The following is a 123307-nucleotide window of genomic DNA, read 5'->3' on the forward strand; positions in this document are numbered from 1 at the left end:
AGTTCAGTTCATTTTATTTCGAACATTTCAAACATGTGTCTTCGCAATCATTATAAAATATCATTTCATTATTTGTTTGAAAAGGAGTAGGCAGAAGTATTTACTTATTTGTCCCTACCCCTCAAGTTTTACCTCTCATTCATTTAATTTTCTTTTAGTCTTAAATTAAACAATCAACATATGAAACAAAAGTTAAAAAAAAAAAAAAAAGCAAAACAAAATAAAACGTAAATAAATCAAAAACAAGAAATAAGCAAGCCCCACCACAGTATAGTTTCTTTCATATGAAAAATACAGAATGAGTATATTTGCAGATACACAAGTTATGGAAAAACAAACAAACCAAAAAAAAACAAACAAAACCCAAAAGAACCACAACACCATTTCCAGCGACATTACCGTCCTGGGTTAACCCGTTTTCTTCATTCTTATAGTTATTTAAAATTAGGTTTTTATATTTTATTTTAAACTGATTTATGTTTTACTTTCCTTTATTTCTTCTGTTAGACTGTTCCATAATTTAACTCCTGCAATTGAGATAGACATAGTTCTTAAAGTTGTTCTAGCACTTTGTATTTTTAAATTCCATTTCCTCTTAAGTTATACCCACCTTCTCTTTCTATGAACAATTTACAGATTTCTTTTGGAAGCAATTTATTTCTTACTTTATACATTATTTGCGCTGTTTTAAACTCCACCAAGTCTTGGAATTTAATAGCTTTCATTTTGACAAAGAGTGCATTTGTATGGTCCCTGTACCCCACATTATTTATTAATCTAATGGCCCTTTTCTGTATTATAGTTATTGTTTGTGTGTTACTTTTGTATGTGTTTCCCCAGACCTCTACACAGTAGCTCATATCGGCAGTAGTAAAGCACAGTATAAAATGTGCAGTGCTTTCTGATCCAACATATGCTTTGCTTTCCCCAGGACGGCAATGCCCGTGCCAATTCCCCGAACATAAGTAATGTGTGGCTTCCAACAGAGCTTGTGGTCAATGATCACACCAAGAAATTTTATTTCATTTACTCTTTCTAAATATACATTGTCAACACATATTTCTATTTTGATGTTTTCTTTTGGTTTCCAAAAACATAAATTTGGTTTTATCTAGATTCAATGATAATTTATTTATATCAAACCACTTCTTTAATATTGTTAATTCCTGTGTGATCATCTCCAAAACCTGTGGCAATTCCACACCTGAACACATTATATTTGTGTCATCCATAAATATTACAAACTTTAAAATCTGCGATACTCTGCAGATATCATTTAAGTACATAATAAACATTTTTGGACCCAGTACTGAACCTTGGGGTACTCCACAAGCTATATCCATCAGATTAGATTTATATTCATTTATTTGTACATATTGTTGCCTATTCCTACATAGCTTTTAACCATTCCAAAACCACTCCCCTAACCCGTACCTTTCCAGTTTTTTAATAGAATTTCATGATTAACAGTATCAAACGCCTTTTTAGATCTAAGAAAACGCTAAGCGCAAACCTCTTATTATCCATACATTCCGTTATCTTTTCCATTAAATCTATCAATGCCAAAGCTGTTGATCTGTTGCTTCTGAACCCATACTGACTATCTGTCAGTAATTCATATTTTTCCACAAAACTGTCAAATCTTTTATGAAAAGTTTTCCAGTATCTTAGAGAACTGGGAGAGTATTGACACTGGTCTATAGTTTGTAAAATGATGCCTTTCACCGGTTTTGTAAATGGGAATAACTTTAGCAACTTTCATTTTGTGTGGAAAACCCTTTTTGAAATGACAAGTTGAATATATATTTTAATGGTTTTACAATACCATCAATAACTGTCTTTACTGTTACCATATCAATATCATTCCAATCTGTACTGGTTTTGTTCTTAAGTCCTCTAACTATGTCATAAATTTCTTTCTCTTCCACTGCTCTTAAAAACATTGAGCTACTATTCCTTTCAATATTTTCCCCAGTGTCCCTTTCTATTCCATCAACCTTTATTTCTTCTGCCAGTTTTGGCCCTATGTTTACGAAGAATTTATTAAAGCCATTTACTATCTCTTCCATGTTATTAATACTTCTTGTCCCTTCTATAAAGTACCCAGGGTAATCATTATTCCTTGATTCATTCTTGATTATACTGTTTAATACATTCCATATATCTCTTGTGTTATCTTTGTGTTCTAACCTTTTAATGAAATACTCTCTTTTACAGGATCTCATTATATTAGTTAATTTATTTTTGTAAGTTTTATACTTCCTTTCAGTTTCTATTGTTCTCTTTTTTATGAATTCTCGATATAGGGTATTCTTTTTTTTGCTGGCATTTTGTAGTCCTTTAGTCATCCATGGTCTTCCTGCATAGTTGTGTTTCCTGTTGATTTCAATTACTGGGCAGTTTTTATCAAGTAATGTGTTAAATGTTCTTAAAAATCCTTAAATCCTTCAGTTAAACACCTGAAATTTGATGGACTCAAATTCAAAAGCATTTTCTAGTTTAAAATATGGAAAATGGCTAAAGATGGCTGCCATGTTTACACAGTCAGCTGGTGTAATGTTAGATGAAGAGGAAAATACAGACACACATGATCAGAGACATTTGCTTTCATTTACATTATGTGAACCAAAGTCAGTTATTCCTGTCTAAATATCCCATGAACAGAAAAGTTTGAGTTCAGACGTGTGATTTTACTGACAGACAACGATTAAATGAATAAATCTATCTCCACCCACAGCCATGATATTCAGAGACAGATATTTATGTTTAATATTTATGTTTAATACAAAAATGAAAACATCTTCAGACCAAAAGTTTCCATCTTATGTTTCCTGTAGGATACATGTCTGACTGTCACTCAGCTAAATGTACATAAATGTAATTAAACATCTGATATAAAAATATAAAAACCAAAATAGAAACATAAAAAGTCAAATATACTTTACAGTATATTTTTAACTTTTCATTTACTAACACATGGTTGAGTTACCATGTTGTGAATCTCCTGACGGTTTGTTGTTTGCTGTCATGCTTTCACTTTCCATAGTTGGGATTTTTGTTGTTGTATCATCTGGAACAAAAAGTAAAGATAATAATTTTTTCATGTGCTTTAAGATACTAAAAAAACTTTAAAAGATCACTTTTAAAGCACAATAAACAAATATTTGTGGTCAGTTTAATTTTAGTAACATCACCTGATTTTAGAAGCGTCTTAATTGTTGTGGTTGTTTCAGTTTTTCTGGCTGGTTTCTTTGTTGTTTTTGTGTCACCTGAATAAATGAAATAACACAACATAAAACTTTTCCATGTTTTTCATCTGTTGTAAATATACTCACAGGTAATAACAGAAGATGAACCAAAGACTGATGAACCAGAGTGTGTTTCTTTTGACTTTGTATTGTTGACAGTAATAAAGACCAACATCCTCAACTGTGAGCTTCTTTATAAGCAGAGAACAGTTCGCTGTAACACTCAGTCTGTCTGATTTAGTTTGGGCTTTTTCACCAATCTGTCCAAGTTCGATCAGCTCTACTGTTTCTTTGTTTCTTGGAGTAAAGGTCCACGTAGTACCATCACAGTTATTCTGCTCATCTATCACATTTACACAAAGCAGAGTGACGTCATCTCCAACTTTCATAAACATGGATGTTTCATTTACAGATACTGTTGAGAAGACTGAAGAGAAATATGAAAAATAAATTAGAATACAGCAGTTTTTACAATCAGAGTGAAGATCATTTCAGACACAAGTTTATAAACAGAGCATGCTCTTATTTACTGTCTTATTGACTGTATTATTGACAATATTTAGTTTTGTTGGTTTTAAAATGTTTCCTGTATTCTTACCTGCAATCTGAATCATCAGCATCAGACATAAAAACATTTGAATCCATCTGAATTCATCCATCGTGCTTCTCTGTCTCACTTCTTTCTTGTTCTCAATCTCGACTGTCACAGTCTCTGAACTGTTGACTCTTTAAGACTGTTTGTACTTCCTGTTATTTGTCAGTCGTCACATCCTCACCACAACTTTAGTAATTATCAGATCTTTCCCTGTTTTGTTGATGTTTATGTTTCATAGAGGGGTTCATCAGCTATTTACATCTCTGAAATTCATGAATGCATTTTTTATAAAGAAAAACTATTCTAAAGAGAAATGATAAGAAGACTCAGCAGGTGCACATTGTGTTCATTTGTGACAATGACGTGTTTGACACCATGAAAATAAAAAGAAGACTGAGGACGATGAATGTGTGAAGATTGTTAGTAAAGATAAATGTTTCCATCCTCTTTGTTTTAACAGAGCTTGTTAGAAAACAGACAGCACATAAGAACAAACAGTCGAAGCATCAAACTCCTACATGCAGGCTGATGTCTAAGAGATGAAGATATCCAACTGCAGCTATAGAAAATACAGCAGATAAGATATTTTAGTGGACTGAGACCCTCCTCTTCCTCATTGTTAACATGAAGCAATTTCTTTCTGAGAAAAAGTGTTTCTGTGAGTGAGGAACTGCAGCAGCAGCAGAGCTCTGGATGTTTGACTCTGTAATGATGATCAGATAAACATCAGAAACACAAATGATTAAAACACTGATGAAGCCTCTGAGCCTCTCTCTCCACCCAACTATCTGTTCTCTCACTTCAAATATCAATTTATTTCTTAAGTTACAGTTAAAAAATGTACAGAAACATGAAGTATTTATTGTCACATGTATGTTAGAGATCAGAAAGGAGGGCCTGAATGCACAGAAACAGTCTGTATGTGGTTTCTTGGTGGATGTAAAAAGAGAAATTGTCTTCAAGCAGAAGGAAAAGGCTCAAACACGTTGTGAAGAAATGTGCAACAAACAAAAAAACAGCTTGAAAAGTTCAGAGAAAATGAGTGGAACTCGAGATCAGATAGATTGAGGAGAGCTGACTGAAAAACTGCCCATTTTTCATTTCCTACATCTTTGACTTGTCTCCTTCCATCTAAACTCCTCCAACTAAGCATGGAAATGTAAGTTGGAGGGGTGAGAAAGAGACACAAGTAGAAAGAAGTTGAGGCAACAAGTGTTTAATGAAATGAAACATCCTTTGCTTTGGAGCCTCAGTTTGAAGTGATGTCAATTAAATATGAAGTTTGACTGAAATGAATTTTTACCCTGAAAGTAAAAACTGAGTCACAGGAGGAACAAAACGAGAAGGAACAAATTATGGAAATGAGAAAAGTCTTGGAAGAAGGTGATGTAGGTGTGATTAACAGAACTGAACTGTGACAATTATTAATTTGTTCTGCAGTACAATTTCACCTGCAACAAAGAATAAAAATGAATAAAAAATGTTTTTTATTCAGATGAATGAAATTCAATAACACAACATAAAACATGATCTCACCTGTTTCCATACCTGAGGGCTGAATGTGTCAGTTTCAATCACTATGGTGACATTTTGGAACACTGTGTGATCACACTCTGCACATGTCAACACGGAGCAGATTAAAATCAGCTTGTATGGTCAGTCACTGGTGAACATAATGATATATTGTAAGATAACCACAGACAAATTAGTCATGTTATCTTAATCAGTTTCATTGTGATTCCTGTTTTTGTTCCAAGAAGAGTTTGAGCTAAAAAAAAAAATCCTGTTTTAAATGCTCACAGGTAATAACAGAGTTAAACCAGAGTGTGAGTTCAGGTTTCTATTTGACTTTGTATTGTTGATAGCAACAAAGACCAACATCATCGACTGTGAGCTTCTTTATAACCAGAGAACAGTTCGCTGTAACACTCAGTCTGTCTGATTTGGTTTTGGCTTCTTCACCAATCTGTCCAAGTGTGATCAGCTCTACTATTTCTCTGTTGAAGTAAAGGTCCACTCAGTACCATCACAGTTATTCTGCTCATCTGTCACATTTACATAAAGCAGAGTGACATCATCTCCAACTTTCATAAAAATTGATTTTTCATTTTCAGATACTGTTGAGAAGATTGAAGAAACTTTTAGAAACAATCTTATAAACATGTCCAATGCTCCTCTAAAACATGGATGATCTGCTTTTTCATTAATTTGCAGTTAAGTGATTGTAATATTGATAACATTTAGTTTTCCTGTCATTAAAATGTTTCCTGTAGCCTGAGCACTAGTTTAGCTCACAAGCTAAGCAGGTGACATTATGCCACAAAGTCAAATGCAGCAGCCTGACAGTTAGCTGCGTGTCTTCCCCCACTTTTTCTCTCTCTCCCTGCTTTCCTATCCTCTCTTCACCACACTAAATAATAAAGACATCTATAAAGATGCAACATAAATCAGACATAAAAACATTTGAATCCATCTGAATTCATCCATTTTGCTTCTCTGTCTCACGTCTTTCTTCTTCTTGACTGTCAGTCTCTCAAATGATGACTCTTTAAGACTGTTTGTGATTAGTGAGACGTCACTTCCTAATTACAACTTCAGCAAACTTTAGTAAGTTGTCTCTTTTGCTCATGTACATCATTTTTTCACATTTTTGATATTCAGCATTTTTTATCCGTGGTATTACAATTTTTGTAGGAGAAATTGCGCATTATGGTTGACACTGGGTCCACTCATGTGGCATATTTGTGACAATGACAACATGGACATAAAAAGATGACTAAGGAAATTGAATGTGTGAAGATCATCAGTTAAGATAAATGTTTCCAATAAATGCAGCACACTTTTCTTTACATATCACAAAACAGACAGCAAAAAACAACATGTACTTGCAAGGTCAAACTCCTCAACCACCACAACATGTCCTCTTTATGTCTGAGAGATTGCCTAATTATAGAGTTGCAGCTATAGGAAAATACAGCATACAAGTCTGAAACCACATGGTCATCACTGTTCATCTAATAATGGCATTTTAGGAGGGTTTTATTTTTAGTAAGAATGTGGCCACAGCAGCAGAGCTCTGGAGGTGTTAGTCTAATAACCACAACCAGATAAAATCAGAAACACACATGGTCAACACCCTGAGACGACTGAATTAAAGTGAGTGTTATGTGAAGGTATTTTACTGCTGTAAACGAAAACACTGCAAACAGTGACACATGCAGGAAGGAACATGAAAAGAGATATTTGTTCCCCGAGAATGACCAGCAAAAGAAATGAACTCAGGAGGCGGGAAATTCCTCAGAAAAACACAGAGTAGTGGGACAGACAGAGGTCATTGATAGAGAGTGTGCAGGGGTGTGGTCTCTGGCTCCGCTGCAGTGGAGGGTTGGTGCCAGGGAGACTGAGGGTCAGGTGGAGTTGATTCCACTAATGAATGCTCCTGTTTTTTGCAGTGACGCTGAGGACCAGCGAGGAGGTGTGTGTGCATGCAGAGACAGAGCAGTTAAGATGGCGATAAGGAAGCTCTGGGGCTGAGCTGCTGTAAAGAAAGCACTGAGTTTGGTAACAAGCTGTAAAATAAACAGTTCAACTGGAATTGAACGTGGTGTTCAGAGTGGTTCCGAAACCCAGCCACCATGTCTGACCCCCAGCCTGCACCATCAGCACAGCCGCTCCAGCTGCTGGCAGAGATGGCGGCCATTCACCAGGAGCAGGCGGCGGTTCATCATGAGCAGCTGGACAGACTGCAGGACCAAGCCGAGCAGTAGATGCGCGCGTGTTAGAGAGGCTGGTCGAGACTGCCATGTCTCACCACTAGATTTGTAGTCAAGACCGCCTAAACCAGGACCAAGACAGACTGAGTCAAGACCAAGACAAAGTTGACCAAACTGACAGACTGAGTCAAGACCAAGACAAAGTTGAGGTGATTCAGAATACCAAGACAGGACTGTTTGGGTTTGTTTGACAGCTACGTTCTGTTGTTCCAGACCGAGACAAAAAGTGAGAGGCGCTTTTTTGTTGTTGTTGTTGCAGCCAGATGCTGCATAGCTCTAAAGAATGTAGCCTCATGGGCAGTGTAGTCCGTGTCAGGCATGGACTACCATTTATCCGTGTTTTATAATAATAACCACCGCAGCCATGAAGAGTGCCTGAGGAGCCCATTTGTAAGTAAGCTATTAAGACTCCTCACACTGTGTTCGTGTTTTCTGTCTCTCTGTCTCCCGCACAAAGTTGACCCACAACAGAGTAGAGCTAGTTTTCGACTACCAGCCCGACACGAACCCGACGCAGCCAGAGCTCTACTTCAGTAACAGTAATAAATCACAGCAATAGGACATTCACCCTCTCTGATTTTATTCCAAAGTATTCAGAATACGTTACTCTCATTGAGTAACGTACATAATGATATTATCCTATATCCTCGGATGTGATTGGCCACAATATGGAGGGATTGGAGCATAGCTGAGCCACTGTGTGAGAGCTGAGCAGTGAAAGGAAATTAAGTGAGGAGCCTGCTCTCGCTCAATGGGAGTCGACTCTTCTGATTCACTACAAAGCACTCTCTAAGCACGGCTCTTAGAGCTGAAGCTTTTGCGCATGACACGTTATCGAGCGTTCGTTGTGTGTCATGGATACTGTTGACTCAAAATCTCCCGACCACTATGTCGATCTGAGACAGCAAGACCGAGGGATCCGAGACCAAGACAAGACCAAGACCAAAGTCCGTCGAGACCAAGACAAGACCAAGACCACGTAAAAGTGGTCTCGAGACGATATCGAGACCAAGACCGGTCTCAAGACATCCAACTCTACTTACCACCCTCCCCTGCTGGCGGTGTTGCTGCATCAGATAGGGGAGGCGGCGACTCCCGAGCTGCGCATGCTGACAAAAGATCGTGTTGGAGCAGTTCATTGAGGGCCTGCTGGGGGTAACAGCATAGCTCCACTAACATCAGCACAAGAACTGCACACCAGGAGCTTCAAGGTGTGGCTTTCCATGGCTGAGCAGCTCCTCTAATTGTAATGTGCAGCAAAGACGGAGTTGGCCAAACAGGTGGCTCACTACATGTACAAAAACATTAAAAGGGTTTCATCTGTATGGACATGTCTGAGTTTCAGGAAAACACAGGGTGGCAAAGTTCATTGGCTCTCCACCAGGATATGTGGGACATAAAGAAGAGGGTCAGCTGGCCAGCTGTTGACGGCATGTCCCAACGGCGTTGTCTTGTTTGATGAAGTGGATGAGGCCCTACCTGATGTCCTCACCATCATACTGCAGCTCTTTGATGAGGGTCGTTTACATACAGTAAAGGAAAGAATTGAATGCAAAACGCCATCTTCATCATTGAAGTTGAATGTCGCAAGTGACGACATAGCCCAGTATACATTGCAGCTCTGCCAGGAAGCTAAGCAGGTCAACTGCAGCAAGCTGGCTGATAACCTTGAGGACATACAGAAAAGCAATGACAATCTCCAGACAGTTTAAAGAAACTGTGATTCAACCAGTCCTGAATGGTCATTTCTGGAGTTTCTGGGCCGTATCAAGAAATTGGCTACTTCCTGCCATTCTGTCACTCAGAGCTGCTGCAGCTGGTCAGCAAAAAGCTCAACTTCTGGGCCAAAAAGGTGAAAGGGCGGCATGATATCACTCTTCAATGGGATCACTCAGTACTGGACCTGTTAACAGGTGGATACCAACGCTAACGCTAACTGCTCCCAAAACCTGTCATAGCTGTACCTCTGTCTGTGAAGCTGGATATAAGAACTAAGTGTTTAGCGCCATCTTCTATCAGTACAGAACATGACATTACCTGATTGGTTCGTTGCGGTCAATAGATTTACATTAGTTTATGTTAGCTAACTAATATCAGAACAAATAACTGAGTGGAATGTAAGGATACCAAAACTAAAAATCAGTTTAAGGTGACCACTTTTGTGCTGTCTCTGGCTACAACAATGGGTTTTGTTAAGAAATCGAGGATATGCTGTCCACTTTCACTCTGTCACTTTAGCATAATAGGTTCTTTGTTGTTTGGCTGGCTTTGTTGTTTTTTCTTTATCTGGCCAAGTGTAGCGAACAGCGCAGTCAGCTGATGTGATCAGTGCTATTTTATGCAGTTAAATAACCTTTTTTCCCCCAAGAACATCCAACCACTTTACAACATAACAGCTTACTACATGTACATTACACCACAAACATAACTAGATTTCTTACCAACGCACGATCGGGAATCCCATCAGCATGTCCACAGGGAAAATAGGTTGATGTGTGTGAAGGAAAAAAAATGTCTGGAGTTTTTATTTTATTTTTTTGTGGTGTTGTTAACAGTTTGTTGTGCTTAGGAAAAGAGATTATTTTATTGCATAAAATAGTGCTCATCGCATTTTGTGAACATTTGTTTAGCCAGATTGCGTGCCTCTAGCTTTTGGGTCTGGTAAATCAAACACTCTGCTCCACACTGTTCTCATTTATAAAACTTCCCCATGTCAGTGCAGCTAGCCAAACAATAAAGACTCACTGACAGTTAAAGAGACAAAGTGAAAGTGGACAGCATATCCTCGGTTTCTTAACATAAAACTTATTGTTGCAGCCAGGGACAAAAGAAAATTGATTCTCTGAGACTGATTTTTAGTTTTATTATCCTTATATGATCTGATTATCCTTATATTCACCCCAAACGTCCCGGTCAAGGACAAAAATGGGAAGCTCTTGATCGCCCAAGAAGAGCAAAACAAATGATGGGCCGAACACTTCCAAGAGACCCTTAACCAGCCAGAGCCCACCAAGACGTACAATTTCGAGGCGGAGGATTCCCAAGATGAACTTGGGGTCAATACTAGCAGAATCACCATCGAGGAAGTGAAGATCGCGATCAAGAGCCTTAAGAACAACAAAGCGGCCGGCCTAGATGAAATACCAGCAGAGCTCCTGAAACACGGCGGCCAAGTCATGGTGGAAGAACTGACGACCCTGTTCAACAAGTGCTGGCAAAGTGGCACAGTGCCGGAAGACTGGCGGAAGGGCGCCATAGTCAAGCTACCAAAGAAGGGCAACACCTCTGAGTGCACCAACTGGAGAGGCATCACCCTCCTCTCTGTGCCTGGCAAGGCATTCTGTACCGTCCTCCTTCGACGACTGAGGAGTTCTCTCGACCAACGTCTCTACGAGAGGAGCAAGCTGGGTTCCGCATAGGCCGATCATGCACGGAACAGATTTTCGTCTTAAGAAACATCATCGAACAGTGCGTCGAGTACCGGCAACAACTCGCCATCAATTTCGTCGACTTCAAGAAGGCCTTCGATAGCATCCACCGCGATTCTCTTTGGCAGATCCTTCGCTTGTATGGTGTCCCTACCATCTTCATTAACATCTTCAAGGACCTGTACTTGCGATCATGCTGTTGCGTTAAGACAGGAAATGGCCACACCGACTTCTTCGAAATCACCACCGGCGTCAGGCAGGGCTGCATCCTGTCACCTCTACTTTTTCTCATTGCCCTCGACTACATCATGCGGCGAACCGGTGCGCGTACAGGAGCTGGCATCCATTGGTCTGATCAAGACCATCTTGGCGACCTCGATTTCACTGACAATATCGCCTTACTTGAGGAAGACGAGCTGAAGTTACAGCAAGGAACGACCGATCTAAGAAGAGAAGCTGGCAAGATTGGCCTGAGGATCAGCTCTGAAAAGTCAAAGATCATGCATGTCAGCTCCAAGGACCCACGACGAGGGATTTACATCGGGACACAGCAGCTAGAAGAAGTGGAAAAATTCACCTACCTCGGTAGCGTGATTTCCCACGACGGCGATGCGGAGGTGGATGTCAAATGCCGCATTGGAAAGGCAGCTGCAGTATTTCGGAGGATGAACAAGATCTGGTCCTCCCCGACCATCTCCCTCAAGATCAAACTCCGCTTGTTTAATTCAATCGTGATCCCAACCGCCATTTATGCCAGCGAGACTTGGAAGGTGTCGGCCTGCATCAACACCAAGCTCGACGTCTTTCAGCAGCGATGTCTTCGTCGGATTCTGAGGATCCGCTACACCGACCACATCACCAACGAGGAGATCCTGTGAAGGAGTGGCACAGTCAAACTTCACAACATCGTTGCACGCAAAAAAGGCTCCGACTGGCTGGCCATATCCTCCGCATGGATGACGCACAGATTCCAAAAACAGCGATGCGCTGGCAACCCCTAAGCGTTAAAGACCACGAGGACATCCCGCAACACCTGGCGAAGGTCATTCCATCAAGACCTAAAGACATCGAATATATTGTTGGAAGAAGCTGAAACCCGGGCACAAGATCGAGCCTGGTGGCGTTCGTTTGCCGCCCGATATGCCACATAAAGCATGGGAGGATCTAAGTCTAAGTCTAAGTATATTCACCCCAGTTATTGATTCTGTTACTCGTTAGCTAACATATTCTAATGTAAGTTAATTGACCGCAGCGAACCAACCAGGTGACGTTAAGATAAGATAAGATAAGATAAGATAAGATAAGATAAGATAAGATAAGATAAGATTATTACCTTTATTAGTCCCACAAGGGGTATGGGGTTCCATAATGACAGAAGATGGATCTAAACATGCTTTTAAAACTTTAAGCACTTATTTGTTAAATCCAACTTCACAGACAGAGTTACATCTGTGAGTCTTTGAGAGCAGGGCTCAATGGTGTTAATTTGCCTCAATACATTTAGTGTTTCATTTCCACTTTAAGTCAGGAGTTATGTCAGAGCTTTAGAGTTAGTTAATGTTAACTTTAAAATAATTATCATAGTTGTTACTTGAGCAGATTGTTTATCTAAGATATTAATCAATGAATTGATTAAAGACAGACATTAATTTAATGTATTCAGCCCACTGAAGTGTGTTAAATTGATTATTTTATTGAAATATATGTCATGTAGTATCTCTTTTGCATCAATCGTCATAGCCCAGATTTTGTGAGGGACCCATCTACATTCCACTAAGGTGCTTATATTCACAGGGTAATGGTAAAGTGGACACAATATAAGAGTTCCACTATAGGTTTAATTCATGGTTTTGTCATGTGAACTAACACACTTTTTTATGCAGTATACATTTTAAGTATGGATTACATTTTCAAATAATCAGTCATTTAAAATTCCACGGACTAAAATAGTCACATTTTGAATTTATGTGTGTATTTGTGTGTTTGAGTGAGAGAGAAAGAATACAAGATGCTGCTTGCTTCAGTAAAACGTGGTGATAATGACCCCCTAATTCATCTGACCTGAGGCCTTTCACAGAGTAGTTATGCCTGTGGGCACCCGCTCTGTGGGCTGCATCAGTAAACTGAACTCAGCTTTACTCAAAATGTATTCAATCTTTTTATAAGCCAATTGGTGCTACCCTCCAAAATAGTCTGAGTTTATCATGTGGCCCCTTGTGAAAATGAATACTGTAAAGCTGTAGTGTTTTGCCTTTTACAGTCGTGTGAGCAAAGCAGGATAAAGGGTCCAGAGATAGTGAAAGTATATTTAGGTATTTTATAGATAAATGTAAAAAACAGAAATATTGTAAATAAGCTGTGAGTTATATGACTACAGTAAACAACCTGGCAAGAAGTAGAACTAGAGCACAGGTGTATATATACACATGAGAACAGCTGAGAGTAATGGGAGGAGGTGAGGTTGGTGTGATGCAAAATGAAAGACTGGTGACCTCTAGTGGAATGAAGGGGAGCGACAGGGAAACGATCTGTAAACTAAAGCTCATTCCACGGGCACTATACGACATTGTTCACAGCTTAAAAGATCAACCTGGTTCCATAAACACCAGAAAGCTAATCATAGCTATTGTGGTGACAGTAAGTAGAATTACACAATAAAAGACACATGGTTTTATTATTTTGGCTGGTTGTTGAAATGAATTCAGATATTGGCAGCACAAATTATCTCCCTTCAATAAAGAAAAGCATTATACAAATGGATTTTTTTTATTGTTATTTAGTCACTAATATTAAATGCAGTCAAGAAGACAACTATATGCCATGGATTAGTTGGTTTTAGGACCCAAATACAGAAGTAAACCAAAGTGAGCTTTTGTATTTGGCTGAATATGTTCAATAAGTCCAAAAAAAGACAAATAGTCACAAACCAACATCCAAACTACAGGGAAACCACTAAGGCTTAGATAACAAGTGAGAGACAGCTGGCCAGAGACAAAGAGAAAACGAAGACAGGACTATAACTGATGAATGATGATGATTCGGAGGGGATGAATGTAATTACACACAGGTGAAAACATTTAGGGCAGAGCAGAAGATCCCAGCAGAAAGAAGCAATTAACACAGAGAATTAAAGTCACCTTCAAAGGAAAACAGGAAAGACAACTAAAACTACAAATCCCACAAAACATGATAAGAGAAAGGGTACAAGTACGTAAATGAGACATGAAGTAAAAACACACACAAAAAATACTCCAAATAGGCACCAAAACTCAATAAAAACTAAACACCAACCAGAACTCAAATAATACAACAAAACTAAAGCTCAGCATCACCAGAATGCTAAAGACATCAAAACAGGAATCCAAACCTCAAATACAACATAAACCCAGAGGATGATGATGCTGAACGCTGCAGGCCAGCTGCCATCTTTTCTCAGTTTATTTTACTGGCTTAAACTGAAACAACAAACAGATTTGTAATGAAAATGTAACCCCCATATGTTTCTGATTACTAACAACATTAATGTCTATATAAAGTTTTTGTGGTTAGATAGAAAGACACTGGTTTGGTTTCATACAACAAAAGTTTACCATGTACTGAGAGACAAAGCTTATATTGAGAAACTATCTTGTATCTGGTGTAATAGCTGTATGTTTTCCATCCACCCAGTCTTGTCTTCACTTCATAACCTTGTGAAAATAAACCAGGCATCAACTATATTTTCATTACAAAAATGCAAAAATACATTTTTGATATATTTATAGACAAAAGAAAACAGCATTCTTCTATAGGACAATAATACAGCCGGCACTCTCACAGTAACAGGTGTTTCTTTTTTAGACATATTAAGTTCAACAGTGTGTTGCACATCTCTGTGTCACATTTAGGCAATCTAACAGGAATATTTTAAACCATTTAGCATATTGCTAACACATTTCTCCATGAGAAATCAAAACAAAAATAGTCTTTGAAATCCTTTTTGTATAATATTTGAACTATATGGCTGGAAATCTGACAGCAGAGTACATGTTGCCGGGATGAGCAGTGGCTGCAGCAGAAGAGGAAGGAGCCTTCACAGTGCTGTATGCATCATCTTTGTTAACACAGATGGTCAGAGTAAATACAGATTGTAGTTTTTTAAATCATGATTTCATTTAGTTTGGGAAAAAAGCTCTCCAACTTTACCTCATGTGAAAAAGTAATTTCTTTCTAAACCTAATAAGTGTTTTTGTCATCTAGCAAGAACTGCAATCAAGCATTTGCAATAACTGGTGATGAGTGTTTTACAGCGCTGTGGAGGAAATTTGGTCCACTCTTCTTTGCAGAATTGTTTTAATTCGGCCACTTTGGAGGGTTTTCCAGCATAGGCTCAGTTTTTTTTAGGTCATGCTAAATCATCTCAATCTGATTCCAGTCTGCACTTTGACCAGGTCAAAACCTCCATGTTGTTTTTTGAGCCATTCAGAGATGATCTTGCTGCTGTGTTTTGCATTATTGTCCTGGTGCACTTGAGCTTCAGGGCACATTAAATGAGACAAGTGAGGCCTTCAGGTTTTCCGCATTTTCTGGATTAAGGCCCTCATCGTGGTTCGATTCCCAAAGCATTTGAAATGCCTTTGTAACCCTTTCCAGACTGATAGAGTTCAGTGTTTCTTAGCTGTTTCTTTAGATGTCCACGATGTTGCTTTCTGAGATCTTTTAGTCAACTTCACTTTGTCAGACACGTTCTAGTTAAGTGATTTCTTGACTAAAATATTCTGGCCATATTCCGGCCTGGGTGTTGCTCATGAAGTCATCTCTATAAAAAAAAAATGTGATTAATCACTGTTGATTGTTGATTTAACACATTGGTGTAATTACTTTTTACATAGAGACAGAGGTTTGGACAGCTGTTTCCCTTTATTTGTATTTTATTTGTATTTATTCAGGTTATCTTTGAAATATCTCAGTGTGACACTGATACTGAGTGTGTAGGTTTTGAAAACAGCATCAGCACAGTACACAGCAAAGGGAAAGGAACAATTGTTCCTTTCAAATTTTATACAAAACATCCAATCACCTCGTAGGTTTCACTCTGTACTCACCACAGCGAGGACAGCATACAAGATGAAGATGTTGGCTATGGTGGGATTGCTGAGGTTCACGGCTGGCCTGAAGGCGTGTGGGTCAAAGGCAGCCTGCAAGGAGTCGTGTGTTGGACCACTGTGGCCATTTTAAAAGACAGTATACTGTAACATACAGACACTGACCACAGAGAACATGTATTTAACGTAAACAACAAAGCACAAAAAGAAGAAAAAGAAACTTTGCTTTTGAGCTATTGTCCAGACACAAAAAAAAATGTAATTTCTCTTGTGCTCGTGTCCACCTGGATTTTTATCATTTTAATATTTTTTCTCTCTCTCTCTCATTTGACACTGAACTGGTCGTTTCACTACCTGCAAAAGGTAGTTTTATGATTATTGTGTTGGCGGTCTGTTGCTTTCCAATGCCTTTCTATTAGTGAATATTAAAGGAGAATTACACCAGTTTCAGGAATTCAAACCAAAGTCAGTCAGTCCTCTTTGAATATACACCACTTTTCCTTAAACGTCTCATACAGACATCACTGACATTTGTTTTTCATGGTGGTACACAACCACTAGAAATGACTGGAACTCAATCTGAATTCCTCAAAATGGTCGTCAATCTCCTTTAAAGGGTTTAAACATGTGAACCTCAGAAATGTATCTGTACAAAATATTGCTGATAATCTTTCCATTGCACATAGTTTACTTTGCATTTATATGCAATATTTTAATTTTGTGGGGAAATCTGTTTTATTGTGTTAATATTATAATTATTGAGTAAAAATGTAAATATTCCATTCTGGCAAACTGGCCGCTCAACATTTATATAAAAATCTCCCGAGCTTATGGATTAAGATGATATTAATGAGCAGCAGACTTTTTAATAAACTATATTTGTTACACTTCTATTGTGAATAAAAAATCTTTTAATATGTGGTTTCTTTGGATTTGTACTGTGTTATTTTAATTTACAGACCTGTTATGCAATTTATTGAATTTCTGATATGAATTTAAAAACTGTCCTAAAAATTTGTCTGAGCTGCGAACGCAAAAGTACTTTCAGATTTAGAGTTCTAAACTTGTCTTTTCAGAATAAGAGCATGGTATTAATGCATTTATTGGGATACTTATTTAGATGGATCCACTCTTTCAAACTTTTTACATCAAATTATGACAATCAGTTGCAGCAGAAATTGAATCTCACTAGAACAGGCAACATTTATTTAGGCTTCTGTCCAATTTTCGTGAGCCTGTGTGAACTGTGTAAATTGTAGCTTCTGTTTCCTGTTCTTGGCTGACAGGAGTGCCACCCAGTGTGGTCTTCTAGCCCATCTGCTTCAAGGTTTTGTGCATTCGTACATGCTCCTCAGCGTACCTGTAACAAGTGGTTATTTATTGCCTTCCTATCATCTTGAAGCAGTCTGGCCATTCTCTGATGTCATCAAAGCATTATCACCCACTCTGTTTCCTCTTTTTCAGACCATACTTCTCTAAACTGTAGACATAGTTGTGTGGCAAAGTCGCAGCAGTTCAGCAGTTTCTGAAATACTCGGACCAGCCCAACACCACCAACAACCGTCCCGCGTTCAATCATTTAAACCAACTTTCTTCCTGTTCCTCATGCTCCATTTGAGGTGTCTACATGTCTAAATGCTTTGAGTTGCAGACATATGGTTGGCTGACTAGGTGTTTGTCTGAAGGATCAGTTCAACTGGTATACCTAATAAAGTGGCTGTTATATTTGAGTCAGATTCACACACTGCTTATAACAGGTATACCACGCTGACATCACCCATGGGCTTTTGGACTTTGCGTTTTGAAGCTTCAACTTTACTGTTTTGTCGCCACAATGCTGGTGACTATATGTGGAAGAAATTTACGTTACTGTTATCTACTGTGGTTACACATATCTGCTAATTATTAGACTAATAAAATGCTGGAATTTGACTCAATGAAAAAACTCACACAAAATTCTCAAACTTTCTTTAGGAGGACCCCAGCACGCCTGCTTAAAGAAAAGTAAGTGTGCTGATGTGGATGCTTGCAGCGACTGCTGTATAGAGGCCATCCTGCTACACATGAAACACATCAGTGTCATAATTGTTAGTTTAGTCACGTGTTTGTTTATTATCCTTATTCTTTTATCTGGGACTCTTTGCAAACATCTCAGAGAGAGAGACACCAGCATCTGAACAGAGACTCAAACCAGCAACCTGCAGCTCCCTGCTTGGCTGCTCCAGTTTTCTCCTCACTCATGTTGCCCACCAGTGATTTCTAGCTGGCCACCCACACAGCAGGCTAGAATATGCGCTGAGCCTCAGCACCATGGTTGCAATACTTGGACATGTTTTCTTTATTAAATAATGAACCAGACCCCAAAAAGTGAACAGCTGTTATTGCTAGGCAACGGGAGCAGCATTTGGTGATGCAGCACCTGACATTCCTGACCATGTGGGCGGAGCATGCATGAGATGGAATGTTTAGTAGAACTGTGCAACACAAGCACTTAGTTACAGCATTTTTCATTTTATCCAGACACAGCTAGAGACACATCTACAGCAGCATCTCTGTGCAGGACAAACCACAGTTGAAGATAAAAAACCATCGAAAACTTCACTTCACTTCTCTACAATAAGTTGGTTCTTTTCTTTAAAAGGCCAAAATGAATCAAGGGAGATCGAGAAGAGGATATGTGAGTGCTTCACCATACAGTACAGTGAAGTCGACTTAACCTTCAAGAAGAATTTCAAATAATACAGGCTGAAAATGTCAAATTAAAAGAAGAGGCAGAAAAATCAAGACAAGAAGCTAAAAATTCAAAGTTTGAAACTGAAGTAGTATTGCAGGAATTACTGCATGTGGGTGTAAAACTTAAAGGAGAGAAAATGGGAAAACAACAGGCAGAAAATGAGAATGAAAACATGAAGAAAGAACTGTTGGAAGCTGAAAAAGCATTGGAGGAAGAGAAACCACAGCAGAAGAAGCCAAAAATAAATATCAAACTGCAAAGAAGGAGGCAGAAAATGTGATGCAGGAATTACAGGAGGTGCAGGAAGCTTTTGAAGAGGAAAAAGGAAAATGCAGTCGGCAACACAAGAAGCTGAAAATGCAATGGCTGAAGCTGAAATACTGAGGAAGGAATTAGTGCATTTAAAGCAACAACTTGAAGAGGAGAAAAAACGTAAACATGAGGCAGAAAATGAGATTGGAAATATGAAGAAAGATTTGTTGGAAACCCAAAAAGTGTTGGAGGAAGAGAAAATTAAAATACAGGAAGCAAAGAAAGAAATGGAAAATACAAAGAGTTACACTCAAAACATTAAGAAGAAGTTGCTGGAAACACAGGAAGCACTTGAAAAAGAGACACATGGAAAATGGGAGGCAAAACAGGAAAGTGAGACTCTGAAGAAAGAACTGATGAAAGTGCGAGAAGAAGTTGCAGAAGAGAAAATTGAGGTGAAGGTACTCAAGAAAGAAATGACAGGCTCTCCGGTGACCAAAAAAGACTGCAAGGATGCACTTAAAGAAATAAAAAGCAGAAAAAGGAAGCTAAAGAGCTCCTCAAACAGAAAGTGAAACTGGCCAAACAGCAGCTGAAAGAAAAAATTTGAAGACGCCGAGGGCAGCTCAAGAAAACCTTGAAGGAGCTGAAGACAAAAGAAAAGAAAGCGGAGAACAGGAGGGGATTCTGGAGCAGACTGCTGAGAAAAAACTGACCCAGCAGCGTCAAGTTTAAGGAGATCAATAGTTTCTTCCTCCTTCCCCTGTCTCCACCTTTCTTTCACCCCATCCTTCTTCTTCTCTCTGTCTCGCTCATCTTCTCTACCCTCACCTCTCACCTTTAACTCACTTCCTCCTAAAATCCCCCAAACTTTACTTGGGATGTTTGTGTCTTTTTTTTTAAAACTCTATTCTGAATACATCTACTGAAATACACAAATAAAATTGCCATAACTTGACCTCATGTTGCCTGCTTCTTTTCTTGTGTGTCTGTGGATGTAAAACAGTAACACACTTTCTGCTCTGTGTGTCTTTAATTGTAAATAAATGCAATATATCTTCATTTTAAAATGCAGTGCAAAAAACTTCTGCTGTAAATCTTTTTTTAGCAAAATGCTTTTTTTTTTTGCCCCTTCCTGATTTCTCATGTTTTTACATGTTTGTTCCACTTACATGTTTCCAATTTCAAATGTTAACATCCTGAACCTGAGAAACAAAAGTGAAGCTGTCTGACACGTGATTTAACATAAATACATACAAACGTGTAAAAACAAACAAAATGTGCCTGAGATGCTGACTTTGATTAATTTAAATATATGTAACTTTTAGCATGTAATTTTGTCACACAAATAAAATTTAAAATATTAAATTTAATGTAATCTGGTCAAATGAAATTTATTTGTTTGGTATATATTCAGGTATAGACCAAACGGGTGACATATTTTGATTTCCAAAAAAGAGGACACTTGGCTCAGTCATGAAGAACTTGCTTAAAGAAACATATTTAACATATTTAACATGATGCCTTCTCTGTGCGGTTAATGAATTGTGAAATAAAAAATGTCATATAGGCTTTTACAAGTCAACAAGTGCAAAAAAAGGAGTTGCGCTTTGAGATCTTTTAAACATCATTAGGCGTGTTGCTACGTGCTGTCTGTCCCCTCTGTGAGCGCAGAACAAGCGCTCACAAAGCAGCAGCTCGGGGATGACGTCTCACACATGGGTCCTCTGTAGGCCTAGGAAAACCCGGACATTTTTATCAATCTCGAAAATCCCCGGACGCCCGGACAGAACGTGAAAGTGGACAAGTCCGGGGAAAAGAGACGGTTGGTCACCCTAACCAAACACATTCTATAATGATAAATTATTTGAATGAATAAACCTTTAAAGTCGAAATAAGTTCTTGATGATTTTGAGGGTTAGTAATGTTTTTGAGTATAAAGTAAACAATAACAATAATAAAATAAACAGGTGCTTCTATTGTGTTGGTTGATCAGTTTAGTGATTTCATACAATATAAAATATCTCTCTTCAATAAAGAAAGACGTTAAACAAATGGGTTAAAAGACATATACACTTATATTACATATTAAATTTAATGAAAGGAATACTGACAAGTGAATGTCATAGAGTCGATGTGAACAGGACACAAATGCAGGAAAAACAGAGCAAAGAGAGTTATTTTATTTGGCTAAATAGGACGACTAAAGGAAAGCTAACTAACTAACTAAAACAGGAAATAAAGAAAAGACAGGGCTAAACATGATAACAGAGGATACAAGCACATAGATGAGACCGAGGGAACACGAGGGAACTAGAAACACAAGAAGAAATTCTCAAAATAGGCACCAACACTAAATAAAAACCAAGAATTCAAGAAAATTAAATGCAGGACCAGGGAAGTAAAGCACTCAAATAATACAACAAAAACTAAAGCTCAGCATTACTAGAATGACAGAGACAGATTCAAAACTCAAATGCAACACAAAGCCCTTGGACCGTGACTTTGAACGTTGTGGGTCATGTAGCAGTTTAAACATTTGATATGTTTTTTTGTTTTGTTTTATGAATAAAATATAACTTTATTTAGTTTTTAATCTGTATTTATTTATTTATTGCAGCATCATTTTTTGATAATGGGGTTGCACTACAACATTAGTTTTCCAGTGAACAGCTAGATGTAGAACACGTCAGTAGAGGGAAGCAAAGGACAAAAAACAAAATCAAAAACAACCTTAAAACAAACAAGCCTCCTGTCATCACTTCTACATACAAGTTTAACTTTATAACTATGACACTACAGAACATATAAAAAAAGAAGAAGAAGAAAAACACCTGACCCTGGTGTTACCGATGGCGTTCTTGGTGTAGCTGACGGTGGCGTACGAAACTTCAGGATCCGCCTACACAGTCAAGACGAGAACGTCCTGACTCCTCAGTAATATGTGACACTGTGTCATGTGACAACAGCAACTCTTCAAACATTCAACCCTTTAAAGTCTTTACCTCGTATCCGTGTCATGGTATATCTCATAAATGATGTCTCAAAATGTTTGTTTTTAACTCTGACTAAAGATTTTGCATTTCATGGTCTGTTGCACTGTTCTACAGCTACATTGTCTAACTTCTTTATCTGTTGTATGCTTTCTTAGTCGGTCTTATGCATTTCTAACTTAATTGGAGATTATGTATCGGAATTTCAGGAGCAGGACCACGCCTCCAAACACGCTCCTTCGGGTTACGTGCCCCACCCTCCCTCCTTGTTCTCAATTCTTTAACTTCTTCACTCCTATTTAGTACATGAGGATCTGCAAGGACCGGGAGCCGTCGTCAGTCCCCTCCGAGGCCTTCCCCAAACCGCAGCTCAATTCATGTCCAAGCATTCACCTTTACCTACTAAAACGCTGTCAAACCTAAAATGAGGACGTGGGCCCAGCTAGTGAATTAGAGAAGAAGAAGAAGTGGTTTTAACTCTGGGTGTAGTGTGTGATCTCACTGAGAGCTGACTGGCTCGAGGAGCAGACCGAGTCTCTGCAGGGTTTAAACTCAGGCCCTGAAAAACAGACATAATCTGGTTACATCAGGTGGTAAACTGTGTCTGTGAAGGCAGTTTAGTTCTTGTTAACACCGCTCAGAGATGATCGGATTTGTTGTTTATTTAATGTCAGTTGAAGAAATATTTAATTATATATAGTAAACCTCACAGGATCTTCATCCATCTGTGTCTACAGATGTAAGCATGTGGGGAAATATGGAAGTGGAACCCTTTAGCTAAGCATTCATAGGTGCAGACATAACCAATCAGCTCAGCTCAGACACTTCACCCGTTGCCTACTGGTGGTGGTCAGAGGGCCCGGTGGCGCCAGTGTCCGGCAGCCTCGCCTCTGTCAGTGCGCCCCAGGGTGGCTGTGCCTACAATATAGCTTGCCATCACCAGTGTGTGAATGTGTGTGTGAATGTGTGTGTGAATGGGTGGATGACTGGATGTGTAAAGCGCTTTGGGGTCCTTAGGGACTAGTAAAGCGCTATATAAATACAGGCCATTTACCATTTTAAACTGAACAGCAAGTGTAACCAGGGTTAAATTAAATTTCAACCTCCACATGTCTTCTGCTGCACTAACTAGGGCCAATTTTATTTCTTGGTAAGTTACAAAAATGTTTGCAGAAAAGTTTTTTTTCCTCTGAAATATCATAAAATATAAACATATAACAACATCATTAATATCTATGCAAGGCTTTTGGTTTGTTTGCATTTAGATATTCACACTTGGATCACATTATGGAAACACACTGGTCTGATTTCATCAAGAAAATTAAGAAAAAGTTTCTATTTACATTTAGTTACATAGTTTTAATGGAGGATATAAAGACATGATTCTGGATTTGAAACCCAATATTTTTTATAATTATGGTATCTATCTAAACATTTATGTTAATTAGCATGTTGCTACATATCTGCTGTATGCAAACACAAAACAAAATTAGTCTTTAACTTAAATGCGAGTCCTTTTTGTCAACTTTAACTATGTGAGTGGAAAAGTGACAGTAGAGTAGAGGCTGCTGGGATCAGCAGTGGCTGCAGCAGAAGAGGAATGAGCCTTCACAGTGCTGTAGGTCACTTCATCACTTTCATCATCACCCCGAACCTGGAAAACAAAAGCAACATAACACTGTGACCCTGCAGTGGATAAGCACTTTGATGGAAGAACTGGAAGGGCGCTTAGAAATTACATCCTTCTATTTTCAGTGTCTCAGTTTTAAAGACAGTGATGTGGATCACCTCCAAAATATAATCATTCTTTCTTTGCCCATGCTAAAGTCGTCCATCAAGTCTTTTGTACTCACATGTTTGCTGCAGCTCAGTTAACTTTAACATGTAAGTTTAAATTCGAATCACAGTTTGGACAAATTGCACATTAATATGTTTTTGAGATGGCCCGTTTTCATTATTATCCAGCGCCTTGACAGATATACTGTTGTCTTTTATTCAAATAGTTCTCTGCTCGAAGGAAGTGAATATGTAATTGGTTCTGTTGGTCTTTCTTTCTAGTCCACGATGGTCGATACCAATGACAGCTTGAGCTGATTTAGTTTGGATGTAGATCAAGTCAGAGTCACACCAAATGTGCATTACATGACTTCACAATGACACACAAAGATTAATACACTACACCATGTTAACAATGCTGACAAATGATTATGAAAATAATGCAGATGTCATACTGAGGTCATCAGGCAGACGTTAGCATGGTTTAAGAGCTGATGTATAGCCCATGCCATTTGGAATATAAATACATAAATAAATAAATAAATAAATAAATACACAAAGACAAAACCTTACCTGAACTTTATTGTTGGTCTTGGTGTAGCTGATGGTAGCGTAGGAAACTTCAGCATCCACCTGCACAGTGAAGACAAGAAGATACAAACACATTAACATGATGACATGAGAAATACTTTACACTTTTGTGTAACTAATATTATTATTATTATTATTATTATTATTATTATTATTATTATTATTATTATTATTATAGTAGAAGGGGTATGAAATATTTTTGTTTTTTGTGGCAGCAGAGCTGAATCAGTCGGCTAAAGAAGATCCTCCACTTCCCCAAAAGTTGATTCTGTTCATCTGGACGTAGCGTTTTCAGTGGGAGAAACGTTAATGATCAAGGAACTGACCTCCCAGCCCATTGTTCCTTCAGTGATGCTAGTTTCAGTCATTATGCAAATGTACTGTTTATAAGATTGGGGAAGCCTGCAGTCAGCTGAGACTGAAGAAGTCACTTGGATGAGTGACGAAACGTTTCTCCCACTGAAGACGCTACGTCCAGATGAACAGAATCAACTTTTGGAGATTTATTTACCTGGATGATTGAGCATGCATCAAGACATCCTCCACTTCCTGTTAAATAAGGGAGGTCAGTGTGACTGTAATGAGCAACAGTTTGTTCAATGGCCAGATGTGGATGCCCAGATACTTGTACCTCCTCCACCACATCAACATTGTCCATTCATCCATTCTCTTCTGCTTATCTTTATCAGGGTCACTGGGGGGGCTGGAGCCTATCCCAGCTACCATAGGGTGAGAGGTGAGGTACACCCTGTACACCCAGCCCTGTCACAGGGCAAACAGAGAGAGACAGACAACCATACTGTCCCAGAATAAACACTGGTTATATAACCATCATCTTCCTTCTGAAGTCATTCGCCATCTATCTGGTCTTATTCACATTCAGAAGCAGACCACTCCTCAAAATCACTACCATCAAAGTCTCAGTGTGTCATGCATTTACATTTAGAGAACAGATAAAAGAAGAAGTGGGTGTAACTCTGCTCTGGGTGTAGTGTGTGATCTCACCGAGTCCTGACTGGTTTGAGGAGCAGACCGAGTCTCTGCAGGGTTTAAACTCAGTCCCTGAAAAACAGACATAATCTGGTTACATCAGGTGGTAAACTGTGTCTGTGAAGGCAGTTTAGTTCTTGTTAACACCGCTCAGAGATGATCGGATTTGTTGTTTATTTAATGTCAGTTGAAGAAACATTTAATTATTTATGTTAAAACTCACAGCATCTTCATCCATCTGTGTTTTATTTCCTGTAAAGACACAAACAGTCAACTCTAACATTCACTTTGAAACTCAGACAAGTTTTATCTGTAAATATTCTCACCTCTAGTTCTCTTCCATCTGATGAAAACCACAACTATTATCAAGAGTGAGACCAAACCCACAGCTGGAATGATGAACCACAGGACACCTGGCAAAAGGAGAAAAACAAAAAGCCTCTAAAGCATTTTCTAGTTTAAAATATGCAAAATATAACTAAAGTGGGCTGCTGTGTTTACACATTCAGTCGGTATAATGTTATATGAAGAAGAAAATACGAACACACATAATCAGAGACATTTGCTTTCATTCACATTATGTGAACCAAAGTCAGTGTATTTCTATTTAAAGATAAAGAAAATCCCATTAACAGGGACGTTTGAGTTTGTGTGATTTTTCTCACAGACAACGATTAAATGAATAAATGTATCTCCACCCACAGCCATGATATTCAGAGACAGATATTTATGTTTAATATTTATGTTTAATACAAAAGTGAAAACATCTTAAATCTCAAAAGTTTGCATCTTATGTTTCCTGTAGGATACATGTCTGACTGTCACTCAGCAAAATGTATATAAATGTAATTAAACGACTGGAATAAAAATATAAAAATCAAAACAGAAACATAAAAAGTAAAATATACATTACAGTATATTTTACTTTTTATTTGCAGACACATGTTTGAGCTACCATGTTGTGAATCTGCAGATGATTTGTTGTTTGCTGTCGTGCTTTCACTTTCCACAGTTGTTGCTGTTGTATCATCTGAAATTAGAAGTTAAAAAAAGAGAGAGAATGTATTTTTCATGTGCTGTAAATCATATTAAAGGCCACTTTAAACTAAAAAATAAACAAATACTTTTTATCAGTTTAATTTTAGTAACATCTTGTTTGTTGTGGTTGTTTCAGTTTTTCTGGCTGGTTTCTTTGTTGTTTTTGCGTCACCTGAATAAATGAAACAACACAACATAAAACTTTTCCATGTTTTTCATCTGTTGTAAATTCAAGCTTTAGCTGATTTTAGTCGTATTAAATAGTTGATCATGATCTCACCTGTTTCCTCACCTGAGGTCTGACGGCTGAAGGTAAACAGCTGCACTTTTCCTGTTTTAGTATCAGTCACTTCACACTTCAGTATTTTATGACGTGATGAGTATAAATAATTATACTCCAGAATAGACACAATGGTGGAGCAGTCAGTCTGTGAAGTCACTAATTGTTTGTTCTCTTTGTCCACATCTTGACCTTTAAGCAGTCACTTCACTGTGTGATGACACTCTGCATGTGTCACCACAGAGCAGCTTAACTTCACCTTATCAGTGTCCTTATGTTCAGTCACTGGTGAACATAATGTAATAATGTGAGACACAAAAAGTGCATCAGGACAGATATTTTAATCATTTTACCTGATTATTATTATTTTATTATTATAAATATGATTAATGTTTTTATTTCAACAAGAGTTTGAGTTAAAACTATTTTGATGTAAATACTCACAGGTAATAACAGAGAGATCAACCAAAGACTGATGAACCAGAGTGTGATTAGATGGTGTTTCTTTGACTTTGTATTGTTGACAGTAATAAAGACCAACATCCTCAACTGTGAGCTTCTTTATAAGCAGAGAACAGTTCGCTGTAACACTCAGTCTGTCTGATTTAGTTTTAGCTTCTTCAACAATCTGTCCAAGTGTGATCAGCTCTACTGTTGTTGGTTTGTTTCTTGAAGCAAACGTCCACGTAGTACCATCACAGTTATTCTGCTCATCTATCACATTTAGACAAGGCAGAGTGACGTCATCTCCAACTTTCATAAACATGGATGTTTCATTTACAGATACTGTTGAGAAGATTGAAGAGAAATATGAAAAATAAATTAGAATACAGCAGATTTTACAGTCAGAGTGAAGATCATTTTAGACACAAGTTTATAAACAGAGCATGCTCAGCTGTCTTATTTACTGTAAAGGTAATTGACTGTAACGATATTGAGAATATTCAGTTTTGTTGGTTTTAAAATGTTTCCTGTATTCTTACCTGCAATCTGAATCATCAGACATGAAAACATTTGAATCCATCTGAATTCATCCATCGTGCTTCTCTGTCTCACTTCTTTCTTGTTCTCGATCTCGACTGTCACAGTCTCTGAACTGATGACTCTTTAAGACTGTTTGTACTTCCTGTTATTTGTCAGACGTCACATCCTCACCACAACTTTAGTAATTATCAGATCTTTCCCTTTTTTGTTGATGTTCATGTTTTAAAAATTTAAAATAAAGAGTCCATCAGCTTCAATCTCTCAATGTCTTATAAATAAAAATTCTAAAGAGAAATGATAAGAAGACTCAGCAGGTGCACATCGTTTCCATTTGTGTCAATGACGTGTTTGACACCATAAAAATAAAAATATGACTGATGACGATGAATGTGTGAAGATTGTTAGTAAAGATAAATGTTTCCATCCTCTTTGTTTTTGACACGGTTCTGTAAACGGACTCAGGCGCAGACCAGGAGACTCTTGCAGAAACTGATAGTGCGTTTATTTACAGTGGTGTCACCGGGTGAATATATATATACAAGGTGCTTGGGGAAGGGGTCCGGGGCTCCAGGGTGCGAGGGGAAGGGAAAGGGTCCAAAACCACACTCCGCTCTCTCAGCCAACAATCCCACTCCTTTTCCTCCAGTCGTTCCTCTCGCTCACTCGGGGGTACAGGGACGGGTCCGGGGGGATCTACGCGCGCACACACACACAGAAAAATCCGATTAGCTCTAGCTCGCAGAGAAACTCACAGACTTAGGCAGATTGCTGAAGCACTAACACGGGTGGCTCAACGTTCCAGCGACGAGTAGTGTAGGTCTGCCATCTTAAAAGGCCCTTCTGATTGCAGTAAACAGCGACAGGTGTGATGAAGAGCACAGGTGCGTGGGCCAGGGGCGGAGCCCGCAGTGAGCACCGCCGCGGCAGGGGAAAGAGGGAGAGGGAGAGAGAGAACAAAAACAAAGACATGTTGCCTAACGCGGAATCAGCCGGTGAGGACCGTGACAGTTTTAACAGAGCTTGTCTAGAAAACAGACAGCACATAAGAACAAACAGTTGAAGCGTCAAACTCCTGCATGTTGGCTGATGTCTAAGAGATGAAGATATCCAACTGCAGCTATAGAAAATACAGCAGATAAGATATGTTAGTGGACTGAGACCCTCCTCTTCCTCATTGTTAACATGGTCATTTCTTTCTGAGAGCTGAAGAGGGAGTGTTTTGGTGAGAATGTGGGAGCTGCAGCAGCAGCAGAGCTCTGGACGTTTGAGTCTGTAATAATGACCAGATAAACGTCAGAAACACAAATGGTTAAAAGCCTCTGAGCCTCTCTCTCCACCCAACTACCTGTTCTCTCACCATGAGTATTAGGTTATTTCTTAAGTTTTAAGTTTAAAAATGTACAGAAACATGGATTATTTGTTTTCACATGTATGTTAGAGATCAGAAAGCAGGGTCTGAATGTACAGAAACAGTCTGTATGTGGTTTCTTGGTGGATGTAAAAAAGAGAAACTGTGGTCAAGCAGGAAGAAAAAGCTCAAACACTTTATGAAGAAATGTGAAACAAACAAAAAAGAAAAGCTGCCCATTTTTCATTCTGTACATCTTTGACTCATCTCGTTTGACTGAATTGCATTTTTACGTCAAAGTATGCACCTGTCCAACCACTGAATGGATCTCTCTTTTCTCTCTTTTTTCTAAAAATGACTTTTGGGAATTATAGTCCTCTCATCATGGTGTACTAAAGATGCTTTATATTTTATGAGTCACAGGCAGGAGGATGCAGGAGAGAAAACGAGGAGGCACAAATTAGAGGAATGAGAAATGCCTTGGGAGAAGGTGATGCAGGTGTGACTAACAAGTGTACACAGACCGAAAGACTGAGGACCTCTGGTGGACACAAAAGGGTACTACATGAAAAATGGCTTCAGATAAACTGTGAAAATAGTTATTTATTTTGCACAAATACAATTTCACTTGCAGCAAACACTAAAACTGGATTGAAAGTTGTTTTAATATTTAGATCAAATGATCATAAACAATAATAAACAGAAAATTTATACAGATTCTATTCAAAGATAATTAAAGACATGTTATAAAATGTAAACTGGACAAAATACAAGATAATTAGAAACTTAAAAAACATCTTGAAAAACAAAAATACCATGAAACACATACGCACATACGCACACACACACACACACAAAACACACACGTTCAAACTGACGTATAATATCTAACATATCTAAGACATTTAATGTGTAAAACCAGATGCGATGATACTAATAACATAACAGCAGTGATTTTATGAGCAAGTTGTTGATCAGTGCAGTCTGATAGAAACAGCAGAGTCTCCCATATTTTCATAGTTGACTGAAACATCTTCATCTCTATCATAATGTACCTGCCAAATAAATTATTATTAGTCCTTTATTTATCCAGGTAAATATCTCATTTCTAAGAGAGACCTGGCATCATGGCAGCAAAAGTCAAAAGCACATGCATCACATAATTACATCAACTAGATCATTAAGAGCAACATTAAAAACAATCACAGAGACTAAAAGAGTTATTCTCTCCTTTCTTTAAGATGGACTTACAACGTAACCATTTCTAACATTTTCAGTTCCTTCTGCAGATTATTCCAGGAAACAGGGGCAGCATATTTAAAAGGTTTTTTCCTAATTCTGTTCTGATTTTTGGGACAATCAATTGTATGATATCGTGGGAACGATAGTGGCTGCTATCATGTTGTTCCTGTCAAATAAACAAAAACAAGATAAAATATATCTGATTGTATTAAGAAAAATACATTTTCATGTTGTTATTTTTTAAAATCCTGTCTTGTCTGAGAGTGTTTGCATTCAGAATCATGATCTGAATGTGATGTTGTGCCAAACACATTTGCTTCTCCAACATGAGCTCTACAAACTCTTTACAGGCTCCTCTTGTTTTTCTGTTTCTTTGGTCTGTTTATTTATTCATTTCTGTTACTTTTTTTTTTCTGTTTTTACAGGATACCTGTAATGACACACCTGCCACTATATGGTGCATGGTGATATGTCATTAGCTGCAATGACTATAGTGTAATTAAAAACGGTCTGTGCAGCCCACACCCCCTCCTAACACACACACTCTTCACTTTGCTGCCTTCTGGCAAGAAGTACCAGAGCATTCAGGTCCTCACTGCCAGACTGCGAAACAATTTCTTCCCTCAAACCGTCAGACTCCTAAACACTCGGTGACTGGACTGATACACACACACACACACACACACACACACACACACACACACACACACACACACACACACACACACACACACACACACACACACACACACACACACACACACACACACACACACACAAATAGCTTCACACACACACACACACACACACACACACACACACACACACACACACACACACACACACACACACACACACACACACACACACACACACCTTCATACAGGCCACTACCTCAAGCACTTATCTGTACAATCTCCTACACAAACGAGTGGGAGGTGGAAGACTAACCCCAGTAGGAGAAAGCCAATTGGCTGAGTAAACACCCCCATTCCCCACACCCCGCAACAGTGTGCGACGAACTGCTAACCTGAGTTCGCAGTGACAACGCCCCAGAGCAGCACAGTGCCTTGGGCAGCACCTGTTTCCCCCACCTGTTGCTCCTACCGCAAATAGCAGTTGAGAGCATATAGATGAGTCCCAAGTCATAGGACTGCATCCCAACCACAGTTATTTTCACACCTGACAACACACACAAAAAGGGACAATCTAGTCTGAGTCTGAGACAAGCTACACCCAGCAATTGAAGAGCCCCTGAGGTACAGACACCGCCACAGGTTGTTACTGATGCAGGCTAACCCACCCCATAGAGTGGAGCAGCCAACGGGGGCTCAAACCAATCCCATAGAAGAGGAAACCCAGCCAAAAACTGGACGACCCCGGGAACCAAAGCTCCAGGCCCTGCAAGTGGAAGAAGAGCCCACCCACCCAACCAGGACCTGCAACTGCAACCACAAGTACAAAATGCAGCACATATCAAGACTGCAAGGGAGTCCCCACCCCAGCCCTTCACCACCACCACCATTTAAGTGCTTAAACGGTGCTCGAACCGGTGCTTAAAGAATGGAGAACACAAACTTTGTCCAAAAACCTCTTATGTTTTTATTTTTAGCAGTCTCTTTTCTTCTGCAAAATGATAAGAACCGTACCAACATATAAACATCCTCTGTGCAAAGATTTATGCTTTTAAAGTGAAACAGTGAAAAATTACAGCGCTGTCAATACATGAATATCCAGACGTTGTACAAAAATGTCCAATTTTGGCACACAATTGGACACCATGCCAGTTGAATGTTTTAGGTATTTAAGAGCAGAAATTAATTAATTTTATTAACATGCCTAATTTTTTTTTTTTTTTAAATACATTTTTGAAGAATTAACCACACATTAACATGGCATTGGGCCTTTTCTGTGCATGGAGTGCTTAATTGGCCTCTGGCCCTTTAAACTCTGAGGGGCTGTAACTCTGGTTTCTTTTGGTCAATTTGCATGATTGACACCTCTTTTTAATTGTTTGAGCCAATAGAGTCACAGTAACAATGCCACGTTCACGTTACTTCAACCAATCAGACGTTCCAAGGCCAAAACCCACGTGGGCCCAAATTTACTGCATGTGACGTCTGTCCAGTCACGTGTCTATAGGTGGGTCTAAAATGGAGGTTGTTGACGGAAAACGGCTCTGATGCACCTAGGTAGGCGTGGTAACTGCTGATAATCATGTGGCTACCGGCTACCAGCGAAAATAACGAGGAAATGTTCACAGGAAATGTGAACTGTAAGCCAATTTCTGTCTTAGTGCATTTGCGCCGCTGTGTGTTTTTGTGGTCTTCTTTTGCGGCTCATTCAGTGAATTTTGGTCAGAGTGTGGTGAAACTTGGTGTTTGGAATTGGTGATAGCTCTGGAAGATAACCAGCTTTTCTTTAGACGGTTACATGAAGTCTGGAGAATTTCTTGTTCGGTTTTGTTTGTTTAGCGGACTTGTGCGCATTTACATAACTGCTCGTTTAATCATGGATTGTTTTCGTTGAGTTTGGTGGTTGTAGAAATGGTTTATATGACAATTTAACTGAGATTCAGAGGTTTCTGTGGATACCACACATGTCTGGACTTATATTTCTCACCCCGTGTTATAACCGATTAAACGTGATCTCCTTTTTCTCATGGGTACCGGGGCGTGGGGCTTAAAGCACTTGTTGCAGGCTGCTGAGTTTGCATCTTTTGCTGTGAAGTACAGCCAGACTTTGACCGCTTCGCCTTGGGCATTTTTAATATGTAGCTCTGCTCTAAAAGAACGTATGTACCTGGGCCCGCCTACTACGCTTGCAAAGGTAAAATGATTGGCTAGAATCCAAAGTGTATGACATCTCAGGAAAAAAACAAGCACCGAAATAAAGCACCGAAATGTGCACTGCTTTTCGGTCTGGTTACTACCGTTTATGTCAGAACCATCCCTACTGAAATCCATGTTAAAATTTAAAATAATAATGGTTAAAGTATTTAGAAAAAAAATTTGAATTCTATTTAAAAGGAGTACAATGTGTTTAATAATTGTAAAAGAGCATTTGAAATATATATGGTTTAATTTTACAAGTATACTGTTTTATCATGATTGTAAAAGGAAGTGAATGTGGTTGTGATCAGTAGCTGGACTGTGAGAATTTGCGATGGAAAGTACGAGAAGTTTGTAGAAGTGTGTATGTATGAACTGGAGTATCTGCTTGAAATCCACCGAGCAGCTGCTCACTTTAGTTTTAGTTCAAGATCCCTCGCCATCCTGGAGATGCTCGCTGACCTCTCTGCATTCCTTCATACATAACTGGTATGAACTGGTCCAATTTCAGATGGCATACTGTTCCAGATCATTTTCTAATAACTTCATTTCATTGTCTCAGCCACAGATGATAACTGGAGACAGACAAAGCTATAAATAAAGCTACAGAAAAATCAACTGGTGGCCTATAGAAACCATGTCCTCCACCCTCTGGAAACATGGGACCACAGAGCTCATAGAAGCAGTAAAAAAACGACGTGAAAAGTGAGTCTAAGTTTGACGTTGAAAAGTCGTCCACAACCAAATTTGGACTATAAATAGCCCGTACACGGAGACCGTACAGATATCAACACTTAACTTTAAGTAGACATCAGAAAAAAGACGTCGCCTGGCGTTCCAAAACAATCCCTTCAGTGGACTGACGTATAAAAACGTCACTCTGACGTCACCTTGCGCAGTGGGGTGCGTCGCGTTTTGTTCATTTGTGATTTGTTGTTCAAATTCTTTTGCTTTGCATCCTGCTGGTTTTCTTTCAGTGTGTCAGCTGTTGGGACAAGCTTAACAACTTTATCACAAATATTTAATAATAATTTCAGTGATAATTTTAAGGCAGATGACAGCATCAATGATCCACTTTCCCAAAGCAAACCCTCACATGTGGGGTTCAAACCAACAACCTTTCACCTATAAACTTCTGACTCTCAGTCCTCTGCTGAACCACATTTCGCTCAACAAATTCAAAATAATCTCTGAAATGTCATTTACAGTATCAGAAATACAACATTTAGAAGTTTTAGTTGTTATGTTGGATTACTGAGTTTTGTACTTACTGTGTTTTTATCCATCTGTGTTTTCTTCCCTAAAATGAGAAAAAAGTCAATTTAATATTAAAATGAAAATTCAAAATCATTCAAACTTCTCATGATTAAATTTACCTTTAGTTTTTGTCCACATGTTGACTGTCACAGCTGTTATTGAAAGTGCTGCCAATCCCACAGAGACAATTATGAACCTCAAAGATACAAAATCTGAAAAAAGTGAATCAAAACTTCTAATTATTCACATGACTTCTTTGCAGTTTTCTGTTTAAATTATTTTACTTATTTATTATGTAATATTTTAAATGTAAAGTACACAATAAAGTTAAACACCTGAAATTTGATGGACTCAAATTCAAAAGCATTTTCTAGTTTAAAATATGGAAAATGGCTAAAGATGGCTGCCATGTTTACACAGTCAGCTGGTGTAATGTTATATGAAGAGGAAAATACAGACACACATGATCAGAGACATTTGCTTTCATTTACATTATGTGAACCAAAGTCAGTTATTCCTGTCTAAATATCCCATGAACAGAAAAGTTTGAGTTCAGACGTGTGATTTTACTGACAGACAATGATTAAATGAATAAATATATCTCCACCCACAGCCATGATATTCAGAGACAGATATTTATAGTTTAATATTTATGTTTAATACAAAAAATGAAAACATCTTCAGACCAAAAGTTTCCATCTTATGTTTCCTGTAGGATACATGTCTGACTGTCACTCAGCTAAATGTACATAAATGTAATTAAACATCTGATATAAAATATATAAAAACTAAAATAGAAACATAAAAGTCAAATATACTTTACAGTATATTTTTTTCCTTTTCATTTACTAACACATGGTTGAGTTACCATGTTGTGAATCTCCTGACGGTTTGTTGTTTGCTGTCATGCTTTCACTTTCCATAGTTGGGATTTTTTTTTTGTTGTATCATCTGGAACAAAAAGAAAAGATAATAATTTTTTCATGTGCTTTAAGATACTAAAAAAACTTTAAAAGATCACTTTTAAAGCACAATAAACAAATATTTGTGGTCAGTTTAATTTTAGTAACATCACCTGATTTTAGAAGCGTCTTAATTGTTGTGGTTGTTTCAGTTTTTCTGGCTGGTTTCTTTGTTGTTTTTGTGTCACCTGAATAAATGAAATAACACAACATAAAACTTTTCCATGTTTTTCATCTGTTGTAAATTCAAGCTTTAGCTGATTTTAGTCGTATTAAATAGTTGATCATGATCTCACCTGTTTCCTCACCTGAGGTCTGATGGCTGAAGGTAAACAGCTGCACTTTACCTGTTTTAGTATCAGTCACTTCACACTTCAGTATTTTATGATGTGATGAGTATAAGTAATGATTCTCCACAATAGACACAGTGGTGGAGCAGTCAGTCTGTGAAGTCACTATTTGTTTGTTCTCTTTGTCCTCAGCTTGACCTTTAAGCAGCCACTTCACTGTGTGATGACACTCTGCATATGTCACCACAGAGCAGCTTAACGTCACCTTATCAGTGTCCTTATGTTCAGTCACTGGTGAACATAATGTAATAATGTGAGACACAAAAAGTGCATCAGGACAGATATATTAATCACTTTAACTAATTATTATTTAATTATTATAAATATGATTAATGTTTTTATTTCAACAAGAGTTTGAGTTAAAACTATTTTGATGTAAATACTCACAGGTAATAACAGAGAGATGAACCAAAGACTGATGAACCAGAGTGTGTTTAGATGGTGTTTCTTTGACTTTGTATTGTTGACAGTAATAAAGACCAACATCCTCAACTGTGAGCTTCTTTATAAGCAGAGAACAGTTCGCTGTAACACTCAGTCTGTCTGATTTAGTTTGGGCTTTTTCACCAATCTGTCCAAGTTCGATCAGCTCTACTGTTTCTTTGTTTCTTGGAGTAAAGGTCCACGTAGTACCATCACAGTTATTCTGCTCATCTATCACATTTACACAAAGCAGAGTGACGTCATCTCCAACTTTCATAAACATGGATGTTTCATTTACAGATACTGTTGAGAAGACTGAAGAGAAATATGAAAAATAAATTAGAATACAGCAGTTTTTACAATCAGAGTGAAGATCATTTTAGACACAAGTTTATAAACAGAGCATGCTCAGCTGACTTATTTACTGTAAAGGTTATTGACTGTACGATATTGACAATATTTAGTTTTGTTGGTTTTAAAATGTTTCCTGTATTCTTACCTGCAATCTGAATCATCAGCATCAGACATAAAAACATTTGAATCCATCTGAATTCATCCATCGTGCTTCTCTGTCTCACTTCTTTCTTGTTCTCGATCTCGACTGTCACAGTCTCTGAACTGTTGACTCTTTAAGACTGTTTGTACTTCCTGTTATTTGTCAGTCGTCACATCCTCACCACAACTTTAGTAATTATCAGATCTTTCCCTGTTTTGTTGATGTTTATGTTTCATAGAGGGGTTCATCAGCTATTTACATCTCTGAAATTCATGAATGCATTTTTTATAAAGAAAAACTATTCTAAAGAGAAATGATAAGAAGACTCAGCAGGTGCACATTGTGTTCATTTGTGACAATGACGTGTTTGACACCATGAAATTAAAAAAGAAGACTGAGGACGATGAATGTGTGAAGATTGTTAGTAAAGATAAATGTTTCCATCCTCTTTGTTTTAACAGAGCTTGTTAGAAAACAGACAGCACATAAGAACAAACAGTCGAAGCATCAAACTCCTACATGCAGGCTGATGTCTAAGAGATGAAGATATCCAACTGCAGCTATAGAAAATACAGCAGATAAGATATTTTAGTGGACTGAGACCCTCCTCTTCCTCATTGTTAACATGAAGCAATTTCTTTCTGAGAAAAAGTGTTTCTGTGAGAGTGAGGGAACTGCAGCAGCAGCAGCAGAGCTCTGGATGTTTGACTCTGTAATGATGATCAGATAAACATCAGAAACACAAATGATTAAAACACTGATGAAGCCTCTGAGCCTCTCTCTCCACCCAACTATCTGTTCTCTCACTTCAAATATCAATTTATTTCTTAAGTTACAGTTAAAAAATGTACAGAAACATGAAGTATTTATTGTCACATGTATGTTAGAGATCAGAAAGGAGGGCCTGAATGCACAGAAACAGTCTGTATGTGGTTTCTTGGTGGATGTAAAAAGAGAAATTGTCTTCAAGCAGAAGGAAAAGGCTCAAACACGTTGTGAAGAAATGTGCAACAAACAAAAAAACAGCTTGAAAAGTTCAGAGAAAATGAGTGGAACTCGAGATCAGATAGATTGAGGAGAGCTGACTGAAAAACTGCCCATTTTCATTTCCTACATCTTTGACTTGTCTCCTTCCATCTAAACTCCTCCAACTAAGCATGGAAATGTAAGTTGGAGGGTGAGAAAGAGACACAAGTAGAAAGAAGTTGAGGCAACAAGTGTTTAATGAAATGAAACATCCTTTGCTTTGGAGCCTCAGTTTGAAGTGATGTCAATTAAATATGAAGTTTGACTGAAATGAATTTTTACCCTGAAAGTAAAAACTGAGTCACAGGAGGAACAAAACGAGAAGGAACAAATTATGGAAATGAGAAAAGTCTTGGAAGAAGCTGATGTAGGTGTGATTAACAGAACTGAACTGTGACAATTATTAATTTGTTCTGCAGTACAATTTCACCTGCAACAAAGAATAAAAATGAATAAAAAATGTTTTTTATTCAGATGAATGAAATTCAGTAACACAACATAAAACATGATCTCACCTGTTTCCATACCTGAGGGCTGAATGTGTCAGTTTCAGTTACTATGGTGACATTTTGGAACACTGTGTGATCACACTCTGCACATGTCAACACGGAGCAGTTAAAAATCAGCTTGTATGGTCAGTCACTGGTGAACATAATGATATATTGTAAGATAACCACAGACAAATTACTCATGTTATCTTAATCAGTTTCATTGTGATTACTGTTTTTGTTCCAAGAAGAGTTTGAGCTAAAAAAAAAAATCCTGTTTTAAATGCTCACAGGTAATAACAGAGTTAAACCAGAGTGTGAGTTCAGGTTTCTATTTGACTTTGTATTGTTGATAGCAACAAAGACCAACATCATCGACTGTGAGCTTCTTTATAACCAGAGAACAGTTCGCTGTAACACTCAGTCTGTCTGATTTGGTTTTGGCTTCTTCACCAATCTGTCCAAGTGTGATCAGCTCTACTGTTTCTTTGTTGGAGTAAAGGTCCACTAAGTACCATCACAGTTATTCTGCTCATCTGTCACATTTACATAAAGCAGAGTGACATCATCTCCAACTTTCATAAAAATTGATTTTTCATTTTCAGATACTGTTGAGAAGATTGAAGAAACTTTTAGAAACAATCTTATAAACATGTCCAATGCTCCTCTAAAACATGGATGATCTGCTTTTTCATTAATTTGCAGTTAAGTGATTGTAATATTGATAACATTTAGTTTTCCTGTCATTAAAATGTTTCCTGTAGCCTGAGCACTAGTTTAGCTCACAAGCTAAGCAGGTGACATTATGCCACAAAGTCAAATGCAGCAGCCTGACAGTTAGCTGCGTGTCTTCCCCACTTTTTTCTCTCTCTCCTGCTTTCCTATCCTCTCTTCACCACACTAAATAATAAAGACATCTATAAAGATGCAACATAAATCAGACATAAAAACATTTGAATCCATCTGAATTCATCCATTTTGCTTCTCTGTCTCACGTCTTTCTTCTTCTTGACTGTCAGTCTCTCAAATGATGACTCTTTAAGACTGTTTGTGATTAGTGAGACGTCACTTCCTAATTACAACTTCAGCAAACTTTAGTAAGTTGTCTCTTTTGCTCATGTACATCATTTTTTCACATTTTTGATATTCAGCATTTTTTATCCGTGGTATTACAATTTTTGTAGGAGAAATTGCGCATTATGGTTGACACTGGGTCCACTCATGTGGCATATTTGTGACAATGACAACATGGACATAAAAAGATGACTAAGGAAATTGAATGTGTGAAGATCATCAGTTAAGATAAATGTTTCCAATAAATGCAGCACACTTTTCTTTACATATCACAAAACAGACAGCACAAAACAACATGTACTTGCAAGGTCAAACTCCTCAACCACCACAACATGTCCTCTTTATGTCTGAGAGATTGCCTAATTATAGAGTTGCAGCTATAGGAAAATACAGCATACAAGTCTGAAACCACATGGTCATCACTGTTCATCTAATAATGGCATTTTAGGAGGGTTTTATTTTTAGTAAGAATGTGGCCACAGCAGCAGAGCTCTGGAGGTGTTAGTCTAATAACCACAACCAGATAAAATCAGAAACACACATGGTCAACACCCTGAGACGACTGAATTAAAGTGAGTGTTATGTGAAGGTATTTTACTGCTGTAAACGAAAACATTGCAAACAGTGACACATGCAGGAAGGAACATGAAAAGAGATATTTGTTCCCCGAGAATGACCAGCAAAAGAAATGAACTCAGGAGGCGGGAAATTCCTCAGAAAAACACAGAGTAGTGGGACAGACAGAGGTCATTGATAGAGAGTGTGCAGGGGTGTGGTCTCTGGCTCCGCTGCAGTGGAGGGTTGGTGCCAGGGAGACTGAGGGTCAGGTGGAGTTGATTCCACTAATGAATGCTCCTGTTTTTACAGTGACGCTGAGGACCAGCGAGGAGGTGTGTGTGCATGCAGAGACAGAGCAGTTAAGATGGCGATAAGGAAGCTCTGGGGCTGAGCTGCTGTAAAGAAAGCACTGAGTTTGGTAACAAGCTGTAAAATAAACAGTTCAACTGGAATTGAACGTGGTGTTCAGAGTGGTTCCAAACCCAGCCACCATGTCTGACCCCCAGCCTGCACCATCAGCACAGCCGCTCCAGCTGCTGGCAGAGATGGCGGCCATTCACCAGGAGCAGGCGGCGGTTCATCATGAGCAGCTGGACAGACTGCAGGACCAAGCCGAGCAGTAGATGCGCGTGTTAGAGAGGCTGGTCGAGACTGCCATGTCTCACCACTAGATTTGTAGTCAAGACCGCCTAAACCAAGACCAAGACAGACTGAGTCAAGACCAAGACAAAGTTGAGGTGAGACCAAGACCGAGACCGAGACAAAAAAGTCTTTAAACTGCAGCCAGATGCTGCTTCGTTTACGGCTGTCAGGCATATTTATGTGTTTTTGCGATGCACTCGCACAGCCCTCCTCACCGCTGTCTACTGTCTCACTCACAGTAGAGAGGACAGACGCACGCTCTACTTGACCGTCTCACCCTCTCTATTTTTCACATAATGATATTATCCTATATCCTCGGATGTGATTGGCCACAATATGGAGGGATTGGAGCATAGCTGAGCCACTGTGTGAGAGCTGAGCAGTGAAAGGAAATTAAGTGAGGAGCCTGCTCTCGCTCAATGGGAGTCGACTCTTCTGATTCACTACAAAGCACTCTCTAAGCACGGCTCTTAGAGCTGAAGCTTTTGCGCATGACACGTTATCGAACGTTACGTTGTGTGTCATGGATACTGTTGACTCCAAATCTCCCGACCACTATGTCGATCTGAGACAGCAAGACCGAGGGATCCGAGACCAAGACAAGACCAAGACCAAAGTCCGTCGAGACCAAGACAAGACCAAGACCACGTAAAAGTGGTCTCGAGACCGGTATCGAGACCAAGACCGGTCTCAAGACATCCAACTCTACTTACCACCCTCCCCTGCTGGCGGTGTTGCTGCATCAGATAGGGGAGGGCGACGACTCCCGAGCTGCGCATGCTGACAAAAGATCGTGTTGGAGCAGTTCATTGAGGGCCTGCTGGGGGCAACAGCATAGCTCCACTAACATCAGCACAAGAACTGCACACCAGGAGCTTCAAGGTGTGGCTTTCCATGGCTGAGCAGCTCCTCTAATTGTAATGTGCAGCAAAGACGGAGTTGGCCAAACAGGTGGCTCACTACATGTACAAAAACATTAAAAAGGGTTTCATCTGTATGGACATGTCTGAGTTTCAGGAAAACACAGGGTGGCAAAGTTCATTGGCTCTCCACCAGGATATGTGGGACATAAAGAAGAGGGTCAGCTGGCCAGCTGTTGACGGCATGTCCCAACGGCGTTGTCTTGTTTGATGAAGTGGATGAGGCCCTACCTGATGTCCTCACCATCATACTGCAGCTCTTTGATGAGGGTCGTTTTACATACAGTAAAGGAAAGAATTGAATGCAAAAACGCCATCTTCATCATTGAAGTTGAATGTCGCAAGTGACGACATAGCCCAGTATACATTGCAGCTCTGCCAGGAAGCTAAGCAGGTCAACTGCAGCAAGCTGGCTGATAACCTTGAGGACATACAGAAAAGCAATGACAATCTCCAGACAGTTTAAAGAAACTGTGATTCAACCAGTCCTGAATGGTCATTTCTGGAGTTTCTGGGCCGTATCAAGAAATTGCCTACTTCCTGCCATTCTGTCACTCAGAGCTGCTGCAGCTGGTCAGCAAAAAGCTCAACTTCTGGGCCAAAAAGGTGAAAGGGCGGCATGATATCACTCTTCAATGGGATCACTCAGTACTGGACCTGTTAACAGGTGGATACCAACGCTAACGCTAACTGCTCCCAAAACCTGTCATAGCTGTACCTCTGTCTGTGAAGCTGGATATAAGAACTAAGTGTTTAGCACCATCTTCTATCAGTACAGAACATGACATTACCTGATTGGTTCGTTGCGGTCAATAGATTTACATTAGTTTATGTTAGCTAACTAATATCAGAACAAATAACTGAGTGGAATGTAAGGATACCAAAACTAAAAATCAGTTTAAGGTGACCACTTTTGTGCTGTCTCTGGCTACAACAATGGGTTTTGTTAAGAAATCGAGGATATGCTGTCCACTTTCACTCTGTCACTTTAGCATAATAGGTTCTTTGTTGTTTGGCTGGCTTTGTTGTTTTTCTTTATCTGGCCAAGTGTAGCGAACAGCGCAGTCAGCTGATGTGATCAGTGCTATTTTATGCAGTTAAATAACCTTTTTCCCCAAGAACATCCAACCACTTTACAACATAACAGCTTACTACATGTACATTACACCACAAACATAACTAGATTTCTTACCAACGCATACGATCGGGAATCCCATCAGCATGTCCACAGGGAAAATAGGTTGATGTGTGTGAAGGAAAAAAAATGTCTGGAGTTTTTATTTTATTTTTTTGTGGTGTTGTTAACAGTTTGTTGTGCTTAGGAAAAGAGATTATTTTATTGCATAAAATAGTGCTCATCGCATTTTGTGAACATTTGTTTAGCCAGATTGCGTGCCTCTAGCTTTTGGGTCTTGTAATTCAAACACTCTGCTCCACACTGTTCTCATTTATAAAACTTCCCCATGTCAGTGCAGCTAGCCAAACAATAAAGACTCACTGACAGTTAAAGAGACAAAGTGAAAGTGGACAGCATATCCTCGGTTTCTTAACATAAAACTTATTGTTGCAGCCAGGGACAAAAGAAAATTGATCCTCTGAGACTGATTTTTAGTTTTATTATCCTTATATGATCTGATTATCCTTATATTCACCCCAAACGTCCCGGTCAAGGACAAAAATGGGAAGCTCTTGATCGCCCAAGAAGAGCAAAACAAATGATGGGCCGAACACTTCCAAGAGACCCTTAACCAGCCAGAGCCCACCAAGACGTACAATTTCGAGGCGGAGGATTCCCAAGATGAACTTGGGGTCAATACTAGCAGACTCACCATCGAGGAAGTGAAGATCGCGATCAAGAGCCTTAAGAACAACAAAGCGGCCGGCCTAGATGAAATACCAGCAGAGCTCCTGAAACACGGCGGCCTAGTCATGGTGGAAGAACTGACGACCCTGTTCAACAAGTGCTGGCAAAGTGGCACAGTGCCGGAAGACTGGCGGAAGGGCGCCATAGTCAAGCTACCAAAGAAGGGCAACACCTCTGAGTGCACCAACTGGAGAGGCATCACCCTCCTCTCTGTGCCTGGCAAGGCATTCTGTACCGTCCTCCTTCGACGACTGAGGAGTTCTCTCGACCAACGTCTACGAGAGGAGCAAGCTGGGTTCCGCATAGGCCGATCATGCACGGAACAGATTTTCGTCTTAAGAAACATCATCGAACAGTGCGTCGAGTACCGGCAACAACTCGCCATCAATTTCGTCGACTTCAAGAAGGCCTTCGATAGCATCCACCGCGATTCTCTTTGGCAGATCCTTCGCTTGTATGGTGTCCCTACCATCTTCATTAACATCTTCAAGGACCTGTACTTGCGATCATGCTGTTGCGTTAAGACAGGAAATGGCCACACCGACTTCTTCGAAATCACCACCGGCGTCAGGCAGGGCTGCATCCTGTCACCTCTACTTTTTCTCATTGCCCTCGACTACATCATGCGGCGAACCGGTGCGCGTACAGGAGCTGGCATCCATTGGTCTGATCAAGACCATCTTGGCGACCTCGATTTCACTGACGATATCGCCTTACTTGAGGAAGACGAGCTGAAGTTACAGCAAGGAACGACCGATCTAAGAAGAGAAGCTGGCAAGATTGGCCTGAGGATCAGCTCTGAAAAGTCAAAGATCAGCTCCAAGGACCCACGACGAGGGATTTACATCGGGACACAGCAGCTAGAAGAAGTGGAAAAATTCACCTACCTCGGTAGCGTGATTTCCCACGACGGCGATGCGGAGGTGGATGTCAAATGCCGCATTGGAAAGGCAGCTGCAGTATTTCGGAGGATGAACAAGATCTGGTCCTCCCCGACCATCTCCCTCAAGATCAAACTCCGCTTGTTTAATTCAATCGTGATCCCAACCGCCATTTATGCCAGCGAGACTTGGAAGGTGTCGGCCTGCATCAACACCAAGCTCGACATCTTTCAGCAGCGATGTCTTCGTCGGATTCTGAGGATCCGCTACACCGACCACATCACCAACGAGGAGATCCTGTGAAGGAGTGGCACAGTCAAACTTCACAACATTGTTGCACGCAAAAGGCTCCGACTGGCTGGCCATATCCTCCGCATGGATGACGCACAGATTCCAAAAACAGCGATGCGCTGGCAACCCCTAGGCGTTAAAAGACCACGAGGACATCCCCGCAACACCTGGCGAAGGTCATTCCATCAAGACCTAAAGACATCGAATATATCGTTGGAAGAAGCTGAAACCCGGGCACAAGATCGAGCCTGGTGGCGTTCGTTTGCCGCCCGATATGCCACATAAAGCATGGGAGGATCTAAGTCTAAGTCTAAGTATATTCACCCCAGTTATTGATTCTGTTACTCGTTAGCTAACATATTCTAATGTAAGTTAATTGACCGCAGCGAACCAACCAGGTGACGTTAAGATAAGATAAGATAAGATAAGATAAGATAAGATTATACCTTTATTAGTCCCACAAGGGGTATGGGGTTCCATAATGACAGAAGATGGATCTAAACATGCTTTTAAAACTTTAAGCACTTATTTGTTAAATCCAACTTCACAGACAGAGTTACATCTGTGAGTCTTTGAGAGCAGGGCTCAATGGTGTTAATTTGCCTCAATACATTTAGTGTTTCATTTCCACTTTAAGTCAGGAGTTATGTCAGATCTTTAGAGTTAGTTAATGTTAACTTTAAAATAATTATCATAGTTGTTACTTGAGCAGATTGTTTATCTAAGATATTAATCAATGAATTGATTAAAGACAGACATTAATTTAATGTATTCAGCCCACTGAAGTGTGTTAAATTGATTATTTTATTGAAATATATGTCATGTAGTATCTCTTTTGCATCAATCGTCATAGCCCAGATTTTGTGAGGGACCCATCTACATTCCACTAAGGTGCTTATATTCACAGGGTAATGGTAAAGTGGACACAATATAAGAGTTCCACTATAGGTTTAATTCATGGTTTTATCATGTGAACTAACACACTTTTTTATGCAGTATACATTTTAAGTATGGATTACATTTTCAAATAATCAGTCATTTAAAATTCCACGGACTAAAATAGTCACATTTTGAATTTATGTGTGTATTTGTGTGTTTGAGTGAGAGAGAAAGAATACAAGATGCTGCTTGCTTCAGTAAAACGTGGTGATAATGACCCCCTAATTCATCTGACCTGAGGCCTTTCACAGAGTAGTTATGCCTGTGGGCACCCGCTCTGTGGGCTGCATCAGTAAACTGAACTCAGCTTTACTCAAAATGTATTCAATCTTTTTATAAGCCAATTGGTGCTACCCTCCAAAATAGTCTGAGTTTATCATGTGGCCCCTTGTGAAAATGAATACTGTAAAGCTGTAGTGTTTTGCCTTTTACAGTCGTGTGAGCAAAGCAGGATAAAGGGTCCAGAGATCCTGAAAGTATATTTAGGTATTTTATAGATAAATGTAAAAAACAGAAATATTGTAAATAAGCTGTGAGTTATATGACTACAGTAAACAACCTGGCAAGAAGTAGAACTAGAGCACAGGTGTATATATACACATGAGAACAGCTGAGAGTAATGGGAGGAGGGGAGGTTGGTGTGATGCAAAATGAAAGACTGGTGACCTCTAGTGGAATGAAGGGGAGCGACAGGGAAACAATCTGTAAACTAAAGCTCATTCCACGGGCACTATACGACATTGTTCACAGCTTAAAAGATCAACCTGGTTCCATAAACACCAGAAAGCTAATCATAGCTATTGTGGTGACAGTAAGTAGAATTACACAATAAAAGACACATGGTTTTATTGTTTTGGCTGGTTTGAAATGAATTCAGATATTGGCAGCACAAATTATCTCCCTTCAATAAAGAAAAGCATTATACAAATGGATTTTTTTAAATTGTTATTTAGTCACTAATAATAAATGCAGAGACAAGAAGACAACTATATGCCATGGATTAGTTGATTTTAGGACCCAAATACAGAAGTAAACCAAAGTGAGCTTTTGTATTTGGCTGAATATGTTCAATAAGTCCAAAAAAGACAAATAGTCACAAACCAACATCCAAACTACAGGGAAACCACTAAGGCTTAGATAACAAGTGAGAGACAGCTGGCCAGAGACAAAGAGAAAACGAAGACAGGACTATAACTGATGAATGATGATGATTTGGAGGGGATGAATGTAATTACACACAGGTGAAAACATTTAGGGCAGAGCAGAAGATCCCAGCAGAAAGAAGCAATTAACACAGGAAATTAAAGTCACCTTCAAAGGAAAACAGGAAAGACAACTAAAACTAGAAATCCCACAAAACATGATAAGAGAAAGGGTACAAGTACGTAAATGGGACATGAAGTAAAAACACACAAAAAAATACTCCAAATAGGCACCAAAACTCAATAAAAACTAAACACCAACCAGAACTCAAAAACTCAAATAATAAAACAAAATTAAAGCTCAGCATCACCAGAATGCTAAAGACATCAAAACAGGAATCCAAACCTCAAATACAACATAAACCCAGAGGATGATGACGCTGAACGCTGCAGGCCAGCTGCCATCTTTCCTCAGTTTATTTTACTGGCTTAAACTGAAACAACAAACAGATTTGTAATGAAATTTTAACCACCATATGTTTCTGATTACTAACAACATTAATGTCTATATAAAGTTTTTGTGGTTAGATAGAAAGACACTGGTCTGGTTTCATACAGCAAAAGTTTACCATGTACTGAGAGACAAAGTTTATATTGAGAAACTGCCTTGTATCTGGTGTAATAGCTGTATGTTTTTCATCCACCCAGTCTTGTCTTCACTTCATAACCTTGTGAAAATAAACCAGGCATCAACTATATTTTTATTACAAAAATGCAAAAATACATTTTTGATATATTTATAGACAAAAGAAAACAGCATTCTTCTATAGGACAATAATACAGCCGGCACTCTCACAGTAACAGGTGTTTCTTTTTTAGACATATTAAGTTAAACAGTCTGTTGCACATCTCTGTGTCACATTTAGGCAATCTAACAGGAATATTTTAAGCCATTTAGCATATTGCTAACAAATTTCTCCATGAGAAATCAAAACAAAAATAGTCTTTGAAATCCTTTTTGTATAATATTTGAACTATATGGCTGGAAAACTGACAGTAGAGTAGATGTTGCTGGGATGAGCAGTGGCTGCAGCAGAAGAGGAAGGAGCCTTCACAGTGCTGTATGCATCATCTTTGTCATCATCCTGAACCTGAGAAAGAAAAGTGAAGCTGTCTGACACGTGACTTAACATAAATACATACAAACGTGTAAAAACAAACAACATGTGCCTGAGATGCTGACTTTGATTAATTTAAATATATGTAACTTTTGCGTGTAATTTTCTTGCACAAATAAAATTTAAAATATTAAATTTAATGTAATCTGGTCAAATGAAATTTATTTGTTTGGTATATTCAGGTATAGACCAAACATAGGGTGACATATTTTGATTTCCAAAAAAGAGGACACTTGGCTCAGTCATGAAGAACTTGCTTAAAGAAACATATTTAACATATTTAACATGATGCCTTCTCTGTGCTGTTAATGAATTGTGAAATAAAAAATGTCATATAGGCTTTTACAAGTCAACAAGTGCAAAAAAAGGAGTTGCGCTTTGGGATCTTTTAAACATCATTAGGCGTGTTGCTACGCGCTGTCTGTCCTGTCTGTGAGGGCAGAACAAGCGCTCACAAAGCAGCAGCTCGGGGATGACGTCACACACGGGTCCTCTGTAGGCCTAGGAAACCCGGACATTTTTATCAATCTCGAAAATCCCCCCGGACGCCCCGGACAGAACGTGAAAAGTGGACAAGTCCGGGGAAAAGAGGACGGTTGGTCACCCTAACCAAACACATTCTATAATGATAAATTATTTGAATGAATAAACCTTTAAAGTCAAAATAAGTTCTTGAGATTTTGAGGGTTAGTAATGTTTTTGAGTATAAAGTAAACAATAACAATAATAAAATAAACAGGTGCTTCTATTGTGTTGGTTGATCAGTTTAGTGATTTCATACAATATAAAATATCTCTCTTCCATAAAGAAAGACGTTAAACAAATGGGTTAAAAGACATATACACTTATATTACATATTAAATTTAATGAAAGGAATACTGACAAGTGAATGTCATAGAGTCGATGTGAACAGGACACAAATGCAGGAAAAACAGCAAAGAGAGTTATTTTATTTGGCTAAATAGGACGACTAAAGGAAAGCTAACTAACTAACTAAAACAGGAAAAAAAGAAAAGACAGGGCTAAACATGATTACAGAGGATACAAACACATAGATGAGACAGAGGGAACACGAGGGAACTAGAAACACAAGAAGAAATTCTCAAAATAGGCACCAACACTAAATAAAAGCCAAGAATTCAAGAAAATTAAATGCAGGAACGAGGAAGTAAAGCACTCAAATAATACAACAAAAACTAAAGCTCAGCATTACTAGAATGACAGAGACAGGGATTCAAAACTCAAATGCAACACAAAGCCCTTGGACCGTGACTTTGAACGCTGTGGGTCATGTAGCAGTCCAGCTGCCAGGAATGCCAGTGTTTGATGTAATGGTTGTATATTTTCTATCTAGCCAGCCTTCTTTTGGAGCATCTGCTACAGCTCATAACTTACGTAAAGTATTCCAGGCACCAATTATATTTTCATTAAAAAAGTAGACATATATTTATATATGGGTTTTAAAAAAACAGCTAATTAGCATGTTGCTACCATGCTGCTCCATGTGAAATTGAAAAAAAGGATTTTCCATTATATACAAGTCCTTTTGTGAGCTGCTTGTGCTATGTGATTGGAAAGGTGACAGTAGAGTAGAGGTTGTCGGGATCAGCAGTGGCTGCAGCAGAAGACAAAGGAGCCTTCACAGTGCAGTAGGTCACATCATTGTCATCATCACCCCGAATCTGGGAAACATAAGGAAGCCTGTGTGACACATAATGATATCTTCCTCTGCTCATGCTCTGCCAGTTTCATTAGCTTTGGAATATTATCACTGACAGACAAACGAACTAAGTAAACACAGCAGCCACTGACATCCAGAGGTCTGTTTGAAGTCTTTATTCAAACTCTGGCTTAGTGTGGTCTACAAAATATGGTAATACAAGTTAGAGAACAGAAAAGTACCTAATTCTGAAAATGTTGGTAAGCTGTGTAAAATGTAAATAAATGCAATCATTTATTTGCTGATCTCCTAAGATCATATTTGATTCACATTAAGTCATATTAAACATATCTAATGCTTCAACTGAGAAATTGTACCATTAAAAAAAAACTAATTTTGAATTTGATTTCAGCAACATGCCTCAAAGAAGTTGGGACAGGGCCATGTTTATCAGTGCGTAGCATCTCACCATGATTCAACAAGATTTTATAACCATCTGCGAAGCAGACCAGCTGTTGGACTTTTGGGAGACAAATATTGTCCCATTTCTGTCAGATATAGGAAAGCTGCTCAATAGTCCTATTTTCTGTTTTTATCACATGCCAAATGTTTTCAGCTTCTACTACAGTGCCACGCTGTTGTGTTGTTGCTGAAATGTGGAAGGTCTTCTCTGAAAGAGACAACTGTGGATGGCTCAGTAAACTGTGTTCACAGACAGTGATTTCTGGAACTATTTCTGAGCACATGCAGTGGTTTCCATGATTCAGTCATGCTTTTGTTTAATGCAGTGCTGCCTAAAGATCACGGACATCCGATATTGTCCTTTCTGCACAGAGATTTCTTCAGATTCTTCACAATCTTTTGATGATATTATGTATTGTAGATGGTGAGATATTTCTTTTTCCACACTACCATCTTACTGGCCTGTTGCAGATTAACCGTGTTAGTTCCAAAAAGTTTGTCCTGCTTTCTTGATGCATGTTCAATCTGGGTACGCAAGGAAATCCCAGAAAGTTGATTCTGTTCATAATGTTTTCAGTTGGAAAAACAACACATATGGATCAATATTTATGGCTTGACACAGAGCGAACCCCATCCCCACAGATGCTACGTCCAGATGAACAGAATCAACCTCCTGGTCTTTTATTTCAGTTCCATTTACTATTCCTGTTTTTGTTGCCCCCAACTTTCAAATTCAATATAAACGAATATATTTTTTATTACAAAAATAGTAAAATTTCTCAGTTTAAACATTTGATATGTTTTTTTGTTTTGTTTTATGAATAAAATATAACTTTATTTAGTTTTTAATCTGTATTTATTTATTTATTGCAGAAAACAGTTTTCCAGTGAACGACTAGATGTAGAACACGTCAGTAGAGGGAAGCAAAGGACAAAAAACAAAACCAAAAGCAACATTAAAGCAAACAGGCTTCCTGTCATCACTTCTACATAGAAGTTTAACTTCATAACTATGACACTACAGAACTTTTTTAAAAAAAAAAAAAAAAAGAAGAAAAACACCTAACCTGGTGTTACCGTTGGTGTTCTTGGTGTAGCTGACGGTGGCATACGAAACTTCAGGATCCGCCTACACGGTCAAGACGAGAACGTCCTGACTCCTCAGTAATATGTGACACTGTGTCATGTGACAACAGCAACTCTTCAAACATTCAACCCTTTAAAGTCTTTACCTCATATCCGTGTCATGGTATATCTCATAAATGATGTCTCAAAATGTTTGTTTGTTTTTAACTCTGACTAAATATTTTGCATTTCATGGTCTGTTGCACTGTTCTACAGCTACATTGTCTAACTTCTTTATCTGTTGTATGCTTTCTTAGACGGTCTTATGCATTTCTAACTTAATTGGAGATTAAGTATCGGAATTTCAAGAGCAGGACCACGCCTCCAAACACGCTCCTTCCGGTTGTTTACGTGCCCCACCCTGCCTCCTTGTTCTCAATTCTTAAACTTCTTCACTCCTATTTAGTACATGGGGATCTGCAAGGACTGGGAGCCGTCGCCAGTCCCCTCCGAGGCCTTCCCCAAACCCCATCTCAATTAATGTCCAAGCATTCACCTTTACCTACTAAAACGCTGTCAAACTTAAAATGAGGACGTGGGCCCAGCTAGTGAATTAGAGAAGAAGAAGAAGTGGGTGTAACTCTGGGTGTAGTGTGTGATCTCACCGAGTCCTGACTGGTTTGAGGAGCAGACCGAGTGTCTGCAGGGATTAAACACAGTCCCTGAAAAACAGACATAATCTGGTTACATCAGGTGGTAAACTGTGTCTGTGAAGGCAGTTTAGTTCTTGTTAACAGCGCTCAGAGATGATCGGATTTGTTGTTTATTTAATGCCAATTGTAAAAACATTAATTATTGATGTTAAAACTCACAGCATCTTCATCCATCTGTGTTTTGTTTCCTGTAAAGACACAAAAAGTCAACTTTAACATTTACTTGAAAACTTATAGAAGTTTTATCTGTAAATGTTCTCACCTCTAGTTCTCTTCCCTCTGATGAAAAACACAACAACTATCAAGAGTGAGACCAAACCCACAGCTGGAATGATGAACCACAGGACACCTGGCAAAAGGAGAAAAACAAAAAGCCTCTAAAGCATTTTCTAGTTTAAAATATGCAAAATACAACTAAAGTGGGCTGCTATGTTTACACAGACAGTTGGTATAATGTCAGAGACATTCACTTTCATTGACGTTATGTGAACCAAAGTCAGTGTATTTCTATTTAAAGATAAAGAAAATCCCATTAACAGGGACGTTTGAGTTTGTGTGATTTTACTGACAGACAATGATTAAATGAATAAATGTATCTCCACCCACAGCCATGATATTCAGAGACAGATATTTATGTTTAATACAAAAGTGAAAACATCTTAAATCTCAAAAGTTTCCATCTTATGTTTCCTGTAGGATACATGTCTGACTGTCACTCAGCTAAATGTACATAAATGTAATTAAATGACTGGAATAAAAATATAAAAACCAAAACAGAAACATAAAAACTCAAATATACATTACAGTATATTTTACTTTTTATTTGCAGTCACATGGTTGAGTTACCATGTTGTGAATTTGCAGATGATTTGTTGTTTGGTGTCGTGCTTTCATTTTCCACAGTTTTTGCTGTTGTATCATCTGAAATTACAAGTTAAAAAAGAGAGAATGTATTTTTCATGTGCTGTAAATCATATTAAAGGCCACTTTGAACTAAAAAATAAACAAATACTTTTTATCAGTTTAATTTTAGTAACATCTTGTTTGTTGTGGTTGTTTCTGATTTTCTGGCTGGTTTCTTTGTTGTTTTTGTGTCGCCTGAATAAATGAAATAACACAACATAAAACTTTTCCATGTTTTTCATCTGTTGTAAATTCAAGCTTTGGCTGATTTTAGTCGTATTAAATAGTTGATCATGATCTCACCTGTTTCCTCACCTGAGGTCTGATGGCTGAAGGTAAACAGCTGCACTTTTCCTGTTTTAGTATCAGTCACTTCACACTTCAGTATTTTATGACGTGATGAGTATAAATACTCATACTTCAGAATAGATACAGTGGTGGAGCAGTCAGTCTGTGAAGTCACTGTTTCTTTGTTCTCTTTGTCCACAGCTTGACCTTTAAGCAGCCACTTCACTGTGTGATGACACTCTGCATATGTCACCACAGAGCAGCTTAACGTCACCTTATCAGTGTCCTTATGTTCAGTCACTGGTGAACATAATGTAATAATGTGAAACACAAAAAGTGCATTAGGACAGTTATTTTAATAATTTTACATGATTATTATTTAATTATTATAAATATGATTAATGTTTTTATTTCCACAGGAGTTTGAGATAAAAGTATTTTGATGTAAATACTCACAGGTAATAACAGAGAGATGAACCTGAGACTGATGAACCAGAGTGTGATTAGATGGTGTTTCCTCGACTTTGTATTGTTGACAGTAATAAAAACCAACATCCTCAACTGTGAACTTCTTTATAAGCAGAGAACAGTTCGCTGTAACACTCAGTCTGTCTGATTTAGTTTTGGCTTCTTCACCAATCTGTCCAAGTGTGATCAGCTCTACTGTTGTTGGTTTGTGTCTTGAAGTAAAGGTCCACGTAGTACCATCACAGTTATTCTGCTCATCTATCACATTTACACAAAGCAGAGTGACGTCATCTCCAACTTTCATAAACATGGATGTTTCATTTACAGATACTGTTGAGAAGATTGAAGAGAAATATGAAAAATAAATTAGAGTACAGCAGTTTTTACAATTGTAAAACTGGAGATTGTTTCAGACACAAGTTTATAAACAGAGCATGCGCAGTTGTCTTATTTACTGTAAAGGTTTGTGATTCTAATAATATTGATAAAATTTTGTTTTATTGCTATTAAAATGTTTCCTGTATTCTTACCTGCAATCTGAATCATCAGACATAAAAACATTTGAATCCATCTGAATTCATCCATCGTGCTTCTCTGTCTCACTTCTTTCTTGTTCTCGATCTCGACTGTCACAGTCTCTGAGCTGTTGACTCTTTAAGACTGTTTGTACTTCCTGTTATTTGTCAGTCGTCACTTCCTCACCACAACTTTAGTAATTATCAGTTCTTTATCTTTTTTGTTGATGTTCATGTTTTAAAAATTTAAAATAATGAGTCCATCAGCTTCAATCTCTCAATGTCTTGTAAATAAAAATTCTACAGAGAAATGATAAGAAGACTCAGCAGGTGCACATTGTGTCCATTTGTGTCAATGACGTGTTTGACACCATGAAAATAAAAAGATGACTGAGGACGATGAATGTATGAAGATTGTTAGTAAAGATAAATGTTTCCATCCTCTTTCTTTTAACAGAGCTTGTTAGAAGACAGACAGCACATAAGAACGAACAGTCGAAGCGTCAAACTCCTACATGCAGGCTGATGTCTAAGAGATGAAGATATCCAACTGCAGCTATAGAAAATACAGCGGATAAGATATTTTAGTGGACTGAGACCCTCCTCTTCCTCATTGTTAACATGAAGTCATTTCTTTCTGAGAGCTGAAGAGGAAGTGTTTCTGTGAGAATGTGGGAACTGCAGCAGCAGCAGAGCTCTGGACGCTTGACTCTGTAATAATGACCAGATAAACATCAGAAACACAAATGGTTAAAAGCCTCTGAGCCTCTCTCTCCACCCAACTAGCTGTTCTCTCACCTCGAGTATCAGTTAATTTCTTAAGTTTTAAGTTTAAAAATGTACAGAAACATGAAGTATTTATTATTATATGTATGTTAGAGATCAGAGAGCAGGGTCTGAATGTACAGAAACAGTCTGTATGTGGTTTCTTGGTGGATGTAAAAAGAGAAACTTTGTACAAGCAGGAAGAAAAGGCTCAAACACTTTATGAAGAAATGTGAAACAAACAAAAAAGAAAAACTGCCCATTTTTCATTCTGTACATCTTTGACTCATCTCGTTTGACCGAAATGCATTTTTACGTCAAAGCACGCACCTGTCCAACCACTGAATGGATCTCTCTCTTCTCTCTTCTCTGTCCTAAAAATGACTTTTGGGAATTATAGTCCTCTCATCATGGTGTACTAAAGATGCTTTATATTTTATGAGTCACAGGCAGGAGGATGCAGGAGAGAAAACGAGGAGGCACAAATTAGAGGAATGAGAAATGCCTTGGGAGAAGGTGATGCAGGTGTGACTAACAAGTGTACACAGACCGAAAGACTGAGGACCTCTGGTGGACACAAAAGGGTACTACATGACAAATGGCTTCAGATAAACTGTGAAAATAGTTATTTATTTTGCACAAATACAGTTTCACTTGCAACAAACACTGAAACTGGATTGAAATTGGTTTTAATATTTAGATGAAATGATCATAAACAATAATAAACAGAATATTTATACAGATTCTATTCAAAGATAATTAAAGACATGTTATAAAATGTAAACTGGACAAAATACAAGATAATTAGAAACTTAAAAAACATCTTGAAAAACAAAAATACCATGAAACACATACGCACATACGCACACACACACACACACAAAACACACACACACACACGTTCAAATTGACATATAATATCTAACATCTCTAAGATATTTAATGTGTAAAACCAGATGCGATGATACTGATAATATAACAGCAGCGATTTTATGAGCAAGTTGTTGATCAGTGCACTCTGATAGAAACAGCAGAGTCTCCCACATTTTCATAGTTGATTGAAACATCTTCATCTCTATCATAATGTACCTGCCAAATAAATTATTATTAGTCCTTTATTTATCCAGGTAAAAATCTCATTTCCAAGAGAGACCTGGCATCATGGCAGCAAAAGTCAAAAGCACATGCATCACATAATTACATCAACTAGATCATTAAGCGCAACATTAAAAACAATCACACTGACTAAAAGAGTTATTCTCTCCTTTCTTTAAGATGGACTTACAACGTAACCATTTCATTCATTTTCAGTTCCTTCTGCAGATTATTCCAGGAAACAGGGGCAGCATATTTAAAAGGTTTTTTCCTAATTCTGTTATGATTTCTGGGGCAATTGATTGTATGATATCGTGGGAACGATAGTGACTGCTATCATAATGTTCCTGTCACATAAATAGAAACAAGATAAAATATATCAGATTGGATTTACACAAATACATTTTCTTTTTTTTAAATCCTGTCTTGTCTGAGAGTGTTTGCATTCAGAATCATGATCTGAATGTGATGTTGTGCCAAACACATTTGCTTCTCCAACATGAGCTCTACAAATTCTTTACAGGCTCCTCTTGCTTTTGTTTTCTTGACCTGTTTATTTTTTCATTTCTGTTACATTTTTTTTTGTTTTTACAGGATACATGTAATGACACACCTGCCCCCAAAGGCCACTATATGGTGCATGGTGATATGTCATTAGCTGCAAAGATGTAATTAAAAAGGAGGGGTGGGTCATTGCCCAGTACAGCCAGCAAAGATACATGAATGGCCCAACCCACTGCGGTCTGTGCAGCCCACGCCCCCTCCTAACACACAGACTCTTCACTCTGCTGCCTTCTGGCAAGAAGTACCAGAGCATTCAGGTCCTCACTGCCAGACTGCGAAACAGCTTCTTCCCTCAAACCGTCAGACTCCTGAACACTCAGTGACTGGACTGACACACACACACACACACACACACACACACACACACACACACAAACACAAAGACCTTCATACACGTCACTACCTCTAGCACTTATCTGCACAATCTCTCTCTCACACACACACACCATCATGGAAATATAAGAGTGGGAGGTGGAAGACTAACTCCACTGGAGAAAGCCAGCTAACAATTGGCTGAGTAAACACCCCCATTCCCCACACCCCGCAACAGGGTGCGACGTACTGCTAACCTGAGTTTGCACTGACAACGCCCCAGAGCACCACAGTGGCTTGGGCAGCACCTGTTACTCCCAAGGCAAATAGCAGTTGAGGGCATATAGATGAGTCCCAAGTTATGAGACTGCATCCCCACCACAGTCATTTTCACACCTGACAACAGACACAAAAGGGACAATCTAATCTGAGTCTGAGACAAGCTACACCCAGCAATTAATCAACTTATTTGTCTGTAACCAGCTTAAAACTGTCATTTATTAAAATGTGTTGAAATATTAAAAAATGTTGAAATCCATGTTAAAATTTAAAATAATAAGTATTTAGAAAAAAATTTGAATTCCATTTAAAAGGAGTACAATGTGTTTAATAATTGTAAAAGAGCATTTGAATTATATATGGTTTATTTTTACAAGTATCCTGTTTTATTATGATTGTGAAAGGCACTGAATGTGGTTATTATCGGTAGCTGGACTGTGAGAAGTTGCGATGGAAAGTATGAGAAGTTTGTAGAAGTGTGTATGTATGAACTGGAGTATCTGCTTGAAATCCACCGAGCAGCTGCTCACTTTAGTTTTAGTTCAAGATCCCTCGCCATCCTGGAGATGTTCGCTGACCTCTCTGCATTCCTTCATACATAACTGTTATGCTCTAGTCTAGTTGGCATACTGTTCCAGATCATTTTCCAAGAAGTTCATTTCATTGTCTCAGCCACAGATGATAACTGGAGACAGACAAAGCTACAAATAAAGCTACAGAAAAATCGACTGGTGGCCTATAGAAACCATGTCCTCCACCCTCTGGAAACATGGGACCACAGAGCTCATAGAAGCAGGAGTCTGACATTGAAACGACATCCACAATCATTGTTGGACTATAAATAGCCCACACATGGAGGACGTCAACACTTGACGTTTAGTAGACATCAGAAAAAAGACGTCGCGTGGCGTTCCAAAACAATCCCTTCAGTGGACTGACGTATAAAAACGTCACTCTGACGTCACCTTGCGCAGTGGGGTGCATCACATTTTGTTAATTCGTGATTTGTTGTTCAAATTCTTTTGCTTTGCATCCTGCTGGTTTTCTTTCAGTGTGTCAGCTGTTGGGACAAGCTTAACAACTTTATCACAAATATTTAATAATAATTTCAGTGATAATTTAAAGGCAGATGACGGCATCAATGATCCACTTTCCCAAGGCAAACCCTCACATGTGGGGTTCAAACCAACAACCTTTCACCTATAAACTTCTGACTCTCAGTCCTCTGCTGAACCACATTTCGCTCAACAAATTCAAAATAATCTCTGAAATTTCGTTTACAGTATCAGAAATACAACATTTAGAAGTTTTTGTTATGTTGGATTACTGAGTTTTGTACTTACTGTGTTTTTATCCATCTGTGTTTTCTTCCCTAAAACGAGAAAAAAATCAATTTAATATTAAAATGAAAATTCAAAATCGTTCAAACTTCTCATGATTAAATTTACCTTTAGTTTTTGTCCACATGTTGACTGTCACAGCTGTTATTGAAAGTGCTGCCAATCCCACAGAGACAATTATGAACCTCAAAGATACAAAATCTGAAAAAAGTGAATCAAAACATCTAATTATTCACATGACTTCTTTGCAGGTTTCTGTTTAAATTATTTTACTTATTTATTATTTTATTTTGAAAATGTTTCAAAAATATTCGTTTACTATATATGTATATATGTATACTGTATAAAAAGTTGCTAATGAATATGAAATAAATGTGTACGTTACTGTGATATTAATGAGTTTGTCTTCAAATGTAAAGTACACAAAAAAGTTAAACGACTGACATTTGAGGGACTCTAAATGGACTCAAACACATTCAAAAGCATTTTCTAGTGTAAAATATGCAAAATATAACTTAAGTGGGGTGCTATGTTTACACATTCAGTCAGTATAATGTTATATGAAGAGGAAAATACAGACACACATAATCAGAGACATTTGCTTTCATTCACATTATGTGAATCAAAGTCAGTGTATTTCTATTTAAAGAAAATATTTATGTTTAATACAAAAATGAAAACATCGTCAGACCAAAAGATTCCATCTTATGTTTCCTGTAGGATACATGTCTGACTGTCACTCAGCTAAATGTACATAAATGTAATGAAATGACTGGAACACGAATATAAAAACCAAAACAGAAATCTAAAAAGTCAAATATACGTTACAGTATATTTTTAGCTTTTCATTTAAAGAGACATGGTTGAGTTACCATGTTGTGAATCTTCAGACGATTTGTTGTTTGGTGTCGTGCTTTCATTTTCCACAGTTTTTGCTGTTGTATCATCTAAAATTAGAAGTTAAAAAAAGAGAGAATGTATTTTTCATGTGCTGTAAATCATATTAAAGGCCACTTTAAACTAAAAAATAAACAAATACTTTTTATCAGTTTAATTTTAGTAACATCTTGTTTGTTGTGAATGTTTCAGTTTTTCTGGCTGGTTTCTTTGTTGTTTTTGTGTCACCTGAATAAATGAAACAACACAACATGAAACTTTTCCATGTTTTTCATCTGTTGTAAATTCAAGCTTTAGCTGATTTTAGTCGTATTAAATAGTTGATCATGATCTCACCTGTTTCCTCACCTGAGGTCTGATGGCTGAAGGTAAACAGCTGCACTTTTCCTGTTTTAGTATCAGTCACTTCACACTTCAGTATTTTATGACGTGATGAGTATAAATAATTATACTTCAGAATAGATACAGTGGTGGAGCAGTCAGTCTGTGAAGTCACTATTTGTTTGTACTCTTTGTCCACTGCTTGACCTTTAAGCAGCCACTTCACTGTGTGATGACACTCTGCATATGTCACCACAGAGCAGCTTAACGTCACCTTCTCAGTGTCCTTATGTTCAGTCACTGGTGAACATAATGTAATAATGTGAGATCCAAAAAACAATTAGGACAGATATATTAATCACTTTAACTGGTTATTGTTGAATTATTATAAATATGATTACATTTTTTATTCCAAAAAGAGTTTGAGATAAACTATTTTGATGTAAATACTCACAGGTAATAACAGAGAGATCAACCAAAGACTGATGAACCAGAGTGTGTTTAGATGGTGTTTCCTCGACTTTGTATTGTTGACAGTAATAAAGACCAACATCCTCAACTGTGAGCTTCTTTATAAGCAGAGAACAGTTCGCTGTAACACTCAGTCTGTCTGATTTAGTTTTGGCTTTTTCAACAATCTGTCCAAGTCTGATCAGCTCTACTGTTTCTCTGTTTCTTGAAGCAAAGACCCACATAGTACCATCACAGTTATTCTGCTCATCTATCACATTTAGACAAGGCAGAGTGACGTCACCTCCAACTTTCATAAACATGGATGTTTCATTTACAGATACTGTTGAGAAGACTGAAGAGAAATATGAAAATAAATTAGAATACAGCAGCTTTTACAGTCAGAGTGAAGATAATTTCAGACACAAGTTTATAAACAGAGCATGCTCAGCTGTCTTATTTACTGTAAAGGTTTGTGATTCTAATAATATTAATAACATTTTGTTTTACAGCTATTAAAATGTTTCCTGTATTCTTACCTGCAATCTGAATCATCAGACATAAAAACATTTGAATCCATCTGAATTCATCCATCGTGCTTCTCTGTCTCACTTCTTTCTTGTTCTCGATCTCGACTGTCACAGTCTCTGAACTGTTGACTCTTTAAGACTGTTTGAACTTCCTGTTATTTGTCAGTCGTCACTTCCTCACCACAACTTTAGTAATTGATGTTCATGTTTCAAAATTTGAGTCCATCAGCTGAAATCTCTCAATATTTTATAAATAAAAATTCTACAGAGAAATGATTAGAAGAGTCAGCAGGTGCACATTGTGTTCATTTGTGACAATGACGTGTTTGACACCATGAAAATAAAAAAAGATGACTGAGGACGATGAATGTGTGAAGATTGTTAGTAAAGATAAATGTTTCCATCCTCTTTCTTTTAACAGAGCTTGTTAGAAGACAAACAGCACATAAGAACAAACAGTTGAAGCGTCAAACTCCTACATGCAGGCTGATGTCTAAGAGATGAAGATATCCAACTGCAGCTATAGAAAATACAGCAGATAAGATATTTTAGTGGACTGAGACCCTCCTCTTCCTCATTGTTAACATGAAGTCATTTCTTTCTGAGAGCTGAAGAGGAAGTGTTTTGGTGAGAATGTGGGAACTGCAGCAGCAGCAGAGCTCTGGATGTTTGACTCTGTAATAATGACCAGATGAACATCAGAAACACAAATGATTAAAACACGGATGAAGCCTCTGAGCCTCTCTCTCCACCCAACTAGCTGTTCTCTCACCTCGAGTATCAGTTAATTTTTTAAGTTTAAAGTTTAAAAATGTACAGAAACATGAAGTATTTATTGTCACATGTATGTTAGAGATCAGAAAGCAGGGTCTGAATGCACAGAAACAGTCTGTATGTGGTTTCTTGGTGGATGTAAAAAAGAGAAACTGTGGTCAAGCAGGAAGAAAAAGCTCAAACATGTTGTGAAGAAATGTGAAACAAATAAAAAAGAAAAACTGCCCATTTTTCATTCTGTACATCTTTGACTCATCTCGTTTGACCGAAATGCATTTTTACGTCAAAGCACGCACCTGTCCAACCACTGAATGGATCTCTCTCTTCTCTCTTCTCTGTCCTAAAAATGTCTTTTGGGAATCGTAGTCCTCTTATCATGGTGTACTAAAGGTGCTTTGTGGAGGTATGTAATAATGACAGGAGAGGTCTCAGTGTCTCACTCCAACTTTATTAACTGACTCTCAGAACTTCACATACAGTAAGCGCCAAAATCTCCACCCCCAGCACTTCCCTTCAACTGGGGAGTGAGTGGAGCCACCTGGTGGTCCGCCACACATACCCCCCCCCCCCCGAACACACAGTTAGGTCTCTATTCAGTCCAGGACCCTGGGCCTAAGCAAATGGCCCGAACGACTGAACCTGGGAGGGAGAGAACAGGCAGAGGAAGGTCCATCCTGTGAACGAGGCTGGTGAAGGCGAGCAGGAAAGGCAGAAGGAGGCTCAAACGCCGGTGTTCCAGATCAACTGGCGTTTAGATCAACTGGCGTTGGTCGAACAGATGTGCGGCAGACTTGCGTTTCAGGAGCTGCTACCGACAAAACAGCAAAAAAAACGCCAAATATGTCATCCGTGACACTTGTGAGGTTATCTCAAACACACTCCGTCAGTCTTGATGCCATTGAACAACAAAATGTTTAAAAATGTCGCGAGTTTACCTGGTGATAGCCTCATGCTCGACACGATCGCGAAAACAGCAAACAATTAACACCACGCCGGTGTTGTTCACAGGACAGCGAGAATAAATGATCGGGAGACTCTTGCCGTCGTTATCGCTCCCCTCGCACGTTTATTTCTCCGGTTTCAGCGTTTTATGCTCAAAACTAAAGCGTGCAGTTTACTTTGTGTGCACTAACATGGACTCGAATCAACCAGCGCCACCTCTGGCCGAGTGCCACAGCCTACAGCCAGATCAACTTGACACACACATCTGCACCACGTTTGAATTCGTTTCATGCACAATACATGTGTACTTTTCAATTGTGTGTTTGTGCGTCATGCAAATAAACCTTTGAAATGAATGAAATCATACCATATATTTATTATTGGCCTACATTTGTACAAAATGCCAAATTATATACACAAAGTCATAGAAATCACCACTCCAGTTGGTCATCATGATTTTAATATTCTCTTTTTCCATAACAATGAAATACGCCTTGGACAAATATGACACATCAATAGTTCATTAGTGTTGTCACATCACATCCTGTAAGCATCTTCTGTCTGTGTCCTTTCTCTGGAAATGAATATTTCCAGCCAATATAGGCAATCCATCAACATGGCTGGAGAGTTGGTTGTTGTATATAGTCTAAGTGTGGTTAATCCAATGAAGATTTGTAAGGTGATGCCAGTTATGGTGAATTTACAGCAGTTACACAGTGATTAGTAACAAACAGAGCCAGTGAGAGTGAGTGGATTGAAGAAAGTCAGTGACTCAGGTGTGTCGATTGGTTTGTCATCTGTTTGTGAGACTGGAGGAGACGTAGAAATCTTTTGTTTTAAATCTTAGTTAGGAAGATTCCTGTTTTAAAACGAGAACATTTTGTGAGAAATGCAAGAAGTACATCTGCAGAAAGCACACAGTTACATTCTGTCCATCATGTGGACAAAATTGAAAATGTTGAACATTGGAAAACTGAGAACATTGGGCAAGTTCAAAAGAAATGTGCTTGTAAGAACGAAAAACCTTAATAATTGTTCCTAAAAATAGTTATGGAAAGTCTAACTGTTGTATGTCTGTGTTCTACATGTTTATCTAATGGAAAATAAAGTTGCTATATTGTTTTATTGCAGTTTCTTGACAGTTCTGAGTGGATTTACATTTACCTGCAACAAAATCAATGTCATTTTTCTGTTTTTCAACATACTATAAGGTTTAATTTCCAAAACGTGCATATGATCTTCAATTTTTAGCAGATCCAATATCACATAGCTGCTATGTCATAGCAGCTGGAGCAGTCTCAAATAGAGGTATGTCCACTGCTGCCACCTGTGGCCAAGTACCATAGCCTACCTACTACTAGATTAACTTGTGACACATCTGCACCTGCTGCTATGATCACATTGAGTAGAGGCTGAGTGGCTGCACTTACCCTGGTACATCCAAATCTACCCACAAACATGTTGAAAGATGCAATCCCAACAATGTGCATTGTCAACACTAAAAACAATCAGTAAGCAAAGACAACAGGGATCAATTTTTTCTGTTTATTTAGCACCCACAACATTTGTAGTCGCCTTCTGCACAGGGCAAGTCCACACACACTGTGTGGTACCACTTTCCGCAGAAGGTGCATTAAATCTGCAAGATTGAATGAGATTGTCAGAGTCATTGTCTGACTGTTTATTACTAATCACTGTGTATCTGCTGTAAATTCACAGTAACTGCCATCTCCTTACAAATGTTCATTAGATTAACCACACTTAGACTATATACAACAACCAACTCTCCAGCCATGTTGATGGATTGTTTATATTGGCTGGAAATATTCATTTCAGAGAAAGGACACAGACAGAAGATGCTTACAGGATGTGATGTGACAACACTAATGAACTATTGATGTGTCATATTTGTCCAAGGCGTATTTCATTGTTATGGAAAAGAGAATATTAAAATCATGATGACCAACTGGAGTGGTGATTTCTATGACTTTGTGTATATAATTTGGCATTTTGTACAAATGTAGGCCAATAATAAATATATGGTATGATTTCATTCATTTCAAAGGTTTATTTGCATGACGCACAAACACACAATTGAAAAGTACACATGTATTGTGCATGAAACGAATTCAAACGTGGTGCAGATGTGTGTCACAAGTTGATCTGGCTGTAGGCTGTGGCACTCGGCCAGAGGTGGCGCTGGTTGATTCGAGTCCATGTTAGTGCACACAAAGTAAACTGCACGCTTTAGTTTTGAGCATAAAACGCTGAAACCGGAGAAATAAAACGTGCGAGGGGAACGATAACGACGGCAAGAGTCTCCCGATCATTTATTCTCGCTGTCCTGTGAACAACACCGGCGTGGTGTTAATTGTTTGCTGTTTTCGCGATCGTGTCGAGCATGAGGCTATCACCAGGTAAACTCGCGACATTTTTAAACATTTTGTTGTTCAATGGCATCAAGACTGATGGAGTGTGTTTGAGATAACCTCACAAGTGTCACGGATGACATATTTGGCGTTTTTTTTGCTGTTTTGTCGGTAGCAGCTCCTGAAACGCAAGTCTGCCGCACATCTGTTCGACCAACGCCAGTTGATCTAAACGCCAGTTGATCTGGAACACCGGCAACCCAAACTGGCATTTAGATAGATTAATAATCAGTCCATGCTCCACCAAACGCTGAAAAACCTGACGCAGATGGAACATGTGCTGCCCCTTCGAGCTGCTGGCCACCAGTATATCATCAAGATATACAAAAACAAAGGACAGCCCGCGGAAGACCGAGTCCATCAACCGCTGGAAGGTTTGGGCGGCACCTTTCAGGCCAAACGGCATGCGCAGAACCTCGAAAAGGCCGAAAGGTGTAATTACGGCGGTTTTGGGGACATCCTCCGCGTGCACGGGAACCTGGTGATATCCCCGTACCAAATCGATCTTAGAAAAAACCGAGGTCCCCGCAAGATGGGCGGAAAAATCTTGGATGTGGGGATTTTTTTTTTTTTTTGTCTGTCCCATTTGGTTCTTTAGCCGTCAGAATTGTTGTCTGAAGACCAACAAGGATACCAAATGGATTTATTTTGCCAAATGGATCATCATGGCATTGCCGTATTGGTCCATTTGATCAAACTTTGTTGTTATTATTTATTTTATTTTCAGTTGTTACAGATGGGACAGACATGACTGGGGGATAGGAAAGGGAGAAAGAAAGAGAGGAAGGAAAAGAAAAACAGAAGGGAAAAGAGACAGTGAGAAAGGGCACTTACAAAGACAAAGAGAAAAAAAAAATCTCCTGGATCACCTGTTGAGAGAAAAAGAAGAGAAGACAAGCAAAAAAAAACCAAACAAAAACAAAGCAACATACTAAACACAACACCATGACGTTAATCTAGCTAAGTGTGAACAGCAGTAAATACTAAATATTGAAAGTTGTTGTGCAGCACGCAGGACAGACAGCGCACAATGTGCTTTGAAGTAGCAGCTAAGAAAGGTGTAGTTTATGTCTCACGAACAGTGAACACCCGTGTGCACACCTGTGTGGATCAACGCTTGTATACAAAAGGTTTCCCCATGTAACGGTCTGCTAGAGGGTGTGGAGGCCCATAGCCCCGTCCCCCAGGGCATGAAGCAGGCATGGAGGAGATCCAGGCTCCAGACATCCAGAGGCCCCAGAGTGCGAGAGCCCAAGGAGTACCACCGGAGGGGCATCCGTGCCACCCTCCTGGGAAGGGCTGAGGAGATGTGACATTATTAAGACGGCGGAAATCCCCACAAGGTCGCCACCGACCATCAGATGTAGGGACCATGTGTAACGGGGAAGCCCAGGCACTATTCGAACGCTGCACGATGCCCAGACGCTCCATGGTGGCAAATTCCTCCCGAGCGACAGCCAGTTTGGCAGGGTTGAGGCGCCGCGCGCGCTCGAACACCGGGGGCCCTACTGTAGCTATCTAATGCTCCACCCCATGCTTCGTCACAGTGCTCGAGAAAGTGGGGACAGTGAGTGAGGGAAACTCAGAAAGCAAACACTGAAAAACGTCACCCGAATCTACTGAGTTAGCATGCACCACGGGCTGAGCACCCCGAGTCAAACAGGGTAATGAGGAAAATGATGACACAGCATCAATTAAACGTCTGTTAGCAACATCAACCAGCAGTCCGTGAGCACAAAGAGTGCTCACCATGTGGTGGCCTCACTTGACTCTATTGTGTCTGTATTTGAATCCAACATTTCTATTGGCTGTCACAGCCCTTGACATCTATAGGGGATTGAAACTCTTTCCTAATTCCTTGTTGAGGATTTCTGTGACCCTTTGTTTAAAATTTCCCCATCCATCTCATATCCTGACCTAAAGTCAAAATTGATTTTTAACAATCCTAAAGGCTGGCAATGAAACAGTGGACATTACTAATGCAAAGGGAGCTTATATAGTCTGTCCTTTGCACTCCTTTTCAAGCACTTTGTTCTCTAATATGTGCCTTTGTCTTGTTTTGTATATATTGCTCTAGTTTATATATATTTCTCCTGTTTGTTTGGAGTTCAGTCCACAGGCACCATCACATGGCCTACAGTCGACACAGCTCACATGGTCATTCTGGACCCATAAGACACTCAGGCACAGAGGAGACCTAAATGGAATAATAATAAAATACACAGGTGCTTTTATTGTTTTGGTTGATCAGTTTTGTGACTTCATGCAATACAAAACATCTCTCTTCAATAAAGAAAGATGTTAAACAAATGGGTTACAAGACATTACACTTATATACACTTATATTACATTTTAAATTTAATGACAAGAAGACTGACAAGTAAATAGAGTAGATGTGAACAGGACACAAATGCAGGAAGAACAGAGCAAAGAGAGAGTTATTTAACTGGCTAAATTGGAGGACTAAAGGACGAACAAACAAACAAACAAACAAACAAACAAACAATCAAACAACAGCAAAATCTAAGTGTCAAAAATAAGCAAAACACTGTAAAACTTAACCAATGAAGCACAACAGATAATGTGACTAAAACAAAGCCAAAAGGCAGATAAGACACTGCTAAGTGGGTAAAGCGAAACAGGAAATCAATGAGATACAACTGTATGTAACTATACACAGATGAAGACAGTAAGCGCAGGAAATCCCAAAGAAGGAAGTAAAACTAATGCAAAGCATAAAAAAAACACTAAAACAGGAAATAAAGAAAAGACATGGCTGACCCTAAACATGATTACAGAGGATACAAGCACATAGATGAGACAGAGGGAACACGAGGGAACGAGAAACACAAGAAGAAATTCTCAAAAAAGGCACCAACACTAAATGACTTTGAACGCTGTGGGTCATGTTGCAGTCCAGCTGCCAGGAATGCCAGTGTTTGATGTAATGGTGGTATATTTTCTGTCTAGCCAGCCTTCTTTGGAGCATCTGCTACAGCTCATAACTCTGGTAAAGTAGTCCAGGCACCAATTATATTTTCAATAAAAAAGTAGATATATATCTATTTATGGGTTTAAAAAAATAATTTATGCCTAATTAGCATGTTGCTACCATCATGGTCCATTTGAAATTGAAAAAAAGGATTTTCCATTATATACAAGTCCTTTTGTGAGCTGCTTGTGCTATGTGATTGGAAAGTTGACAGTAGAGTAGAGGTTGTCGGGATCAGCAGTGGCTGCAGTAGAAGCGAAAGGAGCAGTGCAGTAGGTCGCATCATTGTCATCATCACCCCAAATCTGGGAAACAAAAGGAAACCTGTGTGACACATAATGATATCTTCCTCTGCTCATGTCTGCCAGTTTCATTAGCTTTGGAATATTATCACTGACAGACAAACGAACTAAGTAAACACAGCAGCTACTGACATCCAGAGGTCTGTTTGAAGTCTTTATTCAAACTCTGGCTTAGTGTGGTCTACAAATAAAGATAATACATATTAGAGAAAAGTAGAGAAAAGTACCTATTTCTGAAAACGTTGATAAGCGGTGTAAAATACAAATAAAAGAGGGAACCAAAGCACAAAAAACAAAAGCAAAGACAACCTTAAAACAAACAGGCCTCCTGTCATCACTGATACATACAAGTTTAACTTTATAACTATGACACTACAAAACATATCCAAAAAAGAAGAAGAAGACGAAGACGATGACCTTACCCTGGTGTTACCGTTGGTGTTCTTGGTGTAGCTGACGGTGGCATATGAAGGTTCAGGATCCGCCTACACAGTCAAGACGAGAACATGCTGACTCCTCAGTAATTAGTGAAACTGTGTCATGTGACAACAGCAAGTCTTCACACATGATACACTTTAACAAGTCTTTAACTTGTATCAGCGTCATGGTGTATCTCGTAAATGATGTCCCAAAATGTTGTCTTTTTTTCTCTGACCTAACATTTTTGGATTCATATTCTGTTTCACTGTTCTACGGCTACATTGTCTAACTTCCTTATCTTGTACGCTTTCTTAGTGAGTCTCATGCATTTCTAACTTAATTGGAAAAGAAGAAGAAGTGGTTTTAACTCTGGGTGTAGTGTGTGATCTCACCGAGAGCTGACTGGTTTGAGGAGCAGACCGAGTCTCTGCAGGGTTTAAACTAAGTCCCTGAAAAACAGACATAGTGAGGATAAATCAGGTGGTAAACTGTGTCTATGAAGGCAGTTTAGTTCTTGTTAACACCCCTCAGAGAGGATTGGATTTGTTGTTCATTAAATGCCAGTTGTAAAACATTAAATTGTCTATGTTAAAACTCACAGCATCTTCATCCATCTGTGTTTTATTTCCTGTAAAGACACAAACAGTCAATTCTGACATTCACTTTGAAACTCATAGAAGTTTTATCTGTAAATGTTCTCACCTCTAGTTCTCTTCCATCTGATGAAAACCACAACAATTACCAAGAGTGAGACCAAACCCACAGCTGGAATGATGAACCACTGGATAGCTGACAAAGGGGGGAAAGAAACTTCATAGGGCTTTTAACATGATTTTAAAAGCCATATTTACATTTCAAATAAACATAGTTTTGCTTGAGTGTAATCACTTTGATCTTCATAGTGTCACCTGGTTTTGAAGGACTCTTGATTGTTGGGTTTGTTTCTGATTTTGTGCTTATTTCAGTTTTTCTGGCTGGATTCGTTGTTGTTTTTGTGTCACCTGAATAAATGAAAAAATTAAAGCACAAAAGTTTTTCATGTTTCTCATCTGATGTAAATATGAGAAAAAATATTCTCCTTACACACTTGAAATATATCAAGTAAATATCTGATGTGATTTTACTCATATTAACAGCTGATCCTGATCTCACCTGTTTCCTCACCTGAGGGCTGAAGGCTGAATGTAAACAGCTGCACTCTTCTTGTGTTAGTGTCAGTCACTTCACATTTCATTATATTATACCTTGATGGATAAATAGAGTGAGACTCAAGAAAAGACACAGTGGCAGCGCAGTCAGTCTGTGAGGTCACTATTTCTCTGTTCTCTTTGTCCACATCTCGACTTTCAATCAGCCACTTCACTGTGTGATGACACTGTTCATATGTCACCACAGAGCAGCTTAACATCACCGTATCAGTGTCCTCATGTTCAGTCACTGGTGAACATAATGTAACAAAGTGAGACAAACAGAGCGGAAATTAGTCAAGTTATCTTAATGAGTTTCAGTATGATTATTGTACATTTTATGTTCTGAAAAGATCTGAACTGAAAATATTTTGACGTAAATACTCACAGGTAATAACAGAGAGATCAATGAAAGACTGATGAACCAGAGTGTCCTCAGCTCGTGTTCTTCCTAATCTATATTGTTGACAGGAATAAAGACCAACATCCTCAACTGTGAGCTTCTTTATAAGCAGAGAACAGTTCGCTGTAACACTCAGTCTGTCTGATTTAGTTTTAGCTTCTTCACCAATCTGTCCAAGTTTGATCAGCTCTACTGTTTCTCTGTTTCTTGAAGTAAAGACCCACGTAGTACCATCACAGTTATTCTGCTCATCTATCACATTTAGACAAGGCAGAGTGACGTCACCTCCAACTTTCATAAACATGGATGATTCATTTACAGATACTGTTGAGAAGATTGAAGAGAAATATGAAAAATAAATTAGAATACAGCAGTTTTTACAATCAGAGTGAAGATCATTTTAGACACTAGTTTATAAATATGTCCCATGCTCCCCTAAAACAACAGAGCATGCTCAGCTCTCTTATTTATTGTAAAGGTTATTGATTGTAATGATATTGATAATATTTAGTTTTACTGCTCATAAAATGTTTCTTGTATTCTTACCTGCAATCTGAATCATCAGACATAAAAACATTTGAATCCATCTGAATTCATCCATCGTGCTTCTCTGTCTCACTTCATTCTCGTTCTCAATCTCGACTGTCACAGTCTCTGAACTGATGACTCTTTAGGACGGTTTGTACTTCCTTTCATCAGTGAGATGTCACTTCCTCACCACAACTTTAGAGATCCAGTTTTTATTTTTGCTGATGATAATGTTTCATAGGTCGAGTATGTCAGCTTTTCATATCTCTGAAATTCATGAATGTTTTTATAAACATAAATTACACTAATGAGAAATCAAATTCAGCAGTTGTCTATTGCATTTGTGACAGACTGACAATGATTTAAATAAAGAGAGATTGTTAGGATGAATTGAAAATGATCAACTGATCTAAGGAGCTTGGAAAGAAAAGCATCTGGACTTCTTTGAGTTGCTTGAAGATGTTTCACCTCTCATCCGAGAAGCTTCTTCAGTTCTGAGGTCAAATGGTGGAGAGCCCCAGATTTAAGCTCTGTGGGAGTTTCCCCCCCAAGAGGATCATGAACCCCCTGATGATCCTCTACCTAATCACGTGAGCCAAGTTGTGAAAATGGGTGTGGGTCACAATCAGCCAGGGTTTCGGGAGAGCTCATAGTGAAACCTAGCCCCACCCTATCATGTGATTTCCTGAGGTCAGATGGCCCAGGATGTGAGTGGGTGTTAAGGCGTCTGGGAAGGGATCTCAAAACTGGATTATAGATGGCAGACAGTTGGTGTCGTAAACCACCGCCTCTGTTCAAAGATGGTTGCTCACAGTGGACATAAACGGCCTCTTTTATTCCTCTTTCAAATCGAGGAGTCTGACCTCAGGAAATCACATGATAGGGTGGGGCTAGGTTTCACAATGAGCTCACCCGAAACCTTGGCTGATTGTGACCTACACCCGTTTTTACACCTTGGCTCGTGTGATTAGGTAGAGGAACATTAGGGGGTCCATGACCCTCTTGGGGGGGAAACTCCCACAGAGCTTAAATCTGGGACTCTCCACCATTTGATCCTAGAACTGAAGAAGCTTCTCGGATGAGAGGTGAAACGTCTGCAAGCAACTTAAAGAAGTCCAGACGCTTTTCTTTCCAAGCGCCTTAGACTACGATGACGTGGATGACTGAGAACCTTCACAGACATGATTAACTTATAAACAGAATCCAGTCAAGCTATTTGGTGATTGGACTCTGATGGCCCATCACGGCTGAATGGATTCCTGCTGATGATAGAATTTAGGCAGGACCCCCCACAGTCCAGACATGGTGGTGGTGAAGATGGAGAATTGGATGGAGCACTGAGTAACATGGGAGATGCAGAGATGGGGGTGAGGTGGGTTTTGTGAAGGAGTCTGAAAGGGAGAATGAAAGATTAACACTGAGATTTAAAGTACGTGAAGTAGAGGCTGATTGGCTTGAAGAAGGACGGCAGAAAGACAATTGGACTTGACCAGTGATGTCAGCAATCAGCTGGACAGTGTTCGAAAGCGGAAGTGATGAAAAGCTCTGGCCACTAAACAGCCAGGAAGCAGACAGAAGTCTGATTTTAAATCTCTCTTAGTGAACTTGTGAAGGCTGAACTTAAGCTTCATGTGTTTCACACCCTGAAAATAAACAGATGACTGAGGAAGTTGAATGTGTGAAGTTTAAGATAAATGTTTGCATTAATGCAGCTTCTCTTTCTTTAAAATGTAAGAAAACAAAAAGCACATAACAAGGTTCTGTTGAAGGGTCAAACACCTCAGCCACCACAGTTTGACTCTTGATGTCTAATGGATCATTTGTTTACACAGCTGCAGCTATAGAACATAAAGCAGGTCTGAGACGCTCCTCTTCCTCATTGTTGAACTGAACAAATTTCTAAGAACTGAAGGGGAAGTGTTTTGGTGAGAGTGTGGCTACAACAGCAGCAAAGCTCATGAGGTTTGACTTTATAATAACGGCCAGTTAAACATCAGAAACACAAATTATTATCACAAGGGTTGAATGTTGACAGCATGAAATCAGTTTAAGAGTTTAGAGTTTGTGGTGTTCAGTCTTTCACAGTTGTGTGAGGAGAGCAGGACGGAGGCTGATATAGACTCAAACTATCTGGTGGTGTTTTATTGATATATTTAAAACAGAAATTGTGACCAAGCAAGCAGAAGATGTGTACCAGGGTTGTGAAGCAAAGGTTTCTCCAAAGGACACATCTGTGCATCCTTGATTATAACTCCTGCAGCAAGTCTCCTCTCCTCTCTTTCCTCTGAGTTAAGACATCCTTTAACATGGTTTACTTGGTTTACTGAAAATGATTTGCAGGTCACGAGCAGAAGGACACAGGAGATGAGGAGGCACAAAACTGAAAATTGAGACAAGCGTTGGGAGTGGTGTGATTAACAGGTGACTGTGCAAACACTGGAGAACTGAGGACCTCTGGTGGATAAAAGGAATAATACACAAAAAAGTGCTCAGACCTCGACTGTGAGCGTTTAAAATTTGTTCTGCAAAAATAGAATTTCACCAAATTAATAGAAATGCATTTTCTTTCCAGATTACATTACTATAAAAATAATAGTCAAGATATTGATTCAGATTCTATTTAATCATCATGAAAGACATGTTATAAAACTCATACTGGACTTTAGACACTGCACATATTTCACTTAGAGAGTTTATTATTGTGATGTTAGCTTAAAATGCATTGATACATAATTCAGAAAGATTTTAGAAACTTTTAATTGCTGAAGTTTGTTGTATCACTATATGAATGTGACTCAAATGGTCCATTAAAGGCATTTAACAACAGTCATATCTGACGAGAGAAGATTAACACTTAAATCTTCTGTCAGACTACAATAACAATAACTTGAAACTTAAAAACTGTTAACATTGCTTTAAAGTTCTCATGATCTTAATCAGTTTCAGTATGATTACTGTAGATTTTATGTTCTGAAAAGATTTGAACTGAAAATATTTTAATGTAAAAACTGACAGGTAATAACAGAGAGATCAACCAAAGACTGATGAATTGTCGACAGTAATAAAGACCAACATCCTCAACTGTGAGCTTCTTTATAAGCAGAGAACAGTTCGCTGTAACACTCAGTCTGTCTGATTTAGTTTGTTCAACAATCTGTCCAAGTGTGATCAGCTCTGCTGTGTCTCTGTTTCTTGAAGTTCTCATCTAGTTTATATCTACCTGTAAAACCAGATGAGATTATATTGATAATATAACAACAGTTTCCTCTGCTGAGTTGATGTTGTTGATCAGTGGCGTCTGAAAGAAACAGCAGAGTCTCCAACGTTTTCATAGTTTATTGAAACATCATCTTCATCTTTGTCATAATTCACCTGCAGACAACAAAAAGAAAATATAATCAGAATCACAAAACTTTATTAATCCCTAAAGAAATGATGTGGTTACATGATGATAATGACATCATTAATGTTGCTTTGGCTGGTTGACCTCAGGTATTTGAATTTCTCCACCTTCATGACTTCTCCTCCTTACAGCATCTCTGTCACACTGGTCTCCCTCTCATTCACACAAGTTCTCTCCAGAACACACCTCCACCTCTACGGGCTCTATTTCACCTGTTTCTTAATGTTGATAGACCACAGAGACTCCTGCCTGACCTTAACTGTTAACCTACCCATCATCATCATCACATACAAGAATGGGCTCAGAGCAGATCCCCATTTTAATCACATCTCCACTTTGAACCCATCTGTCTCTCCCAGTGCACTCCTCCTCATACATGTCCTCCTGTACCACTCTCACATACTTCTCTGCCACTCCTGACTTCTTCATGCACCACAGTCCTGCTCCTGGTACTCTATCATCTGCTTTTTCTGCATCCACAAAGATACAGTTATCTGTTTCTTACTACAGCTCTGCACATCATCCTTGTTCTTGAAAATCAGTGTCAGTACTCTTCTCTTCCATTCCACAGGGATCATATCACTCTCCAGGATTGTGTTAAACAGTCTGGTTAGAAACTCCACTATCCTCTTTGCTGAACATCTCAATACCTCCACAGGTATGTCATCAGGACCAGCCTCCTTTCCACTCTTCATCCTCTTCATAGCAGCCCTCACTTCCTTCTCACCAATCCTCTGCACTTCCTGCTTCATTAACTGACCATTCATCCTGCTCTTTCTCTCATTTTTTACATTCATCAGGTCCTCAGAGTACTCGTTCCATCTTCTCAACACACTCTTTTCACTGTTTAGCACATTTCCATCTTTATCCATCTTACTCCAGAAATTGTTTTTTTCTTACTCACATCAAACCTTTGGGGCCGACAAACTGACAACATTCAACATAACCCATTTGATGTCCAGCTTCAAACTCATGATAATGACGGACACTCTCTTCACCCTGAAACAGCATTCATGAAATCTTCCTTCAAGATTACAACTACTTAATTTACAGTGGAGTGAAAAAGTGTTTGGCTTCTTCCTGATTTCCTTTTTTTAAAAAATGTTTTTCACATGTGAAAGTTTCAGATCAATAAACAAATTTAAATATTAGGCTATTAAAAAACAAACATCAGTCATCCAAACAATTTATTCAAAAAGTGGAATTTTGAAACAAGTGAGCTGTAAATACAAATTTGCAATTGCACTAAAACACATTTTTGCATTGTCCAACTTTCTTATCTCTCGTCTGCTCTCACAGTGAGTCACAAACATTTGTATTTACAGAACACACTTTGACAAGTAGTTTAAACTCTGGGTGTAGTGTGTGATCACACTGAGTCCCAGCTGGTTTGAGGAGCAGACTGAGTCTCTGCAGGGTTTAAACTCAGTCCCTGGAAAACAGACACAGTCCAGTTATATCTGGATGAAAACTGTCTCTGTGAAGGCAGTTTTGTTTTTGTTTACACTCCCTCAGAGCGGGACAGCTGGTTGTTGTTTATTTAATCCCATTATCCAATGCCACTTCTACACCATCGTCCACAGTTATGGGTCAAAGACAATATCAAATAACAAGATCATAAAAACAACCTTAGGGGTTTAATTTGATATTGGCTTATTGAGATTTGTACTTACTGTGGTTTCATCCATCTGGGTTTTGTTCCCTAAAATAAGAGAAGAAAGTCAATTTCAGTTTCATTTTAAAATTCAAAATCATTCAGTCTTAAATGTACCTTTATGTCTTCTCCATATATTGACTGTCGCAGCAGTTATTGAAAGCACTGCTAATCCCACAGAGACAATAATGAACCTCAAAGAAACAAAAAAATCTGTCAAACACAAAAAAATGTAAATATTAAAATTATTTGGTTGCAGTTTTCGGTTCCATTTAAAATCATTTGTCTTTTAAAAGTGTAACAGTTTTATTAATAAACGTGCACATTATTGTGATATGATTTGTATATAAATGTATTTATATATAAAGTTAAAGTGAGTTTTCATTTGCATATCATTTCAAAAGCCCAATATAAACTTAAAATAAACAGATATTTATGCTATCAGCTTAATCTCAGTGTCACCTGGTTTTGAAGGACTCTTGATTGTTGGGTTTGTTTCTGATTTTGTGCTTATTTCAGTTTTTCTGGTTGGATTCATTGTTGTTTTTGTGTCATCTGAATAAATGAAAAAATTAAAGCACAAAAGTTTTTCATGTTTCTCATCTGAGGTAAATATGAGAAAAAATATTCTACTTACACACTTGAAATATATTAAGTAAATATCTGATGTGATTTTACTCATATTAACAGCTGATCCTGATCTCACCTGTTTCCTCACCTGAGGGCTGAAGGCTGAATGTAAACAGCTGCACTCTTCTTGTGTTAGTGTCAGTCACTTCACATTTCATTATATTATACCTTGATGGGTAAATATAGTGAGACTCAAGAAAAGACACAGTGGCAGCGCAGTGAGTCTGTGAGGTCACTATTTCTTTGTTATCTTTGTCCACATCTCGACCTTTAAGCAGCCACTTCACTGTGTGATGACACTGTTCATATGTCACCACAGAGCAGCTTAACATCACCGTATCAGTGTCCTCATGTTCAGTCACTGGTGAACATAATGTAACAAAGTGAGACAAACAGAACGGAAATTAGTCAAATTATCTTAATGAGTTTCAGTATGATTATTGTACATTTTATGTTCTGAAAAGATTTGAACTGAAAATATTTTAATGTAAATACTCACAGGTAATAACAGAGAGATCAACGAAAGACTGATAAACCAGAGTGCTCTCAGCTCGTGTTTGTCCTAATTTGTATTGTTGACAGTAATAAAGACCAACATCCTCAACTGTGAGCTTCTTTATAAACAGAGAACAGTTCGCTGTAACACTCAGTCTGTCTGATTTAGTTTGATCATGTTCACCAATCTGTCCAAGTGTGATCAGCTCTACTCTGTCTCTGTTTCTTGGAGTAAAGACCCACGTAGTACCATCACAGTTATTCTGCTCATCTATCACATTTAGACAAGGCAGAGTGACGTCATCTCCAACTTTCATAAACATGAATGTTTCATTTACAGATACTGTTGAGGAGACTAAAGAGAAATATGAAAGAAATTAGAATACAGCAGTTTTTACAGTCAGAGTGAAGATCATTTCAGACACTAGTTCATGAACAGAGCATGCTCAGCTGTCTTATTTACTGTAAAGGTTATTGACTGTAATAAATGTTTCCTGTATTCTTACCTGCAATCTGAATCATCAGCATCAGACATAAAAACATTTGAATCCATCTGAATTCATCCATCGTGCTTCTCTGTCTCACTTCTTTCTAGTTCTCTATCTCGACTGTCACAGTCTCTGAACTGATGACTCTTTAAGACTGTTTGTACTTCCTGTCATCAGTGAGATGTCACTTCCTCATCACAACTTTAGGGATCCAGTTTTTATTTTTGATGATGATAATGTTTCATTGGCTGAGTATGTCAGCTTTTCATGTCTCTGAAATTCATGATTTTTATAAACATAATTTATTGTAATGAGAAATCACATTCAGCAGGTGCACTTTGTGTCTATTCCCACAGTGCATTTGTGACAGACTGACAGTGATTTCAGTGAAGAGAAACTGTTAGGAGGAATGGAACATGATTACCTGATAAACAGAATCCAGTCAAGCTATTTGGTGATTGGACTCTGAAGGCCCATCTGATGGAGGATTGGATGGAGCACTGAGTAACATGGGAGATGCAGAGATGGGGGTGAGGTGGGTTACGTGAAGGAGTCTGAAAGGGAGATTGAAAGATGAGCAGTGAGATTGGCTTGAAGAAGGACGGCAGAAAGACGATTGGACTTGACCAGTGATGTCAGCAATCAGCTGGACAGTGTTCGAAAGTGGAAGTGATGAAAGCTCTGGCTACTAAACAGCCAGGAAGCAGACAGAAGTCTGATTATAAATCTTCCTCACTGAACTTGTGAAGGCTGAACTTAAGCTTCATGTGTTTCACACCCTGAAAATAAACAGATGACTGAGGAAGTTGAATGTGTGAAGTTTAAGATAAATGTTTGCATTAATGCAGCTTCTCTTTCTTTAATACTAGAATTACTGAGCCTTTTTTTCCTGGTGCAAGTCCCTACTACTAGATTTACTAGCCCTGTGCAAATTTCAATTTGCGTAAATTCCCTGAACCTAACACCTCCTAGGACCCTGCTGAGATTTTCACAGGCCTTCAGCTCCATTGTTCTCCTGCTTTTGTTGTGCAAACCACCCTCCCCCAAACCCCAACCAGGAGAGATTCAGGTCTTTCCTTTCCTGCAAGGCTACTTTCCTTCCTTACCTGCAGCGTACAATACACCATGGTAGTTTCTATGTGCAATATTTCTCATATGCAATATTAATTCTTGTCAATCCTTGTCACCAGGAAAGCCCCCGGACCAGACGGTGTGTCTGGTCCGGGGGCTTTCCTGGGCTTCTGTTTCTGAAATAGTCGGCTCACATCCTCAGTGTGTATTCTGAGTTTCAGGGAGGAGGAAAGGGGGGTGAGAGGTGTGATGGAGGTCGTTGAGTCTGAAATGGGGAGGGTGGTGGTGGTCGTTGGGTCTGGATTGGGGAGGGTGGGGTGGTCGTTGAGACTGGATTGGGAGGGGAGGTGAAGGGGGAGAGAAGTGGAAGGTGTGTTGGGGTCATTGTCTGAAGCAGTGTCTCTGGGGAGGGGAGGGTGAGGCGTGGGAGTCTGTCCGTCTCAAACCTGCAATAGAATGTATTTAGCTCGTTGGCCAGGTCTGTTTGCTTCAACAGTGGGTGGGGGGCGTCTGTAGCTGGTGATTTCCACACTGACGCAGGGTCGTTGGCTGAGAGCCGTTCTTCCAGCTTCTGGGAGTAGACCCTTTTAGCTGCTTTGATCTCCTTGGTCAGTGTGTTCCTGGCTTGCTTGTACAGGGCCCTGTCACCACTTCTGTAGGCGTCCTCCTTGGCCTTACGAAGATGTTGGAGTTTAGGAGTGAACCATGGTTTATTGTTGTTGTATGTGCAAAAGGTCTTTGTTGGCACACACACGTCTTCACAAAAACTGATGTATGATGTCACAGTGTCCGTGAGCTCATCCAGGTTATCAGATGCAGCTTCAAAAACAGTCCAATCAGTGCAGTCAAAACAGTCCTGTAGTTCCTGCTTTGCTGCGTTAGTCCACTTCTTCACAGTTTTGACTACAGGCTTGGCACGTTTAAGTTTTTGCCTATAAACTGGAATAAGATGGACCATGCAGTGATCAGAATGTCCCAAAGCTGCCCGGGGCACAGAGCGATAGGCATCTTTTGCAGTGGTGTAACAGTGATCCAGTATGATGTTGTCCCTGGTGGGGCAGTCTATATGCTGTCTGTATTTAGGGAGTTCGTGGTTGAGGTTTGCTCTGTTAAAGTCCCCAAGGATAATTGTAAAGGAATCCGGGAATTTCCTTTCCAGGGTGGTGATCTGGTCAGCCAGCTCGCACAGTGCGTTGTTCACGTTGGCCTGAGGAGGGATGTAAACTCCGACCAGCATGAAGGAAGAAAACTCCCGCGGTGAATAAAACGGTTTACAATTGATGAAAAAACTTTCCAAGTGTGGGCTGCAGTGTTTCTGTAACACTGTGACATCAGTACACCAACCTTCATTAATGTAGAAGCAGACTCCACCACCCTTTGTTTTCCCTGAGAGCTTCGTTTCGCGGTCCGCCCGGTGAAGTTGGAAGCCCGGCAGATTTAAAACAGCGTCTGGGACTCGCTCACTGAGCCAGGTTTCAGTGAAGCAGAGGGCAGCAGAGCGTGCAAAGTCCTTGTTAGTCCGGATTAAGAGCAGTAATTCGTCGACTTTGTTTGGAAGAGAGCGGAGATTCGCGAGGTGAATGGAGGGGAGTGCTGTGCGGAGTCCTCGCCGACGTAGTTTCATCAGCGCACCAGCGCGGGTCCCCCGTCTACGTCTCCTCCAGGAGCCACAGAGAGCTGCTGCGCCTCCAACTAAAATCTCCAAAAAACTTTCCGGGTTTGTGAAAAATGGATAACAACTATATTGAGACGACTGTCTGATGTTTAGAAGTTCATCTCTGGAGAAAGTGATGTGGTCTGAGTGACCAAAAGCGCAGAAAATGAACAGAAACAAGAAAAGTGCGAGAGAGCGCAGTACCGAGGCTGCCATCCGCGGCGCCATCTTGAATCTTGATTAATATGCATAAGTCTAGTTACACACACACACACCAATATTTTTCAATACACGTGTCCATATTTATGTTTCCAGATTGTTTGTATAGTGCACTTTCTATACTTTGCTCTTTGTACAGTTTTTATTTTTGCTGCTTTTTTCTTGCATTTTCCACTTGTGGGACTAATAAATGCAGTAGTATGTGTGTGTGTGTGTGTGTGTGTGTGTGTGTGTGTGTGTGTGTGTGTGTGTGTGTGTGTGTGTGCAACATTGGCATTTGTTTACTCAGATCCAAGGCAGGCCAAACCTCTGTGTTACAGCCATATCGATACAAAAGACACACATTCACAATATATGGGTACACAAGTCTGTTTTATTTCAAAGTGTTTCAAACTTTACAGCGTTTGCAGACCCAGTGTTCATCATCCCTGCATTTGGCACAGGTGAATTTGTGACATGTTGCACAGGTAAACCTGCTGCGATTCCTGTTGCAGCTCTCTTGCACCTGGCACTGCGTTGTCTTTCCAGACACAGCAGCTGCAGCAGGTCCAGCAGCCTGTGCGAATATTTCCTTGTGCTGCATGAATCGGCAACGAAGTTCCTGAGCTAGAAGACTCAGAAACAATCTTCTTTTGCCTCTCCACCCTGTACATGCCTTGTACAAAATGTAGGCATTCCCCGCTGCCAGATCCAGCATATTGTAGAAAACCGCTACTGGCCACCTGCGTGTTGCTGCTCTTACGGAATACATCCGTGCAAGTTGAGGAAGTTCACGCCGGACTTTATTCACCGTGCCCAGTAACGTTGTTTTGCGCTGCAGCAGTCTGTGCGACAGTGACAGTGAAGTAAAGAAATTGTCCGTTGTGACGTTTCTCCCATCATCCAAAAACGGCTCCATCAGTTTCATGACCACGTTCTCTGCCAGCCTCTCTCCCTTCTGACGACTGGGGTCCTTTCCCAAGTAAGGAGATGCACTGCAGACATATTTGGTGTCCAAGTCTGTGGCCATCCAGAACTTGATCCCAAATTTGTCTGGCTTGGTTGCGATATACTGTGTAAATGGACAACGAACCTTGGTAGGGAACAGCTGTTCATCTATGGTCATGTGTTCTCCTGGAGTGAAACTCTTAGCACAGTTCTCGTTGAAGCGTGTCCAGATGTCGGAGATCGCCGCAAATTTGTCTGTTTTCACCCGTTCTGCCCGCGTGTCCTTGTCATCAAATCGAAGGTGTTGCATAATTGAAATGAATCTATCTCGGGGCATTGTCTCTTTGATTACTGGCACCAGAAATCTTTCTGACCAGCAATCCACAATGGCACCAACAGGACACATGATTGCTCTTACAAACAGGATTGAAATGAATGCCATCAGTTCATGAACTGACAAATTCCAGTCCGGCTCTGTCCTGCGGGCTTGATTGACCATACAATCCCTGATGGTGTGCAGCATTCCCACGTCTAACAGGCAAAGGAAGCTTTGGAGCACACTTGTAATCTTACGCTGTCGGAAGATAAACAAATAGAGAATGGTAAATATACATGAACTTCACTCTAAATGGGTTTATATAAATATCATATGTAATATGGCAATTACAAACCTTAGCAGACTCTGTGGGTCCAGCTTGCGCAGTGAAGCACGAGCGATTTGCTTCTGCACTGGGCATTCCAATGTCCTCCTCTGCCCACACAGTGCTGTCTTTTGCCGTGTGGCTTTGGCTGGGCTTCCCAGTACCACGGGGCCTCTTCCGTGGAGGCATGTTGGGTTCTTGTTCCGTCTCCTTTTCAGATTCTTCTGAGGAGGTATCAGTGGCCTGCTGGACAAATGAAACCTTTCCTCCATCAGAATCTGCTTCGTCCATTTCCTGAAGCAAGGCCAAAGTCTGTTGCGTGGAGAGGTTCTTCCTGCGTGGCAGTGATACAGAGGCCATCCTGATGTGCGTTCTCAGAAATGTGAAGAAGAAATGATTCTCCCTCCTGGTCGGTCTGCTTTTATGCACAGCACTGTGCTGTAGTCATGCAATGCCACTCCTACACATACACAAATCTCTCCTAGCTGGTTGGGGGTTTGGGGAGGGTGTGTTTGCACAACAAAAGCAGGAGAACAATGGAGCTGAAGGCCTGTGAAAATCTCAGCGGGGTGCTAGCACTAGAATTACTGAGCCTTTTTTTTCCTGGTGCAAGTCCCTACCATTACATTTACTAACCCTGCGCAAATTTGCGTAAATTCCCCGAACCTAACACCTCCTAGCACCCTGCTGAGATTTAACCCCCCCTAACCCCCTCTTCAGGAAAGATCCAGTTGCAACTCCGCGACACACCCACTCAATGGGCCGTGTCCGAGTGCTGCTTAACAAAGGCCGTCTTAATGCCTGAGGAGAGAAGGGTGGATATCAGAGCAACCTCAAACTCACGGACATATTACAACATCTGAGATTAAAAACTATATTTTATTGAATTTGTATACATTAAGTATTATTGCATGATTATCATTTCTGTTCATGCACGAGATTTAGGCTGTTTTTTCCAGTACTGAATCAACCTTTGATGCAATCTGTTGTTCCCAAAACCTTGTGCAGAAATAAAAACCTCACCAGACTCCTGCAGCAGCTGGAACACGCAGCTCGTGGTTTTGTTGGCAATGGCAGCTTTGCCCTCCATCTGATCTTTCCTCACGGCGTTCCCAGCTGTGAGCTGGTCTTTAGACTGGACTAGAACCAGTCCCGGCTGGTCCACGAGCTCGAAAATCTGTTTAGTCTTGCCCTCATTGAGCTTCTGGCCGATTTTCAACTCTGAAAACAAGGAAAGAATTAAAACATGCACATCTAACTGAAGCTCTAAAGTGCGTATTAAGGCTCGTGCAGTACCTGGGGTGGATGCCATGGCGCTCGTGGATCCTGAGCAGTCCTGAAAGACAAATCACAAAACACGCCAGTGAACTTACAGAAGAATTGCTTCATTTTAGTCTACGCCCATAAAAGCCGGATTTGATTTCCTAGCAGGCAGCACTTGTTTCTTTTTTAAAGAAGAAAAAAGTGGGAACACAAATCGCCTTTTAACGTGTCACTGTTGTTAGCAACATGTTATCATGCAGCTTGTCTGTAAGGATGTCATATTATTGCCACATTCTTGGTTCTGATGAAACATAAGATACAGTTGCTGAGACCAGGCTAGTTTGAAGTTATTAATGTGATGACAGCTAGACTTTGTTTTTGGTTCATGAAGCCGTCTCACATAGAAATCACACCTTAGGTCATGTGACCCACATAACCCATGCATTGAGTCACACGTCAGCTCAACTGATGGGACCTTTAACGACCTGCATAGAAACCGGGCGGGTCAACGATCCATCACACATGAGAGGTGAAATGTCTTCATGAACCAAAAACCCTGGTTTCCTTCAACTAGCTTGCAGTTTAATATATTTTTCTTTATTTCCCAATTACACTGAATTTAGAAAGTCAACCAGACAACCACAGGTTAGCAGATTGCACAGCGCAGAAGAGCTAGCTCATCAGGCCGGGAGTCTGTGGTCTGTTTACACCTACAGGCCAGTGGCAACTCTTTCAGTGACGATGTGCACATCCTGGTTTGAGTCGGGAGCCGTTATGTGAAAAGGCGATGACACCTCTGAACGATTGTTCATCATCTCACAGTGATGTGATTGGTACTCATGGTACCAGTTTGCATACTGATGATCCTGAAACTGGCTCATTGTTAGTCAGTGGTGCTGGTTTCAGTTGTTATGCAGCTGCTCTGCTTAAGTACTGCACTGTTAAGGTTGTGGTCAGCTGATACTGAAGAAGTCACCTGGATAAGCAGTGAAACATTTCTCCCATTAAAAATCCTGTGACCAGATGAACAAAACCAACTTTCTGGAATTTTCTAACATGGATTAGTAAATAACACTTAAGACATAACTTTTCCTCAGGTTTGATTAATAAACATCAGCCCAACATACATCATAGAGCTGCAGCTTTTGGCTTTACAATACTTGCATTAATCAATTAATCTTTGTTTTTGCAATCTGAAACAATCTCAAATTGAAACATGTTAAAGATTACAATTATAATTTTAATGCTGGGCATTTTTATTTGAAAAATAATGAACTTATTATATAATAATCTATCACTCGATTAATCAAGTAGTTGGGGTAGTTTTAAAAGAACCCACACCAGCGTTTATTATGTCTAAGAATACCTCAGTTTTGTAATGGTCACATGAGATCAGTGTATGTTACCTGTGGCGATGGAGCAGGGGAGGCCATTGAACAGACTGAGTTGATCTTTATTATGGGGATGTGGTCCTGCTCTTCTTTACACTGGGTGTGCAGTCTGTCAGCAACAACAGGGCCAAGAGGGTTCAGCTTTTTCAGTGATGTGTGCAGTCCAGGGTCTGGAAATGAGAAGGACAAAGGTTAACTTACTTTTTAAGTACGACTAGTGGAACATGTCAGCTCCTAACAGGGTTTCATGAGTTGTGCATTGTATTAGCTCACAGCCATGTTCTTATCCATATTTAATTATTTCAGAAGGAGACACATTTCAGACCTTCATCCACAGCTTTCCTCTTCAGTCTTCTGTTTGATGCAGTAGTATTCTCTTTATCGACCTCACTCTCAGAGGCACCTGCAAAAAATATCATATTTAAGGCAGTTACAAAAACAGATATAGATATGCTTCTTTGCTGCAAAAGAAAAGAATTGTGTTGGTACTAAACAAAGTAAGACTGGCTTACGACCACCTCGAGACTCATTTTTAAATAAAACATATCTTAAAACCACTTCCTGTGTGGCTGCAGCTCAAGTTGGACCAAGCTGTTTACTAACCGAAAAGTTGGTAGTTTGAAGATAATATTTATTTCCCTCTACCTTCAAGTCTATTCAGTGTTAAAGGGTCAGTTTACTGAACCACAATTTCTCTGTAGATTTTAAGGTTTTAATTAAAATACTAACTAATATGTTTTGTTGATATAAGATTTTGAGAAATATTTTAAGGGACAAAAACACCCAAAACCTTTGTTTTTGGCTGTCTGTGGTGTTCCTGCTTGGTTATCACTCATGGTAACTGACCACTGAAAGCATTGTGTAACCTGAAAACTGACATTAGCAAGAACAACTTGACTCTTTTTTAACTACTGCAAAAAGTAGAACAACTTTCACTCTGATGTTTACTGTGATTCTTAATCCTGCCATCAAAGAGTCGATTTAGCTGATCTTTGGAACATCGGTTTGTTCCCAGGAAATGAGATCATGTACACCAGATTTTTAACTTTCAAATTTCAATTAACCCAAACCTGATATGCAAGTTCCTTTGATTTTTAGCTCCTCTGGCTGAAGGATCAGTGAGCTTGTGCCATAGTAAGATGTGCACTATCCGTTATTTAACTTGGTACCCGCCCACTTCAGTTTTCTAGGAAGGTTATTTCCCCTTCTTAACACATTTCGTTGGCCTCATTGGTTTCATTGGACTGTTACATCGTTGCTGTTCCTTTTTTTTTACCTGAACTAGACTTTTACCCTAGTTTCTATGAAGTACTGAAGATGACAGAAAAAGCGCAAGTCTGCCTTGAGATGTTTTCAGAGGACTTACTGAAGTGTGTGGATGTGTGCATGAAACCTGAATATGTGGAAAACATGTGGGATAATGTATTATTAATGAATGTTGACAGAAATAAATCATATTATGGAAACTATGATCCATAATTCGATATTCTATTCTATAATTTATATATCTTTGTCATATTTATTATATCTCTATGTTTTACTTGCAGTGTGCTTTAAAAGCTGCATGTTTGGCTGTGAATTATTGTTACAGCCCCAAACTGTTGGTTGCACTGTTGGTGTTTCAGATGTAAATACAGGCAGTGCATGACGATTGTGTGCATGTGTTTCATTCATTGATGGCTACCAGGGCCGTGCAAAGATGTTTAAAGGGACAGGTGCTCAAAGTTAAAAAGGGGCAAATAGAACCAGGCAGAATAACAACAACACACATTTGTGATTTTTAACAATAGTTGACAAAATTCTGTTGGGGCAGCTTGACCTCCCATCATGTGCTCTCAGAGTCCACTATTCTGTGTTTTTCCTTTCTCCATCCATCTGTTGATCTCGAAGGCTCCTGCCTCTTTTTGCATTGCTTTGATATCATCTTCTGTCAATGATGGTAGTGTCCTCTGTCAGAGCAATCATTTGTCCTTGCCCTCCTTTCTTGTTGCCAGGTCTGCTGCCTCATTTCCATTTTGCAGGCATATTTGGTTCCTTTGATGTCCTTCTGTTTCATCACTGCCTCTTCCCTGGGCAGCTATCGTATCGATTCTTCCAATTGTTCTTTTTGTTTTACTGGAGTTTTGGTTGTAAAAGTCTCTATCTCCATTGTGGTCCACTGACATAAATTGCTGAGTCTGTATAGATGTTTACTCTTTTCCTCCTGAAAGTCGTAGTCCTTTCTGCTACCTGAGCTAAGCCGGGTTGTGTGATGTTTCCTTGTACTGATGTTCCATGTGTCTCTCCATCATGGCTCTTTGGGAAAATAGCCCTCAGCTTCCTGCATGTTTAACTTGAGTAACCACTTTCATCATAGGTTTTTTGTATTAATTCCGGCTTCAAGTAACAATTTAACAAAAATTATAACCTATAAACTCTTGAGTCCATTAATTAAAATAAATAATAGCCTGCAGTTTCCCCTAGTTTCACAGTCAGATCCGTGTCATTTAATTTCAAAAAGTTAAAATGGAACAAATGTTCAGTTAGAGACATTAGAAATGGGATGTGAGTTATGCGTGATGTCTTACAGCTTTATATTTAATTAAATCTATGATCTACATTCATTCATTCATCTATGTTAAACAACTGTAAAACCAACCAGGAAGCAGTCACTCAACCTTTCTGATGAGGACTGTGCACAACCTCAGTCAGAAGATGAGGACGACATGACACCGCATCAATGGTTTGATCCTGTCTCAGAGCCTTTGCAATTCACCACTATCCGCAATCTGCCAAAACCTTCATCTACCATTCCAGCCACTGAAACTTTACCATGTGATATGCCATTCTGTGAACCTGCTACGCTCCCTTTGCCTCCTGTTGAGCCAGCAGAGAGCGAGACCCTTGACTCAGAAACCCCTGTCGAGGAGGAAGCTCCTGAAACTGTGGAATCAGAGGGGAGTCTGTCCTCTGCTGAACCTACCAATGTTGAATTGCCGACTGAGCCAGTATGTCCTCTGCTGCTGATCTACCATCTAACTCTGACACCTCCAGCTCTGAACTAGAACCTGTGAGAACATCAACTCGGACCAGGAAACCACCAGACCGGTTACAGTACTCTAAGCTTGGTCAGCCCATCTCGAAGAGTATTCAGGCATTTGTCCATGGCTTAACCACTGCCTTCACTCATGCACTGGAGGATGAAGAGGACCATCTACTTACTGCCACTGAGCAACCTGTCATCCGGAACCAGCCACCATGTACAGGGACGTACATGAGATCGAGGGGGGAACCTGTAACCCATATCAACTACGCACTGTCACATGACCCACGTCAGCTGATTTGAGGTCCCGCTCCTCATTTGCTCCTTCCACGTTGCGGCAACTATGAAAACCCCTAACCCTAACCCTAACCCGGCTGTGGAGGGATACTTCCGGGTTCGACTCCTGCTGTGGCTGTAAGCTTATGGCGTTTAGAACGGCGTTGGAAAACAAAGCGTTTTCTCCCCTCAATTCACCTATAAAATCGTATCACCTCAGCGGTCAGGTTTTCCCCCCCCCCTTGAATTGATCTTCTTCATATTGAAGTGGCAAGCCGGTAGGATCATTCTTTTTTTCCCCCTCTTTTCCCCCACTTTACAGTCTTTGGATTACGGACATATTTCTCCATTACATGAAGCTGGACCCTAAGGAGGAATTCCTTAAAAGTGAACTTTAAAAAAAAACTTTAACAAAGGACCAAAAGGACTCTTAACAAAAGGGCTCTTGCACAGAAAAATCACAGCATTGATTTATTATTTAATTGTGGGCATTTATTTATGTTGTGTGTTGTATTAATTATTTTGTCCCATTTCCCCTGTTCCCCATTTATTCAATATATTGTTGGTACAAGATTTTGCAGTCTTTGGTCTCGTCATTCACACCATCTAGGCTCCATAAAGAACTATTTCTTCTGCGCGTCAGTCAGTAAACTCACCCATTGCAATAAAACTAGCCCTTAAATAACTTTGCGTTACAGTAGCTGCTTTGCAATTCTCTTGTCTGAATCCCTCAGCAGCACATTTAAAAACTGTGAGGTTACGAATCTCTCCCTCTCTTTTGTTGTGTATGTGTGTACATCTGTGTGAGAGATTGTGTGTGTGAGACAGAGAGAGATGGTGTTTAACAAATCAGATCACAATCTGCAATATCATTTGGCAGGGATGGAGAGCACAGATAAAAGAAGGATGAAGATCAGTGAACCATGGAAAGCTCCACACTGTTCTCATGAAAATGTCTCAAAGAGAAAACTGCAGAGGTCATAAAACTGGTTTCACAAGGAGCAAAGTCAACCAGAGACAAAGTGCCGGCAAACTGACCATAATGTGATATCAATGACAACGTTTTTAATTAGAGGAGAGTTCAAAACTGAGTCTCAGAAAATAGATGCCATGAATAATTGTGATCATATTTAAGCAGCACTGTTCATAATAAGTTAGGGTGACCATATTTTGATTTCCAAAAAACAGGACACTTTGCCCAGTCATGAAGAACTTTAATAATTCTCTTTGCTTAGAGAAAATTTTAACATTTTAAACAATGCTTTCTCTGTGCAGTTAATGAATGGTGAAATAAAAATGTCATATAGGCTCTTACACATCAACAAGGGTAAAAAAATAACTTAAACCCCTCTGGATTTAAATAATGGTGCAGAAATATGGCCTCATCTGTATAAGACGTGTGCGCAATGGTTTCTGCTGTTTCTGTTTTGTCTGCAAGCCACTATTCTTCCATCAAAGTACTGAATTATGAATACATACATGAATCTTTTCTCTGCTCCATGGTTACTTCCATCTTCCGTGACTTCCACTGAATGTTACACTATCACACCATTGACAATAGCTTCAGTCTTGGTGCAGGCGCTGCTGAACCTTGCAGCATCCTTGTTTTCCTCAGGTGTAACAAAGAACTCAGTTAATTTACCAGATTAATTTTTATTTTTTATTATTATTTTATTTTCATTTTTTCTTTGTTAGACACACTAACGTGTGTGCCAGCTCTGCACACGGTGCACTCCACCTCCCATTTATTCCGGCCAGGATGGTACGAGGGAAATGTCTTTTCCAGTTCATCTGAAAAGATGCACTTCCTCTTTGGCATCTTTTAAACGTCATCAGGCCCGCTGCTGTGCACTGTCTGTCCTGTCTGTGAGCGCAGAACAACCACTTAAAACCAGCAGCTCAGAGACGATGTCACACACACGGATCCTCTGTTGGCCTATAGGAAAACCCGCACATTTTCATCAATCTCGAAAATCCTCCTGGACGCTCCTGACAGAAGGTGAAAAGTGGACTTGTCTGGGGAAAAGAAGACAGCTGGTCAGCCTAGAATAACTGTAATGTAATGAGGGAGAAGTATAAATGAATAAGTTTAGTATAAGTATATACGTTTATGTTAAGAAGAAGATTTTTGAGAGAAATCAGGAGGTTCTAGCAGGTCTTAGGTTCAGGGAATTTACGCAAATTTGCGCAGGCTTAGTAATTCTAGTGTTAACACTAGAATTACTAAGCCTTTTTTCCCCTGGTGCAAGTCCCTACTACTAGATTTATTAGCCCTGCGCAAATTTGCGTAAATCCCCTGAACCTAAGACCTCCTAGAATTACTGGCTTTTTTATTTTCTGGTGGAAGTCCCGAGGTGTTAATCACCCCTGTTGAAATTTTCACAAGTCGTCAGCTCGATTCTCCTCCTGCTTTTGTTGTGCAAACCACCCATTATCTTTGAGGCCTGGCACATTTGCATTTGTTCACTCAGAGTAGCTCCGATCCAAGGCAAGAGAAAAATCTGTGTTACAACCCTCAAAAATGCCTGCTGTATCTATACAAAATATCCCACACATTGACTGACCTGCAAATATGAAAGACACACATTCACAATATATGGAAAAACAAGTCTGTTTAATTTATAAAAAAATGTGTGAAAACAGAATCAATAGTTGCTAATACAATGACATGAGTGGCATATGTGATCTCTCCAGCTTTGTGTGTTCTCTCCTCTGCCTGTTCATGTAAAAATAGAAAAAATTAAAAAACAAAAACCATAAAAAATAAATTCTGTCCCTCAGTTCTTTTGCCACACTGCAAAAGACGGCACTGTGTGGGTTGAGGAGGACATTGGAATGCCCAGGGCAGAAGCAAATCGCTCGTGCTTCACTGCGCAAGCTGGACCCACAGAGTCTGCTAAGGTTTGTCATTGCCATATTACATATGATATTTATATAAACCCATTTAGAGTGAGCTTCATGTAAATTTACCATTTTCTAATTGTTTTAATTACTCCCCACCAGGGAGTGTACGGTCAATCAAGCCCACAGAGCAGAGCAGGACTGGAATTTGTCAGTTCATGAACTGATGGCATTCATTTCAATCCTGTTTGTAAGAGCAATCATGTGTCCTGTTGGTGCCATTGTGGATTGCTGGTCAGAAAGATTTCTGGTACCAGTAATCAAAGAGACAATGCCCCGAGATAGATTCATTTCAATTATGCAACACCTTCGATTTGATGACAAGGACACGCGGGCAGAACGGGTGAAAACAGACAAATTTGCGGCGATCTCCGACATCTGGACACGCTTCAACAAGAACTGTGCTAAGAGTTTCACTCCAGGAGAACACATAGATGAACAGCTGTTCCCTACCAAGGTTCGTTGTCCATTCACACAGTATATTGCAACCAAGCCAGACAAATTTGGGATCAAGTTCTGGATGGCCACGGATTTGGACACCAAATATGTCTTCATGCAGTGCAAAACAACGTTACTGGGCACGGTGAATAAAGTCCGGCGAGAACTTCCTCAACTTGCAAAAGACACTACACAGCGAGAGGTATTCTCCACTTCAGTGCTTAGAAGTGTCTCGTGCCAGGCAGTGCCAGGTGCAAGACAGCTGCAACAGGAATCGCAGCAGGTTAACCTGTGTCAGAAATTCGCGACTCAGAGTAAATAAATGCAAATGTTGCACACACACAAACGCAGCTAATCTGTCTTTATTAGTCCCACAGGTGGAAAATCTGCATTGTCATTGCAGAAAAGTGGACAGTGCAAGACAAACGCAGCAAAAATAATAATAAAAATAAAAACTGTACCAAGAGTACAGTATAGAAAGTGCACTATACAAACTATCTGGAAACATAAATATGGACACGTGTATTGAAAAATATTGGTGTGTGTGTGTGTAACTAGACTATGCATATTATGTAAGGTGTGGCTATATAAATATATGTACAACTCTGTGTATATATGTTTATGGACATGCATGAAATGTAGTGACAGGGATTGACAAGAACTAATATTGCATATGAGAAATATTGCACATAGAAACTACCATGGTGTATTGCACGCTGCAGGTAAGGAAGGAAAGTAGCCTTGCAGGGAAGGAAAGACCTGAATCTCTCCTGGTTGGGGGTTTGGGGGAGGGTGTGTTTGCACAACAAAAGCAGGAGAACAATGGAGCTGAAGCCCTGTGAAAATCTCAGCAGGGTGCTAGGAGGTGTTAGGTTCAGGGAATTTACGCAAATTGAAATTTGCACAGGGCTAGTAAATCTAGTAGTAGGGACTTGCACCAGGAAAAAAAGGCTCAGTAATTCCAGTGTTAAAATGTAAGAAAACAGAAAGCACATAACAAGGTTCTGTTGAAGGGTCAAACACCTCAGCCACCACAGTTTGATTCTTGATGTCTAAGACAATTTGATTACACAGCTGCAGCTATAGAACATAAAGCAGGTCTGAGACGCTCCTCTTCCTAATTGTTGAACTGAACGAGTTTCTGAGAAATGAAAGTGTTTTGGTGAGAGTGTGGCTACAAATTATTATCACAAGTATTTCCAAAAATTTTGCAAATTTTTTATTGAATTTGAATGTTGACCGTATGAAATCAGTTTAAAAAGTTTAGAGCAGAGGTGTCGAACTCCAGGCCTCAAGGGCCGGTCCTGCAGGTTTTAGATGTGTCCTTGATCCAACACAGCTGATTTAAATGGCTAAATTACCTCCTCAACATGTTTTGGAGTTCTCCAGAGGACTGGTGATGAACTAATCATTTGATTCAGGTGTGTTGACCCAGGGTGAGATCTAAAACCTGCAGGACACTGGCCCTCGAGGCCTGGAGTTCGACGCCCCTGGTTTAGAGAGTCTGTGGTGTTCAGTCCTTCAAAGTTGTGAGGCTGATATGGACTCAAACTGTTTCATTGATAATTTAAAACAGAAATTGTGACCAAGCAAGCAGAAGATGGTTGCGAAATACAAACTTATCCAAAGGACACACCTGTGCATCCTTGATAATAGCTCCTCCAGCAAGTCTCCTCTCCTGTCTCCTTTCTTCTCTCACTCCTCTGAGTTAAAACATCCTTTAACATGGTTTACTTGGTTTATTGAAATTGATTTGCAGATCCCAAGCATTTGGACACAGGAGATGAGGAGGCACAAAATTGAAAAATGAAAACTGAGGACCTCTGGCTCTGCTCAGACCTAAACTGTGAGCATTTAAAATTTGTTCTGTAAAAATAGAACCAAATGAAGAGAAATGCATTTTCTTTCCAGATTACATCACTATAAACAATAATATTCAAGACACTGGTTAATGATCATGAAAGACATGTTATAAAACTCATACTGGACTTTAGACACTGCACATATTTCACTTAGAGAGTTTATTATGTTGATGTTAGCTTAAAATGCATTGAGACATAATTCAGAAACACTTTTAGAAACTTTTAATTGCTGAAGTTTGCTGTGTCACAATAGTGACTGCGACTTAAATGGTTCATTAAAGGTATTTAACAACAGTCATATTTAACAAGAGAAGATTAAAACTTGAATACACATCTTCTATCAGATTAAAATAAAAACAGTGTGAAACTCAAAAACTGTTAACATTGCTTTAAAGTTCTCATCTAGTTTATATCTACCTGTAAAACCAGATGAGATGATATTGATAATATAACAACAGTTTCCTCTGCTGAGTTGATGTTGTTGATCAGTGGCGTCTGAAAGAAACAGCAGAGTCTCCAACGTTTTCATAGTTTATTGAAACATCATCTTCATCTTTGTCATAATTCACCTGCGGACAACAAAAACAAAATATAATCAGAATCACAAAACTTTATTAATCCCTAAAGAAATGATGTGGTTACATGATGATAATGACATCATTAATGTTGCTTTGGCTGTTTGACCTCAGGTATTTGAATTTGTCCACCTTCATGACCTCTCCTCCTTACAGCATCTCTGTCACACTGGTCTCCCTCTCATTCACACAAGTTCTCTCCAGAACACACCTCCACCTCTACAGGCTCTATTTCACCTGTTTCTTAATGTTGTCCACAAACATCATAGACCACAGACTCCTGCCTGACCTCAACTGTCAACCTACGCATCATCATAAAAATGAGAACAAAATAAAGAGCATATTGATAGATTCCTTTCAATACTTTGGATTTTCTTTTCTTTTGACAGAGGAACAATTCAACATAAGATGAACAGTAAAAACAGGTAATAAAAAATTAAAATAAAAGCTAAGGAAGATCATCAGAACAAAAATTTGAAACTCAAATACAACTCAAAACTCTAGGACCATGGCACTGAATCGTGTGGGCTGTTCAATAGTCTAGCAATAGCAATAGTTGTAGTTGTATGTTTTCTATCCAGCCTTCTCTTAGAGCAACTGCTCATATCATTAGCAAAGACCTCCTGGTACCAATTATATTTTCATTAAAAAAAAGGAAAACTAATTTTATTATACTGTAGCTGGGCACTGTCCCAAAAACTGGTGTTTCTTTAAATCTGTTGGACCCATTAACAATATTCAAAAATTGTCTTTCCATTAAATGCAAATTCATTTTTTCAACAGTTTGAACTATGTTATTTTAAAATTGACAGTAGAGCAGAGGTCACTGCAGCATTTCATCATCAACACGAACCTGAAAAAAGCTGTCTGATATATAAATAAAATAATAACAAACAAACAAAGAAACAGATATCATTAAACAAGACACCTTATCTTGGTTTTCTAGGTGTTGCTGATGGTGACATAGGAAACTTCAGGATCCACCTAAACAATGAAGAGAAGAACATGCTGACTCCTCAGTAATATCCATCCATCTGCTTATCCTTTTCAGGGTCGCAGGGGGTGCTGGAGCCTATCCCAGCTGTCATAGGGCGAGAGGCGGGGTACACCCTGGACAGGTCGCCAGTCTGTCGCAGGGCTAACACACAGGGACAGACAAACATTTGCACTCACATTCACACCTATGGGCAATTTAGATTTTTCAATTGACCTATCCCCACAAAGTGCATGTCTTTGGACTGTGGGAGGAAGCTGGAGTACCCGGGGAGAACATGCAAACTCCACACAGAGAGACCCTGGCCTGATGGTGGAATTGAACTCAGGACCTTCTTGCTGTCAGGCAGTGGCCCTGAGAGGCCAAACGGACTGCAACTTAAGAAAACAAGACCAAGTTGGGGTGGCTGTGGCTCAGGTGGTAGAGCAGGTGAGCTACTGATTGGAAGGTTGGTGGTTCAATGCTTGGCTTCCCCAGTCTGCATGCCAAACATCCTTGGGCAAGATACTAACCCCAAGTTGCCCTCCGATGCGTTTATCGGAGTGTGAATGTTGGTTAGTTTGCACTTGTGTTTAGAAGTGCTTGTGTGAATGAGGCATGTTGTTTACAGTGCTTTGACTACTGTGGGAGAGTAGAAAATTGCTATATAAGAATCAGAAAATGCTGCAAAAGCACACAAAACACAATAGAAATAAGAAAAATGACAACAGAAACAGGATAAAAGAAAACACAAATAGGAAAAAACAGATTTCCAAAAGCAAAAGGGATAGTGTTCCTGGGGAGACAATAATCTGACGGACCAGTTGCAGGAACCCAAAACATGCTAGGTGTGTTTTATCATGATTCATATAATACTGATGACGGATGTTTAGGCTAATAGTCAGGCTAACACATTTACCTCTCATCTTTTCTTTCCTCACAAAACCGATAAATCCTCCACTTCTTTTAAGTGTCTCCCAGCGCAATTCTTAGCATATTTTGGTTCCTGCAACTGGTCCGTCAGGTTATTGTCTCCCCAGAAACACTTCCCTTGTGCTTTTGGAAATCTGTTTTTTTCTATTTCCATTGTCGTTTTTTGCTATTTTCATTGTGTTTTGAGTGCTTTTGCAGCATTTTTCTTATTGCTGGTGTTTTCTTAAGTTGCAGTCTGTTTGGCCTCTCAGGGCCACCATACAGCTGTGTTCCCAGTCTCCACTATGGCCTAATCTCCTCATGTGTATTTAAAGCCCCAGTTTGCTTCTGTTCTTTGTTATGTTCTATGTTCCTTAGAGACTAGTTTGTGAATTCCAGGTTTTTAGTCTTGCCTGAGTTATTTTGTGTTTTGCATTTTGGTCTCCTAAGTTCAGCAATAAAGCTGCTCTTTGAGTTTTACATGGATTTGAGTTCTGCACTTGGATCCTACTTTGCTTGCCAACAGTTATCCCTGAAAATATGTCTCACTGTCATGCAACAAAAACAACTCTTCATTCATCACTTTAATTCCTCATAAATGATGTCTCAAGATATTGTATTTGTGTTTTGACCTCTCATGGTGTGGTCTACTGATTTTATTTTTGGTCTAACTTTCTTATCTTTTGGATGCCTTTTCAGTTAGTGTCATGCATTTACAATTTTCTAGAGAATAAGAAGAAGTGTTTTTAACTCTGGGTGTAGTGGGTGATCTCACCGAGCTCTGATTGGTTTGAGTCTCTGCAGGGTTTGAACTCAGTCCCTGAAAAACAGACATAGTGCGGTTACATCTGGTGGAAAACCATGTCTATGAAGGCAGTTTAGTTCTTGTTAACACTCCCTCAAAGATGAGCGGTTTATTTAATTGTCTTTTTAGTGGCAGATATAGGAACATTTAATTAAATGTTTCAAAACTCACAGGATTTTTATTCTTCTGCATTTTCTTTCCTGGAAAGACAAAAACAGTCAACTCTAACATTCATAGAACGACTTATATATGTTTTATCTGTAAATGTTCTCACCTTTCATTCGTTTCCTTATGATGAGATACACAGCTGTTATCAGCAGTGCAACCAAACCAATAGCTCCATTGATGTACCACGAAATAGCTGCGAAAAAGCAGACAAAACAAATTTAAAACATTTTTGCATGGTTTTCAAACATTTGGAGAAATGTTTGAAAAACTTTTCACACCATTTAACAGCCATGATACTCATATACATTTATGTTAAATTACAAAAGTGGACAATGTTTCCTGCCAAAACAACACTGTCATATCAAATGTTACATCTTATGATTCCTATAGGATAAGTAAATGATTTTCTCTCATCAAAATGTAAATAATATTAATTAGGAAAAAAGATGTAAACTAAAGTATGAACTCCTTAAAACTCTAAAATAAAATCGATGTGTTTCTCCTGCTTAATCATCATAATCTTACGTGATTTTGAAGGATTGCTGATTGGGTTTGTTTCTGATTTTGTGCTGCTTTCAGTTTTTCTCGCTGGTTCCTTTGTTGTGTTTGCTTCAGCTGAATAAATGACAAAACCAAACCAAAAAGTGTTTCATTATTTCACAAGTTGTTAATAGAAAAAAAAAAGTTCTTAAAAATTTGAAATCAATCAAACTAATATTTGAGGTCATCTTAAACTGCTGATCATGAGCTCACCTGTTTCCACACCTGAGGGCTGAGGGCTGAAGGTAAATGACTGCACTCTTCCTGTGTCTGTATCAGTCACTTCACACTTCACTGTGTTGTATCCTGCTGAGTAAATGGGGTAATACTTTATAACAGAGAGAGAACATTTCACCTCAATAATCAGTCTGTCTGGTTTAGTTGTGGCCTTTTCACCGATCTGTCCAAGTTTGATCAGCTGTACTGTTAGTTTCTTGAAATAAAAAACCATGTAGTACCGTCACAGTTATTCTGGTCATCACATTTAGAGTGACGTCATCAACAACTTCATTGAAGAAAACCGTTAAAAAACATTAAAATACAGCAGTTTTTACAATAAGAGTGAAGATCAATTTAGAAACAACTTTATAAACATGCTTCCCTAAAACAGCAGAGGATGCTCAGCTGTCTTATTCATGTTATAGGTGATTGTAATAATATTGATACGATTATTACTTCACTGCTATTAAAATGTTTCCTCTATCCTTACCTGCAATCTGAATCATCAGCATCAGACACAAAAACATTTGAATCCCTCTGAATTCATCCATCGTGCTTCTCTGTCTCACTTCTTTCTTGTTCTCAATCTCAACTGTCACAGTCTCTGAACTGATGACTCTTTAGGACGGTTTGTACTTCCTGTCATTTGTCATGTTTCACCACAAATTTAGCAATTTTCAGTCCTCTCTTATTTATGTTGATGATAATGTTACACAGCTGGAGTAAATCAGCTTTTCACATCTCTGAAACGTTTTTTTCTAAAGGAGATTTATATGAAGACTCAGCAGGTTCATATTTTTGTCATTCTCACAATTGATTTGTGACACTGAATTGTTTGACATTGAAAAGAAAATAATGAATAAAGAAGTCGAATGTGAGAATTTTCTTGGGAATAATGCTGCTCCCCTTTTTTTAATATTTTAAATCAGAAGGCACTTAACCAACATAAGTGAGATGAATTGATTTTACAACTGCAGGTACAGGAAATATAGCAGATAATCTATTCTATTGGAGTGAAACCCAACAGTTCCTCATCGTTAATCTTAAGTAATTTCCCCCTGAAGAAGTCGAGGGGAAGTGTGTTCGTTACAATGTGGTCTGTGCTGACGGACGTGGGTTACTGACCTGGTAGCCTGGCTGCCCCTGGGTGGGTCCGGGATGGGCGTGAGGTTCTGGGGGCACTCCGTCTCTGGGCTGGGGCCCTGGCCAAGCCTCAGGGGCTTGGGTCCTGGTTGGTGTGTTGCCGGGGTTGTGGGCGGGTGGGTGTATGGGGGCCCAGTCCTGGCGCAGGGTGCCGCCTGTGCATCGAACCACCTGGGGGGCTCTTCAACTGGTGGGGGAGGTTGTCAAATCCTGCAGGAGATTTCCTCTCTTCAGGAACTCTCTCTGCAGGAGGGGGAGATACAGGAGAGGTGGAGGAAGATCTCAGCCTGGGCGTCTATTGTCTTGTGTAGTCTGGAAGATGAGTGGATGATGGGGTGGGTGCAGTTTTCTCTGTGGTGGGGTCGGGTGGACTGTCCCGGGCTCTGTGGGGCTGGGCGGCGTTGCTGCACTGGGCCCCGGTCCGGATGGGCCTGGGCCCCCTTTCCTGGCGGGTTGCAGAGTATGGGGTGCCTACTGGGGTCAGCGGGGGAGCTGGCCCCAGGGAGGGGTCACTTGCCCCTCCCTTCCTTCCCTCCCCATCTCCAGCTGCCTCCCTCTTCCCGCTCCACCACAATCACCCACACATGCAGGGCCTTGGGGTAGGGGTGTGTCACCAGGGTGCAGAGGAGACATCCCCCTCTGTCCCCTTCTGGCTGCCTCTGCCTCAATTTTATCCCACAACTTAGACATTCACATTACTCACACTCTCATTACACATACATATAGGATCTTGGGGTGGGCACGCTACACGGATTCCAAATTACCATCAGGGTGTACACCTCACCCCTGGCGTCGTTGCCCACCTCTCAATTTTAAATACACGTAGACATTGAGGGCTAGCAGGAGGGACTATACGCTTACCTGCTGCTCTGGCAGGTGGCTCCATGCCCTCCTGGGTTTTAAATGCACCTTAGAACACACATACATCAACACTACATAAGAGCGGGTGGAGGGAGGTTTGAGTCTTCCCACACCCCGTTCTCTGCGACCTGCTGGAGCGGGGGCTAGGAGGAGGAGTTGGCCGTCCGACTGGGGTCTGGAATGTGGGGCCTCCTGCTGCTGCGGAGTCGGGGCAGTCTGCTTCTCCCACCGCAGGGAAAAGGGTAACATCACCTGGGTCTGGGCGCAGTTTCCCCTCCAGGGCAAGGGGTACCTAGACTCGGGCTTAGAGTACGCTTGGGGAGTGTGATTGTGTGTACAGCGTCTCTTTATGTCCGTCTCCACGTTGGGTGAGTGTTGAGTAATTGTATATGAGAGCATGAGGGTGGGAATAGATGTTTGTATCTGTGTGTGCCTGTTTGTCTGTGTCTTTATGTCAGGTTGGGTATCAGACGCCACCTCTCTGGGGACATCTCAGGCCCTCCAAGGTTTGGAGGCCCATCTCCCCCCACCACTTCCCCTGCCGGTGGCAGACGCCCTCAGACATCGGTGCGTTGGTGGTTCTTTGTGTCCGGGGGTGGGCGCCCAGGTACCCACCGGCTCACTCCTTGGCGGCTGCTTATCGGGGCCTGGAGCCTGGGGCTCGCTCGGGCCACTTGGGATGGGGTGCCCTCGGCCTCTCAGCCCGGGCTCGGTCACTCAGGCACAGCTGGCTGCCGGCGGAGCTCACGGGCACGTCACTGCAACCCCCGGCTTCTGCTCCGCGGCTGCTGAGTGACCCCTCATCTGGGACTCTCCTCAGCTCTTTCTGGGATAGCATGCGCTGCTGCCCTCTGTTGGTCTTCCTTGGTCTCTTGTGTTCTGGGGGCCTCTGGATGTCTGGAGTTTTGATCTCCTCCATACCTGCTTCATGCCCTGGAGGACGGGGCAGTGGCCCCCACACCTCTAGCAGATCATTACATGAAGGAACCTTTTAAAAACAAGCGCTTCATGCTCACAGGTGCACACACGGGTGATCACACACACAAACTACACCCTTTTGGCTCCTACCTCAAAGCACACTGTGCGCTGTCGATCCCACGTGCTGCACAATAATGTTTAATATTTAGTATTTACTGTCATATTCCCATATATCATTGTGATGTTGTTTATTACTCTCGTTTTCTTCTGCTTGCTTTCTTTTTTTCTTTCTCAACAGGTGATCCAGGTGATCGATATATGTATTTTTTGTCTGCTTATTCTGTTGGTTTTTGGTTTTTGCCCTTCTCCCCCGTCCCTCTTCTCAGCTGTTTTTCTTTCCCTCTTTCTTTCTCCCCTTTCTTTCCACCAGTCAAGTCTGTCCCGTATTCAGCAAGTCAAAATAAAATAAACAATAAAAGGTGAATCAAATGGACCATTACGGCAAGGCTGGGATGGTCCATTTGGTAAAGTAAATCCGTTGGGCATCTTTCTTCGCCTTTAGACAATAATTCTGATGGCAAAAGAACCAAACGGGACAGGTTTAAAAAAAAAAAAAAAAAAAAAAAAAAAAAAAAAAACAATGTGGTAACAACAGGCAGCAGAGCTTTGAGGGTTTAACATCCAAATGAAGAGCTGTCTAAATGACCTCTAACAGATTCACAGCTGAGATGTATCAAATGACCAATAAATATGCTCATTTTACTGTTTTTTTAAGAATCTGCTGTTACAAGTGAAAATCTAAAAAAAATTAAGGGAGGGTAAAGTCCCCAAATGTTTTAGGGTCTTAGCAACACTCTTGGTTTCCGACAGACTGTGATGGGCAGGAGAAAACGGTAAGTGGTGAGAATAGAGGCTGTGGTTGAGGGTTTATCAGCAGCAGCATTAAACAACAATCTGTGAAATTGGTAAATAAATATGCTCATTAATATGTTATATATAATATATTAATATAAAATATGCTCATCAATATGCTCTAGTGTTTATAACCCTAGGGTTCAGCAAATTAAATTCAACAAATATATCATGAACACATTATTTGTGATAACCAGTGTTTCAGTCACAGGCCTGTTATTAGCATGTTAATGTATAGAACACTAATAAAAAGGAGCAGATATACCCAGATATACTCAAACTATCTTTAGTAATGTAAAGAAATAAAATAAAAATATACTCAAGCAAGGGAAAAATGTGCAAACTGATTTTGAGTTTGTTTAAGTAAACAACAGAGCAGAACTCTGTAACAAGTGCAGTATAGATGGAAGGAAGGAAGGCTGGTATGTTGAACACAGGATGACTGAGGCCTTCTAGTGGATAGAAAGAAAGAATATTGTATTAATTTTTTAATTTTTTTCTTTAATTTCTCCTGCAGGCACTTTAATAAATAAATAAATAATATAAATACATCTTATTTACAGATAAGATGGGTTTTGATACCGGTTTTATTCAAGTTACACAGTGGATTTTTTTCTTTTGGCTAAATACAAAATAAGAACAGTAAAAACAGGAAACCCAAAATCAAAATCCAGCTTGATGCAAGGAAGATAAGATTAGTTAGAGAAACTATCAAAGCAAAGGCAGTATACTTAAAAGGGCAAAGGGAAGACAAGGCTCAAATTGGGAAGCAGAAGCCGGTGAATGTAAATACACACAGCTCAAGGCAATCACAGCAGAGTTGGCAAAGGTGTTAGTAAAGCTAACAGGAAATTAAAGAAAACTAACCAAAATAAAATAGGAAATGAAAAAAGACAAATAAATCTAGAGACAAGACTAACACCTAACATAACAGACAGAGGAAAAGCACGTAGGCGAGATGGAGGGAACTAAAATCAATAAGAAAGAAATTCAAACACTTAAATGCTGGAACAATAAAGTACTCAAGGCCTCAAAATTTAATAAAAAGTGAATATAGTAGAACAATAACTAAAGCACAACATTAGTAGAATGATAATGATGTCATAACAGGAATTTAAAACTTAAATATAACACAAAACCCGGAAAATGAATGCTGTGGGCTGTTAGTAATCCAGCTGCCACCAAATGCCAGTATTTGGTGTAATAGTCCTGTTTTCTAGCTCATAGCTGTTAAAAAGTAGTCCTGGCAGAAATTATATTTACTTTAAGAAAATTTAAAAAACAACAACAACAACAATTTAAAAAATTAGTTATGGATTTTTCTGTAAACATGGTTGGTCTGTACGGCTTTCAATGCGTGTCCTTCCGCAAACCTCTCCTCACCAAAGATAAGAACAAAACCAATATTAGCTCAGAGTAGTTAGATAAATATAGTTCAATTAATTTGATTATTGATTTGTGATTTTTACTATTTGGTTTTGCTTTGCTTTTGCTTAATTGCGTTAATAAAATTTCCTGCAATTAAAGTCTAAATTGTGGATGTTCACTTTTTAACCCTTTGTGAAACAGTAAAAGTCTGACTATTATTCTTTATTAGTGCTAATAGCTCTTACATGGTACCCTAGCCACATTAATAAAAGATAATCTTTCCTTGGAGCTGCTGTCCAAGCTACCAAAACCATCCCAAAAATAACAAGTGCCATGATCAATAGGGGAGCTGCCAAAGTGTTTTGCTGAGAATCTTCTTTAAACAGCAGCAGAGGTCAGCAGCAGGTTTGGCTCTGTAATAATGACCAGATAAATCATTTAAAACACTGATGAAGTTTCTGACATCCTCTCTTCACCCAGCTTCTTGTTCTGTCACTCAAGTATGTTAGTTTATTTCACTCAAATGTATTTAGAGAAAAACAAAACAAGCTGGTAGTTGCTACACATACTGCTAAAAGATTAACTTTTATTGGATGAATATGCATGTAATGGATATTCAGGGAATAAATACAAATTATAGTGTATTTTGGATTTGTAAATGTTCTTCTTCTTGTTGATTTGTTTGTTGTTTTTGTGTTACTCGAATACAATTTTTCATGTTTTCCTTCTGTTGTAAAATAATAATAATGAAAATAATAAAAAAAACTTTTCTACTTAAAAGCTTAAAACCCCTTAAATAAATATGTTAGTCACCTTAAAAAGTGGATCATGATCTTACCTGTTTCTCACCTGAGGGTTTGAAGGTAAATAGCTGACTGGAAAACATAATGTAATAATGAGAGACAAAGATGGCACAAATAGACGAATTAACATTGTAGCTTTTTTGATTATTGTTATATTTGTTTAATGTTTGTTTGTTTTAAGAAGTTTTTTTTTTCAAAAAGACAATTTGAGATAAAAATAGTGTGATATCAGTACTCAAAGGTAATACCAGAGAGTTAACCAAAGTGTGATGAACAATCAGACTTCATGTTTCTCCTAATTTGCACTGTAGATCAAACATTCCCAAAAGAACAGTTCGCTGTAACGTTCAGTCTGTCTGACTGAGTTTGAGCTCTACTATTTCTCTGTTCCTTGAAGTAACGGTCCACACAGTACCGTCACAGTTATTCTGCTCATCTATTATATTTACTGCCCTCTCGCACCTGGAGAAGAGAGACACGTATGGGAGAATGCTGTTTGTAGATTAAAGCTCAGCATTCAACACCATCGTTCCCTGGAAATTGGACAGGAAACTGCAGGATCTAGGATTGAGCAGCTCTCTCTGCAGCTTGATCCTTAACTTCCTGTCGGGCAGACGCCAAGTCGTCAGACTGGGCAGCATCACCTCATCCCCCGCCATAATGAACACTGGTGCTCCACAGGGGTGTGTACTGAGCTCTCTTCTGTACTCAATCTACACCTACGACTGCATGGCCACTAGCAACTCCAACATCATTGTGAAGTATGCGGACGACACTACAGTGGTGGGTTTTATCACCAAAGATTATGAGGTGATAAGCCAAGCTGACCTCCTCCCTTACAAGGAGGATGGTTCTCTTGGCACCAGTGTGCCAAGAGAGCCATCCTCAACGTCACGAAAACACAAGAGTTGATAATGGACTGCTGGTGGTGTAGGGAAGCATATACCCCCATCACCGTCAACGGCGCTGCTGTGGAGAGAGTGAGCAGCTTCTATTTCCTAGGTGTACATCTGGTGGAGGATCTCACATGGTCAGTTCACACAAACAAAACAGTGAAGAAGGCGCAGCAGCTCCTCTTCTTTCTCAGGAGACTGAAGAGATTCGGCATGAGCCCCCACATCCTCAGGACCTTCTACTGCTGTGCCATTGAGAGCATCCTCACTGGATGCATCACCACCTGGTATGGCAACACCGCCTACCACCACAAAGCTCTCCAGAGAGTGGTGCGGTGTGCTGAAAGGGTAATTGGAGGTGAGCCTCCCTCCCTCCAGGACATCTGCAGGAAGCGGTGCCTGAGGAAAACAGGTAGGATCATCAAAGACTCCAGTCACTCCAGCCATAAACTGTTCAAACTACTTCCATCGGGCAGGAGGTGCTGAAGTATCCAGTCCTGAACCAGCAGACTGAGAGACAGCTTTTTTCATCAGGCCATCAGACTGCTGAACACTTCATAATCACCTCACTTTCACTTACTGGAACTTCAACATTTATGCACTCCATATTGTACATATATGCCATTTCACAATATTCACTGCTTACCTCTGTGTATTTCATTTATATATATATATATATATATATATATATATATATATATATATATATATATATATATACACACACATATATACATATATATGTGTGTGTGTGTGTATATACATACTTAGTAATATGCATACATTCTTATATTTGTACATATGTTTATTCTTATAATTCTCATATTTCTTATTCTTAGATTTTGTTTTGTCTTTTATGTTTCTTGTATTTTGCACACCACTATTGCTTGTGAAGCTTGCACACAAGAATTTCACTCACATGCGCTGTACCACCGAACCAGTAATGTGATGTGACAATAAAAGTGATTTGATTTGATTCAGACAAGCAGAGTGACGTCATCTCCAGATTTCATCAAAATGGATATTTCATTCAGTACTTTTGAGATGATTGAAATAAGTTAGAATACATTACTTTTTACAATCAGAGTGAAGATAATTTTAGAGACAAGTTTAGAAACATGTTATTTACTGTAAAGGTTAGTGATTGTAATGATATGAATAGTATTTACTTTAACTGCTGTTAAAATGTTTCCTGTATCCTTAACTGCAATCTGAATCATCAGCATCACACATAAAAACATTTGAATCCATCTGAATTCATCCATCGTGCTTCTCTGTCTCACTTCTTTCTTGTTCTCTGGCTTGACTGTCACAGTCTCTAAACTGATGACTCTGTAAGACTACTTGTACTTCCTGCCATTATTCCTGTCAAATCTCACTTCCTCACCACAAATTTAACCATTTTCAGTTCTTTCTCAGATTTCCTGATGTTAATGTTTCACTGTTTTCTAATAATGACCTGATAAAATCAGAACACACAAGTGGCCAAAACATTAATGAGATTATAATGCTGAACATTCAATGTCTTTTTTAGGAGCAGCTTTTCACACTGGGCACATGATGAGTTGGTTTTTGTTCAGTGTGAGCTGAGCTGTGCAGCCCAACAAAGAGACGGCTTATGACCTGTAGTAAGCTAACAGGAAGTGGTGTGGAGAGAGTGGCTGTATAATCTTGAGTAGTTTTTCCAACTTAATTCAATTCAATTTTATTTATATAGCGCTAAATCACAACAAAAGTTGACCATATGACCAAGTGTTTCGGTGAAGGTTAGAAGGAAAAACTTTTAAGAGGACAAAACTTCCAGCAGAACCAGGCTCATGGAGGGGTAGCCATCTGCTGTGGTTGTGGGTGGACTATAAAAAACTGTGAAAATGGCATCGATGGATGTAATTCTACAAATACATAATAAATTATTAATGTTAACCAGCTGATTAAATAGTGCCAATCTATGTCTTTCACAGGCCCATTGGAAGCATCATTCCAAGTTATTTAGAGAAAACATGAAATAAGAAGAAAAATAAGAAACTGTAAACATCTGATGCCTGAATGAGCCAGGCATTCATTTAGGGCAAAACTAGTTGTAGGCAGGGATAGTTGGGGGAGACGGTAGGGGGACAAAATCATCACTGTTAATGTTATTTCTGTCATGATGTTTTTCACCTGGAAAAAAAGTGAAAAAAATAACAAATGAATAGAAAAACATTTTATTTCCAGATGAAATCATTGTAAGCAATAAAAAAGGAGAAACTAATACAGATTTAAAAGTCTAGTGATGCTATTTAACGGTCAATAAAGACATGCTACAAAACTCATAATGGTCTTTCAGGAATCTAAAACAAAAAACCAAACAAAAGCCAAGCACTACCCCCAATAATAAGGCAGTTCACACCATCAGCTTCAGCGCTTAGTTAAAAGTGAAAGTATCAACACACTATATACAAAACTTAGCAATTCTCTGAAATCACACACCCAAATCTGTCATAGATGGTTTGGAGGCCAAGGACGGGCCTGCTGCTGCTGTCAGTTACTGACGGGGAGTCTGCTGGAGAGGGTTTTTAAAACAGCCACTTGATGATGGAACCAATCAGCAGCTGCCAGCAAAATCCACCCACTGTGATTCAAAAGATGACCAGGGCCGTAACAATAGGATTAAATCTAATAAACTAGATAAGATTATACTGATAATACAACAGCAGTTTTTTTTCTGCTGAGCTGATGTTGTTGATCAGTGGTATCTGACAGAAACACCAGAGCCTCCAATGCTTTCATAGTTTATTGAAACATCATCTTCATCTTTATCATAATGTACCTGTGAAAAACAAGCAAACAAGAACAAAACAAAATGTATCAGATTGTGAGTCAATGTAAATAAATTGGCATTGTATTTATTATTACCTGTGGTTTCAGTTATATTCTTTCTATTAGTTCTTAGTTTTCTCTTCTTTTGTGTTTTTGAGTGGTTGTTCCTTTTCTCTCTTTATTTTACTGAGAGGGGAAAATGCACCACAATGACGTCCGACAAAACAAACTATATAATCTGAGAGGTGTTTTTATGCAGTTATTTTTACTTTTATTTTGAAGGTTTGTCACATGGTTTTTTGTGTTATTGCTTCCTACTTTAACCAACTTCATCTGTGCTTTTCAACTTTCTCCCCATATTGTAAATATTCCAGTTTTCCTTGTCCCTTTCTCCTGCAGGATTTACTGGATTTTGCTGATCTGTGTTTTTTACTTTTCTCTGTGTTTGTATGTGACATAAAGATAAGTTCAATGTTAATTTATAAGCAGTGTTAATTTAATTTCCCAAAACTCTCACGTGTGGTTTTTAATATCCTGCCAAGTTGTAGACATCTGACTCTCGTCTATCTGCTGAACCACTTAAGCTCAGGAAATCCAAAATAATCTCATGAACATCATCTGCAGTTATTAGAAAATAACAAGTATGAGAAAAACAACCGAAAGATTTTTAACTTGCTGAGTTACTTACTGTGGTTTGATCCATCTGTGTTTTCTGACCTAAAATGAGAGAAGTCATTTTTTCTGTTTCAAATCAAAATTAAAAATCATTCAAATTCCTCAATATTAAATTTACCTTTAGTTCTGCTCCATATGTTGACTGTCACAGCAGTGATTAAAAGTGTTGCTAAACCCACTGAGACAATAATGAACCTCGAAGATACAGAAAAATCTGAAAAAAAGAAAACATCCAAACTTGGCATTACATAATAAAAAACAATAACTTTATATCAAACAAACATTTTAAAACAAATATTAGATCCCATGAAACATTTTAATTTTTTTCTTTTTATGTAGTGCTTATTTAGGTTCTTCATTTATTTAATCTGGACATTTAAATCTAAATTATTATGTTCCACTAAATATTATGATTAAAAAGGATTACAACAGTATACATGACATAAGGATGTGTTTTGAGTGACTACCATGTGAATCATCCTTCATTGGTGTTGTGGTTGTTTCTGTTTCTTTTCTGTATCTTTCGGTTTTTCTTGTTGGTTTCTGTGTTGTTTTTTTGTCATCTGAATAAATGAAAAAAGAACATTCAAAATTTTTTCACATTGTTCGTGTGTTATAAATACAACAAAAACTATTTTGCCCAAACACCTGAAATACATCTAATTAATATTTTAGCTATTTTTACTTGTTTTAAACAGCTGATCATGAGCTCACCTGTTTCCTCATCTGAGGACTGATAGCTGAAGGTAAACAGCTGCACACTTCCTGTCTTAGCATCAGTCACTTCACACTTCATGTTCTCATATCTTGATGGATAAATATAGTGAGACTTCCAAAAGGTCACAGTAGTGGAGCAGTCAGTCTGTGAGGTCAGTATTTCTTTGTTATCTTTGTTCACATCTTGACCTTTAAGTAGCCAATTAACGGTGTGATGACACTGTCCATATGTCACCACAGAGCAGTTTAAAATGACCTCATCAGTGCCCATGTGTTCAGTTACTGGTAAACATAATGAAATAATGTGAGAACAAGGACAGAGCATTAATTTTTCTGCAATGAGTTGTGCTGAAAATTGAGATTGAGATGTAAATACTCACAACTAATAATAAAAAGATTAACCTGAGACTGATGAACCAGAGTGTTTAGAGTTTGTATTTCTCCTAATTTGTACTGTAGGCATGAATAAAGACCAACTTCCTCAAATGTGAGATTCTTAATAACCAGAGAACAGTTCGCTGTAACACTCAGTCTGTCTGATTTGATTTTGGCTTCTTCACCAATCTGTCCAAGTGTGATCAGCTCTACTGTTGTTTTGTGCCTTGAAGTAAAGGTCCACTCAGTACCGTCACAGTTATTCTGCTCATCTATCACATTTAGACAAAGCAGAGTGACGTCATCTCCAACTTTCATAAAAATGGAGGTTTCAGTTTCAGATACTGTTGAGAAGATTGAAGAGAAATATGAAATATAAATCAGAATGCAGCACTTATTACAATCAGAGCAAAGATTTTAGACTCGGGTTTGTAAACATGTCCCATGCTTCCCTAAAACAACAGAGCATGCTCAGCTGTCTTATTTACTGTAAAGGTTATTGACTATAGTAATACTGATAAAATTTAGTTTTCTTGCTATTAAAATGTTTCCTGTATTCTTACCTGCAATCTGAATCATCAGCATCACACATAAAAACATTTGAATCCATCTGAATTCATCCATCGTGCTTCTCTGCCTCACTTCTTTCTTGTTGTCGATCTCAACTGTCACAGTCTCTGAGCTGATGACTCTTTAAAACTATTTTTACTTCCTGTCATTAGTCAGATCCCACTTCCTCACCACAACTTTAGTAATTTTTAGTTCTTTCTTTCTTCTTGTTGATATTGAGTATGTGAGCTTTCCGCATCTCTGAAATTGATGAATACAGAGGACAGAGGCTGGAAGATCAAGGTGCGCCCGGTGGAAGTGGGGTGCAGGGGCTTTGTTGCCAGTACAACAGCAAAACTGCTTAGAGAGATTGGGCTCAGAGGACAGGCACAACGGCAGGCTATAAGAGAATTAGCTGACACTGCTGAGAGGACCAGTCACTGGACAGTCAGCTCAGTCAGCTGCGATACACATGCCAAGGATTGATCGAGTCGTGGTGGGCCTGCCTCAACAGGGGGCATCGAAAGGGTGAAACATAACATTAGAAGTTTTGCTGGTTGACTGCTACAGCTGTCTCAGGGCCTCCTGGGAACTGAGCAGTTAACCTCATGGTAGTGAAACCAAAAGGAGGAATGAAAGAAAGGAAAAGAAAAATATTCCCCTCTTCTCCCCTTTTCTGGGAGGCAGTGGGGAAGTAGAGCATACAGCCCGATCTGGCTTCCCACACCTCCCCGCCAGATCGGGCGCCCCCCTTCCGGCTCTCCTCTCTGCTCTCTCCTATCTTATTTTACTTACTTGTCTTACTCCTCTCTGTCACCTTTTCTGTCCCTTTGAAGAAATGAGGCTCCAGAAATGCTACAGAGGTAAGTATTTCTCAGTTGCAGTGAATAGATAGAATAAACTGTAGAAAATTAAACAGGAGAAAGAAGAAGAGAAAAACAATTTTAACATAAACCAGTGACACACCTAATCCAGAGGTACTGTACAAGGCTGTAGTAGTGAATTGGCTGAATTATTTAAGCCTGTAGTGTTTAGTGACTAGTTTCCTGTTTTTTTTTTTTTGTACAGTCTACTCTATATATGCCGTATTTCTGAGGTATTGAGTTAAGCCTTATGCTGGGTACAAAGTATGAAAGGAAAAAGCAGAAACTTCAGCTGGACTACAGATACTATATATCCAGGGTGTGATGATGCAAAAAAATGAAATAAAAATCTGAACATGTATAGATAAAATAATATATAGTTCACTTAGGCCAGACAATAGGAATTTACTGTTACATCAGGGATAAAATTATGTATAACCTATAAGAAAAGGTCTTAAATAAATCAGAATAACTTATAAAAATAAAATTAAAAAAGCGAAATAAACAATAGAGCACCACACAAAGCTATTAGAAAAAAGACTTTTACTGAGTTATTTTCATTCAGTAGTGATCATTTTCATTCAGATGGAGGCTGTTGATCATGTTGTGGAGATCTTTAAAGGGAGCAGCTGAAAGAAAAAGAAGACGTAGGAGACAGCAACAAGCCTGTGACGTTTTTCTCTCTCCTTTTTCTCTTTAGGGAGAAGAGACTTGAGCCGAGGGTTTACCCTGAGAAAGCGGTAGGAGTATAACATTAAAAAGACCTGGCTAGCAAAACATTTAAACATCAAAAACATAATGTTTGTGTCAGGTCTGGATTTGTTGTTGTTGTGGAGTCTTGGAGAAATTTCTTAAAAATAAAGTGCCACCAAATCTTATATGTGTTGTCTTTTTTTGATGATTGTCTTCTGGACAATCGGTTCCAGCCTGACCGGATTCAGGAGCTATAGGGTCTGTGAATGGTCACTATAAGAGCCTGAGCCAGGATATTCTTCACAAGCTAGGAAACGATCTAGAGGCCAAAGGTAAGCACCTAAATTCCAGTCTTGAAAATGGTAAACCCACTGAGATGAGAGAGGCCCCCCAGGAAAGTCCCAGGTGACTGTGCCTTCGAATGGGATGAAATTACCAGTGTCCCCTCACTGGCCTGTTGTAGTGAGGACTACCACAGAGACTTCTCAAACATCCTAGGAGAGGCGACCATCCCAAGGTAGCTCACTTTTGCTTCAGTTAAATAAATAAAATTAGCAGCCCTGCTTATACACTCACTCAAGTGTTGGTAACTCCGTTGTTCAGGGTTGCAGGTGTTGCTCCTCCTGTACCTCCTATTGTACCTCACAATTCCAAGACTTCATATGATAAAGATTATTAATACTATGCAACCAGGAATCCATTAGATCCTCATCTTCCTCACAATCCACGTATTGTAACTATCTGTATTCACAAACATTACTAAATGTTTATTTATGTTGTTGATTACTGCTAACAATTTTTAAAGCAAGCTATATGCTACGGTAACTGGGGGGACTCAAACACAGGACTCTTTCACTCAAAGGAAGAACAGAGGGTTTATTCACAAACACCAAGTGAAATGTGCGACAGTGTCAAAGTGCCATAGACAAGGGCGCAGGGATCAGGTCTCCAGGGAATCTGCAGGGAAAAGCAGGGGGAACACGCTCACTCTTGGCGTCTCACCAGTCTCTCACTCCTCTCTCGTACCAGAATCTCTGTAAGGAACAAGGGCAGGTCCAGGGTGTCTGTACACAGGGAAACGATGTGTTAGCACAAGATTCAAAAACCAAGGGAACTAGATTACTAGTGTCCTAGCCAGGACTTCACTGACACGAGTCAAGCAAAGATCCAGCAAAGAGCAGTCTCACTTCTTCCCTTAAGTAGGGGCCAGTTAATGAGATGCAGGTGTTCACCCTCTCCCAGGTATGTAGGCCAAAGGCGGGAGCCCACAATGGCCTCCGCCCAGGCGATAGAGGGAGAGAAAAGAAGAGAGAAAAACAATACCAAAGCCCACTTGTAGCAGAATATTTCTCAGGCAGACCGTGACACTATAGTTTTTAAACATAACAAAAATCCGACAGCAACTGGTTTGATTTAACTGTGGTGATGTTTAGATTGCTGGAGTTGAAAAACGTGTTGCCGTCCAGTTTGTGTGAAATCAGCATTACAAAGAAAATGCAACAACCTACTAACAAAATAAAAAATAAGTCCTTATATTTACTGTGATAGATTACCTGCTGCACTCTTGGTCTTAAAGCAAATTAATGTTGTTTTAGAAAATGAGAAACGGTAATGTTAAATATATATGTATCACAATGGAGTGGACTTTGAGAGAGAGTCATCGTAGTCACAATGAGCCAGGGTTTCGGGTGAGCTCACAATGAGCTCACCCGAAACCCTGGCTGATTAGGTCCCACACCCGCTTTCACACCTTGGCTCATGTGATTAGAGGATCACCAGGGGTCCTTTGTCCCTCTTTGGGGGGATACTCCCACTGGGTTTAAATCTGGGACTCTCGGCCATTTGACCTTAGAACTGAAGAAGCTTCTCGGATGAGAGGTGAAACGTCTTCAAGCAACTTAAAGAAGTCCAGACGCTTTTCTTTGCAAATTCCTTTGACTAACTGTAACTGTGCATTTCAAACAGGAAAATAAGTGAAAACAGCAAGAGGAAAGAGAACAAATTAGGATTGAGGAGGAGAAAGAAGAGAAGAGGCTGGCCATGCAGAGGGCACACTTACTGGAGGAATATGAAGATGAGCAAAGGAAAGAGAAAAGGACTGAGGTGACGAGCTCGCCTGTGACCGTCGTGTCCTTGTCGTCACGAGACATGGCTATGAGAGGAAATTCCCGACGCCTCGATGCAGCTAGCAGGCCGCACAATGCACCGCAGCGACAGAATGGCTACAGCGGGGAAAAGCAGAGGTTTATGCGTTACACACATAACAACTGGTGCACAAACACTAAGTGTCCTTCATCATTTCTCCTTCTTTGTAGTTAAGAGTGGGTTCTGTCACAATGGAGTGGGTTTTGAGAGATAGTTTTATCTACTCTCTGCAGTATAAGCTGAAAAACCAAGGCAGGATCCATGAAGCTGAAACACATAAGCAGAAGGAGGAAAAGGTGGTGAGGCAGGAAAAGGAGACTAAAAAGGACCACCAGGGTGGAGAAAGACTTGAATTATGAGGTACAGTAAGCCTGAAAAGACAGGAGTGCTTCAGCTCGCTGTGTCTTTGTCAAAGAATGACAAAGAAAGAATCTAGTTGTCGTCCTGCAGAGGCAGCCCTCTCCGCCCATCCCAACCTTGCAGAAAAAGCTGGCAAATCTTGCACCATCTAGGCCCTCCTCTGTTTTTAGCCAGCACTCGTTTAGAACTGTAACTCATTGCAAAGACTGCAAATATTTTCACATTTTCCCCTGTATGATAACTCTATAAATAAAAAAAAATGCATTCACAGAATTGCTCAGTGTCAGCACCAAACCACCCACCACCCGATGAAATTCCCAGCCAACAGGGTAAGATTTGTGCAAATTATAAACCTTTATTTTCCTGATCCCTGCCCTGCCTTCAGTCCCCTGTCGTGCTTCAGATGATCAACAGGAAGTGTTCAGAGTGCTGTCAGCCCTATGTAGGTATCTGAGGAAAGAGCGGTGACAACTGGAGGTTCAGATGGGTTGCACAGATTCACACAAGACCCACTACAATCAGGTAAACAGGTATTGCAGTCAGGCACCACTGAACAGCAGGGTAATGTGTGCAGGCATAAGTGCCAGGCTTAGAATCAGTCATTTAGAGACGCTGCTATGTTGAATTTAACCCAGTTAACCCCCAGATGTGGTGAGGCAAAGACACGATACTAACTCTGGGCTGTTAAAGTGATATCTTAATTTGATATTCGTAGTGAAGAATGTATTCAGTAGAATGTTTTAGAAGACATTTATTAATCTGTGCTTGTATTCAAGTTTACAGCAAATCATCTGAGAAATGCTTTGAACTGGTGCCAGTTTCTGGGCTTTTCTTTTGTCACAAACTGCTCACAAAGAAGGACGAATGCTTTAGGGAACAAAAGCTTTGGAATGTATTCTGCAAGTGCAGGTCAAACGTAATAGCCTCATTGTTTTATAGCAATGCTGATTAACTTATGTCACAGCAGGACAGTGCAGCCAGTGGGGCTAATTGTTATAGTCACTGTGCACGACGAGAAAGCATTTGACATGGTGAACTGCTGCCACGTTTTTAGAGAGATGTCTGTTTGTTATTAGAGGTAGTTGTTCTGTTTAACTTGGGATTTTTCTCCTTTGCTCCTGCGTAGAAGACGACCAACCTGCACATCGAGAAGCTGTCCTGTCTCTGGCTGGGAGGCCTTCTCCAGCTGCTGCACATGCTAACAGGCAAAACATCAGGGAGTAATACAAGCTTTTAATGCTTATGTGAACCACAGGCGTTCTTACAATGTATCAACCCGCAGTGAGACTGTAAAAGCAAAATCTTGCTTTTAATCTTGCACAAATAATAACAGATTCAGGAATGTATTCAAGGAAGAGACTGGCAAAGAAAGAGTGGGATAGTCAGGGAGCTGAAGGAAGGAGTACTAAAAGGCTAGGTGCACAGCAAAGAGAGAGGTGTCACTGGCACAGCAAAAGGCTTGTAGTGAGTTGTATGTGAGGCTGGACACTAAGGAGAAAATGACTTGTAATGAATAGGAAGGCACATAAATTGTGCTGGAAGAGAGTAACCAAGTATAGAGACGGAAATGTGCTAATGAGAAGACAGTGTGTTGAGAAGAGAGGAGGAGTACTTTGGATGAAAATGGAATTAGAGAAGGAAGTGAGGCAACTCTGAAGAGGATGGAGACGGGAGGCATAGAGAGGGTAGGAGTGAAGGCTAACTGTGGCGCTGCATAAGGAAGTCCTGAGGGGCAGAGAAGTATGTGATGGGTTGAGATTACATCAGAGAGAGGCTCTGAGCCCCTTCTTGTTTGCACTGGTGATGGAGAGGCTGACGGATGAGATCAGGCAATAGTCTCTGTGGATGATGTTTTCAGACAACCACAGAAAGGATTCGTGGATGTAGTGAAGGAGGACATGCAGGGGGTTGGTGTGACTGAGGAGAATGCTAGAAATAGAGTGATGGTGGCAGATGATCCACTGTAGCGACCTCTAAAGGGAGCAGCCGAAAGAAGAAGAAGCACAAATAATTCTAATTATGCTTTTCTTTTATTCTCAGTACTATGTAAAGGAAGTCAAGGTCGTTTCCTCTTACAATCACTTTGGTCATGCTGTTCTTACAAGTGTGGAGGTGCCAGATGGTTTAGACTGGTTTAGATTGGTGCTCTGTCTCCCTTTATCCAAACTAAAACTTTGATGGGGTTTTTTATCTTCACTAAACACTTTTTTGCTTTGTGTTTATTATTGTGCTACTGCAAGTATTTCATATATTAGTCAGTTGATTGTTACCGTAGGGCAGCTCTAGGACAATCCCTGCTGTGATGTAGCTTGCTTTTATCCAGCAGATACGACATCTCGTGAGGAGGTTCGAACCCTGTACCCTGACCCTCCTGCTGACGCTGGAGTCTGGACATCCAGCAGCAGGCCCTTCTACGTGAACAAAAGCACAACAGTTTCAATTTCTTTTAATATTAGCAGTCAGACAGTTATTCATTAATGAATACAAATGGTGATTGAAGTTATTTAGACAGGACATTAAACAATAAACTTCCAATAAATTATGAACAATGTGTGACTGAATGTGTTCAGTGAAAGACTTTGAGAATATGGCAGCATAAAACCAGTGTAAAAGTACTCAGACTACTTTTGGGGGTATTTATTTGATGATGCAACCAGAAAATGTGCAGGTTGTGAGTTTAACATTTTCAACACTGGAGAAGAAGTACATGTACACAGACTAGCTAATGACATAAACATTTTTTTTATTGTGAAATGAGACTGGACATCAAATTAATTCAGACATAAAACTCACAGGATTAGTTAAACATAATACAACAAAAGCTGAGTATCAGTGTTAGGAGAAACTCTAGAGCGCTTTTGTTTTTTTCATTGTGCCTTTTTGTGAAGGCACAATGATTTAAAACAACACTAGAAACCCTCATGCTTCTGTCAGACTCCACTGATCAACAATTTCAGCGTCAACTCACAACAGAAACAAATCCCCTGCTGTTAAGTTCATTTCACAGAGTCAAACATTAAGTGTTTGAGATGTGCCGTGAGTCCTAAAATATTTCCTTCAAATAAAGTGTAGATTAATTTAATTCCCATCCCTCTACCTTCATTAATCCTATTTTCTGTGTAGCCCCAGGCAATAACAGTTACTCGGGTTACATACATAAAAATGTGGCAACCTGATCTAGCCATCTCAGTCTCTTTTGTCTGTTTATTTCTCTGTTTATGTTTCGTATGTGGAAAGAGTTTCAGGTCTGTTTGACCCAGGGTTGTGCTAAGCTACACACATTGCATATTACTAGACAGTTGTGTTCATTGCACACAACATAGAAATAATGATATGATAATGCTATCCATCTATCTATCCATTCATTTTTCTGAGCTTATCTGGTGTCCAGTTTCTGTGGCAGTAGCATAAGCAGAGAAGACTCAGACCTTACTCTCCTGAGCCAGCTCCTCCATTATTTGGGGGACACTGAGGCACTCTCTGCTGAGTGCTGTGATCTCCCCAACATGTCCTGGGTCTGTCCTGTCTGTCCTGGTGGGACATGCCTGGAACATCTCACCCAGGAGGCGCTCAAGAGGCACCCTTGTCAGATGCCTGAACCTCCTCAACTGGCTCGTTTAGATGTAGAGGAGTAGCAGTTAGCTTGGAATGAGACAGATAGCACCTACTGCTGGTGGTGGGCCTACAGGAGGGGCAGCTGATGTCGTCGCTTCAGGACACATCACTGGACCACCAGAAGCTCCCTTTGGCTGCTGGGGTCGGCATACACTCAGTGCTGGACTGGGACAAAAAAAATCGGCCCGGGCATTTTGGCCCAAGAGGTATTATAGGAAAAGCCATAAAGTTTTTACAGCTGTGGCTCCAGAAAACATCAGCTGATACTAGAAATTAATATTAAATAAATTCTAACAACAGCCGATCACACTTAAACGTGCTGCTGTTGTTTAGCACAACATCTGCTGGTTTCGTCTTTCTGGCGCAAAGTGGGTGAAAACAACCAGGAGAAATGAGACCACCTAAGTGAATGGACCACCAGAAGCTCTCCCCCGAGCTCCCTTTGGCTGCTGGGGTCGGCATACACTCAACTTTAAAATCACTCTGGGTTTTACAGTACTGAGTTTGTGTGTTGCATGCTAACATCATTATCATATGTGTAATAATACTAAAGCTTCATCTTGTGCACCCACAAAAAACAAATATGGCTTCTTCGTGCAGGTTTTTGTGGTATGTTCATCTATGCTTCACAATGAAAAAAAAAAAAAAAAAAAAGGAAGCAAATTTCTTGCTTCTCAGCCACTGTGGCCACATCCTCACCATTTATTTGGGCAGTTCTATAAACATACTGTTAGTGAGTCATAAGTTTAAATACAATAGTTGAAGGAACAAAAAAAAAATTAATGTTTAAAAATACCAGTCAAATCTGATTAAAGTAAATAAATAATAAGTATACAATGTAGTTTTAAGACTTATCTCAAAGTTCCATAACATTAATTTTCTATGAACTCATGAGTCCAGAAATCTGAACGTCATGAAAAGTATTCATTATTAGTGTATTATTATTTTTGTTAAAAAAAAGTATGAGCTGTACAAGGTTGTTTTTTTCCCTCTGATACTTCATGCAAACCACATTTCCCCAGGCCTGTCCTAATCCGCTTACTCAGTATCACTAGATCCATTGCTGCTCCTCCAGCAGAGCACACAAAAGTAGGAGAGACCGGAGATGTCATGGCTTAGTTGGGAGACTGTTTGCTTCAAGGCCACTAGAGGGTGCTGCCATAAAACTATAATAAATGAATTGACCTTTTGACCTGCTCACACTCTTTTATGCAAAACCCTTCAAAAAGTGCTGATGTTACACACACACACACACACACACACAAAGAGATTCTAGGTCTGACCAACCGTCTCCGCCGTGGGCAAAAAGATGACAGTCAATAAAATTCTGAGAGGTAATTTATAAACACAATGAATAAAAGTTAAAACAGTCCAGTGTCCTGTTTAGGTACAAAGCAAAAACACACAGTCCAAGGCCAGAGCCAGCTATGCCACAAAGCCAGTTGCACTCCACACGTTGTTCACTTCAACAGGGATAGCAGTTGTCCTCTGAGACTCACCACCCTGTAAGTAGATAGCCAGTGATCACTCCGTCCTCTGCAACTCAGCTGCCTTTAGGCTGCGGCATATAATAGGCCCTAACCTGCACAGAGAGACAAAAATAACACAGTTCACTATATAATTCACAGCCCATCCATCCCAAACATATCAAGTCATTAGAGGTTTCGTCACATTACATACCTATAAAATTGGTTATTTTTTATCGACTTGTCTTGTTTTTACAATGACTTGTTTGACTGCAGCCTTAAAAAAAAAGACTGCATCTCTATATAACTTACATACAGTCAATGGCGGAGACTCCAGCAGCAATATTCAGTAACTATCCATCAGACTGGGTCCATGTTACCAGTCAAAGTTACATACAGGCTATTTCTTACCGTGTCACTCACAGTTAAATATTGGGAAATTAATATCAATATCACATTTCACAAAACAGCTGAACCCACTCAATTCGATTTAATTGTATTTATACAGAGCCGAATCACAACAACATTCTCCTCGAGGCACTTTAGATTGTAAGGTAGAAAGTCTACATTTAAAAAGAAAAAACCTCAATACAGTGGGACAGAACAACTCACTTTTAACAGGAAGCACCCTTTGGCAGAACCAGGGTCAGGGAGGGGCGGCCCGCTGCAGCCGCTAATTATTGAATGCAGAGAGGTGTATAAACACATGGTGGGAATCCCCCAGCAGGGTAGTCCCAGGGTAACTAAGGGGGGATTCATGGTCACCTGATTCAGCCCTAGCTATATGCATTAGCAAAAAGGAAACTTAATCTTAAAAGTAGAGATAGTGTCTGTCTCCTGCATTCAAACTGGGAGCTGGTTCCACAGAAGGATGATCCCGTTCTACTTCTAACTATCCTAGAAACCACAAGTAAGCCCACAGTCTGAGAGCAAACTATCAAACTACGAGGTCTTTAAAATAAGATGATTATTCAAGACCTCATATGTGATGGGAAGGATTCTGAATTTGATGCTGGACCCACAAATCATAAAAGAGCCACACTAACTCACACACACCAGAAAGTGCCAAGAATTATAATTATATGTAATTTAGTTTTGCGTTCCTTTATAATGCTTTCAACAATACAAATAAGACACTTCATGAGGGCACCTGAGCCTTGTAGACACAACAAATATTGAACAAACCTCATGTGCCCTGTTGTTGACAAAACGTTAAAAACAATGAATGTGTACTTCTGTCTTATTTAGGTCATTTTTGTAATCACAAAAAATCATTTTTCCTTAAATTATTTTAACCCTCTATTGATGCTATTGAAATTGGTTTGTTGCCTCAGGGTGCCACAGTGTCACTGTTTTCTGCATATAGTCGATTAATAAATGTATGAGAAAACAACTAATTGATTCACATTTTTTAATTTTAACAAGTATCAAATTGATTTTCTCAAAAGCGTTTAATGGAACAAATACATAAATGGTAAACTTTCTTCTTTAATATAGGGCTTTTGTATTCTCCTCGAGCCAGTGGCGGTCCTAGCCTGTTTGGCGCCCGGCGAACACTCCTCTGGCGCCCCCCACACACACACACACACACACACACACACGCACACATATGAAGAGAGAGAGAGAGTATGCATTGTATGCAAACAGCTACCAAACAGCCATCATAATTCATCATACAATGAGAACAGGACAAATCAACAACTGACACTGACTAACTAATATTAAAATCTGTAACATAATGTATTGTTTGGAATTTAGTCTGTTACTGTTACTATTTTTACCATTTCTTATTGGAGCAACTGTAATCCACATTATTTCCTTAGGGATTAATAAAGTATGATTCTGATTCTGATTGTTTCAGGATGACCTGCCATTATCCAGTGACACATCTGCTTATCTGTATCTTTTGCTCATTTCTCCTCTTCTTCTTTTCTCTTTTTTCTAAACTAAGCACCTGATGGCTTTGAACTTTTCTTGTCCATCTTCCATTAGTTTTAATTTTGCACTCCAGTATGAACACAAATCCCCCAACCCGAGGATCACCACAACATAACCTAACAGACCTACACCTTAGTTCACGGATTCACTTTGTCTAGGGTGTATTTCTGGGATTTCACACAACCCAGGATTCAAATCATGAATACATAATGGGCTTGGATTTACATCATTATGAATGAAATGTGCTCTATTTGGAAGCAGCCGGACCTTTCGACACGTTGTGTGTGAGACTTTAAATCATCAAACTGTATATTATAAATTTTAAATTGTCATTGATCCCTTTACCCCTAGTCCTAAAGTGTATATTTATTTTCTTACTCTTCTTATATTTATTGTTTGTTTACTTGCACTGCTGTAACTGGAGCTCCGTCGTCTCGTCTCTCTATATACTGTACTGTATGTAGCGGCGATGACAATAAAGTTTACTTTGACTTCAGCAGCGGGCAGGCGCACCGGGCTCTCGCGCTCACTTTTCGCGTATTGAATTTGGAAAAAACACCGGTGCAAATTATAAGTCTGTATCATAATGTCTGGTGTTTTCGTGTTTGCTGGTTTGTTTTTATTTTGTTTTATTTTGCGAGTTGATTATTAGATGCTGCTCCAGCCAGCCAGAGAATCTCCCGCCGCCTCGCCCTCTCCTCCCTGTGCCGCAAGCAGCAGGTGCACCTCGCAAACGGAGGGCGCCCTTACTCCCAGCAAATGGGCGATAGAAACCCGATCGGTGCCTATGCCATTCCCAATATGCGCTGGCTGATGTCGGGGCAGCATCTAATAATCAACTCGCAAAATAAAACAAAATAGGGCAACACCACCACGATGCCGCCCCGGGCAACCGCCCGTGTCGCCCGTATCAAAAACCGTTACTGCCTCGAGCACTAAAAGCGCCTTATAAACCATGCCTCATTCACTATTATTACAAGCACCTTTTCTACAATTAAGCTAAACGTGCATAAAATGTTAGCAGTGGAGATTTGGCACCTTAAAGGACCCCCTTTGTTCCACTCCTAGTTTGAGTCTATTTACATTTAAATACTGATACTCCGATTTTGCCTTGGTTTGAGCTCCATAAATCAGCCAAACCACAATTAATCACAGAAGACGAAAAAACACTGAAACTACGTTTTAAGCTGCGAGCCAAACAGACCGAAGGTTACCGTGTTTTGAAAAGAACTATGAAGAGAAACAGCCAGACCATAAAATATCGCTTATTATCGCTCACTTTCAAGAACAAAAACGTGAGTAATTTTGCAGTAGCTCACCACATTTGGGATCTTCATGTTTAAACGGTGGTGCGAAGGCGGTGTATGGAACGCCAGGACTGCCATAATGAATTACTTAAATACACCATTAAATAATTAATTAAATGTGGCAATAATTAATTAAAATTGGAATTAATTAATTAAATAAATAGTTATGACACATGTAATTAATTAATTATTGACACATTTAATTAATTATTTATGTATTTCACATTTTAATTAATTATTGACACATTTAATTAATTATTTAATGATATATTTATTTATTTCATTTTGGCAGTCCTGGCGCCTGGCTCTCACCATGAATTAATTTTATCTGTCAGCCTCACCCATCAAACCCAGGGGGCGGGGTTAACGCTGCCCATGCAGCTTCTCTAACATTTGATTGGTTGCCGTGCAAAGTAAGTCAAAACAGGTCGATCCTAGATAATCGATTGCTTCTGTAGACTTGAGGCAGTCAGGTGTCCCAGAATGCATTTCAAATCACAGGCAGCAATGGTGGTGGTGTAGTTTTAAAATACCCGTTTTTGTCACCAACTACACGCGAATGTCGCGCCTTAATCTTCACATGTCTGGTCAGGTTGTCAACATAGAACATGTTTGCAAAAAGTGCTCAGATGTTTTCAGAGATTTCACTGCTCTGCTAACAGTCAGCATGCAGAGTGCACCGAGGGGTTACGTCAACCGGTTTGTTTACATATTCCACTTTCCGTGTTCCACATGTTGCATTCGCAGATTCTCATTTCACCGAACGATCGTCTCTTTCCGCCTGGTCTTGTGTCTCTGTGCTTCTGTAACATAAAGAACGAGCTGACATTTTCTCACGAAACCAGCGATCAGCTCAGCAGGCCCTCAGTTTACCTGCATGCGTCCTCCTCACCTGTCAGCTGTTTAACACCTGCTGCTAATTCAAGAAACACGCCCACGTTACCTGGTGATCGTCACAGTTTAACTGGGCAGTCGGTGCTCGATATAACGCAATGTCAGCGCATTTTTCTGCACAAGATAAGTAAAGTATAGTATTTTCCCGAGCACAGAGCTGCTGGAGCTATAGGCTATTTATAGGCAAACCCACTTTATCGGGCGGCTGATGTCCAGTCACCGCACACAGCTTTGAAACCTCACCTGAGTTTTAGCTCTCAGTGGTTAAACGCTGGACTTAATTCACTCAGGTTTTGTCTGTCGGGTCACGTTTACTTCGCTGTTTTATTTACAACTGAGCAAATCGGTTTGGCTGAGGTTAAAGTTACGTTTCATAACTGCATAGTTTTACAGACCTTTAATGGTTCACTGGCACATGTGTTAGACTGAACTATTCGCTTTTCTTTATCTGGTGTGTTTTGGATTTAACAGTGAATTTTGAGATTAAACTGACTTTTAAAATGTTTTATACAAAGAGGAAAGAGAAGGCGCATTTCCACGAGAGGAGCAGAGTTTGCAACAGCATGTTCATCATGAAGACTGCAACCTGGACAGAAATATTATATCATCTGCTTTTTAATAGTTATTCAACTGTATTCTAAGCACCAGCTATCTGCTAGAATTTTTAGAGTTTATTTAACTAAAAATAAATGAGGTTAACATATAATTTGTGTGATTTCTCTCTCTCTCTCTCTCTCTCTCTCTCTCTCTCTCTCTCTCTCTCTCTTTTCTTTTCTTTTCTTTTCTTTTCTTTTTCGGTCATGTTATGTTTAACTGTAAAAGGTTTGTTACAAACTATGAAACACATCGTGCAGACTTCTGGATGTTAGAAGAAAACTAATACTGCTCATGAATGAGACTAAAGGCAGGAAGGTGTCCTTTAAAACTAAACATGTTAGTAGGACCTCCCTATTTATATCATAGTTTATGATATAGCACGTGTATTTCAGTAATAGCCTACTGATTTCAGTGCAGTGGTGAACAGTCACACAGCTCACATGGGCGTTATCTGTGATACTCCTTAACTATAATTTATCCAAGTTAACTTCAGTTAACCATTCAGACAGTTCTTTTGCAATGAAAAACATAAACACCCATGCTGCGTAATGTTTACATTATAGCTGCTTATGCAGTAACCATGGTAACCACGGACTCTGGATCGACG

The 123307-nt window shown here is 39.5% G+C and overlaps 4 protein-coding genes and 2 long non-coding RNA genes across 10 annotated transcripts; all 6 read right to left on the reverse strand.

Annotated features, from left to right (window-relative positions):
- Positions 1–23348: 23348 nt before the first annotated feature.
- LOC120433339 lies at positions 23349–53873 on the reverse strand. Of its 5 annotated transcripts, none has more exons than XM_039599461.1 (9): positions 53768–53873; positions 53226–53567; positions 52785–53069; positions 52425–52499; positions 51841–51927; positions 51738–51766; positions 25480–25536; positions 24457–24516; positions 23349–23761 (listed from the first exon to the last, which is right to left on the reverse strand). In XM_039599461.1, exons 1-9 carry the CDS (start codon positions 53820–53822, stop codon positions 23639–23641), a joined length of 1113 nt encoding a protein of 370 aa, XP_039455395.1. In that variant the 5' UTR covers positions 53823–53873; the 3' UTR covers positions 23349–23638. The 5 variants fall into 5 exon arrangements, with proteins under 5 accessions (XP_039455395.1, XP_039455394.1, XP_039455396.1 ...); XM_039599460.1 differs by lacking the exons at positions 51738–51766; positions 51841–51927; positions 52425–52499; ... (1 more) ...; positions 53226–53567; positions 53768–53873 and adding exons at positions 25688–25716; positions 25791–25877; positions 26420–26494; ... (1 more) ...; positions 36144–36494; positions 36679–36793; XM_039599462.1 differs by lacking the exons at positions 51738–51766; positions 51841–51927; positions 52425–52499; ... (1 more) ...; positions 53226–53567; positions 53768–53873 and adding exons at positions 25688–25716; positions 25791–25877; positions 35703–35987; positions 36144–36494; positions 36679–36793.
- On the reverse strand, positions 27307–28694 carry LOC120433340. The gene is made up of 3 exons (XR_005608501.1): positions 28548–28694; positions 27766–28459; positions 27307–27568 (listed from the first exon to the last, which is right to left on the reverse strand). It is a non-coding gene; the product is annotated as an uncharacterized LOC120433340 (long non-coding RNA).
- Positions 33318–35373, reverse strand: LOC120433341. Its single transcript, XR_005608502.1, has 4 exons — positions 35313–35373; positions 34564–34656; positions 34459–34487; positions 33318–34172 (listed from the first exon to the last, which is right to left on the reverse strand). It is a non-coding gene; the product is annotated as an uncharacterized LOC120433341 (long non-coding RNA).
- Positions 53874–55162: 1289 nt separating the features above from the next.
- Positions 55163–60418, reverse strand: LOC120433317. The gene is made up of 7 exons (XM_039599420.1): positions 60315–60418; positions 59780–60130; positions 59341–59625; positions 58980–59054; positions 58216–58308; positions 58111–58139; positions 55163–55606 (listed from the first exon to the last, which is right to left on the reverse strand). Exons 1-7 carry the CDS (start codon positions 60367–60369, stop codon positions 55526–55528), a joined length of 969 nt encoding a protein of 322 aa, XP_039455354.1. The 5' UTR covers positions 60370–60418; the 3' UTR covers positions 55163–55525.
- A 6224-nt stretch (positions 60419–66642) lies between these two features.
- LOC116329490 lies at positions 66643–70392 on the reverse strand. The gene is made up of 9 exons (XM_031751514.2): positions 70301–70392; positions 69740–70078; positions 69317–69601; positions 69073–69165; positions 68867–68953; positions 68764–68792; positions 68557–68613; positions 68167–68229; positions 66643–67747 (listed from the first exon to the last, which is right to left on the reverse strand). The coding sequence occupies exons 1-9, from the start codon at positions 70353–70355 to the stop codon at positions 67634–67636; spliced, it is 1122 nt and encodes a 373-aa protein (XP_031607374.1). The 5' UTR covers positions 70356–70392; the 3' UTR covers positions 66643–67633.
- Positions 70393–105895: 35503 nt separating this feature from the next.
- On the reverse strand, positions 105896–108935 carry LOC120433349. The gene is made up of 7 exons (XM_039599482.1): positions 108837–108935; positions 108279–108617; positions 107896–108180; positions 107649–107744; positions 107300–107395; positions 107195–107223; positions 105896–106516 (listed from the first exon to the last, which is right to left on the reverse strand). The coding sequence occupies exons 1-7, from the start codon at positions 108895–108897 to the stop codon at positions 106433–106435; spliced, it is 990 nt and encodes a 329-aa protein (XP_039455416.1). The 5' UTR covers positions 108898–108935; the 3' UTR covers positions 105896–106432.
- Between the last annotated feature and the right edge of the window lie 14372 nt (positions 108936–123307).

Source organism: Oreochromis aureus, linkage group 15 (genome assembly GCF_013358895.1).
Source record: "Oreochromis aureus strain Israel breed Guangdong linkage group 15, ZZ_aureus, whole genome shotgun sequence".
NCBI classification, from domain to species: domain Eukaryota; kingdom Metazoa; phylum Chordata; class Actinopteri; order Cichliformes; family Cichlidae; genus Oreochromis; species Oreochromis aureus.

Bases quoted from the DNA above. Each gene is read 5' to 3' on its own strand.
- LOC120433339 (XM_039599460.1), bottom strand. From the start codon at position 36,739: ATGGATGAATTCAGATGGATTCAAATGTTTTTATGTCTGATGCTGATG. The intron at 35,988-36,143 runs GTGAGTATTTAC...TATGTTCACCAG, and splicing joins TCATCTCTCTGTTATTACCT to TGACTGAACATAAGGACACT. The intron at 26,495-35,714 runs GTGAGGAAACAG...TTCTAATTTCAG, and splicing joins CTTCAGCCATCAGACCTCAG to ATGATACAACAGCAACAACT.
- LOC120433317 (XM_039599420.1), bottom strand. From the start codon at position 60,369: ATGGATGAATTCAGATGGATTCAAATGTTTTTATGTCTGATGATTCAG. The intron at 60,131-60,314 runs GTAAGAATACAG...ATTTCTCTTCAG, and splicing joins TCTGATGATTCAGATTGCAG to TCTTCTCAACAGTATCTGTA. The intron at 58,309-58,979 runs GTAACTCAACCA...CACTTTTTTCAG, and splicing joins GTCTGAAGATTCACAACATG to ATTTTGTATCTTTGAGGTTC.
- LOC116329490 (XM_031751514.2), bottom strand. From the start codon at position 70,355: ATGGATGAATTCAGATGGATTCAAATGTTTTTATGTCTGATGATTCAG. The intron at 69,166-69,316 runs GTGAGATCAGGA...TCATTTATTCAG, and splicing joins GCCCTCAGGTGAGGAAACAG to GTGACACAAAAACAACAACG. The intron at 68,230-68,556 runs GTGAGATCACAC...TTGACTGTGTAG, and splicing joins CTCAAACCAGTCAGCTCTCG to GCGGATCCTGAACCTTCATA.
- LOC120433349 (XM_039599482.1), bottom strand. From the start codon at position 108,897: ATGGATGAATTCAGATGGATTCAAATGTTTTTATGTGTGATGCTGATG. The intron at 108,618-108,836 runs GTAAGAATACAG...TCTTCTCAACAG, and splicing joins GCTGATGATTCAGATTGCAG to TATCTGAAACTGAAACCTCC. The intron at 107,224-107,299 runs GTAAATTTAATA...CTCTCATTTTAG, and splicing joins CATATGGAGCAGAACTAAAG to GTCAGAAAACACAGATGGAT.